This window comes from Muntiacus reevesi, chromosome 7 (assembly GCF_963930625.1).
Source record: "Muntiacus reevesi chromosome 7, mMunRee1.1, whole genome shotgun sequence".
NCBI classification, from domain to species: domain Eukaryota; kingdom Metazoa; phylum Chordata; class Mammalia; order Artiodactyla; family Cervidae; genus Muntiacus; species Muntiacus reevesi.
The window spans coordinates 32,745,027-32,889,205 of record NC_089255.1 but is presented as its reverse complement, the minus strand read 5'-3'; the positions used below and the strand labels follow the sequence as shown (position 1 = coordinate 32,889,205).

The 144,179-nt window shown below is 37.3% G+C and overlaps 1 protein-coding gene and 1 non-coding gene across 2 annotated transcripts; one reads left to right on the top strand and one right to left on the bottom strand.

Annotated features, from left to right (window-relative positions):
• Nucleotides 1–26,564: 26,564 nt before the first annotated feature.
• SPRED1 (sprouty related EVH1 domain containing 1) lies at nt 26,565–140,728 on the bottom strand. The gene is made up of 7 exons (XM_065940461.1): nt 139,795–140,728; nt 80,238–80,412; nt 57,688–57,856; nt 55,296–55,345; nt 38,508–38,660; nt 32,934–33,035; nt 26,565–30,424 (listed from the first exon to the last, which is right to left on the bottom strand). Exons 1-7 carry the CDS (start codon nt 139,824–139,826, stop codon nt 29,774–29,776), a joined length of 1,332 nt encoding a protein of 443 aa, XP_065796533.1. The 5' UTR covers nt 139,827–140,728; the 3' UTR covers nt 26,565–29,773.
• Nucleotides 120,733–120,865, top strand: LOC136172775 (small nucleolar RNA SNORA70). Its single transcript, XR_010664114.1, has one exon. It is a non-coding gene; the product is annotated as a small nucleolar RNA SNORA70 (small nucleolar RNA).
• Nucleotides 140,729–144,179: the final 3,451 nt, after the last annotated feature.

Sequence of the window (144,179 nt, the reverse complement as noted above, 5' to 3'; positions counted from 1 at the left end):
GTCTCTTCAGCATTGGTACTGGAGAAGCTGGACAGCTGCAGGTAAATCAATGGAGTTAGAATACACCTTCACATCATACACAAAAATAAGCTCAAAACTGCTTAAAGACTTAACTATAAGAAGACACCATAAAACTTCTAAAAGAAAGAGATCATAGGTTAAACATTCTCTGACATAAAACATACCAATGTTTTCTTAGGTCAGTCTTCCAAGGCAATAGAAATAAAAACAAAAATAAAAGGGACCTAATCAAACATACAAGTTTTTGCACAGCAAAGGAAACCATAAACAAAATGAAAAGACAACCTATTGAATGGGAGAAAATATTTGCAAACAAAGTGACCAAAAGCGCTCAACTTCCAAAATATACAAACAGCTCATACAACTCAATAACAACAACAACAAAAATAAACAACCCAACTGAAACATGGGCAGGAGACCTTAACAGACATTTCTCCAAAGAAGACATACAGGTGGCCAACAGGCACATGAAAAGATGCTCAACACTGCTAATTATTAGAGAAATGCACATCAAAACTACAATGAGGTACCACCTCATGCTAGTCAGAATGACCATCATTAAAAAGTCCACAAATAACAAACGCTGGAGAGTGTGTGGAAAAAAAGGAACCCTCCTACACTGTTGGTGGGAATGTAAATTGGTGCAGCTGCTATGGAGAACAATATGGAGGTTCCTCAGAAAACTAAAAACAGAGCTGCCACATGATCCTAGCAATTCCACTTCTGGGCATATATCCAGACAAAACTATAATCCAAAAAGATATACACACCTCTGTGTTCACATGAGCACCATTTACAATAGCCAAGATATGGAAATAACCTAAGTGTTCATTGACATATGAACAGATAAATAGGATGTGGTACATAATACAATGGAATACTATTCAGCCATTAAAAAGTACAAAATAATGTCATCTGCAGTAACATGGATGTAACTAGAGATTTTCATACTAAGTGAAGTAAATCAGAAAGAGAAAGACAAATACAATATGATATCACTTATATGTGGAATCTAAAATATGACACAAGTGAACTTATCTACAAAGCAGAAACAGACTCAACAACACAGAAAACAGACCTGTGGTTGCCAGGGGGAGTGGGGGTGGGAGAGAGAAGAATTGGGACCTGGGGATTAGCAGATGCAAACTATTAAATACAGGCTGGATTAACAACAATGTCCTACTGTATAGCACAGGGAACTACATTCAATACCCTGGAATAAGCCACAGTGGAAAAGAGTATATATGTGTGTATAACCGAGTCACTTTGCTGTACACAGAAAGAAACACAAAACTGTAAACCAAGAATATTTCTACAAAAAGGCAAATTTAAAAAACTGGTGACCAGAAAAAGAGAGAAAAATTCAAAAGCTGACTTAAAACTCCTACCTTCTTCCTTCAACACAACCCTGTAAAACAGTACTGGAGAAAAAGGAGTAGGAAAAAACCCCAGAATTAATGAGTTTGGCATATGTTGTATTTTTATGTGTGGTATCGTTTAAAATAGAGTTAGTTATGGCAAAGAATGCTAATCAATTCCTTGAGTCCCTCTGACTTGGACTTTTGACCTTCAACCAATTCAATAGCATTTTGAATGAGGCAAGACTTGTGGAAATGGAGAGTGACATCAAGTAGATTGAGATCATCATGACATTCCAGATCAAAGAAAATATAAAAGAAAAGCCACTGTTCACAGTATCAGTAACAGAGAGTGGAGTGGGGGGGGGGGTGTGTGTGTGTGCAAATTTAACAATGATTTTTTTTTAAAGATAGAGGTGGAAGGTGAAGGAAAGCTAGGGGAGAAAATGTGTGAGACTAGGTGCCAGGGCGTCTAGAGGCTGACCTGTTGAGGAGGAAGGGAGGGACTCAAAGAAAATGCGGGAGAAAGCTTTGATCACAGATGAAATTCTGAGGGACAGGCATACGAATTGTTACACTCACCTGTGACAACATGTGTGAAATGTCCAGGTACAAACCACACGGACTTGAAAGTGAATTAAGAGAGAACTTTTAGCGGAAACATGAGAATCTGGATCTTTGCCAGGGAAGCGGTTCAGAGGATGAGTAAAGAGAGGTTCCTGGAGCCATGCTCATCATACAAGCAGAACAACACCTAAGGTCTCCCACAGTGAGTTCCATCTCAAACACCAGAGAGATAAACCACAACTTCCACTTGATGCTGAGCTACTGTCTGACTGAACAGGAAGCTTGTCCTAATGTCTATAGATTTCAAACTGTTTGTGGAAGGTGGAAGTCTTGCCAGCACACAATGAGTCAGCCTCCATTAACCAGAAGAGTGAGTTAGGGCAACCACTTCGGACAATATGTAATTTTGGAAGTGAGTATTTCTTTTACAACATTTGAGCCTGGGAACATGGTGTGCTTTATATGAAGCAGAAAATAAATAAAAAGATTTCAAGGAATTCCTCTCCCACATGACCAATTAAAAAACCCAAACTGACAAACCCAAGTACTAAGTAGATTCAATGAGCATGCATTTATGCCAATTTTAAAAATACAATACACATGAAACCATTTTAGAATTTTTCCTCCTAAAAAGGAAAGTCACTGAAATAGAGACAACTGGCCACAGTTATTTGATTTTTCTCAAATGTGGGCTTTCAAATGGCATCAAAAAGGCACCAGAAAGGATTGGTCTCTTTTTTGGTAGGAGGATTAGAGATAGTCAGTTCAGTGCAATGTCAGGAAGCAAAACCAGTCCTATTCAAAATAACTTATGATAGCTTAAAGTAAGTGAGTGAACTATTTAAAAGTACCTTGGTGGTGCTAGTGGTAAAAAACCTGCCTGCCAATGCAGGAGACATAAGAGGCATGAGTTTGATCCCTGGGTCAGGAAGACCCTCTGGAGGAGGGCACAGCAAATCACTCCAGTATTCTTGCTTGAAGAATCCTACAGACAGAGACGCCTCAGGGGGTCTACAGTCTATAGGGTCACAAAGAGTCAGACATGACTGAAGCAACTTATTTAGCACACATGGGAGACTAAATATCACACTGCTTTTTGTTTGCTATTACAATATTCATGTGTGACTGATATTACTTGTGCTCTATTTTTTTCTCCTTCCATAAGGAAATCCATGATTTTCAACTAAGCCCATGACTGGTTGGAATAAAGACATTCCCACTGTCCGTTGCAGTTAGGTGTGGTCATGTGGCTAATTCTGCCTAATGCAAAGAGGAAGTGGTGTGCACAGCTTTTGAGTGCATCCTTAAACAAAGGGGTCATGCTCCTCTTTCCTCTTCTTCCTCCTTTCTGTTGGTCATAATTCAGATATAGTGATTACAGTTTTAGCCATGAGTTAGGGCCATAGGACCACTGAGAATGGGAGGCATGCATAGTGGAGAAACAAAACAGAAGGCGCCCATGTCTCTGACACTGCAGTGCTCAAACTGTCTTGGTTGACAACCTGTACATTTCACAATACATGCAAATCCAACCATCATGCTGTATACCTTAAACTTATACAGGGATCTATGTCAATTATTTTTCAATAAGATGAGAAAAACAAAGGTAACCATAGACAGTATGAAAAGAAAATGAGCATGCCTGTGTTCCAATAAAATTTTATTTACTTGCTACATTCTTTATGACTTTAGATATGTATGTATGTATTTACAGGTGGCAGATGGGCCTGATTTGTGGCCCATGGGCAGATGGGCCAGCTTACAAGCTATAGTTTGCCAATCTCTGGTCTAGAAGAACTGAATTCTCCAGACTCTAAATCCTGTCCTCTGTTCTCTGGGCTAAGTTACAGATAAAAAAATAAAAAAACCAAACATGAACTCTGTAAGTCTCCACACTGAAAGGGTTGTGCTCAAATACAAGGATTCGAAAGGAAGAAACACACAATCCATGAACCACAGTGTCTGTTCTACCCATTCCTCGCATCTCTATCTGAATCTAAAAATGACAGGGCATGGTGTCTTCAGATCACTCTGTTCTGTGACATAGGTACCATTAAAATAGCTCATCCTAACTGTAAATACACATCACCTCTAAATCAAGTTGAAAAGAGTGTGGGGGATGGAGGAAAGATGTTTCTTAGAAACTATTTTCTTTTTTTTTAAATTAATTTATTTTAATTGGAGCATAATTACTTTACAATATTGTGATGGTTTTTGCCATACCTCAACATGAATCAGCCAGAGGTATACATGTGTCCCTCCCCATCCTCAACCCCCCTCCCATCTCCCTTCCCACCCTATCCCTCAAAACTTTTTTTTTTTACATTTTAACATCATATATTTCAAAAGACAGGAATATGCAGATGATTGTAACATTTGTTACTTTTTAAAATAGGGCCTCTTTTTTTTTCATTTATTTTTATTAGTTGGAGGCTAATTACTTTACAATATTGTAGTGGCTCTTGTCATATAGGAGATATTATCACACACGACCCTGGACAGAATTGCTTTTAAGTCAGTCTTCTGTGAAAAAAAAGTATAGTAACTCAGTGTGTCTGACTGTTTACCATCCTATGGACTGTAGCCTGCTAGGCTCCTCCACCCACGGTGTTTTCCAGGCAAGAATACTGGAGTGGGTTGTCATTTCCTTTTCCAGGGACTCTTCCAGAGTCAGGTATCAAACTTGGGGCTCCACATTGCGGGCAGACTCTTTACCATCTAAGCCAACAGGGAATCCCATGGATTAAAAAAAAAAAAATCCCAGAATTGTTTTTAAGTCAGTCTTTTGGTTTTATACAGTTCAGAAGAAATTTGGTGTTTCTAATTAATCTTGGTTAGTAGATGAATTGACCAAAATAAGAAAAAGTCAGTAAAAAGTAATATCTAATATCTCATGAGCCTTAAGTTCTTGGCAGGCATTCTGATACAACATGTAATGTCATATTGAATCCTGGCAAATCCCAGTCTCCCAGAATGTATGGAACAGTTATCTGGGGGCTCTGTAGGTAAGTGGGGGCTTTCCTGATGGCTCAGACAGTAAAGAATCTGCCTGCAATGTGGAAGACCTGGGTTCGATCCCTGTATAGGGAAGATCCCCTGGAGGAGGGCATGGTGACCCATCATCCTTGCCTGGAGAATCCCCATGGACAGAGGAGCCTGGCAGGCTACCGTCCATAGGGTCTTACAGAGTCAGACACGACTGCGAGATTAAGCACTGCACAGCACAAGGTAAGTGGTAGCAGGTGGGTGGAGGAAGAAAATTAGATTAAAAGAACCAGCAAACTGGCAATGTTTACTATTGTTTTCCTCTCTGGGTTCCCCAGGGCCTGGATTCAAGGCAGTCTGGAATGTGGAAGTGGACACTGGTATGAACAGAGTCCCAGGAGGAGACCTCTAGATCTGGCTCTGTGGCTGAAAGTGAACTCCTAAAGCCCAGAGGGGAGGCAGAGGTCACCCTCCCTCTGCTTCCCTTTCCTCCATTTTCCTGCATCCACAAGCCTGTGGCAGCATGACAGAGGCTGCAATTCAAAGGGAGCCAGACTTTGAGAGAAGGGAGCCTTCTGTTTAGTGGGTGGAGCTGTGAGCCCAAGAGAGTAGGCTGCACCCAGATGCCTGTTTCTTTTCCTCTCTCCAGTCTTCCACCACTTGACCCAGTGGACAGCAGAACTGGGCAACTAAAGCCACAGCATTATGGCCAACGGACCAAAGAAGGGAGCTCAGGAGCCCAGAAATTACAGGAAAATTGCAGAGAGGAATGAGCTCAGAAAGTGAGTTCATGAAGGTTTTGTGAATTACCGGGTTCACCTTATGCTCACATGGGTCTAATTTCTCATGGGCATACCAAAGGCTTGGAGAATGGAACTAATACTAGAGCTTTGCAGGCAGATCACTAGTTGGTGTGCAGACCACAGAGAGGATAGGCCTGACTAAATGAAGAGCAAGTTTTCAACAGGGTAGCCCCGTTCTGTATCCTGATTGTGGTGGTAGTCAGGAAGATTCCCCCTGAGGAGGGCATGGCAATCCATGCCAGCATTCTTGCCTGGAGAATTCCATGGACAGAGGAGCCTGGCAGGGTACAGTTCATAGGGTTGCAAAGTGTCAGACATGACTGAAGCAACTTAGCATGCACACACATAACGGAAATCTATGCAGGTGCTAAAATCTGTAACATTGTACACAAAAACCACATTTTGTATGATAATTTTAAAAACAGAGTTGACAACAACAACAAATCACAGTGAGATAGTGTATCTCATGTTTCTTGTATATATCATAATTGGCTCGAGCTAACTGAGACAGAAAATGGTTTAATTTTAAGACTGTTGATTGGCTCCCAGAATTGACAAGAAGGGTAAAGAACTAGGACTGGGAAGGTGTATATAGCAGCTTCTGGTAGCACTGGGTGTTCACTTCTGCTACAGACACTCATGTTTACTTGCCTCTTTGGCGCCACAGAGATTTCCATGATGGACAAGGGGACAACTGTAAACAGGAACAGTGCTCAGATGTCAGGTGGCAAAAATAATTAAATAAAAATTAATAGATGCTTGCTGGAGGGAAAGCTATGACAAACCTAGACAGTATATTAAAAAGCAGAGACATCACTTTGCCAACAAAGGTTAGTATAGTCAAAGCTATGGTTTCTCCAGTAGTCATGTACAAATGTGAGAGTGGGACCATAAATAAGGCTGAGGGCCAAAGAATTGATGCTTTCGAATTGTGGCGCTGAAGACTCTCGAGAGTCCCTTGGACTGCAAGGAGATCCAACCAGTCAATCCTAAAGGACATCAACCCTGAATGTTCACTGGAAGAACTGATGCTAAAGCTGAAGCTCCAATACTTTGGTCACCTGATGCAAAGAGCTGATTCACTGGAACACACTCTGATGCTGGGAAAGATTGAGGGGAGAAGGAGGTGACAGAGGATAAGATGGTTGGATAATATCATCAACCCAATGGACTTAAGTCTGAGCAAACTCCAGGAGATAATGGAAGGACAGGAGCCTGGTGTGCCACAGTCCATGGGATCTCAAAGAGTTGGACACGACTTCATGACTGAACAACAATAACAACAACTATTACTGGCTCCTGCTACAGATAAATGAGGTGTGTAGAGTTTCTATAACTTCCTTGAGTTTACACGGTTTTACCAGGACTCAAAATTTGTGCTCCTAACCACCACACAGCAATGGCTGACAATGTCTTTGTCAGAGCTTTGTGGAAACCATGTTGCTTGCCTAAAACAAAGAAGAGAAGTAATTTGAAGCAGAAACTCCAACTTCCTCCTGGCTCTGCAATTCAGAGGAATGCTAACCCAGCTGTTTGTTTTCCTTTTTAACAGTTTGTTTTGTTTTTGAAATATAAACACTGAATTTTTTAGTATGTGCACTGCCTCTGATATATTCTCTAGAGCAGTAGCATCCAAACTTTTTGTTCACAAACCCATCAGTGAATACTTTTGACCATTGCTCCTAATATAAGTAAGTTTACTTATAAGCTATAAAACTGCAATATTTATATATCATGAGCATTCTAAATGACATATCTAAAAAGGATACAATAACAATATTTCAAAATAACATTTTTAAAACAATACAAAATCACTTTTATTTCATTAAGAAATAAATTTGAACATTACTGAATATGCTTCAAATATCTGATCCTAAATTCAGCTTTTTTACTTGATTTTTACAGAATCTATAACTAGAAAAAAATTCACAAAGATATGTAATCCAAATGAAAGAAGTGCATTATTGGCTATGTTTACTAAACTACAGTTCATATTATTTAAATTTTATCTACCAATTTACAAAGGGTTTTGGGGGAGAAGAGAGAAATCTGGTTAGCAAATTTCCATTTCTGCTGCTGTTGGGCAAACAATTGGAAAATGTCGTATTTTTGTATTTTTAACAAATGACTTCAAGATGCACTGAAATTTTTTTTTTTAGCTAGAACATTTAAATAGGTTAGAAAGCCATGAGTTCTAGTTTTTAACAGCTGTGCAAATGAGAGATTTTACAAGAGTCAACCTGATATTATGTGCGACAACAAAGTTTTGAGATGATGGAAATGTTTTTCAGACATTCCTTTTCAAAATTCTCCATAGCACAAATTTCTTAAAAGTTTTTCCTTGATTACTGTTAAATATCACCTTTTATTTTATTGAAATAGAATAAGAATGTTAATTTTTTAATCTGCTAATGAGCAAATAATAACTAACTAATATGTCTTCAAAGGAAACATCAGCAAACTTGGTTCACAACATCTTTCATAAAACAGATCTCATACTTCATATTTCCATTCAATGGAATTCTGCTTCCAGTTTTGGTAGACTAGGTTGTTTCAGAACTACTTCTCCATTTATAAAAACTAGAAAAATTAAACAAAAAAAATTAAAATGTGATTGCTACATTGTTGGTGTGAATGTAAGCTTGTATAACCACTGTGGAAAACAGTATGGAGGTTCCTAAGGAAACTAAAAACAGAATTACCATATGATCCAGCAATCCCACTCCAGCAATCCCACTATCCTGGGCAAAGAGACAAAACCCAGACAAAACTGTAATCTGAAAAGATACATGCACCCCTATGATCATGGCAGCACTGTTCACAATAGCAAAGATGGAAAAAAACTAAATGTCCGTCCACAGATGAATGGATAAAGAATATGTGGTAAACATATATACGATGGAATGCTCAGCCATAAAAAGAAGGAAAAAATGCCATTTGCAGCAACATGGATGCAACTAGAGATTATCATACGAAGTGAAATAAGTCGGAGTGAGGAACACAAATACCATATGATATCACTCATATGTGGAATCTAAAATATGACACAAATGAACCTGTCTCTGAAACAGAGGCAGACTCACAGACTTGTGGTTGCCAAGGGGGAAGGGGATGGGGGAGGGAGGTAGGGGGAGTCTGGGGTTAGTAGATGTAAGCTGGAATGGATAAATAACAAGATCCTATTGTATAGCACAGAAAGCTATATGCAGCTGTGGCCACAGGACTGGAAAAGGTCAGTTTTCATTCCAATCCCAAAGAAAGGCAATGCCAAAGAATGCTCAAACTACCGCACAATTGCATTCATCTCAGATGCTAGTAAAGTAATGCTCAAAGTTCTCCAAGCCAGGCTTCAGCAATATGTGAACCGTGAACTTCCAGATGTTCAAGCTGGTTTTAGAAAAGTCAGAGGAACCAGAGATCAAATTGTCAACATCCGCTGGATCATCGAAAAAGCAAGAGAGTTCCAGAAAAACATCTATTTCTGCTTTATTGACTATGCCAAAGCCTTTGACTGTGTGGATCACAATAAACTGTGGAAAATTCTCAAAGAGATGGGAATACGAGACCACCTGACCCACCTCAAGAGAAACCTATATGCAGGTCAAGAAGCAACAGTTAGAACTGGACATGGAACAACAGACTGGTTCCAAACAGGAAAAGGAGTACATCAAGGCTGTATATTGTCACCCTGCTTATTTAACTTATATGCGGAGTATATCATGAGAAACGCTGGGCTGGAAGAAGTACAAACTGGAATCAAGATTACCAGGAGAAATATCAATAACCTCAGATATACAGATGACACCACCCTTATGGCATAAAGTGAAGAGGAACTAAAAAGCCTTTTGATGAAAGTGGAAGGGGAGAGTGAAAAAGTTGACTTAAAGCTCAACATTCAGAAAACTAAGATCACGGCATCTGGTCCCATCACTTCATGGGAAATAGATGGGGAAACAGTGGAAGCAGTGTCAGACTTTGTTTTTTTGGGCTCTAAAATTACTGCAGATCGTGATTGCAGCCATGAAATTAAAAGACGCTTACTCCTTGGAAGGAAAGTTATGACAAACCTAGATAGCATATTCAAAAGCGGAGACATTACTTTACCAACAAAGGTCTGTCTGGTCAAGGTTATGGTTTTTCCAGTGGTCATGTATGGATGTGAGAGTTGGACTGTGAAGAAAGCTGAGCACCGAAGAATTGATGCTTTTGAACTGTGGTGTTGGAGAAGACTCTTGAGAGTCCCTTGGACTGCAAGGAGATCCAACCAGTCCATCCTAAAGGAGATCAGTCCTGAGTGTTCATTGGAAGGACTGATGCTGAAGCTAAAACTCCAATACTTTGGTCACCTCATGCGAAGACTTGATTCATTGGAAAAGACCCTGATACTGGGAGGGATTGGGGGCAGGAGGAGAAGGGGACGACAGAGGATGAGATGGCTGGATGGCATCACCGACTTGATGGACATGAGTTTGAGTAAACTCCAGTAATTGGTGATGGACAGGGAGGCCTGGCGTGCTGCAATTCATGGAATTGCAGAGTCAGGCACGACTGAGCGACTGAACTGAACTGAATATAATAAGAAAGAAAATTAAAAAAGAATGTATATATGTATAACTGAATCACTTTGCTGCATAGCATAAATTAACACATTGTAAGCCGATTATACTTCAATAAAAGATAAATTTTAAAAATCTAAAAAAACGGAAGAAAATTCTGCCATATGTGGCAACATCGATGGCACTGGGATAGTGCTAAGCGAAACTAGCCAGTCATCTATGGAAAAATATTGCATTATTATACTTACATGAAGTGTATCCCAGTCAAATAGTAAAGATTGTTATACTGGACAAAAAATGAATAAAATTAAACTATATCATCTTTAGGAGCTAAACTTTAGAGACAAGTTAAAAAGATTGAAACTTAAAAGATAAAAAAATATGCAAGTAGCACTCACAAGTGAGCTGGAATGACTATAGTAAAATCAAATAAAAATACTTAGAGAAAAAATGATGCTAGAAATAATGACAGAAATTTTATAAAAACAAAGGTCAATTTTTCATGAAAAAAATTTTCACATTACATAATGAAATAAATAATAAACTAATGTGGGAAAGAGAAAACTTCACCTTCTGGTGGAATGTCAACAATTTAGAAAGGGATGCTAAAACCAGAGGGGGAAAGTTTGATGACTTTGATGAGTGAATAAATAAATGAGTATACCACCACTACCAGCAGGACAATACTGGGGAAGCCAAACAGCTTCAGCTTCCACTAACCAAGAATAGGATAATGGGAACATTAATAAAGAAAATGATGTGCAAAGGATTAAAGCATGTCAAATATGTTAAATCTGAGAGTCTCTGGATTAAAAAATACTCAAACAAAACAAAACAAAACAAAACCCTTATGCTTCAAAGAAAAAAAAAATTCTGCTTCAGAAGGATTCTAGGAAACCACCTTATTATTTTGAAAATTGGTAAGTGAAGGGAAAAAATCAAACATTATTTGCCTGTCTTTTATGACCTGGGCTTCAGGGTAAGCAAACAGTTGTTGAAAGAACTTCCCTTTTATTGAGAATCTCACTTCATAAATGAAGAAAGAACAAAGGAGTGAGAAAAGCATTATTTTGCAACCTCTGATGAATTAATGGTACCAGAGAGAACACTAACAGCTGATAATATCACAAAAAGGAAGAAAATCAACAACATATTATGCATCTCCTAATAGAAGCATAACCCAGCACCCATGAAGTCATCTCACCAAAAATAGCAAAACAAAACCCTGCATCAGACCATGACTTTTGAGTCAATTTCCAATTTACAGAAAGTACCAAGTATATACTGGGAGATGTTATATACACAGAGATGTGAGCAGTAAAATCCAGGTTGTGGGAAACTACAAAACAAACCACCCCATTTCTTGAACAGTAAATTGCAAGGCAGAAAAAGGAAATGAAATCAAGACTTGAGACATACCAACTAATCACAATGTATGGACTTTATTTGGGTCCTGATTCAAATAAGCAAACTTAAAAATTATGAGACATACAAGAAAATATAAATGTCAGTTTGGATATTAGTTGATATTAAGGAATTACTATTATCTGTTTTTAACTGTGATAATGGTATTGCTTATATTTTTATAGGAGTCCTTATCTTTTATAGATACATGCTGAAATGTTTACAGATGTTTACAATCCTTTTAGAATTTTCTTTAGAAAACTTGATGTGGGAGAGAAAGCTAAAGTATATATATGTAAGATTAGTTCTGAGCTGAAAATGGTTGAAGATGGGTGTTTTGCATTTTGAATGTTTATTCTTCTTATTCCATCTTCTTTGAATAGGTTTGACATTTTTAATGACAACACATCTTTTTATCTCAAAATTAGGGTGCTGTCTCAAATACAAGGTCTCCACATACAGTGTTCATGGAGCACCAACCAGTCTGAGGACAAATGGGGACAAAAGCCCAGCCCTGTTCTCTCTTACCAAGCCATTTGCTTTGGAGGGCAGGGGTATCAGCAGGAAGAAGAGAGAAATGGGTTTTTTTTCAACGTTTCACTCAGAAGCCATTTTGTTATTCATGATGAGAAATCATCCTTCAAAAATTTGCATAAAGATGACGAACAGAGGGCTCTTGACAGGGATCACATTCAAGAACTAGAATCACTGAGGATAACCTCTTCTCTAATTCGGAGACCTGGAATGGAGCTGTAAGTGCACTCCACACACCACAAGCAAAAGCAGGGGAAACCAGATGAGAGAGAACAGCACCAACCCCATTTTCCCAAGGAGCAGGGAGGGGCTGCAGCAGGAGGAACAGGGGACCTAATTTGCACAGACTTGTGGCCACTAGGAGGTGCAGAAGACTCACTGCAGTCTCAGTGATAAGGCATTCCTAGTTCCAGCAAGTGCGATAATCCACCTTCCGATTATCCTTAAACCTGTGTCCCTAAGGTGGGAGTAACCTCAGGAAACAGAGGCCTACAAAATACAAGTACACACACCACCCTACCCCAAAGCATTCATAAATTCTTCCAGCCCCAGGATGCTGGCTAATATCCCAGGGGTGGCTCTTCACTGATTCCGGCCAGCTGCATGAACTAAACATGAGGAGTCCCTTTCAAAACAGTGATTGGCTTTGCTTCAGGTCACTATGATTTCAGTGGCTAAAAACTGTGTTTAAATGGCAGGTGATCAGCTGCTCGGAAGGCACCCTCATCACGTTGCAGCACACACACAGCATCCTTCTCGCGCCCCGGCTTCCACTCAGGCAGGGCCCTTGGCCTCCCACACATTCCCACGCCACGCATGCACAGGGAGAAGAAATGCCCGTTCTCAGATGAGCCGCATGGGGAGCCTGACTCCTGGGTTTCCTCCCTGGTGATTTCCCGACTTGGCTTTTGCAGGAAGCAGAGCTGGTGTTCTCCCAGAGGAGGTCAAATGTCATAAGAGAGGAAAAAGGCTGCTGGCAACAAAAGGGCCCCCGAATGAGAAAGCAGGGGAAAGGTTGGGCCTAAGATCCTGCACAGATCATTTTACAGGAATGGAGAGGGGAAAATGAAGGTTTTTCTAAAGCTGATTCATGTACTCCACACCCTTCTTGTCCCCATGCCTCTGCATTCCTTCCTGGATGCTGTCTCCCACCCCCGTATATCCCTTCATTGCTAGTTCTGCAAATCAGTGATAGGTTAGCATGGTGCTCATCCCTGTGGTGTCACCTAGCAACATGACGTTCAGAAATAGCCACAATCAGCTCTTCCCCCAAACGGCTAACATTTCTTTTAAAGACATCAGGAAAAATGCTTAGCTACTTCAGAGCTAGTGTGAAATAGTCCCTTGTCTCAGCCCTCCTATTCCCAGTCTTTCTCTTCCCATTCTCAGTTTGACCTCCCAGCATGTTTACTGTTTATAATTTGTCCTTTTTTTTTTCAAATGCACATTTCCTTCTACAGGGTCACATAACAGCTGGTCATATAAAAGTCTCCCAGTAGTTTTGTGGACTTTATTCAGCTCAAAAACAACTCAAAAGCCAAAAACATTCCTAGTTAATCCTCATCCCTTGCACTTGAGAATAATTTGAGTTAAAAGCCGTAGAACACTAAGGTTGAAAAAGAATGACTTTTAGGTAAGTTAAGATCACACAAATCAGATATGTTTTACACTTCTATTAAAAGTTTAGATATACAAAAACAAAAAGGGCCCTTTTATTTTTTTATTTATTTTTTTTCACGCTCAGCTCTCCAAGGTTAAAAAGGGCCCTTTTAAATAGACTGAAATCTAACAAACATTATTAACTAAAAAATCCAGCATACCTATTTTGGTCATCTATTGCATTTCAAATACTGCTCTGGGCGATGAGACAAAGATGAATAAGATTATGTCATTGAAGCGTTCAAAAGGTAGTGAGAAATGGTAGGAAATTCCCATTCCAAAGGGACTAAACAGCATCGACAAGCCCCAGACTTCTAACTGTTACAACTACAATTGTAGTTGTTAAAGATGAGAGTCACAGATGAAGAACCTTCATACAAAAATCATGTGGCCTCAGCAAGATGCTGGCATTTTACAGTAGAACTGAGTCTTAGGGTCTCGGCTGTAAGTGGATGCATGCTGGTGCCACGTACTGTACTGTGATGGGAGAACTGTGAGGTTTAGGGGGGAGGGGAGTCTTGTTTAGGCTGTGTTAAGTTTGAGAAGTGTAGTAGATATCCATTTCCATTAGTCAGGCAAAAATCAGACACACATTCAAACTGGAGCCTTGAGGAGAGCTGAGTAGAGGGACTGTTAGAAGAGTGGGGGCAAGGAGACCAACCAGGGGTGGGGAAGCTCCCTGGATAAGTCACAGCGCGGGACAGTGCCTGCAACCAGCTCCAGGCCTAACGGGACAAGGGGAAGAAGAGCGGGCTTATCAGAAGCCAGAAAGGATAGCGGCAGCTGGTGAGCAGGCAAAGCAGAAGACAAGGGAATACCTGCTCGAACTCCTCCCCTCAGACTTTCCTATCTGATGCCAGCGCCTCCTGTTGGGAAACACAGCGTGGTGAGGCTTCACACCTCACACACTGGTCGGCCTTGCAGGACACAGGACAGATGGGCACGTAGCCAGCACCACACCCAAATGGAGACAGATGTTGAGAATGTTTGTGTGTGTGTGGTGGTTGTTTTTTTTTTTTTTTTTTTTTTTTGGTTATGCAAGTCTGGGCGTTAGCAGTGAGGTCAAAGTCAGAGATATAAATTTGGGAGCACTTCAGTTAACAGACTGCAATTAGAGCCACATTTCCGGATGAGATCACTCAGAGAAGATAAAGGGGCTGAGGCTCAAGCCCAGGGACACACGTTAGCAGGTCAGCAGAGGAGAAGCCAGCAAAGGACACTGAAAAGGAGAACCAAGAGTCTAGGGAAAACCAGAAAGGAGTATTCCTAAAGCTAAAGAAAGAAGGAAAGGTTGGTCTACTGTCCTGAATGAAACTGAGAGGTCGAGAAGGTGTGTCTTTCACATAGAGGCATAAAGATAAAAAATACCAGACACAAATATAATCATTCTATTGAAGCAGCAGGACTTTAAAGGTACAGCAAAAACCAACTCTGATCTCTTTCTCTTAATTGCCTTAATAATTCTTCTGAGTAGGCTGATTTTGCTTAACCCCTATGGATACAATTTAAGCCATGCCCATGATTTTTCTGGTCACTTCCAGATTATGTGATTTAGGCATTGGCTTCCTGAATTTCCTTTGTTGTTTTTCAGAACTGGAAGGGCCCATATTGCTCAGGGACCAACGGGTGGATACCCTCTGTCCACATAGGCCCTTCATAGACAAACACACAGAAGGACTTCTGGACACCAGGGGCTCCAGGTATGTCTTATTTCATCTACAGCACTTTTCATTTCCCCTTCACTGTTCACTCTGCACTCAAGTTACCTGCAATGCCAAGTATAAAGTGACCTCAGTGCCCCTTATGGTGGTTGTTAACAAGGAAAACTGATCTAATAACATGGAGTATTCTGGTCCTCGTATACTTGGGACTCGGGGGAGGACTAGGAGAAGAAGGCAATGCTTAATATTATTCATTTATTTAAAAAAATATTTATTGAGCTTTCACTTTGCTAGGTGCTGGAAATTCAAATGATGAACAAAAATAATCACAGTTCCTGATCTCATGGAAGTACAGTTTATGATTTATCAAATAATCACACAAATAAATGTAAAGTGCACACAGGAAGCCACGAGTGAGTGCAATCAGTCAGGGAGGCCGGGGAAAGCTTTCCTGAGGAAATGAGCTTCTTGAAAGATGAACAGGAGTTCATCAGAGGAGGAGACTTAGTGGGAGACATATTAGGTGTAGGACTGCCTGAGCAAAGGCCCTGTGGCAGGAGGGAGCTTGCACTGAAGAAAGCCTGACTAGCTATAGAGCCTAGAGGACAAAGGGGCTGGAGAGTGCACATGGCGTAGTGAGAATCTGTGCTTTTGTCCCAGGGCCAGGGGGGAGCCACAGAAGGGGTGTGAGCGGGGGAGCACTCCATCTGCTTTGAAGAGTAGGGAAGAGACTGAGGGAGATGGACCAGGGCAAAGACGGGTGTGGGTGGAACAGACGAATGGTGAAGTCCAGGCAAGAGGCAATGGCAGCTTGGACCAAGGAGGTCTGGCTGAGCAGCAGCCCTGGGAGTGGAAATGCAGCAGAGGTGGGGCCAGAGGAGTACTGGGTTTCTAGCTCGCAGACTGATCAGATGGTGATGACAACCACTGATTCGCGAAGCAAATAAAGGGCAGAAGACCATGAATAATGTGAGGATCATTCTATTCTTTATACCTTCTTTCAACAGAACCTGCTTTCAGCTATTTCTCTTTGTGGGCTATCATTAGTATGAATTAATCACTAATTCTGTTAAGGAAATAGCAAGCTACTGAATGCAGCGTTTCACTCTTCAATGTGGGCAGCACGTCACGCAAAATGCACAGACATTTCCAAAGCACGTTCACATCCAGCATTTTATTTTATCCTCACCAAAATCTCATCAGTTCCCCTACCCACCCTTATTTAAAGATCGGCACTTTCACAATCTTGATCCAATTGTGGTGTGTGTTTCTGGGCAGATCATCAAAACCCCGCAGCTGGTAAATCCATTATGAAATCTTAGACTCTCAGAGGTTTAAGGGGACATTAGCTCTTAGTTGCTTCCAAACCACTCATTTTGCTGAGGCCTAGAGAGCTAGCTAGAGGCAGAGCCAGAGTTATAGTCAAGTAACACAAGCACATAACAGGTCATGCTCCCAATCACCGAGAGTTACTCTGTTCCTTTCTTACTGGTTGTTACACGTGGAAAATCAAAGTCTCACCTAAATGCGTCCTGATCATGCTTGCGGGACAATCCACTTCTGTTGACCAGCAGTTCTCATCATCAAGCGAAAGTTGCCATGCTCCACGCTCTGTGCTGTGGGCACGGAAGGGCAGGGAGGCCCCACCCTTTACCTCCGCCCCTCCCTGGGGGGCTGAGTAACACTAGGCTCTCTCAACTGTCTTCTCTCAGAAAGCGGCCCCAGCTCTGACAGAGGCCCCCGAAGCGGGTGGTGGTGCACTTACAATAGCCAGGACATGGAAGCAACCTAAACGTCCATCAACAGAGGAATAGATATGTGGTACATAAACACAATGGAATACTACTCAGCCATAAACAGGGACAAAACTGTGCCATATGCAGAGATGTGGATGGATCTGATCTAGAGACTGTCATACAGAGTTAAGTAAATCAGAAAGAGAAAAATGAATATCATAGATTAACACATGTATGTGGAATCTAGAAAAATGGTATAGGTGAACTTATTTGTAAAGCAGAAAGAGAGACACAGACATAGAGAACAAAGCAAATGTATGGCTGCCAAGGCGGTAAACAGGTGGGATGGACTGGGAGATTGGGATTGACATATAAACACTACTATGTAGAAAACAGATAACTAATGAGAACGGACTGCATAGCACAGGGAACTCTACTGAGTGTTCTGTGGTGACCTAAATGCAAAGGAAATACAAAAAAGAGGGGATCTATGTATACATAGAGCTGATTCACTTTGCTGTATAGCAGAAATTAACACAATACTGTAAAGCAACTAAACTCCAATTAAAAAAAAATTCAGAAAAGCAAAAGTAGCCAAGCGTCATGATACAGTGCAGAAGAAGCAAGGCAAAAGCAGCCCAATCACAGGACAAGCTCTGTGAGGACAGATTTCTAACCATGGTGAGGCAGGAATGTGGGGGCTGTAGTGGGGAGCCTCAGGGGCCCTCCCCTTTCTGTGATTCATTTACTGATTCCACACAACCAAACATTCATTTATTTAGCAAATACAAATCAAAATGAAGAGTACTCTATAGCGCTAAAGGGTAAACAACATTTAAATTAACGTCAGATCTGCACAGTGGAAATTATACTTCGTCATTGAAGATTCCATATGTACTTGAAAGGATTGCTCTGGACTACAAACATGAAGTTTTCTATTGACTTCCTTCCTTAGACTGAGATTAGTGAAGCTAGAAGACCTGCCTAAGGAAACTATAGTTTCAAAGCCCTTTGCCTGTGGTGCTGACAGCCAGTGATCAGAAGGCTGGCAACTTTAAGAAAACAACTTAAAGACTGTTTTTGTTTTGCAGATTATGTGCTGGGGCCCAGTCTGGAGAACTACAGTTTCCAGCCTAATAATGTACGGCTGTGGCTTCCCCAAGTGGCTCAGTTGATAAAGAAACTGCCTTCAGTGCATTAGACACAGGAGATGCGAGGTTTGATCCCCTGGAGGAGGACATGGCAACCCACTCCAGTATTCTTGCCTGGAGAATCCCACGGACAGAGGAGCCTGACGGGCTATAGCCCTTAGGGTCTCAAAGAGTCGCAGACTGAAGAGACTGAGGAAACACACATACCATATAAGGCTATCTCCCTGAAGCACAGGAGAGATCTTTGCATAACTCTGTTTTGCTATTTCAGAGGTTACTTTAGAATTTGTAGTATAAATATTTACCAGTCTGTCTTCAAGTGATAACATTTCACATATAATCTAAGAGCCTTATAAATTCATTTCTCTCCTCCTGGCTTTTGGGTTATTGTCATACTTTTTATTTCTAAATCTCTTATATACCACATGCTGTATTATTTTTATTATTGGTTAAACCATCAATATTCTCATAAAAGAAGTAAATATGAGTAAAGAATTTATTTGAGCATGTACTACTGGAGCTCATCATTCTTTTGTTTATATTCAGATTTCCATCTGGTATCATTTCCATCCTGGCTGAAAGACTTTTACATTTATTAAGAGTATAGGTCTGGTAGTAATGAATTCGTTCAGCTTTCATATATCTGAACAAGTCTTTATTTCAGCTTTGTTTTTGAAATAAATTTTTGTTGGAAATAAAAAGCTAATCATGCTTATTTGTCCTTTGTTTATTTGACCCAATTTTACCAAAAGTTTATCAATTAAGCCAACTTTTGGCTTAGTTGATCTTCTATATTGCATGTTTTCTAGTTTATTAAATTTCAACCTTACATTCTGTAAAAAATTTAATAAACCTCAGTTACAGAGAGCCAGGAGACCAGAATGGGGGGCTCTCAAGCTTTACAGTGCTGGCAGAGACCAACAGGAATGACCCCTCTTCTTTCCTGGCAAAGACAGCCCGATGAAAAGCCATGGACTCTAGCCCTCCCAACATCTTTTTCCTCTTTGTAAAATTGTTCTCCTTCCCTTGCCAGGCAGGACATGCATGTGGCCCACCAGTTTCAGACCCTGAAATGCGATTCTCAGGTGATTCCAAATAAGCTCATTTTTCCTGGAGAAATACCTGTCAGTCTATTTATCTCAGATCAACTCTTATTTTCTTCCTTTATAAATGTTCTCCATCCTTACTATGCTATTATTTTTCTAACTTTACATATTGGCTTTTTAGTAGTTCATAAGACTTTCTTCTTTTCTAATATTAGAATTTAAAGCTATAAATTTCTCTCCAAGTCCTACTTTAGCTGCATCTCTCATGCTTTGATTTTTATTATTTTTATTTTTGTCCTGGTCTAAAGAATCTCAAATTTTTATTTTAGGCCACTTTGAACCACATGCTATTTAGAAGCATGATTCTAATGTTCTACATATATGCATTTTTTTTTTTTCTAAGTATCTTTTTGTTTCCTAACTTCATTGAAATCAGAGATCTGTCTGTCTTTGACCAAAATGGTTTTCTGGCCCAATGTATAGTCAACTTTTAGAAATTTTCTAAATATGTTTGAAAAACAATTTATGTCCTGCAACTCTGGGGTATAACATGTGTTCATTAGATGAAGCTCATTTACTATGAGCCCCACAATGTCAAGGCAAAATAATTTCTACACTCTAAACCTGATTCTTCCTAAAAACTATATTCATATATTTAAGTCCCCAGTCAACTTCCCCACTTGGAGGTCTACCAGTCACTGCAAATGTGATACAGCTTCCCCAGGCCTCCAAGACTTGCCCTTTTCCCAGGCTTGTCTACATTAACACCTCTCCAGATTTAAGCTCCCAAATTACTCTTTTTTACTGATTCCCTTCTCCCACCCACTGTTTAACCCACTAGGAAGTCCTTTTGGTCTCCTGCAAAACATATGTAAAGTTTGTCCACTTCTTTTCATCCTCACTACCACCACCCTGACCCAAACAATAGCTCACAGAGACGGATAGTCTCCAGTTGGCTTTCCTCCTTTCTGTTTTGCCTTCCTCCTCCCCAGTCAGTTCCCTGTGTAGTTCTCAGTGTAATCTTTTAGAATTGTAAATTATAAAATATCACCTTCCACTTAAAACCCTTCAATTATTTCCTCTCGTATTTAGAATAAAGTAAAATCTCCTTACCTTGGTTTCGCAAACTGTATGTGATCTGGCTTCTGATGTTCTCCCCACGCTCACTGTGCTCCTGTTCTGTTCCTCTAGCTCTTCCTGTAACCCCATAAAGCTTGTTCCCAGCTCAGGGCCTGCATTAGACAGGATGGGGCTAGATTATGCCACGGTAAGACACAATCCCCAAGTCACACAAAGTATCCAGAAGGGCTAGGTAATTTTTGTCCATGAACTAGCTTGTCCATGAAAGGACTCAGTCATTCAGGCTGCCTCAGTCTCGAGGTTCTGTCATCTCAATATGCGGCTTTACCCATGTTTGCTATGGCAGAGGAAGAGGGTACTAGAGGGTCTTCTATCAGTCTGAAAATTATTTATATCACTTCCTCTCACATTCCATTTTCCAGAACTCGTCCATAACCCCACCCACCTGCAAGATGGTGGAGAAGAGTGTCCTCCTGTGTGCCAAGAATAACTAAGTCAGATAGGAATACCAAAAGTCTCTACCAGAAGACTGTTCCCTCTTCCTGGAATGTACTTTTCTCTAATTTTCACATGACTGGTTGCCTACTGACACTTGGATTTCATCTCAAAAGCTGTCTTGAGATGTCATTGACCACCCAGGTATGTAACTTGCAACTCTCTGATTTCGTTGTTTATTGAACACTCTCTCCCTGAACTAGAATAAAAGCTCCCTGAAAGCAGGTAACCTGTCTGTCTTGCTCATCCTGGAGTCTCCTTAATATTGGTTAATAAAATAACCACTCAGCAATGTAAATCTGATCATGGCATCCCCCTTGCCATTCATGGATTTTTATAATCATTAGAATAAAGTTTAAACTTTCTGACGTGACATATGAGCTTTCATAAGATAAAGTCTGATTATATTTCATTCATCCCCAGGGATTGCCACTGGGGATATGGAAGTAAACTTAAAAATCTTCAGCTTTATATCCAGCATGACTCTTTCCTGTACTCAGTGTTAGACAAAGTCACATAAACAACCTAAGACAGCTAACAAAGTCCTGCTTCTTTTGACAGATACTCTTTTATTAGGATTTATTTAGTGAGGATGGGAACAGATTAATGGTCTACTAACACAAATTGTACAAATAGTGATTCACTTTCTAATTGCTTTCACTGGCCAAAATTGAATCAACGCTCTAAAATGATTCAGGAAAATGATTACAACTTAGATCATGTTAAAATATGTTGCTGAAAGAAAACGAGATAAATAAAGCCCCCAAAGTACCTTAACATAAAGGTTTATTTCTTACTGAAGTCTGAAGAAGTTCAGGTGGTCTTTCTTCACTGTGTTACACCAGTTTTCCATGGACTTCAAAAAGTCCTCAGCAGAGCAAGAGACAAAGGAGGCACACTGGTTCTTAAATGCCTTCCCCAAATAGGAAACACACCACGACCCCTCAAATCATCTGGCTAGAATTAGTCTTGTGGCCTCAACCTACCTCCAGGGGAAGCTTGAAGATGTAGAGAAGCACATATTTCAGGTCATCAGTTATTCCTTTTATCCTTTCTAACCACACCAAGAATACAATCAATCCATTTCCAAGTGAGGCAACCTTAAGTACCATACCAGTGATGCATCCAGCTTAATGTCCTGGATCTCCAAATGGCCTGTGTATTTCTCTTCTTTGAGACATGCTTCTTCTCCACAGATCTAAGAGTCAGTTGATCTGCCCCTCTCTTCAACACATCCAATATATAATTCTGAAGCAAAAATGGGCTAATTACAATAAAAACTCTCATTTGGAGAGAGAATAGTAGATATAAAGCAACAAAAACTTTTATTAATCATTAAAAAAAAAAAAAGGCCACATAGCAGCCAGATCATGAAATGTCCCTGCTCAAAAACTTTCAGTGGATTTTTATCACTCTCAGAATAAAATCTGAACTCCTTCCCATGTTTTCCAAGGTACAAGATCAGGTGCCTGGTACTCTGACTTTACCTCTTTTCATGAGTTTCCTCATTCTGCCACCTCTAGTCCAACTAGCCTGGTGTTCTTTCAGTAAGCCAAACTCCTTTCTCTTCAGACCCTTTGCATTTGCTCTTCCTTCAACCTAGATAATTCTTTTCCTATTTAAAACTTACATAGCCTCTGACTACATGAAATGACACCTCCCCAACATCACTGAAACAACTGGCCTGGTCTGGAGATGAAACATTCAAAAGAAAAAGAATCTGTACCATGAAGGCTATTTTTGATGTTGCTTTAGGGTAAAAATGAGTTGTAAAAAGTAAAGAAAACTTTTAGAATATGGGCTCACCTGATCATGAAGTTACTGTTTTACTTATATATTATCAGCAATAAGATTCCAAAGGTTTCCAGTAACAGACTTTCTTTCACCAAGGCTCTCAGAAAACCACCATCACAAGAAACAAGCATATATTAATGAAAAAAGGGAATGGGTGTTAAGGAAAGGGGAATATACAATTTGAAGTTTATCATATTTGCACTTGATCAAATTGCTCGGAGTTCCCCAGTTGGTTTCAGGTGCTTAAGTATTCTTTCAAGTCACAATCATTCGATTCCTCAATCCTACACAAATTACTGTCTAAATTTGGGATATCTCAATCAGAAGATCTCAACTTATCACCATTTTGTTGCAGTCTACTTTTACCTTCTAATCATATTTACATTACTATCAATCTTTTGTTAAAAACAAAGATGTTCAGGTGATTCAATGACTAAGCCTCAGCATCAGTAGTGTGAAGTGACTTCTACTACGACAGTGGCAGTAAAGGATAGAGACACATGAGCAGATCTGAAGGACCCTCAGGACATGGAGCTGCAGAAAACCGAGACGATGGTCAAACAGAAAGGAAAATGAGAGACTAAAGACAATGACCAGGTTGCTGGCTTAGATTCCTGGATGTACAGTGATATCACCATCCAGTAAGGCAGAAGAGAGAAAAACGGTTTAAGGAATGGGGTAAGTTTTGGGCTTACCGAATTTAAGGTGCTTGCAAGAGACACACAGTTGGAAGTTCAACGTTTAAGTTTAGTGCAGGCTGGGTTACTAAAGAAGTTGACCTTGTACTAACATGGTAACCTCTTTGGACCTGTTCCTACATTTGTAAAATAAGAGTACTGTACTAATTTCTAGGGGTCTTCCAGCCCTAAAATGGCATTGAACTCAGTTTTTTTCAGTAATCTTAAGTAATTTGATTTGGACCCCTATTTCTTTCTAAGAACTTTGGGGTTTCAGGCTATCTGTATATTTTACTTTGATAACTTAACAAGAACTTTAGTTAAGAACTTAACCAGCTGGGAGCTTTTACATTTATACAACCTTGTTTTCTCTTAAATTTTGAGAGTGCAACACCATGGATTCCTCTGATGAAAGACACACATTTAAGCTTGTTGGTCATTCTGGGTAAGAATTTCAAAAAGAATTATAATACACTATTGAAATTTCTTCTCCATGAAATCTTCCCTTCATAGATTTGGAGAAGAGACATTCCCTTCATAGATTTGGAGATTTAGAGACATTATTCTCCTGTTATAGGAAATGGAATTCTTCCTATCTTACTTTCATCCCAAAGTGTATGCAGCTGCTTGGATATTGTATTATTTCCAGGTAAGAAATAAGTTTGAGGGAAGGCAGGACATAACCTCTTCACCACATGTAAGAAGTAGCCCTGATACTAAACACAATTCTGGTTTAAAGACAGGTTTTGTCTTTTAAGGCAAATAATCATATTGTTCAGCTCAAGTAAAATTTCTTTTTAACAGAACAATGATTATTCTATCAAGTACATCTGTGACTCTTTAACAAAACAAAAAATTGCACTGTGACTAAAAGCACGGAATTTGGAATAAGACAGTTCAAACCTGGTACCTCTAATTTGATCTTGCGTACATTTTTTAACCTCTTGAAGCTTAAATCTCTTTAGTAAAATGAGGATAATACTTACATTACAGGGTTATTTGAGAACTAAAAGTGATCAATTAAAAACATCATGTAGCAAAGATTAAGACTGCTAGACAAAAGAAAACACCACTTCAACTATGATTTTGTTAGACTTTATTATGAATATAGTTTGTCATTATTTTAAGGATGCCTCTAAAACTGCAAATCTTAAGAGTAGTTAAATTTTGAGTTGACTCCTGCTTTTATATTATTGGTGCTGATTTTTCTTTAAGAACCACTGTGCGCCTGACACTATATTGACAGTCAAGCAGAAACCCTAGTTTCAATTCCTCTTGTGTAAAAACCATTCTACTTACTTGTGGGTATTAATTTGATGTGAAGAATATAAAGTAAATCTGAAAACCTGTAAATAAACACATGTATTTCGTAATTCATGATAGAGGTATAAAGCTAATTCTTGATTTTTCAAATAAATATAAATGTAATAAAGCAATTCAAAAGTTATTCTGGTGTTTAAATACATTATGATTTTTTGAACACTGTCCTAATAATTTTTCATTTATTCTTGCTTATAGTACTAAGTGGAATGCTGATATTATGATATATGTGTGTGTGTCTGTGTGTGTGAAAGAGTAACAGTTGTGGGCTAAAAATTTCCCACACATCATTTCATGAAGTTAATCCAGACTTAGTTGTAACATGTTCCAAAATCAAATAATGTATCAGGTAACAAACTACAAAATAAATCTGGATACAATCATGACTGAATAAATAAGTCATTAAAATGAACTACACATGAACTTTCAGTTAAAACACACCTTAAAATTGTGATCAAAAACTCCCATTTCTATTAGTGCTTTCTCCTTTAAGAATTATTATCTCATAGTTTGTTAATGTCTAGAAGAGTAAGAAAAAGTCCTTTTATATTTCATGATAGGTTTAATCAGGTAATTAAAACAAATTCTTATGATATCATCTGATATGTCCAATTACATGGGTATGATGTAACAAAAACAGTTACAAACTTATATATGCATATTTACATTATATATCCAAAACTGTCAAGCTAGTCAACTATATCTAAGGAGATACATTATGGCATGAGTTAAAACAACTTTTCATTGCTTATTAGAAAGAATGCAGTCAAGCTTTTAATGGAAATAATATACAAGTGAGGCACTTTTGAGGTCAAAAATAGAAAGCAAATGACACTACATACTGGCAATGTTCACAAAAATCTATGTGTATTTTAATACAAAGGCTTTCAACTAGATTATTCTTGAAAAATCTCAAATCTAGCAACTTATGCAATTTAAGGAGCTTTCAGGAACAATGGCTAACATCAGTGTATCAAAGCATATGAAAGTTTTATAACCACCTGGCTGCTAGGCAAACAGTACCTTAATACCTTAGAGCCCTTTAAAAAAAAATTTTTTTTTGGCTTATATATATTACCTCAGGTTGTGATTTCTTTTTAGATGTTTTGACTCACTGAAAAACACCTTACGGTGCTATTGCGGCATATAGACCAATCTTTTTTTTTTTTTAGTGCAACAATGATGCAAGTTTCTAGTGCTTCCCCATATACTTAGATATGTGATCCTGGAAATCAAGAATGAGAATATTTAGTTAAGAATTTATGCTTTCCAGGTAACAAGCTTTCAAATTTTTATGTAGTAAAATGTTATGTTTATTTAATGTCTCTTTGGACTAAACTAAAACACCCAATCTTAAAACACATATTCCAAAGTGTATCACAAAACCTAAAGTAAATTTCCATAAAATAAACATCCTTAAGCTTCTCTGAATCTGGCGGGAAGTACATGTTTCCTGCATTTTGGAGACATATAAATAATAAGAATCATCTCTGTGGTGTTCACTTAAGAGGGGCTGGGGAGAGAAAAAGCAAAAGCAAGACTTACCCAAGATATCAGATGGCACTATACACATGAATTGAAAGTGCATTTGTATTACTTCAAAAGTTCATTTTAGGCACTGCTGAGTAACCAATGAAAATAGGTAGTTTTAAGTTTTCCCCTTTAAATTCTAACCCTTGCCCAATTATTATCCCAGAGACACACACACTCTCTGAAGTTGTCATGATGAAATACAGTGACGTTTATTTTTTCTAAAAAGTTCTCCCTGTCTGGTAATGGGAGGAAAAGAATACCATTTTAGCAATGGCTTTTACAAGTTAAAAGAATTGGTTCTATAAATGCTTCGGCACATCCATTAAGTTTGATTGCCAGTTCCAAATATTGGTAAATATTTAAAACAGGATACGTAAGAAAAAAAGTGCTTAAAATCTTTCAGGACCAATAAGACACATTAGGGAAAAGACTGGTTTTACAGTTCTTTTGAGATATTTCTTATTCCTGCTTTCTCCATTTGGAGGTGGCTGCCCCTTAAATAGCCCTTTACTGGCAGTAATGATGAACCAGAGCCCAACTGTCGCCTCACGTATGGTCCATAAATCATCCAGCAGGTGGTGCTGAAGTTACATACCTCGCACTTCTTCAGAAATCAAGTGATTCCCCTGTCAAGTCAGAGGAAAATCATCTAAGAATTATTAATTCTGAATAAGCCATCAGATCAAAGCCTTCTCGTTTTCACTTTTAGTATTTACTATTACTTAAACAGTTTTGCTTAGCCATTTGCTTCTACTATCAGACTAAAACTGAAAAGAACGACTTTAGAGGACAAGCCAATTGGCAGTGTCAAATCTGTATGCAGACTGAGAAAATGCTCCTAAACATATCTATACACATGTTTAAGGATGAGAAACTTAACCTATTCGTTTGTTTTCACATAATAATTTTAATTTACTCATGAGAAAATTTCCACATAAGGGATTCAGGTAACATTATGAGTTAGCCTTCTAGACTGCTTTGGAACCTTGGTGTGTTAAAACTATAAAGATTCAAGGTAAAATGAAAACCATTTCATCACCATAGTTTTTAATGAAGAAACTTGTTTAAAAATTGTAAAGGAAAAATTGGGTATGGGACGGAAAGATCTTAGCAGCAAAGTGGTTAAACACACTGAAAATATTAATGCACAAACATTAAAATATTAAAGCATATATGTTGCATATAAAATACAGTACAGAACCAGGAGTTGCACTATACTGATTAGTGCTCAACAGAAGAAATGATTAAATTTGTTCTTCCCAGAAGTATATACACAGTTCATTTCCACAGCATTTTCCTATGTAGCCAGCAAGTTATTTTCTTCAGTTATTCACACCTGCTCAAACCTGAATTATAACCTCAGCACTTACAAATATGAAAATTCAGTCACAAGGAAAACCAGTATTTCCATTTTATCAAGAAAAAGTAATTTTGAAAGTTAACAGTCTATTCTAGGAAACCAAGTTTAGCTGAAAACTTCAGGGATGAAGATCATCTGGTGTAGCAGCATCCAAATATATAAACAGTAAAAATAAGACTTAAAACTGCTGCTACGGTGTCATGTTTTGGACTTAGTCAACCAATTGATTTTTAGTACAAAACTAGAAATAACCTCTTCTTCATAACATCTATAGTTATCAATATATTTTTCTTCTTTTCAATGTGAAATAATACTTCAAGATGATCTATATACACAATGTTGTCAGTTCAAGCTGTCATATAAATATAAATGCTTTCTTAAAAAAAAGTATTTTACAGACAGATAGTGTTATGTACATTGTTCAGTTTGATCTGGGGCAAAAGAAAAAAGCTAACACAAGCTTTTCAGTGTGATATGTAAAAAGAATGATTATGTAAATGACATTTTAAAACCTGCATAGAAAATGAGCTTCAAACAGTAGTGTGATTTTAATTTTGATCATTTCTGAAACTTCAAGCCATTAAAAAAAAGGCACACTTCTCAACTTTATCCCTTTAAGGGAATGTTCTTTAGGAACCCCTTACTTGGTTAGAGTTTCAATGTAACACTTAAAAAAAAAAAGACAATTTGACCCCAAAGTACTTCAAACAGCTTGGTGGAACATTTATGCAACTACTTTGCAAATAAAACATCCAGTAGGACAATGCTCTGCAAGAGAATATAAATTTAAACATACAAGATATTTCATTCAGGATGTTGGATTAAATAGTTTGCTGGGGTAGTTTAAAACACTCTTTAGCATAATTTTGCTTCTGGTCAGTTTATAAAATAAAAACGAGAAAAGTTATCATTGTTATGTGATAATAAGCACTGAGGATTAAGCTAAAATATTATTAACACAGCTGAACATATTCTGGATTAGCAGAATGATAAGTGGAAATCTCAGGAGGAAACTGTTTGACTAACTATCCAGTTGCACTTTTCACCTTGTAAAACATTTGTAAATGCAATATACTTTTTTGAAAGGAGGAAATTCTGAAAGAAAACAACTTGCTGGTTGAATACCACAAACAAAACAAAACAACCCAAAACCTCACTTTTTCTATAATGTTTACTCAGTCTCTTTTTATATAAAAATAAGTGTTATGTTCCCATCATAACATTAGACAATTACATCTGTGCTTAAAAAAAAAAAGTTGGTCACTCAAGGCTATTAGAATATTTTATAAGGATTTTAGATTACCAGAATGTACAGATATAACTCAATATAAACTGTAGCCAAAGGGAAATGACAATGAAAATATAAAATCATTCACATGGAATAAAAATGTTATTAACTAGATGAGTAAAATATTCAAAATATATGGAATGTGACAGTAGATATATGTACATCTACTTCAGAACTAGGAAGGGGAAGAAAAGCTTTATATGTAATAATTCGTACCTTTTATTTAGTTAAATATAAACATTTGTTATTTATACATAAAACTGCTTTCAAAAAACAACTAATAAATGATTTAGTTGCACTTGTTTTACTTCTTACAATTCCCAAGTGTTAACTTTTCTTAGATTGAAATCCAACTGTCCCCTAGTGCACTTTTAGTTTATATCTTAATGAATTCAAACCTTTAAAGGTCCCATCACCTAATGCATAAATATACAAAAATGCCAAAAAAATTTAATCCCTTTTAGTTGGATCATATTTTAACTTCACTTTATATTGCCAATAACCAGAAATGGTGTCCTTTTGAAAATATTCTTGACAACCTGTAACAAAACATGCCATGCACTCCAGGGAAAAGGGCATGGCGAGCATTTGTGAAATGCCAAGAACTGATGAGTTCTGCTTCCTCCACGTGTGGCCCCAAGGATACCAGGCAAGACTGCATAATGCTTGCCAAAAGCTTCCACAAATCCAAGTTAGCTAATTCCTGGACACAAAGATTTTAAGCTCATTTCGGCACTGGATGCTTTCATCCAGCAGCTTTATGTTTCCCACCACAGCACCCACACGCCTCACCACAACGATGGCACATTCTCAAAGGGACGTAGCAGCACATACATGGTACAATGAAAGACAAAGCTACTAGGGCTAACCATCGTAAGCAGAACTTGTCATCGCTAGTGTCACATGAACAGGGGTCAGAGAAATCTCCCTCTGAGTCTGACATACAATGATACAACATGCTCTCTGCACAGAGCATGCAACTAACTTGATATATGCATCTCTTAATAGGGTCTGGAGCATCCTGACATTTTCCCCTGCCATTTTCTTCATGATTAAACCTTTCCTGGCAGTATACGCAGCGAGAACGTTCACCATCTTCTTTTCTTCGTTTTGACTTCTTAAATTTTAATGAGGAAGGCTGTGTCTTAAATACCACAGAGTCTTTGAGTGAACTTAACTTAGTTTCATCCCCACAAGAGTACAGATAGTCTGATTTTTTACTGTCTGGTTTAGAAAACTGAACACTGGAGTCAGTATCATCTCTCTCCAGGTCATTTTTCCACATGTCGGGATGTCTATAGTCTGCATAGCGACGTATTAAGATATCGCGAGGGTTTATTCTGACAATCTCATCCTCATCTTGAAAGCTGACATGTCGAATTGATTTCAAAGGGACCTAAAAATGAAAGAGATGAAAATTGCAATAACAACAGTGAAGATTAATTTTATTGCCTACTTGCCTGGGGCACAGTGCCCAGATATTTGGTCAATTAGTTTGCAAGTTTAAGTGAAGATGTTTCTTGGATGTTTCCTGGATTAACATTTCAATGGGTGGACTATATAAGCATAGCAGATTATCCTCCATGACATAGGTGGCCTTCATCCAACCAGTTCAAGGCTTTAATAATACAAAGACTGACCAAGAAAGAGCAGGAAAGAATTCTGCCAGGAGACTGCCTTTGGATACAGACTACAGCTCTTGCTCGGGCTTCAAGCATGACAGCCTACTCTGAAGATTTTGAATATGTACCTATGCCATCATATGAGTAGGGCCTCCCAGATAGAGAGGGCTTCCCAGGTGGCTCAGTGGGAAAGAACGCACCTGCCAAGCAGGAGAAGTGGGTTTGAGCCATGGGCTGGGAAGATCCCCTGGAGAAGGAAACGGCAACCCACTCCAGTATTCTCGCCCGGGAAATCCCCTGGACAGAAGGGCCTGGTGGGCTACGGTCCATGGGATTGCAAAGGAGTTGGACATGACTTAGAGACTAAACAACATCACATAAGCCATTCCTTAAACCAAATGTCTTTCTCTTTATATATATACATATTGTTGGTTCTGTTTCTCTGGAGTACCCTGACTCATACAGATTTCAGTAGCAAGGAGTGGGATGCTATGCTAACAGAAGTGTGGTAATGCCTTTGGAACTGGATAATGGGTAGAGGCTGAATGAGTTTTGAGGTGTGTGTTATAAAAAGCCTAGGTAATCGTGAAGAAAAGCTTGGTAGCAACACAAACGTTAAAGGCGTTTCTGGTGAGGATCCTGGATGGAAACGATGAATACACTGTTGGACGCTGCTGGAGAGATGACCCTTGTTATAAACTGGCAAAGAATGCAGGTGAATTGTATTCTAGTGTTTCATGGAAGGCAGAATTTGTGAGTGATGGACTTGGACATTTAGCAGAAATTTCTAAGAAAAGACCTAAGGATACAGCCTGGTTCCTCTTTGCTGTTTATAGTAAAATATGAGAGGAAAGTGATAAACTGAAGTGTAATTTTAAAAACAAAATAGAACCAGAACTTGAAGCCCTGGAAAATTCTCAGGAATGACACTATCACCAAGGGAGTAGGGCCACTTCCCTCAAGGGCCCAGGGGAATTTTGCCTCAGGATGAATCAAACTGAGTCTCACTCACACTTGACTTAGATGGTATTTAGATGAGATCTTGGTGGTGCTACTGATAAAGAACCCACCTGCCAATGCAGAAGACATAAGATGTGGGTTCAATCTCTGGGTTGGAAGAATCGCTGGAATAGGGCATGGCAACCCACTCCAGTATTCTTGCCTGGAGAATTCCATGGACAGAGGAGACTGGTAGGCTACAGTCCATAGGGTCGGACAAGACTGAAGCAACTTAGTATGCACACACTGGACCTAGAGATGGTACTAGAATGGGTTAAGTCTTTCAGAGTATTATGATGAGGTGAATATATTTTGCATGTGAGAAGAGGGACCAGAGGGTAGAACACTATGAGCTGAATTGTGTTTCTTCCAGTTTCACATGTTGAGGCCCCAACCCCCAGTATCTCAGAATGTGACTGCATTTGGAAATAGAGCCTTTAAAAAAGTGATTAAACTAAGGCCCTTGGGGCAGGCCTTAACCCAGTTTGATTGGTGTCCTTATAAGAAAAGGAAATTTGGACACACAGAGAGCGAGACACCAGAAATGTGTGTTGAAGAGAAAAAAAGGAACACAATCAGAAGGTGACCACTGACAAGCCAAGGAGAAAGGCCATAAACCCAAATGTATCCACACCTTGATCTTGGACTTCCAGTTTCTAGAACTGTGAGCAAATATATTTTTGTTGTTCAAGGCACTCTGTCTGTGGTATTTTATTATGACAGCCCTAGAAAACTAACACAAAGTATACGTATTCATGGTTTGGCTAAACAAGTCTCTGAAAATGACGGAAAAGCACACCATACTCTTCCACCTTTCTGGTAGGCTGTTTCAGGCTAGGGGGGAAAAGTACATCTTCCGGGCATAAATCAAAATGACCGTTCCCTTCACCCATACAAGTGACTAGTGTGACAAGACACAGTGACTAGTTTGCAAGTAAGCCCATGATTTAGACCGGACTTCCAAACTTTCATTGTCCAGATATTTGGAATTGTGGCTAAAAAAATTCCATGTGTGGACTAAAGGTGGAGTGATGGATGCAGAAAGTTACAACAATTCCTATTGGTGATAAACACACTGTGACAATCTCCCAGACTCAAGCCAGAAATCTGGAGGAAATTTAAGTAATGAGGTTTAGAAGTATATATAAAAAATAAGTAAGTTTATAACACTAAAAAATAACTCTAATACAATTCAAGTACATGGAGAATTAGAAAGACTGGAAATTTCACTTATATGTTAATTAGTTACATGCCAAATCAGAGGATAAAACTAAGATTTCTTACCTTATTTTGGGACTTTAGGCCTCCACATTCCTTGGGCATTTGCCGCTGTCCATATTCTATACTTCTGTCCTGAATGTCTAGGCCTGGATGACTGAACATTATCTAAAATACAAATAATTCCTAGTTAAGTGACAAAAGAACACATTTCTTATTTTGTTTTTAATGAAACTATATATGTGTATTTCAAAACTCCATATTCTATTCGTAGTAAGGTTTTTCAAAATGGTTTTAATAAAAAGCATTATTTGAGTCATCCTGTTTATTATTGAAACTCAGATCTTTCTCAATACATTTAAAATGAAATTTAAAAAGTAGCACACACTTCACTTCTGGTTTCAGTTTCAGCATGTAAGGAGCTTGAAGTTGCCATTCTGCTGCAATTACAAGTAAAAAAAAAAAGCAGAATAACAACAAAAAATATCAACAACTCTTCTTAGATCCATGAGAGAGGAAGACAGGACAAACCCCACCCCTAAGACTGCAGAGACTCAGTAGAGATCACCATGGAAACCAGTGTCAGGGTAGGGGAAAAAAAAAATCTCAACTGTTAATTGACAAATTGTTGGAGGCTCAGGATAGACAACTGGGAGTTAAACACTCCTAGGGACGTCCCCAAACTTCTGTCAGTCTGCCTCTCACAGCTCAACCAAGTTCCCACAGTAAATACCAGAAAAATCCCTGCATGCTCCCAGCACGGAGGGGGGAAGAACCATTATGAGGTATGCTGGAGCACTCTCTGCAACAAGGCTTGTCCTCAGGAAACACTAATGAACCACAGCTTGACCTACTATGGTATCATCAGAGTCAGGAGAGGCCATATACCCAACCCTAGTCATTACAAACCATCTGATCCACCTAAAGGGGGAAAAATATATATATATAATTGAAATGCACAATCCAGAGGGAAAGCCTTAGACTTAAAGACTGAGACCTAATCACAAACATAGAATGCTTTCTTTTCTCACACACTTTACCACTGTATCACTAAAGGCTTATTTACAGCAGTTCCTTTACGCAGCACATTATGTCTAGCAATCAAAAAAAATATTAAAAAACACACCAAAAGGCAAAAATATATTCTGAAATGTCACAACAAGCATCAGAACCAGATATGACAGGGATACTGGAAACAGCAGACTAGGAATTTAAAACAACTATGATCAATATGCTAAGCACTCTAATATAGAAAGCAAGATAGAATGCAAAAACAAATGAGCAATGCAAACAGAGAGACAGAAATCCTAATAAAGAATACGACCACCCACCTGCCCCAAAACTAGAGATCAAAAGCACTAAGAGAATGAAGAATACCTTTGATGAGCCTAGTAGACTGGACATGGCTGGGTAAAAAACCTTTGAGTATGTGAATATAGCAATTTCCAAAATTGAAAGGAAAGAGAACAAAAAGTGGGGAAAAAAAGAACAGAATATTTAAGAATGGTGCAAGAACTATAAAATGTGTAATTTTGTAAATATACACAAGACAGAATGATCAGAAGAAGAAAAAAATGAAAATAACAAAGAAATATATGAAATAATAATGACTAAGAATTTACCCAAACTAATGTCAGATGTCAAGTCACAGATCCAAGCAGCTCAGAAAATATCAAGCAGGAAAATGAAAAAGAAAAGAAAAGCATCTAAGCATAAAATTTTCAAACTATAAAAAAAAAATCAAAGATAAAAAAATTCTGAAAGATGCCAGAGGAAAAATAATTTACTTTTAAAAAATAATAACAATGGACTTCTTTGCAGAAACCATGTAAACAAGAAGAGTTAAGTGAAATAGTTAAAGTGGTAAAGAGAAAAAGTCCTCCAACCTAGAATTATGTATCCTATAAAAGTATCCTTCAAAAGTGAAGGAGACTGGTGGCAATGTATTAGTGCAACTACTGTGGAAAAGAGTATGAAGGTTTCTCAAATAACTAAAAATAGAGCCACCATATGATCCAACAATTCCACTTCTGAGTAAATATCTGAAAGAAACAAAACCACTAACTCAAAAAGATAGACACACCCCAATATTCATGTGAAAGTTAAAGTCGCTCAGTTGTGTCCAACTCTTTGCAACCTCATGGACTACACAGTCCATGGAATTCTGAGGCCAGAATACTGGAGTGGGTAGCCTTTCCCTTCTCCAGGGGATCTTCCCGGCCCAGGGATTGAACCCAGGTCTCCCTCATTAGAGGCAGATTCTTTACAAGCTGAGCCACAAGGGAATGGTCATAGCAGCATTATTTACAATTGCCAAGATATGATGTGTGTACACACACACACACACACACACACACACACAGAGGAATACTACTCAGTCATGAAAAAAGAATGAAAATTTGACATGTGCACCAATATAGATAAACTTGGAGGGTTATTTCACTAAGTAAAATACATCAGGCAGAGAAAAACAAATACTATATGACATCACTTATATGTGGAATCTAAAAAATTTAAGACAATATTGCATATAACAGAAAATAAAGAGACTCACAGATACAGAAAACAAGTGAGTGGCTATCAGTGGGGACAGGGAAGGGGTGGGCAGCATGTGGGAAGGGGATTAAGAGGTATAAGCTATTATGTAAAAACATCTTAAGTGAAAAAAAGATCAGTTTTTAAAAAGTGGGAGAGAAAGACTTTCTTAGGCAACAAAAATTTGAGGAAATTTCTTGCTGGCAGACCTGCCTTATAAGAAATGTTAACAGAGGTTCCTTAGAGAGAAGGAAAATAATATAGGTCAGAAACTTGGATCTATATGACAATGGAAGAGCATTTTAGGAGAAACAAGAGAAAATAATATAAACTTTTAATTTTCTTATTCTTAACTGAGCTAAGAGAGAGGTTTGCTCAAAAATCAGCATATATTTACATACCTATACATATACAGGTATATGCAAATGAAGTGAAATGGATGACAGCAATGATAGAAGAGATAAAAGGAGGATATAATAAGGATTACTGCTAATACAGAGTTCACCTACTATCTGTAAAGCAGTTTAGTGTTGTTAAAGGAAAAGTAAATGAATGAAGTATAATATTCCATGCTGCTGCTGCTGCTAAGTTGCTTCAGTCGTGTCCGACTCTGTGCGACCCCATAGACGGCAGCCCAGCAGGCTCCCCCGTCCCTGGGATTCTCCAGGAATGAACACTGGACTGGGCTGCCATTTCCTTCTCCAGTGCATGAAAGTGAAAAGTGAAAGTAAAGTCGCTCAATCGTGTCCGACTCTTAGTGACCCCATGGACTGCAGCCTACCAGGCTGCTCCGTCCATGGGAATTTCCAGGCAAGAGTACTAGAGTGGGTTGCCATTGCCTTCTCTGAATATACCATGCTACCAATAGCGAAAAGAAAATACAAGTACAGACAGAGGGAGCTTCAAAGCAAGGAAAATTACCAGTGATAAAGAAGGGCATTATAAAATACAGGGGTTAAATTCCCCAAGAAGACATAACAATCTTTAATGTGTACCTGCTTAACAACACGACATCAAGTTACATGAGGCAACAACTGGTAAAACTGCAAGGAAATGGATATACCACTTACCATAGCTGGAAACTTCAATATCCCTCTCTCAGAAATGGACAGACTCAGCAAGCAGAGAATCAGTAAGGGAAGAGGTGAACTAAACAACACTTTCAAACAAGTGGATACAATGACATCTAAAGAAAACTTTATCTAACAAGAGCAGAATACATATTTTCTCAAGCTTACATGGAACATTAACCTAGACAGACCAGTCTGGGACATAAACAGACCTTAAAAAACTTAAAAGAGTAGAAATCATACAATGTGTGTTCTCAGACCACAGAGGAATTAAACTAGAATTCAATAAGAGGATACCTGGAAAATCCCCAAATGAGTAGCAGTTAAACAACACAGTTCTAAACACAAGGGTCAAAGAAGAAATCTCAAGATATATCAAAAGTATTTGGAACTAAAAAAAATGAAACACAACTTATCAAATGTTGTGGGAGACAATGACAGTAGTGCACAGAGGGAAATTTATAGCATTGAATATATTTTTAGCAAAGAAGATCTAAAATTAATAATCAAAGTTTCTACCTTAATTGTTCAAACTACCACACAATTACATTCATCTCACACACTAGCAAAGTAATGCTCAAAATTCTCTTCAGGCTTCAATGGTACATGAACTATGAACTTCCAGATGTTCAAGCTGGTTTTAGAAAAGGCAGAGGAACCAGAGGTCAAATTGCCAACATCTGCTGGATCATCAAAAAAGCAAGAGAGTTCCAGAAAAACATCTACTTCTGCTCTGTTGACTATGTTAAAGCCTTTGACTCTGTGGAACACAACAAACTGTGGAAAATTCTTCAAGAGATGGGAATACCAGACCACCTGACCTGCCTTCTGAGAAATCTATATGCAGGTCAAGAAGCAACAGTTAGAACTGGACATGGAATACCAAACTAGTTCCAATATGGGAAAGGAGTACATCAAGGCTGTATATTGTCACCCTATTTATTTAACTTATATGCAGAGTACATCATGAGAAATGCTGGGCTGGATGAAGCACAAACTGGAATCAAGATTGCTAGGAGAAATATCAATAATCTCAGATATGCAGATGACACCATCCTTATCGCAGAAAGCTAAGTAAAGAGTTTCTTGATGAAAGTGAGAGAGTGAAGACGTTGACTTAAAACTCAACATTGAGAAAACTAAGATCATGGCATTCAGTCCCATCACTTCATGGCAAATAGATGGGGAAACAGTGACAGACTATTTTTCTGGGCTCCAAAATCACTGCAGACGGTGACTGCAGCCATGAAATTAAAAGATGCTTGCTACTTGGAAGAAAAGCTATGACCAACCTAGACAGCATAATAAAAAGCAGAGACATTACTTTGCCAACAAAGGTCCATCTAGTCAAAGCTATAGTTTTTCCAATAGTCATGTACGGATTGACAATTGGACTATAAAGAAAGCTGAGCACCAGAGAATTAATGCTTTTGAACTGTGGTGGTGGTGAAGACTCTCCAGAGCCCTTTGGACTATAAGGAAATCCAACCAGTCCATCCTAAAGGAAATCAGTCCTGAATATTCATAGGAAGGACTGATGCTGAAGCTGAAACTTCAATACTTTGGCTACCTGATGCAAAGAACTGACTCATTGGAAAAGACCCTGATGTTGGGAAAGATTGAAGGCGGGAGGAGAAGGGGACAACAGAGGATGAAATAGTTGGATGGCATCACCAACTCGATGGATATTAGTTTGAATAAGCTCCAGGAGTTGGTGATGGAGAGGGAAGCCTGGCATGCTGCAGTCCACGGGGTCACAAAGAGTCAGACACGACTGAAAGACTGGACTGAACTGAACTGCACCTTGGGAAACGAGAAAAAGAAGATTCAATCAAAGTAAGGTAAAGAAAAGAAACAATAAGAATTAGTGTAGAAATCAATGAAATTAAAAGCAGGAAATTAACGGAGAATATTGATGAAACCAAAAACTAGTTCTTTTAACAAGATCCACAAAAGTGATAAGCTTCTAATCAGGTTTCTAGTCAGACTTATTGGAAAAGACCCTGATGCTGGAAAAGATTATTTATTTTCTCACCTGATTTGCTTGGCTTCGCAGGTAGACACTTCTGGCATTCAGACCTTCAAAGGGAGAAGGTCTTGAGCTTCTGTAAGGCTCACTGGTAACCACGGTATCTTGATGGAAAAGATGATCTTTCACTAGAGAACTGGAAGTATCTTCTTCAGCTGCCTAATGGGAACAATCCCCAACTCATTAGTTGCCAGAATATGAAAACAACAACAAAATAAAATACCTTCATTAGCAAGAATTCAGCATGTTGGTCAATACGTAGCACCATCACTGTGTATGGCAGTTCCCCAAAATCAAATGTACATTATGAAGTCATGTAAAAATAAAAGAATAGGAATTAAAAAAAAAAAAAAAAAAAAACTCAACTTTATGAGCAAAATGGACCATCTTATAGAAAACAATATAGGATAAATCAGAAGGCTAACCATGCCATGTGACAGATATATCTGATTACAGTAAAGCTGTTAACTAAAAGTAATATGTACACAGAAAGTGAAGAAATTATAAGGAAGAAAATGCAAATCAGTAAAATTGTTACTTTGAAAATTTTCTGTAAAAACTGTTTTTTACACAGTACCAAGGACTGTATTGTATGATACAACGGATCAAAGAAGGAAGATAGTAGTCTATGATCTTGTTCAATAAGGGAATGAATTAATTAGCCTGAATTTGTGGATTACTTAGAAGGATTAAAATCATATACAAGACTTAGGGAAGGAGATATGTCAATCAATGACAGTCATGAATGAAATGCTTTGAAATTTCATAAACAATATTTCTGTGAAATAAATACTGAATAGGTGAAACTTAGCACATTAGAAAACACAAAGTCCTGAAAAGGTTTTGTTTCTTTTAAGAAATGAGATAACTATTGCCATTATTTTTCCCATTAGTATACAGTTATCTGGGAAGAAACAGTGACAACCAAGTAAAATGACAGTAATACTTTTACTGCCTCATAAAATATTTATAGTAATCATAACAGGGCTAATATTTTTAAAAGGAGAAACCTTTACAATCTATTTTATAAAAATAAAAAACATTAAAATTTGGCTTATTTTAAAGTTAAACAATAAAACTCATTAAATGGCAAGATATTATAAATTTATAAATGCACATAATGGCCCTTGCTCTGAAACCAAGTAGTTTTGTGACATTTCATTTCTCTGGAACTCAGTTTTTTCAATTATTAAATAATTATAATACCTATTCAGTTTTATTACATGGACTATTGTAAGGATTTAGTGAAATAATATATATGAAAATACTCTGAAAAATTAAAGCTGCTATTTTATCAGGAAGTAGTCAATTAAACTTTAAAAATGTATCTGAGAATCTACTGTCTACTGAAAACTAACTGTGTCAAACCCAGTTAATTGCTATTTTTATATAATTTTCCTAATAGCTGTCCCCTGTGTTATGACAATGCTCAGTTACTGCAAAGGAGTTGGCTAGATAACGGTATCCAGCAAACATTATTTCAAAATGCATGATAAAAGTTGAGAAGAATAAAAAAAAATTCAGGAAATGTATTTGTTCCATAGAGTTTTCAAAATAAATGACCCAAGTAACTGTCAAAAATCATAAACAACTTGAATAGAAGAAAACAACAAGAACAACAAAAAGGTTTAGAGAAAGGGCCTAGGTTGAAACCCTGTCTTATCCACCTAGGGTATAAAATTTTGCAGCTGACTTTTCTAAATCACAATTCCTTTTTATTATAAACTGGGTACAATATTTGTACTAAAAATCTCAGGGTCAGCTGAGAGACTCAAAGAGATTAAAAACTATAAATAATCACAAACTGTGGTGTTAGTCGTAGGATCAGGAATGGTCATAAAGTAATTAATGCTTTTTATGGTGACAACTATTTGGATCAGGTCGTCTTTACTGCATTCTAATCTAACAAGTCATTTAACAATTGTAAATTAAAACTTACTTAAAAATGTGTATCTGAACAAATATAAAATGGTTTCATGACCCAGTGTTTTACTGTATGACTTAGGTTAATTATACTTATATTCTGTACATTAAACAGTAAATACATTTCTTTTAGATTAAAAGCATTTTTAAAGGGAAATATAAAAAGCATTATTTCATTATTAAACAAAAATGTGGGTGATAGTTGGGTAATAAATGATTTAGTTCAACTATTAAATGCTTACCAAAATATCTGTAATTAACCTATTAGAATTATTTCATACTACACAGTAAATTTACAGCTATACACCTCAATGTGTCTCAGTGAATAAAATAACTAAAACATCTTTCAGGAGTCTGATAAAACAAATAAATCGTCACTGTTTGAAAATGTACAGTCTACAATCTACAATAAGGGATATACTATCTGTGAACTGTGAGAAACTAACATTTGTAGAAAGTCTTTAACAGAAAAAGGGCATTTTTCTATTACTTAACTGTATCTCTTTCAGGAAGTTTAAATTTAGATATATTAGTTAAGCTGACAAAGTTAAAAAAAAGTGGTGATAGGAGAATGGTCATTCTCATTCACACAGGAGTAAAATCTGGGCCAACCATTTCTGAATAGCAATTTTAATAAAATATATCAAAAGCTTTAAAAACATGTATGCATTTTGACCATTTACTTGATCTAGTAAAGAAAAACATGTATTAAATGGAAAGAGCTTTAGGCATAAAATATTTTTCTCAGGAAATTTTTTAATAGTAAAAATGAAGAAACAACTTTAATGTCCCAAATTAAGGGGTTGGTTATGTAAATTATGGTATGTCCACTTAACATAATGAGTGGTCATTTGAAGTCAGACTTATGAATAGTATCTACTTTGTGGAAAATTACTTAACGCTAAAAAGTCCGTATATAAAATTTTATTTACACTATTTTAAGTGTGAAAAGATAAAAGATTTAAAGGATATAAAATGAATGCTAATTCTGAGTATGATTATGACGCTTTTCCAATTTTCAAGAGCTGTTCACTTTTTATAAGGTGGGTTTCTTTTAAAATCTAGGTATATACTTCTCCCTTTATTTTAATGTAAAATCATAGTATTTTAAAATATAATACAATTATATTCTATCAAAATATTCAAGTAATTCAATTAACTAATGAACCAGTCTAAGTAGATCCCCTCCCCCTCCACCCCCGACACTCTGTATCTGAAATAATAAACTGAAGAGATTGTTCAAGCCTTGTTTCACACCCTTCGGATTCAGGCAGAACATCTCTTTTGGTCAATAAAATAAGTAATCTTCAAAAACGAGCTAAAATTCTGATTGTTTTTCAAATCCATTTTCTCTTCTCCATACCCACTTAGCTACTCTCTTAATGCAAGCTCTCATTATCTTTTTTGCCTCTCTTATTTTAGCAGGTTTCTAAATGATTGCCTCGTGAAAGTTTAGGCATGCAAATTTGTTGGTTTTCCTACTCAGAATCCTTATAAGGTATCCAATTACCAAAGCTCTATTGGGGAGCCCTATACACACTGGAAAATAGAGGGCAGGGAATCATTACTGTCTGAGGAAAGCTTTCATAAGATAAACAATTTATGCAATCCATAGAAATGGGCTCTCTCACCCTAGAAGCACTGAGATACAAGATAAAGTCCAGCTTATTTCATAGGAAAAAGAAACTTAATAAATACATGAAAAGATGGTGGACTTCAATTAAAGATTTAAAACTATGATGCCAATCTTTTATACAGACTAGAAAGGATGGAAAATATACATAATACTCCTCTATACTGGGAAGGGTATAGAGAAATAATATTTTGTACTGTTGGTGAGAGTGCAATTCTTCTTTGAGAAACTTTTATACAGATACATACATAAACAAATAATCATCTTAGCACTCTTTTTTAACAAAAAAAGATAAGAAAAAAGAAAATATCCTATGGCTGTATGACCATGGGACTGATTAAAAATTTATGATCTATATATGATAAATTCTAAAAGCCATTAAAAAGATCTGTATGCAGTACTCACAAGAATTGCTAAATGAAAAACAGCTAGGTATACAATTGCTAATATGACATGATCCTATTTGTCAAGTTGAAAGGATGGATAAATAGATATTTTAAAATTTTATCAGTATAAGGAAGAATACACACCAAACCAATGACATTTCTTTTAGGAAATATTTTATATAAAGGGCTACACACATAATAACATAAAGACAAGACATACAGACAAAATAACATAAAAACATTAATACGACAATAGCATCCCCTATCTATACCACTTGGATAGGAAAATATTATCTTGAAGTAGTTGTTTATTGTCCAATTTCTTACACTTCTGTGCAGTTTTAACACACTAATACTATTTCTAAACAATATTTAGTTACAGATGTTTCCGGATTTTGACTGATACCATGCTACTTGGGACATTATGGAACCTGCTTTTCTTGCTCAACTTTTTTGCATGAAATTTATTCATGTTGACATATGTAGCAACAGCTCACTCATTTTCACTTGTAGTGTTGACAGCTAACATATATTAAGCATTTTCCATGTATCAGACATTGTCCCAAGTACTTTACATGATTTAATTCATTTAATCCTCACAACAACCTTTCAAAATAGTTGGCATTATTTTGTCTCTACTCCACAAGAAGAAATTAAAGCTTAAAGAGATTATGTAACTTGCCTAAGATAAAACACTTAATTTTTTGCTATTTCAAACAACAGTGCTAAGAACATTCTTCTACAGGCCTCATGATACACATTTAAAAGAATTTTTCTGGTACCTATACCACAGGTAGAGATGCTAGAATTGTAAGACTCATGTATGCTCTGATTTATAAAATAAAAATTATTTTCCAAGGTGATTTTAACAATTTACATATCCACAAACAATGTTCTACATTCTAAGACTAAGCATTATCACAACTTTCTTATTTATGGATATGCTATTTAATTTCTATAATAATGAACTAGGCCTCACTAAAACTTAGTGTTTTCTTTACATGAACAAGAAATTTTGAGAATGAACAAAAGCACTAACAAATGCAAGTATAGATTTGTCATTTTACCATGGTTCCTACTCCATGGTTTTATAAATCACTTTCTGTTTAAGATTACTTACTACCCTGTTTCTTTCCAGGACCATCTGACATTTCACAATTCTGATTCTTTGTACATGTCATTTCCTCTGCCCACAAAGACTATCTTCTATTTTCTACTAGAAAAACTCCTTTTCAGAGTTTAGGATTAACATATATAGACTACTATATATAAAAGAGATAAACAACAAGGACGTACTACATAGCACAGGGAACTCTAGTCAATATTCTATAATCACCTATATGGGAAATGACTCTAAAAAAGAATAGATATATGTCTGTTAACCCATGATTTAATTCATTTAATCCTCTCAACAACCCTTCAAGGTACTTGGCATTATTTTGTCTCTACTCCACAAGAAGAAACTAAGGCTTAAAGAGATTACGTAACTTGCCTAAGATAAAACAATTTTTTGCCAAACTCATAAGAAAAAGATGGTCATTTTATAAAAAGATTTGTACTATTTGTTATTAAAATTAATAAAAGCCAAAACATTTTTAAAAATTTGGATAAGAGTAAAAAGGTAAAAAGTATTCTGGCTAACAAACTTTTGAATTTTTTAATTGGATTATAACTCTTTAGAAGTAGCAATTAACTACAGGAATAGGGATATAACCTCAAGTTAGGTGGTGGAAAATCTTCCACAAGAGCAGAAAATATATGAAAGCCACAAAAAATGTACATACATTTGCACAATCTTCATCTTTTAAAAAGTTGTCTATAGCAGTAACATACATCCAATGCTTTTAGTACATTGGCTCCTCTGTATTATCTAAAAAGTAAACTATGCCAATACTTAATGTTCAATGGAGACCTCTTCACTCTCAAGAGGCTTGTATAGTAATTACTCTATGGTTGCTCAAGATCATTTAGCTTTTTCTTTAAGATTAATATAGCAATTTTTGTGTGCAGAGGCAAAAGGATGCAGTATAAATTAATAATTTCAGCTGTAGCTCTCAATTAGAAGTTAAGTCTAGAAGACAGTTGTAGAGAAAATAAATAGAGATTCTGCTTATTTCTTCCTTTTGTCCCATCTCCCTAAATTAATTCTGAGGCAGAGAAAATAGCATTGGTCTGCAAACTTTTTAAAATGTATTGTTCCCAATAAATAATCTAGTGTGAAAAAAGGTGGTTAAATGATTATTACAGTCTATCAACTGTTCCAAACTTTAATTATTATATATCACAAATCACAGGTCTGAGTGTGTGACTGGGTCATATCTAACAAGAGAAGTTTTAAATAATTATACTACTAGTTTATTTTAGCATGATGGAAAAAAAAAAGAAATGTTCTTTGATAAAGAAATATTTTATTTTGGGCTTCAAACTTCCCCAGCATCAGAATCTTTTCCAATGACTCAGTTCTTCACATCAGGTGGCTTCAGCTTCAGCATCTGTCCTTCCAATGAATATTCAGGACTGATTTCTTTAGGATTGACTGGTTTGATCTCCTTGCAGGACAAGGGACTCTCAAGTCTTTTCCAACACCACAGTTCAAAAGCATCAATTCTTTGGTGCTCAGTTTTCTTTATGGTCCAACTCTCACACCCATACTTGAACTGGGAAAAAAACATAGCTTTGACAAGGCGGGCCTTTTGTCAGTAATGTAATGTCTCTGCTTTTTAATACGCTGTCTAGGTTTCCTATAACTTTTCTTCCGAGGAGCAAGCATCTTTTAACTTCATGGCTGCAGTCACCATCCAGGGTGATTTTGGAGGCCAAGAAAATAAAGTCTGTCACTGTTTCCATTTTCTCCCCATCTATTTGCCAGACAGTGATGGGACTGGATGCCATGATCTTAGTTTTCTCAATGCTGAGTTTTAAGCCAGCGTTTTCATTCTCCTCTTGCACTTTCATTAAGAGGCTCTTTAGTTCCTCTTCACATTCTGCCATAAGGGTGGTCTCATCTGCACAACTAATGGTATTGATATTTCTGCCGGCAACACTGATTCCAGCTTGTGCTTCATCCAGCCCGGCATTTCGCATGATGTACTCTGTGGCTCAGCTGGTAAAAAATCTGTCTGCAATGCAGGAGACCTAGGTTCAATCCCTGGGTAGGGATGATACCCTAGAGGCTACGCACTCCAGTATTCTGGCCTGGAGAATTCCATGGACTGTATAGTTGGTATTACTGAATGTGACCCTAGGATAAAATTCTAGAAATATATTCACCAATTAAAGGATTGTCTAAAAATTTTTGTAGTTTGTAGGAACTATGCAACTACAGCCTGCTAAGAAACAGATTTACAGACAATGAACAATCCCTGAACACCTAATACCACTTTTAAGCCAAACCTATGGCTGATTCATATTGATGTTTGACAAGAAACAACAAAGTTCTGTAAAGCAATTATCCTTCAATTAAAAAACAGACAAATTTTTAAAAAAATAAAGAGTTTAGTATCTCAGTTGATTAATCTAGGTTGGAGAACTTGTTTTTCTTGTTTTTGCTGGACATTGTATCTTGGTACTTTTCTCATATTCCTTCCATATTATTTCATCACTGATAACTGTGTTCAGATTGGCTAAACAAAATACTACATATGCTATAAATGTTTTAAGACAAAGCTCATAGGCTTGTAAAATTAAAAATTCAAGGTTAGTTTATCCCTTAAACTAATGAAAAATAATTAAAAGAAATCTAGGGAACAGGAGACATTTGTGGTCAAATCTAAAATGCATTGCTACTGGGTGCTACATCAAAGTATAAACAGTAATTTTACTGGGCTTGTAGAATTATTATAATTTATTATTCCCCCTTTCTCTGCTCTCTAAGTTTGCATGAGCTCCGTGCTCAAATGCTAAGTTGTGTCCTAGTCTTTGTGACCCCGAGGACTATAACCAGCCAGGCTTCTCTGTGCATGAGATTTCACCAGTCAAGAACACTGGAGTGGGTTGTCATGCCCTTCTCCAGGTAATCTTCTGGATCCAATGATCGAACCCTTGTCTCTTATGACTCCTTCATTGGCAGTTGGCCAACTAGCGCCACCTGGGAAGCCCGCAAAGATTCGGACACAACTGAGTGACTTTCAATTCACTTAACTCTGCATATAAGTTAAATAAGTAGGATGACAATATACAGTCTTGACATACTCCTTTCCCAATTTGGAACCAGTCTGTTGTTTCATGTCCAGTTTTAACTGTTGCTTCTTATTCTGCATACAGATTTCTCAGAGGGTAGGTAAGGTGGTCTGGTGTTCCCATCTCTTTTAAGAATTTTTCCACAGTTTGGCGTCCACACAGTCAAAGGCTTTAGTGTAGTCAATGAAGCAGATGTTTTTCTAGAATTCTCTTGCTTTTTCTAGGTGCAATGGATGGTGGCACTTTGATCTCTGGTTCCTCTGCCTTTTCTAAATCCAGCTTGAACATCTGGAAGTTCACGGTTCACATACTGTTGAAGCCTAGCTGGGAGAATTTTGAGCATCACTTTGCTAGCATGTAAGATGAGTGCAATTGTACAGTAGTAGTTTGAACATTCTTTGGCATTGTCTTTCTTTGGGATTGGAATGAAAACTGACCTTTTCTAGGCCTGTGGTCACTGCTGAGTTTTCAAAATTTGCTGGCATATTGAGTGCAGCACTTTCACAGCATCATCTTTCAGAGTTTGAAATAGCTCACCTGGAATTCCATCACCTCCACTAGCTTTGTTCACAGTGATGTTTCCTAAGGTCCACCTGACTTCGCATTCCAGGAAGTCTGGCTCTAGGTGAGTGATCACACCATTGTGATTATCTGGGTCATGAAGATCTTTTTTGTATAGTTCTTCTGTATATTCTTGCTACCTCTTCTTAATATCTTCTGCTTCTGTCAGATCCATACCATTTCTGTCCTTTATTGTGTCCACCTTTATGTGAAATGTTCCCTTGGGTTCTCTAATTTTCTTGAAGAGATCTCTAGTTTTTCCCATTCTATTGTTTTCCTCTATTTTCTTGCACTGATCGCTAAGGAAGGCTTTCTTATCTCTCCTTGCTATTCTTTGGAACTCTGCATTCAAATGGGAATATCTTTCCTTTTCTCCTTTGCCTTTAGCTTCTCTTCTTTTTTCAGCTATCTGTAAGGCCTCCTCAGACAACTATTTTGCCTTTTTGCATTTTGTTTTCTTGGGGATGGTCTTGATCACTGCCTCCTATACAATGTCACAAACCTCCATCCATAGTTCTTCAGGCAGTCTATCAGATCTAATCCTTTGAATCTATTTGTCACTTCCACTGTATAACTGTAACGGATTTGATTTATGTCATACCTGAACGGTCTAGTGGTTTTCCCTACTTGGTTTTTGAATACAACAGAAAAACTTAGGCAGAATTACCCAAAATCTTTAAAACAGCAATTAGCTCTGGGGTAGGGATAAATGATTCCTGACTTCTTCTTTATAGTTTTCTAACTATGCAAATATTCTACATGAAGTTTAAGAGTCAAGAAAAAAAATCAATGACAAACATTATGCAAAAAGATTATATACATTTTTTTTCCCTTGTTAGTAATTAAAACTCAGTCTAAAATACACAAAGGTTACAGGAACTGAACTAAAGACAGTACTTCAAGTAAGATGGTGAGGGGGTCACAGTAATATAAAATCCATTTTGCTAGTTCTAATAATTAACTTAATTTTCAGATATACAAGGGGCTTCCCTTGTAGCTCAGTTGGTAAAGAATCTGCCTGCAGTGCAGGAAACCCGGGTTCAATCCCTGGGTTGGGAAGATCCTCTGGAGAAGGAAATCGCAACCCACTCCAGTATCCTTGCCTGGAAAATCTCATGGACAAGAGGAGCCTGCTGGGCTGCAGTCCATGGGGTCACAAAGAGTTGGGCACGACTGAGCGACTAACACTTTCAGATATAGAGCCATGTTAAAAGTGCTACCACCTTTGAAAATGGATGCATGAACAATTCATATGCTCCTTAATGAGGCAAGTTTTATGGGCTGTTACCAACCTAGCATGTCTGAACTGTAAGAGCTGTTACAATTAATAACTCTGGTTGGAAAAACAATTTAAAATAATCTTAAGGCAAATGTAAGCTAGCATTAAAACAAAAAAAAAGTCCCACCTTAACTGGCTTATTAAAATAGTGAAAGAAACCAAATGAAAAGAAAGAACACTCATACCTTACTACTGCTTGGGGGGTTTTTGTTTTTTTAAAAACACCTTAGTTTTGAAGATTTTTCTTCAATAAACTTTTCCTAAGTGCCAGGCACGTATATGGTCAACACTGTACTAAACATAGGGATAAAAGATGAGTAAGATATGATTTTAAATCCAAATAATGATGCTATGACACCCTTCAAAGACATATATGAAAGAGAAAGGTAAATACCTTTGCAGTGATTTACGATACTGATGAAGATTAACTGCTGAAAGCTCAAAGTTGTCTACTGTAAATAATCAAATGTTTAGTGTAGTTATTAGAACAAAACAGCTACTCAAATCTTTATAGAGCAAATTAATAAATATTCAAAATGGAGAGGATTCCCACTCTGATATTTCAAGTCTTAACAACATTTATGATGTAACTATAACAGTTATTTTTGGGGGGTTAAAAAGATAGTGGGTTATTCTTTTAGTGCCATTTTAGTTACCTTTGCAAATAATTACTAATAAAGTAAACCTAACATAACCACTACCATAAACTACAGTTAACCTGTACTCAAAATAAATTCAAAATGTTTATGTATGTCAAGTCCATTGGTGAATTATGAAACTTTATTCCTAATAAGGTGGCTAACTTAATTAGAATACTTTATAACTTCCAATACATTGCAAAATAAGAATGAGGTACTTGAAAACTGGCATGACGGTAAACTTAAGACTTTTGTCAGTTTAATTCCGGAAGTTGATTCTTTTAAAAAATTTCACATTTTGCTAGCCTCTCAGTATCCTTTTGGTATAAATTAAAGTTAATATATCACATATACATCATCAGGCTCAGAATTTTTTTAAACTAATATGAACTGATGTTTTTCCTATCTGAACATACTTTTAGTTATAAAGGCATTATCAAACCAAGATGTAATACAATCTTCTTTTGAAAGATGGAATTTAGCCTAAGGTAGATGTATACCTAAAGAAGTTAAGTATGGGAGTAAAATAAAATGAACATGACTATAAATGTTAGCTTTCATTCTAATAATCTTCCTTTTCTGCTTATGTGTTGGTTAGCTATGGCTGCATAATAAATTACCACAAAGAACATTTACTATCTGATAGCTTCTTTAAGTGAGAAATTTGGGAGCAACTTAGCTGTTCACTAACAGGAATAAGTACATTTCCTCTCTCTCATTCTGACGACCTGTGAACTAAAGAGAGAAATTATCCGCCCCACAAACAACTAAAATACAATGGTAGGACAGGCAGAGGATAACTGCTATAAAACCTTCTGGTTCAAAGTAAGAGAAAATGGAGTCGCTGATCCAAAGTAATTCTCTAATCAAGTTCTAATCATGTTAGAAGTTCCTTGAATATGGGAATAATTCTCCAAAGCCCTTGGCTTGACCCTTTGAGATTTTGGTTCTATGTCTGAGTTATCTTTCCATTTAATTTAAGGCAGTCAAATTTTACATGTACAACATTTTTAAACCTGTTTTCTGCCAGTAGAATTTTGGGGATCTAAGGGGCCACTCCTTAGTTTGGTGATATTTTTGCTAACTAACTCTTTTGAAAACTTTGTAGGTCTCTTGTTAATCTTACCGAGCTTCACTCTGTTAAGACAAAAAGCGTAGTCATAAATCTGACTTAAACTCTTCTCTACTTCAAATTTCTGCTAAGAACACCCTTAATCTGCTGTAACCCCTCTTACTTTGATTAAAAGGTTCTCTGAGGCTCACCCTACATCTTTCTGATTATATAGAAAAGATGTTAACAAAGGATTTTATAGTCAAAACACTGGCTTCATCTTTAGACAAAGTTATCTGAGTGCTCTAGACTTATCTCTGCCTGGAAGCCAAGTCTTAATTTTAGCATAGTTCAACATATTGAGAGGACGAGAATTTTCAAAATCAGCAAGTCCTGCTTCTTTTTTTGTCTGTTTGCTTAAGAGTCCTTCCTAAGTCTGTTTCTGCCAACTTCTCTTTTATCAATAAGCAGAACATTTTCTATTTCACGTATTGGTATAGGTGACAGTATTGCTCCACTTTCTGCTACTATACAACAGTGATTTCCTTTCTTAGTTTCCAATATGGTTTTCTTCATTTTCACTTCAGTCCTCCTCAGCAGTCTCTTCAGAGGCTTAACATTAAGCTTCTATCTACTGTCCTCAAGTTCAAATTATATGCCACATTTTAAAGTGCTTGTTATGGCAACATCCCATTATGGATAGCAAAATCTGTATCAGGAACAGATTATCCCAAAACCTAAAGTCTTAAAATGACATTTATTATTTTAGTTTCTCTAGGTCATGAATTCAGGAACAGTTTAACTAGGTGGTTCTGACTCACATTCCCTACAGAAGTTATGGTTAAGCTTAGCTATGACTGCAGTCATCTGAAGTCTCATTTGGGGGTGAATGACCTGCATCCAAGATAGCTCATGAACATGTTTATTGTCACAAAGCTTCAGGTCGCCTACCTCTGGAAGTCATCCTCTTGTCATTCCTACCATATGCTTTTTGTTAAGTAACAACCCACCAAGTACAGCGCCCTCTCAAAGGGAGAAGAATCAGATTCCACCAAAACGAATATGATTTAAGAATCTATTTTAAAAACATCAAAGTAAAAATCAAGAATTAAAATTTGACATAAAAATTGCTCTTTGTAAAATTACATTTAAGTGGAAGCCTATTTTACAGTCTCTAGTGACAATGCACACTTCCTACTTTACTATGTAAATAAAAACCAAGCAAGTGCTTAAGGGTCTAATGAAGACAAAATATAAATAACTGTTTCAGGGGTGCCTGTGTAACCTGCTGCACTGGGGGCAATCGAGAGACTTTACTATGAAGCAGAGATTCCAAGAAGCCAGCAACAGAATATCTACTCTTCTTGCTTTGGTTATACATAATTCTCTTCACTAGGCTCCTCCTTTCTATTTCTGGGCTTCCCTGGTGGCTCAGAGGGTAAAGTGTCTGCCTACAATGTAGGAGACCTGAGTTCCATCCCTGGGTTGAGAAGATCCCCTGGATCCCTTTCTATTTCTAAATTTTCACTTTTTTTTTTTTTTCCTCTGTGATACATTTATTATTCCTCATTCATATCTTGCCCATTTTACTACTCCATACCAAAGAATTGACATATGTGGCACTAGAAGGAAATAAGATTATGAAAATAAGACAATAGTTTTTACAAAACCATTGACTGTGATATGTACAAAGTCTGCAAACAAATCCTGCAGAAGTTATTCCTCTATACAATGTCATACGTAGAAATGAAGCAAAACCAAAGCAGAATGTTAAAAAAACTCCTTTAATAGATGAATTTTAATTAAATTCACTCTCTTCCTAGGGAGCAATTCAGAAAACGCTTCCCCATTTCCAGCCCCATATTTTCTTTGATTGCTGTGGCTGTTGTTCAGTTGCTAAGTCGTGTCCGATTCTTTGCAACTCCATGAACTGCAGCATACCAGGCTTCTCTATCCATCACTGTCTCCAAGTCTGTGTAAACTCATGTCCATTGAATCAGTGATGCCATCCAACCACATCATCCTCTGTCATCCCCTTCTCCTCCCTCTTGCCCTCAATTTTTCCCAGCATCAGGATCTTCTCAATGAGTCAGTTCTTCGCATCAGGTGGCCAAAGTATTGGAGCTTCAGCTTCAGTCCTTCCAATGCATATTCAGACTGATTTCCTTCAAGACTGACTGATCGATCTCTGTGCAGTCCAAGGAACTCTCAATAATCTTCTCTAGCACCACAGTTCGAAAGCATCAATTCTTCAGCACTCAGCCTTCTTTATGGTTCAACATCCATACATGACTACTGGAAAAACCGCAGCTTTGACTACACAGACCTTTGTCAGCAAAGTGATGTCTCTGCTTTTTAATATGCTAAGTTGGTCATAGCTTTTCTTCCAAGGAGCAACTGTCTTTTAAGTTCATGGCTGCAGTCACTGTCCACATTGATTTTGGATCATAAGCAAATGAAACCCGACACTGTTTTTCACATTTTCCCCATCTATTTGCCAAGAAGTGACAGGACTGGATGCCATGATCTTAGTTTTTTGAATGTTGAGTTTTAAGCCAGCTTTTACATTGTCCTCTTTCACCTCCATCAAGAGGCTCTTTAGTTCCTTTCACTTTCTGCCATTAATTGGTATCATCTGCATATCTGAGGCTGCAGATATTTCTACTGGCAATTGAGATTCCAGGTTGTGATTCATCCAGCCTGGCATTTGGCATGATGTACTCCTTTCCCCATTTTGAACCAGTCTGTTGTTTCATGTCTGGTTCTAACTTTCACCCAGTCCAGCATTGTTTTCGTTGATACCGGAACAAAACAGAACTTTGGAAAACAATTAACTAAAAAATATATTTATTTTGTATTTTATTACTTATTTACACCTAATTAACTGAAATTCACTGTTTATAAAAATAACTAGCTATCAATAAAATAAATAGATTCATATATTAAAACACAAATAAGAACTCTTAAATGTATAATAAATATAATGTGTTAGGATACATCCACTGAAAGCAAATTACAGACACAAAAAGACTGAAAATCGTAAACATGAAACACTAAGGGTATATAAAAATATTCTCTATTTAAGTGAAGTTTCGGAAAAAATCTATAGTACAATGATATCATAGTAACACATGTGTACCCATTGACTTGTACAGAAAAACACTCAAAGGCTATATTTAAAAATATGTATGATGGTTATCATGAATGGCAGCATACTTATGTTTTATTTTTTGAACTTTGCTATACTTCTCCCATTTTCAAAATGAAAACCATTCTTATTTTCTGATAGTAAATGTACATAAAACAGTCTGTCACATCTTTAGATGATTTCTATTTTTATAATTATATGAAAAATTATTTATATAAGGTATACATATAAATTTTTTCTCTATTATTCTAAAAGTACTAGTACTTTAGGATATTAAAAGTACTAGAAAGAAAACCATACAGCTCAGAATCCCAAAAGTAACCAACAAAACTATTTATCGTTTTAGTTGAGTAACGATGGATCACAACACCATATAATTATGTTTTTTACTACTCAATACATTGCAAGTAAATTACAAATAATAAAATTTTTTACAGATTTTATGACATACCTTAATTAATTCAACTATTTCCATTCTATTTAGATAGATTATTTGTTATTATCAGTATTTCACACACGCTCAAAAATCTGTTTATAAAATTTTTGTGTGTATCTCTATACCTTTAAATTCATTCACTTGATCAACAGGCATGAATGTTTCTATTTTTATGGCTTTTAAATATGTATTACCAAACTGCTTTCTAAAAACAATTTACCAGTCTACATTTTCTCTAGCAGAGGGTCAGTCTGTCAACCTCATGAAAAGACACAGTCAGGGGTAAAATTAACTTTTAAAATCTTTGATAATTTGGTAACTAAAGAACGTTAATTTATACTGCCTACTGAGATAAAGGGTGTCCAAGTTTATCAACATTTCACACTTATTTTTCTATAAATTTTTAATACAAGTACCTTACGTATGGAACGGGATATCTGTGATGGCTAATGATATTTGTAAGCTTGACTAAGCCATGGTGTCAAGTGGTTTGGGCAAACATTAGCCTAAATATTGAGAAGGTAATTTTCATATGTGACAAACATCTAAATCTAGTAGACTCAGTAAAGGAGATTATACTCCAAAAAGTGGGTGGGACCTATTATGAAAAGACTTGTAGACTGAGGTTCCACAAAGAGGAAGGAAATCTGCCTTGAGACTGCCTTCAGACTCAAGATCAAAACATCAACTCTTGCCAGAATTTCCAAGATGCCTGCTTATCTGACTACTTGCCTACCCTGTAGATTTTGGACTTGCCAGTTCCCACAATCCAATGAGCCAATTCCTTATAAAACTGAACAAAATCACAGCAAGAGACACAGATGTAAAGAACAGACTTTTGGACTCTGTGGGAGAAAGTGAGGGTGGGATGATTTGAGAGAATAGCATTGAAACACGTATATTACCATATGTGAAACAGATCGCCAGTCCAGGTTCGATGCATAAGACAGGGCGCTCAGGGCTGGTGCACTGGGACAACCCTGAGGGATGGGATGAGGAGGGAGGTAGGAGTGGGGTTCAGGATGGGGGACACATGTACACCCATCGCTGATTCATGTGAATGTATGGCAACCACTACAATACTGTAAAGTAATTGGCCTCCAATTAAAATCAATAAATTAATTTACAAAAAAAAAGAAAAAAATTTTAGAATCACATCATACATTTCTATACAAAATTTTTGTGATTTTTGAATGGGTTTGCATACAAATCAATTTTGGGGGAAACTGCAATTTAAACAAAATTGAATCTTCTAATTGTGAAAATTTCAGTCTTTATAATTAGGCTTTCCTAACAAGCTTTTTCTTTCACGTCTTTTATTAGATTTATTGCTAGGATCTTTATACTTTTTGATACTATTATAAAAAAACTGAACAAAATCAACCTCTCTCTCTAAATATAAAATGTATGTATATATACATACACACACACAGAAGTTTCCTGACAAATATGGCATCTAAAAATTTCTTAAGAATTTATATGAATTGTTTATTTATTAAGGCTAGTGATTTCCACCACATCCTTCAGGTTTTGAAATTCCTTTTAAGTCAAACTACTTACTTGTAAATTGTCTTCTGTACCTTCAGCTTCATTTTTAAATGATGGGCATCCTAAGAAAACAAGTAAAAGTTGATTAAGCATAGAATTTTTGTCTTAGATTTTAGAGTTGCTGACTAATTGATAATATCACTAAGAGACTATAGAAGATTGATCAGAGATCACTCTGGACTGCCCGGCAACTAGCCAGATGGTGGCCACTCATATTTGTCCCTCTGTTAGAAGAACAGAGAATAAAGTGACTGCTTTCCTCGGCTACAGGTAAATCTCCAGTACCTTATTAAGGAGGTGTGTTCTGTGAAAGTGCACTGTCTCTACTAAGCCCTCCCCCCTTGATTTCTCTGAAACATCAAACTGCTAGGAAGAGTACATGCATCACATTCCTCTGCTATTTAGGAGATACCCACATGATTTACTCAATTTTTCTAAATACCCTGACCTATGAAACAGTATTCAGTACCTCAAACTAGGATTTTAGCTGCTTTAGTAAGAACGAAAACAAATAAGCCTGAATCTGCTATTGATAATCAATAGCCATTTGTTGTTACTGACTTTTGAGCACCAATGATGCTATAAAACTTTTCATGGCATTCAAGAGTGCCTTTAGTGTCAACAAATTAATAAGAAGAATTTATTTTAGCAAAGTATCCTGAGTTTATATGCTACCCTTGAAGAGAAAGTTGACCGATGGAAAGGGCTGCATAGTTCATTCTTACTATCATAAAAGGCTAAGTAAGAAATATTTAGTGTGATTTTTAAAATCTGTAATAGTGGCTGGTAATAATGCTACCAAGTATATTTTTTTTAAAAAGTTCAAAAACAATGAGACAGGCTGAGTGCTGTAATCTACTCATAGAGTAGAGTAATCTACTCTATTTGGCAAGGTGTTTATGAGCGTATCCTTATTAATTACTTTTTTGAAAAGATAAACCATTCTATCCGACCCTCGGGAAAGAAGTATGCTCTTATGGGAGTATGAGTGTGGGGATAAAATTAATTCAAAACACAGAATTCCAGCAGCCATGGATAACAATTTTCTTTTTAAAGTACTGCTTCTTCCACACTAGCTAAATATCAGAACTGGGAAACTTTAAAAAAAAAGAAAAAAAAAAAACTGATGCCAGGGTACAATCTCAAACAAATGATGTCAGAATCTCTGCTGGATGAGGCATTTGGCATCATATATTTTTTTAAGTTTCTTGCAATAGTTTAAGAACCACAACCACTACAGGAGAATCTAAAGGTTCATATTCACCTCCCCCACCTCCTGCCTAAATTCATGATATATAATTTGATAATTCCTCATAAAATTTGAAATGCACAGAAACTTTAAAGAAAAAAAGAATGCCTCAGCTCTATTCCCCAAGTAGTTTGATTCAAGTGGTCTTGAGTGAGGACCAGTTATTCTATTTTTCAAAAGCCTTCCAGGTTGATTCACATGTTCAGTCAACAATAAGAACACTGATATAGGGAGAATTTATGGGTTCTGGTACTAAGGATAAGATGACTGCCATCGTTTCATGGAATTTTTTTCTGAATCAGAAATCAAAAATTGTTTACCAAATTCTAGTCTTTTAAAGTAGCTAAAATATTATTTAACTACAGCTTCACTCACTAACAACACATATCTGTGTTAAGTTTTTTGATGTTCTTGCTTCTGGCTTGTCTCATAATTAGTTCATGTTTTCTAATTTTTTTTACTAAAGTCCCATCTTCAAAATATACAAGTCATAATGCTGTCAACACATTTTCATTCAGATGCTTTGTATAAGAAGGTTATTTCTACTAACAGAGATATTTTCTTTCTTAATTAAAAAAACAAATTAAATCTTAGTTATGACTTCTTTGGGGGAAAGAAATTATTTTCAACATGATTTCCTTTTGTTTAATTAAGCAAAAGCCAGTCTTACATGTAAATATTCTTCCTCCCTTTTAAACTTGCAAGCTTTAGAGTTTATAATCTAACAGACTCGTAAGATACACAAAGGGATACACTGCTGTCTCCTCCAATCCTTATTAATGAAATCAGGTGAAGACTTAAGAAAGGTTTTATCATAGAGTAACTAGAATCAACATGTATTTAATTATTATATATTTTCTGCTTATAATTACCAAAACAAGGATATGAGTAACACACACATGCGGGATTTTGAAAGTTTTGACTGCTCCTCTCTTTTTGAGCCCTTATTTTAAAACTTTAGAATTATCTGATGTGTGCTGTTGATGTATATACTGTGATATGACAAATATAAAACAGATTAAGGAGCCCATTATTTTATCTTCACCTACAATCAGCTTTTATAAAACCTGATCTCATACCATAAAAGCTGACTTGCTTGAAGTCACTTCTACTATAAGTAACTAATAAATTAAGGAAACAGTCAAAACAACCTACCTTGAGAAATATCCTCTATAGCTCTCCGAATGCCTCTATCAAAAGCCCTAGCATCAGCAGGACTTTGAAAGGTAAGGCCAAATTTCTTGTCATCAATCTTCCAGTGGTGAAATGTTGGAGTGACCTTATTGTAAATAAGGTCTTTTTTAAGCATACATTCCAAAACCACCTGCCAAAAGTTAAACGCCAAAAATTACTATACATATATCAAATGAATCTAACATAGCTCTTAAATACAAAGTTAGCTGAGAAAAGGGCTGTTATATTTTAATAAAAGCATCCCTCCATTAATGTGAGGTCTTGTTACTTAACCTACTCACAAAGTCACTTGATACAGAAATTAATATGGGATTAAAGAAGATTGTGGAAAGATGGCAGAATTCTTAAGAAGCCCCAGGTATCTGTCTCCCTACCTAGACAAAACCGGCTGGCAATATCTATTGGATGTAACTATGTTGGAACTTTAGAGTCTGTTGAAAGCTTTTAATTTTCAGGAAAAGACATGGACAGTAAACTGCAGTTCATTTTGGTCAATTTCAGCTATTAGCATAGTAGCAGCACCAACCCTCACACCCACTTCCAGCCATAGGGCAGACAGCTGTGCACATGTTCCTGGCACAGCTTGCATACAAATTACAAAAGCCAAGGTGAGTAGAAAGGACATTATCCTTCAAGAAATAGAGAATTTAACACAGTAATCAACTAGACCAAACAGACATACGAAACATAGACACACGAAACACTCTATTCAGTAACAGAATACACGTTTTTCTGAAATGCACATGCGACATTTTTCAGGATACACCATATGTTAGGCCACAAATTAATCTCACTGTATTAAAGAATATGGATATCATACAAAGTATTTCTGACCAAATTAAGATACAGTTAAAAATCAATAACAAAAGGAAAATTGGAAAACTCAAAATATTCTGGGAATTAAACAACCAACTTATCAAAGAAGAACCTATAAGGGAAGTTATAAGACACTTAAAGAGGATGAAAATAATGATACAACATACCAAAACTTATAGGAAACAAAGAAAGCAGTACTAAGGGGAAAATGTATAGGTGTAAACAATTGCATTTAAAAAAAAAGAAAAATCTTAAATCAACAGTATAACTTTAAAATTTAAGGAACAAACTAAACCCAAACCTAGCAAAAAGAATAAAGGAAATAATGAAGATGAGAGGAGAGACAAAGTAAAGACCAGAAAAATAATAGAGAAAAATCAATGAAACCAAAAGTTGGCTCATCAAAATGATTTTAATAATGGACAAATCCTGAGCTAGAAGGACTAAGAAGAAAAAGAGAAATCAGAATCAAAATGGAGACATTATTACATCAATTCTACATAAATAAAAAGAACTATGAGAGAGCACTGTGAACAACTTACACCAACAAGTCAGATAACCTAGACTTAATGGACAAATTACTAGAAAAATAAGACAGATCGAGTAAGAAGCAAAAAGAAAATCTTAATAAACACATAACCAGTAAGTAGACTGAATCAGTAATCAAACATCTCGTGACAAAGAAAAACCCTGGGCCTAATGTGAATTATATCAAACATTTAAAGAACTAATACCAGCACCTCAACCTTTATCAAAAGATTGGAGTAAAATCTTCCTAATGCATTCTATGAGGACAGCATTACCCTGATAACAAAGACACTACAAGACAACTATGTACCAATATCCTTTATGAATATAAAGGATGCAAAAATCAAAAAATCCTCAACATTTGCAAACCAAACTCAGCAGTATATAAGAAGGATGATACACACTATGACCAAACTGGATTTATTCTTGAATGCAAGGACAGTTAAACACATAAAAATTGATCAAAGTAATATCCTACGTGAACAGAATGAAGGGAAAAAGTCCAAATGCTCTTAACTGAAAAACCAGAAATAGCATTTAACAAAATTTAAGAGAGCAAACTGCCAACATAAATTGAATCATAGAAAAACCAAGAAAATTCCAGAAAAATGTCTACATCTGCTTTATTGATTACGCCAAAGTCTTTGACTGTGTAGATAACAACAAACTATGGAAAATTCTTCAAGAGATGGGAATACCAGACCACCTGACCTGACCTCCTGAGAAATCTGTAGGCAGATCAAGAAGCAACAGTTAGAAATGGGCATGGAACAACAGACTGGTTCCAAATTGGGAAATGAGTACGTCAAGGCTATATATATATTGTCATCGTGCTTATTTAACTTATATGCAAAGTACATAATGTGAAATGTTGGGCTGGATGAAGCACAAGCTGGAATTAAGAGTGCTGGAAGAAATATCAATAACCTCAGATACACAAATGACACCACCCTTATGGCAGAAATCGAAGAACAACTAAAGGGCCTCACGATGAAAGTCAAAGGGGAGAGTGAAAAGTTGGCTTAAAATGCAACATTCAAAAAACTAAGATCATGGCATCCGGTCCCATCACCTCATGGCAAATAGATGGGGAAATAACGGAAACAGTGACAGACTTTATTTTGGGGGGGCTCCAAAATCACTGCAGATGGTAACTGCAGCCGTGAAATTAAAAGATGCCTGCTCCTTGGAAGGAAAGCTATGACCAACCTAGACAGCATTACAGTATACTAACACATATATACGGAATTTAGAAAGATAGTAACGATGGCCCTATATGCAGGGCAGAAGAAGAGACGCAGAAGTACAGAACAGACTTTTGAACTCTGTGGGAGAAGATGAGGGTGGGATGTTTCGAAAGAACAGCATGTATATTATCTGTGGTGAAACAGACCACCAGCCCAGGTGGGATGCATGAGTCAAGTGCTCGGGCCTAGTGGGCTGGGAAGACCCAGAGAAGTCGGGTAGAGAGAGAGGTGGGATGGGGGACCGGGATGGGGAATACGTGTAACTCTATGGCTGATTCATATCAATGTATGACAAAACCCACTGAAAAAAAAAAAAAAATTAAAAAAAAAAAAAAAGCAGAGACATTACTTTGCCGACAAAGGTCCAAGTAGTCAAAGCTATAGTTTTTCCAGTAGTCAAATATGGATGTGAGAGCCTGACTATAAAGAAAGCTGAACACCGAAAAACTGGTGCTTTTGAACTGTGGTGTTGGAGAACACTCTTGAGAGTCCCTTGGACTGCAAGGAGATCAAACCAGTCAATCCTAAAGGAAATAAGTCCTGAATGTTCATTGTAAGGACTGATGCTGAAGCTGAAACTCCAATACTCTGGGCCACCTGATATGAAGAACGGACTCATTGGAAAAGATCTTGATGCTAGGCAGGAGGAGAAGGAGATGGCAGAGGATGAGATAGTTGGATGGTATTACCAACTTGATGGACCTGAGTTTGAGCAAGCTCTGGGAGTTGGTGATGGACAGGGAAGTCTGGCGTGCTGCAGTTCATGGGGTCACAAAGAGTTGGACACAACTGAGTAACTGAACTGAACTGAACATCTTTTCAAGACAAAAATAACTAACAAAAAGGAAACTACATCAAAATATCTGACAACAGTGACAAGACTGTTCAATGGAAGAAAGGAAAAGTCTTTTCAAGAAATGGGCCTAGGAAACTGGATATTAACATGCAGAAGAATGGAGTTTCATTCTTATCTAATACCACATGCAAAAATTAACTCATAATGGATTAAGGACCTAAAGAAAACCTAAAACAACAGAACTCTTAAAAGAAAACATAGGACAAAAACTCCACGACATTGGATTTGGCAACATTTTCTTGGACATGACATCAAAAGCACAGGTAATAAAAGAAAAAACACTGGTATAGTACTAATCACTTCTTCACAACTCCATATGCAATGATGTGATGTTATATTGATTCTATTATATCTCATATTGATGTTAAGCTAAAAACCACTGCCTCTCTCTACCAATTTCCCCACCAAGAGCTTATTGTTAAACTTTTACCAGCATATCACTGAAAAAATCATCTCTGATAGTAAGTTTTGTTAATTCTGCAAGAAATGACAAATAAAACAAAATAATGTCCTGCTTGCTTATAGGCAAAGTGTGTTAGCATTTGCGTTTTACAAACTGTCACAAAAACTATTTTGCAATAATAATAATAATAAAATTCATAATTAAATTAAGTTCTGGAATTCAAGAAGTTAAAATTGGTATTAGGGATTACTGCAATGTATTTACTTAATTTATTACTTCATAAGTTAATTTATATTAATTCATAAAATAACATATTAATTCATAAACAGTGGAAAAGAGATATGTATTTTGGAAACCTGCTCAGTTGCAATTGTCAATAAAGAGAAGGACATAAAAACCTGAGTGTGGTGCTATAGTCTTTATTACATGAAAATTAATTATATGAATTAATTTTTAATACATGAAAATGCTGTTAACTCTTTTCCAAAACTTCCCAAAGTTCTTTTCCAACTACTATCTGCTAGAAAATTTTCAACATGATCTATACTCACCTATACCACTTGTTTACAAACAGCATCTATTTTTTACAGGGTCCCAAAACACACAGAAAAAGAAATAGTTAAGGACAATGAACTAGCTCTTTGACTCATACAAGTACTTATGCAAAAATGTGTTCCACCTGAAAGTCATATAAATATTGAGGTCACACACCATACCAACTGGGTACAAAAACAAAATGCCAACTAATTCTGAAGCAGATGTCAGTTTATGTCATTAATTTTTACCTACCAAGTGACATTAGGATATAAAATATACTGTTCACAGTATATATTTAGCATACCATAAAAATAACTGTTATTTAGGACAAGCAAACTCTGGGAGATAGTGAAGGTTGAAAAGCCTGGCATGCTGCACTCCATGGGGTGGCAGAGTTGGACAGGATTCAGCAAATGAAAAACAGGGAAAGGCTACTACAGTGTAGCTGCTACTATGAATTTAGGAATATAGAAAAGAAAAATGCAGGTAATCTATTGACACAACAATTGACTCATGATTTTTGGAAGTAATTTAAAAAATATGCTCCCTAGAACATTCTGCATCACTCAGCATTTACATAATTATCAAAGCCTCCATATCCGAAGTACAAAAATTTCTTGTCATGCAAGATATTAAAAAATTGTTTTGCTTCTGACTTTAGCATTTAAAAAATAAATGCACTTATAACATTAAGGACAATATAAATAATAGTTTTATTAAATAATAGGGATAAAAACCATCTATCTCAAATTTTTAAAAAAGATCAATGAGATTAAAAAGGTATAAAAGAGAAAGTAGTTAAGAATGTCCCAAAAGGCTTTTACCCACCATCAATACTAAATCTCCATTCTTGAAAAATAAAAATAATTTTAAGGGCTGAAAGGATTCTTAAAAATTAGTGAATTCTTCCCATCTTCTACTTCCACTTCTCAACTTCATCAGAACAATGCGTTCTGCCTTTACTTCATTGCAGTTTTCACTATATTAATTCTGTATTGTAAGATCACCATATTATTATTAACAGTAATAGCCATATAGGAAGCAGAGTTCAATGTTTACCACATTTGTGTTTTGAACTGCAGAACTGTAGAAAATGGCAACTACATTTTTGTCAAGGGATGACAATCAACCAATCCAAAGGTGCCAGGTGAATTATTTATGCTGCAGGAAAAGTAAGCTGACCAGATAAATTATTTCTGGTCAATAGAGACTTATACCTATTAATTGTTACTGTTGTTTAGTAGCTAAGTCGTGTCCAACTCTTCTACAACCTCATGGGCTGTAGCCCACCAGGCTCCTCTGTCCAATGAGATTTCCCAGGCAAGACTATGGGAGTGGGTTACCATTTCCTTCTCCAAACGGTTCTTCCCAACACAGGGACTGAACTTGTGTCTCCTGCACTGGCAGGAGGATTCTTTATTGCTGAGCCACCAGGGAAGCTCCATATCTATTAATTACTTATCCAGTAAAGTAACAGGTGTTCTACTGGCCTGAAGTGGTTACAGCTCTCCCAGAATACATGACCTATACTTACTCTTAGAACTTTCTATTTTTTTCTACGTGAAGAGTTAACACAAGATGAAATGAATAATTTTAAGAACAGTACCCAAAAAGCAACTACCAGAAGCCATTAAAAGTACAACCATAAAATACTCTATAAACAAGTTGTTAAAATTGTTAATACAGCTTTGCTACTTCTTAGTTGAATATGCTTCTTTCTGGGTTAAGGCATTCTAGAAGTATGTGACTTTCATCAGACCTCCAGAGTAGCCATGAAGGACATTCATAAATTCCATCCAGTTCAGCTGCTCAGTCATGTTCGACTGTTTACAACCCCATGAACTGACGCACGCCGGGTTTCCCTATCCATCACCAACTCCCAGAGCTTGATTTATAAATTAGAAAGTATTAATAAGACAAATCTGAAAGAAGATCACTGGCCCTGCCCTTGTTTCTACCATAAAGACAGATTATATATTAAATAACAAGCAGAAAAGATACTGAGCATAAACAACTGCAAAGTGAATATTAAATGTAAGAGTAACTTACAAGAATAACTATAAAAGAATATGCAAAGTAACTCGTTATCAATAACCCCTAATGGATCCACTAAGAATGTGGCTAGTTAACAAAGAAAAAATTAAAGAGTTTTAAAATCAGCACTATAACTTTTGATCTCTTGACCATCTACAAGTTTATTGGGATTCAGAAAAAAATCATTATTTACTATAAACTATAAAAAAGCATAATGAAAAAAATTTAACTAGAAAGAGCAACAAATTCAAAAGCACTTAAATGTTTTTATGCTGATCACCTCCAAAAAAAAAAAAAAAAAAAAGAGAGAGAGAGAAAATTTCAGACTCTTACATATGAATAGACCTGATCAGGTTTGAGTAGAACTTAATCACTGCAAATAGACTGACTGGATCAGCTTTAGGAAAGGGACTTTAAGGAAGGAAGAAAAACAGGGGTATATGGTATAACAGCTTTGCATTTTTAATATAGATCTGAATAGATCTCAGTTGCCTAAGATATACAAGTCTTTTCTAGCTAAATACTTTTGGAACATGACTGTTTTAATAAGATCTTAAGGTCTTTTGAGCTACTGATAACAAAAAGAACAAATACTCTATTTCTTCTAGAAAGGTTAAATAGGTTATTATTAAAAAGGCTAAATAGGTATTATTAAAAAAAAAAAAAAACCAGATGCAAAGGTGAACTCTGAATTTAAGGAAAGCAAACCTACTGTAAGCATAAATATATCAAAATCTATTATAGATGAAGAGAGAGAAGGAAGAGAAGTGGTTTTCTTACAGTAGCAGGCTAAGAGTTAAAAGAGAAAGGAAAAGAAGAAAGATGGTTAATGACAATGCATATTCTTCACGTGAGCAAAACATTTCCAAGGTAAAATGATTAAAATATGAATTACAGAAGAAACAGAACAATCCACACATACTTCCGAAGAAGAAAAATGCTATTAAAGCATAAGAGGGATGTCAGTATATAAATTAATTTTAAGCTCATGGGCTCTGAAGCTTACAGTAATTAGGTCTCCTCCAGTTTCCACCCTTCATTACCCATCTGACTTAAGAATTAAATGAGGTAATATACACGAAGTATTCAAATAGCATCTGACACACAGATCTTCAATACACATTAGCAGCAAGGGTGACGATAGTCATTAGTCACAAGGTGATGCCACCAGCCCATAATAGAAAAGTTGCCGTAAAGGTTGAGAGGTCAGTATTTACTTTTTTGAGTACAGGATGGGGAGGAGTTTGAATGATAAATAAAGGTGCTCAGGACCTTAAAGAGCTTGTTAACAGACTGATTCTACAGACAGTGAAAACATTACAATCTCCAACATTCTTCCTTTCTCTGAAAGAAATTCTAGGATATATTATAGAGAAAAAAAGGGGGGCTGGGTGGGTTTGACAGTCACTAAATAACTAAAACTTCTGAAGATATATTTCAAGTTATTTTGGGAAATACAGAGCAAATTACTGGACTATTTGCCAGAAGCATTTAAAATAGACCAAGCCAAAAATAGATATAAGTACATTTCTGTCTCACTAATAACAAGTAATAATTTGGGAAAGCAGAGTAAAAATAAATATGTACTTTCAAACTACTATGTAACTTTATTACATATGCTACCTTACAAGTAAATAATTACATGTTTACAGAAAGCATTATCTAAGATGTAGTATAGTTGGTAACTAGACAAAGAAATTATTTTGGTAACTTTAAGAAGTATCTTTGAATCAAAGAAAAACATTTCATTTCTGAAATAAAAACTGTATTTTCAAGTTAAATTACTTGATAAACAAAGTCAATAACTGGTAACTCAAATAGCTGCCTCCTATTATGACCTTTAGTTTTTTGGATGATATAAAAAACTTTGTACCTGGATGATATAAAACCCTTTATAAAGGACACCAAGGCATTCTATGAAATATGAAACTATATTGTTATCAAACAACACATTTTTACTAATCATCTACTAAAAGAAATTTGTGTTTAAAGTTGGGTTCTGAGATGAATGAGACTTTAGAAAAAATCTAAAAAGTAACAGAAGGCAAAATGGTAGTGTTTCTTCACAAATAGTTAACAGTTCAGCTACCACAAAAAGAAGGGCAGGAGCCAGTATTTTTTAATTATGTCAATTTCATGAAAAGTCTGTTAGACTTTGCCCTGCTTCATTTTCTAACTCAAGGCTAAATTTGCCTGTTACTCCAGGTATCTCTTGACTTCCTACTTTTGCATTCTAGTCCCATATGATTTAAAGGACATCTTTTTTGGGTGTTAGTTCCAGAAGGTCTTGTAGGTCTTCACAGAATCATTCAACTTCAGTTTCTTCAGCATAATTGGTTGGGGCAGAAACTTGGATTAATGTGATACTGAATGGTTTGCCTTGGAAACAAACAGATCGTTCTGTCATTTTTGAGATTACACCCAAGTACATCCTGAAATGCAAAGTCCAGTGGGCTTTAGGAAGCATCACTACAAACAAAGCTAGTGGAGGTGATGGAATTCCAGGTGAGCTATTTCAAATCCTAAATGATGATGCTGTGAAAGTGCTGCACTTAATATGCCAGCAAGTTTAGAAAACAGCAGTGGCCACAGGAGTGGAAAAGGTAAGCTTTCATTTCAATTCCAAAAAAAGGGAATGCCAAAGAATGTTCAAATAACCACATAATTGCACTCCTCTCACACAATAGCAAAGTTATGCTGAAAATTCTCCAAGCGAGGCTTCAACAGTACATGAACCGTGAACTTACAACTGTTCAAACTGGATTTAGAAAAGGCAGAAGAACCAGAGATCAAATAGCCAACATCTGTTGGATCATCAAAAAGTAACAGAGTTCCAGAAAAACATCACAGAGTTCTGCTTTATTGACTACACCAAAGCCTTTGATTGTGTGGATCACAACAACCCGTGGAAAAATTCTTAAAGAGATGGAAATTCCAGACCACCTTACTTGCCTCCTGAGAAATCTGAATTCAGGTCAAGAAGCAACAGTTAGAACTGGACATGGAACAATGGACTGGTTCCAAATTGGGAAAGGAGTGTATCAAGTCAGTATATTGTCACCCTGCTTATTCAACTTACATGCAGAGTACATCATGCCAAATGCCTGGCTGGATGAAGCACAAGCTCGAATCCAGACTGCTGGGAGAAATATCAATAACCTCAGATACTTAGATGACACCACCCTGATGGCAGAAAGTGAAGAGGAACTAAAGAGCCTCTTGAGGAAAGTGAAAGGGGAGAGTGAAAAAGCTGGCTTAAAACTCAACATTCAAAAAACTAAGATCATGGAATCCAGTCCTATCACTTTATGGCAAACAGACGCTGAAACAATGGAAACAGTGACAGACTTTATTTTGGGGGGCTTCAAAATCACCCCAGATGGTGACTGCAGCCATGAAATTTTAAAAGACATTTGCTCCTTGGAAGAAAAGTTATGACCAACGTAGACAGCATATTAAAAAGCAGAGACATCACCTTGCCAACAAAGGTCTATCTAGTCAAAGCTATAGTTTTTCCAGTAGTCATGTACAGATGTGAGAGTCTGACTATAAAGAAAGTTGAGCGCCGAAGAATTGATACTTTTAAACTGTGGTGGTGGAGAAGACTCGAGAGTCCTTTGGACTGCAAGGAGATCCAACCAGTCCATCCTAAAGGAAATAAGTCCTAAATATTCATTGGAAGGACTGAAGCTGAAGTTGAAACTTCAATACTCTGGCCACCTGATGCAAAAAACTGACTCATTAGAAAAGAACCAGATGTTGCAAAAGATTGAAAGCAGGATGAGAAGGGGAAGACAGAGGATGAGATGGTTGGATGGCATCACCGACTGGATGGACATGAGTTTGAACAAGCTCCAGGAGTCAGTGAAGGGACAGGGAAGCCCAGCGTTCTGCAGTCCATGGGGTCGCAAAGAGTTGGACACGACTCAGCGACTGAACTGAACTGATATCATGAAAAAAACTTGAGGAACTGCTCCAGATTAAAAGAGAATAAAGACACATGACAGCTAAATGCTACTTGTACTGAGAGAACAAAAATGCTTTAAGAACATTATCAGAAGAGTTGGCAAAACTGAAGTACGGACTGTAGATTAAAGCCCTATATTTATGTTAAATTTCCTAAATATGACAATTATACTGTGACTATGTTATTAAAATGGAAGGCAGAGTAAAGATTTAGAAAGTAATAAAGAATTCAGTGTAAGGTTTTAAGATCTCAAATTTGAAAACCTAAGTGAAACAGCCATTTCCTAGAAAAATTATAACTTATCAAAACTGACTGGAAAAAAAATAGAAAACCATTAGAAACCTGTAACTATTAATGAAACTGGATCAGTAGAAAATAATACTGAAATGGGGTGTTATGAGGGAAGAGGAGATGAGATACAAAACAGAGAAGTGAACTTGTCACAATTAGGTTACTCTGACTCCTAGTGGCAAATTTTTGGGCACAGTCAACATGACCCAGCTTCTTTATTTGATGTTTTCCCCAAGTCCCCACAGGATGTCAGAACTCTGAATTGAAAGAATAAAACTAAATAAGCTTAAATAATTCTCTTCATCCTCAACTGGGTCTGCATAATTTGGAAAGAGGTCCATACAATTCTGATGAAATCAATCTCGGTGACTTAAGAATTTAACAGCCATGAACCTTTGTTAACTGACTTACACAGCAATATGCACGTAACACAAAAACCATTTCGAAACACAAGAATATCCAAATACAAAATGACAGCTGTAGATTTTTAACCTTTAAATTGAAGCGCACACACACACACACACACACACAAAGGATATGTAATATTTGATTAATTTAATAAGTGAGATTAAATTTTATAAAGTGAAACTTTTATATTACAGTAAATTGAAGTCTTTCCAAAAGCTATGGATATTGGAATGAGAAAGGGTATCAAATCAATAACTGAAGTTTCTACCTCAAGAAACTTGAAAAGGAAGAGCAAAATAAATACAAAGCAAGCTGAAGGAAGAAAATACCAAAGAAAAGAAATCAACAGAAATAGAAACTGAAAATAGACGGGAGAAAAAAAAAAAGAAACAAAAAGCTGATCTTAAAAAAAAAAGAAAAGAAAAAGCAAAACTAATAAATCTCTAGTAAGACTGACAAGCTAAAAATAAAGATACAAATCACCAATTTTAGGAATGAAATATGGGTTGTTGCTAAGATCCTGTAGCCTTTCAAAGAGCACTTGAGAAGATGGTTATTTTGAGACATTAGTCTGCCATCTTCTCTGTCAGCTAGCTTTCCGACTAGCTGTATTCCTTGCCTCAAAAAACAAAAAAAAAGAGTACTTGAGATGCTAAAAACACCTTTACACTCAAATTAGACAGCTTGGAAGTGGACCAATTATTTGACAGTCACATTATTATCAAAACTCAACCAAGATAAAACAGATGAACCTAAATAGTCCTATAGGCATTAAAGAAATTGAATTTGTAATTTAAAAGCTTGCAAAGAGACTTTTCTGGGGAATTCCCTGGCTATTCAGTTATTAGGATTTCATACATTCACTGCCAAGGGCCTAGGTTTAATTCCTGGTTGAGGATCTAAGATTCCAAGGCTTGCAGAGAGTGGCCAAAAGAGGGAGAGAGGAGAGAGATCTCTATACACTGAGACAGTTTCAGTGGAGAATTCTACCAAATATTTTCAGAGGAACTAATATCAATTTTACACAAACTCTTTCAGAAAGCAAAACAGGAGGAAATACTACACTATTCATTTTATGAGGCCACCAGTACCTTGATACCAACACCACACAAAGATAGTAATTTAATACCAAAAGAAAGAAAATTACAGACCAGTCCTCTCAAGAACTTAAATACAAAACTCCTCCAAAAAATAGCAGCAAAACAAACCCAGCAACATATAAAAAGATTATATACCATGATCTAGTGAGACTTATTCCAGAAATACAAGGCTGAGTCAACACTGGGAAAAAAAATAGTGTAATGTATGGTATCAACAAGCTGAAGATGTGAACATAATCAATTGATACAGAAAATTCATCTAATTTAAAAACCCATTCATAATAAAAATTATCAGCAACTCAATAAAAATCATCCATAACAAACTTTATAGCTAATATCATATTCAAGAGTCAAAGAGTTAATTGTTTCTGCTAAGATCTGAAAGAGGCAAAAATGTCCACTATGATCATTCTTATTCAACACAGAATTTAAAGTTCTAGCCACTGTAACAAGGAAAGAAAAAGAAATAAATGGCATACAGATGGAAAAGGAAGAAATAAAGCTGTTCATACTTGTAGATGACAACAATGGCCTATGTTAGAAAATTCCAAGGAATCTACCAAAAAACCTCATAGTTCAACAAGACTGATGAAGTGAATTTCTGTTCACACAAAATGAGCATGCACTAACCAAAATTATAAACACAACAGTATATAAAATTGCTCCATGGAAAACCAAACACTTAGATATACACTTAACAGAATGTATCTTTAGGATCTATACACTGAAAATTACTAATGCTAATGAAAATGCTAATGAAATTGAAAGACCTAAACTGGAGACAAATCACACTCATAGATTGGAAGATTCAACACAATAAAGATGTCAGTTCTCTCAAAACTGACCAACAGGTTTAATACAATTCCTATCAAAATCCAGTAAACAATTTTGTAGACAATGACAATTTCATCCTAAAATTTATATGGAAAGGCACAGACACCAGGACAGTTAAAATAATACTGAAAAGGAGAAATAAAATGGGAGAGATCACTTTGCCCACAATTAGGGCTTACAATACAGCTACAGTAAAACAGTGTGTGATTCCTATGGACAGACAGAGCAATGGAAGAAAATGGAGAACCTACATAAAAACGTTCAGCTGGTTTTTAATAAGAGCTGTTGTTCAGTTGCTCATTCGTGTCTGACTCTTTGCAACCCCAAGGACTGCAGCATGCCAGGCTTCCTTCACCATCTCCTACCATTTACTCAAACTCATGCTCATTGAGTCGGTGATGCCATTCAACCATCTCATCCTCTGTCATCCCCTTCCCCTCCTGCCTTCAATCTTTCCCAGCATCAGGGTCCTTTCTAATGAGTCAGTTTTTTGCATCAGAAGGCCAAAGTATTGGAGCTTCAGCTTTAGCATCAGTCCTTTCTACGAATGTTCAGGGTCAATATCTACTAGGATGGACTGGTTTGATGTCCTTGTAGTCCAAGGAACTCTCAAGAGTCTTCTCCAACACCACAGTTCAAAAGCAGCTATATAGAGAAGCTCTATACAGTCAGCAAAAAGAAGACCGGGAGCTGACTGTGGCTCAGATCATGAACTCCTTATTGCCAAATTCAGACTTATCAATTTAAACTTTGCTCTACAAAATATTCCATGAAGGTTAAAAAGACAATCTATAGACTGGGAGAAAATATTTGCAAATCATAAATCCTGATAAAGGACTAGTATCTGGAAAATAAAAATAGAAACTTTTGAAACACAGCAGCAAAAAACCAAACAATCCAATAAGAAAACAGGAAAAGGACACACAGAGATATTTCACCAAAGAAGATACAAAGAGTACACAGAAAGATATTCAACCCTAGCCATTATGGAAATGCAAATTAAAACTACAATGAGCTACCACTACGCACCTATCAACACAACTGAAAAACACTGACTACATAAAACATGATTGCTGAACACAGCTGAGTGCACATTCATATGTACACATTAGCCATTACAATAGTTTAATGGCAATGAGAATGTAATGGAAAGAATGTGAAATATATTACAATCAGGTATAAAAGGAAAAGATGAAGCCAAGATAATCATGAACCTCACTAACTATATCAACCAATATAAATCAATAACTAAAGAGTGAAATGATGTTAATTCAAAACAAATAAAGAGGAAGTAAATGACAAAATGGTGTCACTGATTCAACTGACGTGAGTTTGAGCAAATTCCAGGAGACAACGAAGGACAGGGATGCCTGGTGTGCTGCAGTCCATGGGATTGCAAAGAACTGAACATGACTGAGCGACTGAACAACAACAATATGCAGGTTATTTTAAATATTTTTTATTTTATTTAAAATTTATTATTTTAAAAATTATTATTATTAAAATTTATTTTAATATTTTTGTTATTAAATAAAAATATTTAATATTTTAATACTGATTTCTAACATAATTCCACAGTGATAAGAGAACAGACTCTGTATGATCTCTTGACCATGAAATTTTTGCACCTTGTTTTACATCCCTGGATATGTTCCAATGTCTTCTGCTTTACAGTCTTATGAGAACTTGAATAGAATTTGCATCCTGTTATATGAATATTTTATAAATCTTAATTACGTTGAATTGGTTCATAGTGTTTTTTAGATCTACTATATCCTTCTACTTTTCTGTCTATTCACTCTACCAACTTTTGAGAGTTTCATATTGAAACTTCAACTGAAAATGTTATTTTATTTACTTAAAAAAAGAATTGTAGTATATAGTAGAATCGTATGCATTAATAACTGTTCTGTATTTTCCAAGTCTCTGGTAAATGTGTTATCATACTTTCATAATTAAAAAAATAAAATATGAAGAAAATGAAAAAAGTTAAGAGGAAGTGTAGTGTCATCTGTAAAGAGAGTGCTGAAGTGCTAAGCTGATGTTTTCTAAAAAGAGGAAATAAAAGCAACCAGGAAGGTAATATGAGAATATTCTAAAACTTAAATTTTCAGGAAACCATACAGAGTGTGTACTATTTTTTTTTGCTCCCAAAGAAAGAGAAGAGAAATACAGCAGGCACATTTCTTCCTCTTCAAAGAATATCGATAATACACAAGAATGAACCATTATCAAACTGCAGTGAGATCACAAAATTCATCACTGTACAAAAATTTAGCCGTACAATTTATTATCTTTTTCAATGGACTGACCTTAAAACGAACAGGTTATTCTAAACTAAATGAATGTTATTATCAGCATTTCTTTCCATTACAACCCTTCACAGCAAAACTGATTTGCCCAAGGAGCTTCCTCCAACTCAACTTTCCCATTTGTCCATCTGTGATTCACCTGTGACAATAAAACGGAAATTGTTCCCGGCATTATTATTTCCTCAAGACTAGCAAGATGGAAGGAGAAGGAAATGACAAGCCACTCCAGTTTTCTTGCCTAGAGAACCCTGTGGACGGAGGAGCCTGGTGGGCTGCTGTCCATAGGGTCGCACAGAGTTGGACACGACTGAAGCGACTTAGTGTGGACGCATGCCCTGGAGAAGGAAATGGCAACCCAGTCCAGTCTTCTTGCCTGGGGAATCCCAGGGACAGGGGAGCCCAGTGGGCTGCCGTCTGTGGGGTCGCACAGAGTCGGACACGACTGAGGCGACTTAGCAGCAGCAAAATGGATGTCCACATTTGCCATTCCAGATAAAACCTGCAATATGCTGTCATAGTTATTTAGTTAATGAAAAAAGGGGGTAACATTTTCCCTACGTTCAATGTATGCTTTTAGTGAACTATGAGTAATTCAGTAAAACAATATCACAGAAATGTTGCTTTTGGGAAATAAGCAGATAGACTCAAGGAAGTAAGGGTCAGATTACACAAGTTTATTGTGATGAAGTTAAGGAGATGAAATTGTCTCTAGGAAACTGAGGGGAACTACTAAAGGAATTATCTGACACAAGCTTTAGAAAGTTCAGTATTGTAAGCAATATAAAAGTTAGAAAGAGGTAAAACTGTGCTTTGAACTGAGGTTTCTGTCTTCATTCATTTACATATCCCCAGTGCCTAGAAAAGTGATATCTAGCAAATAGATGCTCAATAGACATTTATTACATGAAAGACTCATCTTTAAATACTGAACTTTCCCTTTTATAATGTGGATTCAGTGATATTCCTTTAGTGTAAGGTAAGATTAAAATTCAGCAATATATTATCCACTGAAATATGTATAAATGGGTGGTTTAAATGACTCACAAGGAAAATTCAGATTGGATTAAAAGAAGAAATAAAAGATACTAAAGTCAGAAGAAATCTAGTGAAATGGGACACACAGATAATATAGTAAGCATGAAAAGGTACAGAAAGAGATGGGAAAAAAACAGAAATGACATGAAACCACAAAATTCCTCATATGGAAAAATTCTGGTAACAAGCAGACCCAGAAGAGTAACCTGCTGAAATAAATACCAGAAAAAAAGTAAAATAGCCAAGAAATGATGCTGAGGGTCCGGTGTGGAAAAGCTGGCATTGAGAGGGAATTTCTAAGACCAACAGATGAAAACAAAAGCTAAAGGATGGTGTTCTGAATGGTACAGAGAGTATCAATAAAAAATTTAAGTGTGTGGGTTACATAGAACTTTCTGTGAGAAGAATAAGAACAAAATGCTGACATTACCTCTACTCCCAGTCCACTCATTTCCCTAACTCTCCAGTATTACGGTGAATAAGAGAACCAGTCTCTTTTGAGAGAGGGCTGCTGAGTCCTAAGGGGAAGTTAATTAATGGAATTGGTTTTTAGAGGGGAAAGAGTGCTGCGAAGGAGTGAAGTTTCACAATGGAAAAATTGACAGTTGGCACAGTGGAAAAAGCTAAGTAGAAAACTGTTATTCTGTACTTTTATAAAGTTCAATCCAAGGTACAAAGGTGCTTCCCTGTTCTTTTGGGGCTTTCCATGGTGGTAAGGAGAATGAGTCTCATTTTTAATAAAGCTACAGCTATGTTATAATCACTCTACCCTCTTTCTAAAAAACAAATACTCTAATTTTGCTGTAGGCTCTAATAACTGTAAAGAAACTTCATTTTTAAAAAGCTAGAAAGTTTTGGACTTCCCTGGTAGTCCAGTGGTTAAGAACCTGCCTGCCAATGCAGGAGACATTGGTTTGATCCCTGGTTGGGGAAGATTCCATGTGCCGCGGGGCAACTAAGTTCATGCACCACAACTATTGAGCCTGAGTTCTACAGGCCGTGAGCCGCAAACCCTTCCTGCATGTGATAATTAAAGAGTAGCCCCTGCTACTTGCAACTGGAGAAAGCCCATGCACAGCAACAAAGACGCAGTGCAACAACAACAAAAATATTTTTAAATGTACCATTTTAAACAATATAACTATTACCTCATATGCATGTGTTGTGAGTTAAATCACTTCAGTTGTGCCCACTCTTTGCGACCCTATGGACTGCAGACTGCCCATGGGACCCTCTGTCCATGGGATTCTCCAGTCAAGAATACTGGAGTGAGTTGTCATTCCCTTCACCAGGGGAGCTTCCCTACCCAGGCATCTCTTACATCTCATGCATTAGCAGGCAGGTTCTTTACCACTAGTGCCACATCTCATAGGCATTTTAATTTTTATAAACCACTTTTTATCCACAAGCTAATTATTAATCAAAAAAATAATCTCCTTGGCAACTTTCTAAACTTGATGTTTCCTATTTTTTTCTTCAAGTATTAACTTATTATAAATTCTAAGTTCATAATGATAGCTATCTTCTAAGTTTACTTTAACATTGCACAGTGAATTCTTCTATTTTCTACAGAACATCTTAAGTAAGTAATCCAGGGGTTGTAGAGTCTGACTGTATCTTTCTACATAGCTTACTTCACTTTTGTCATCTCTTGGCACAGTCTGCTTTAAAAAGCACAATAACATTAAGTAGTGAATTTACAGTATTTTATTGTCCTACTACAGAAGCTTAAGAATGGCTAATTTAGATCCCAAAGTTATTTAAAACTTCGTTTAGCAGGAACTATTTTAGCAAAATTTTGATATTACTGAAAGTTTATTCAGGTACTTACAAAGACTTTAAAATGTGCTATAATTTAATGTTTTAGATTTTCTAATCACATACAATTCAACTAAAAATGGTCAAATAATTTAACCTATATATAGTAAGTTGATAAAATGTCTGCCTATAAAATAAAAATGTCACACTAATAGAGAATAGCAACTATATAAAAATGAATACAAAACAGTTTCTATCATGGGGAATCTAAAGCTCTATAGTAAAGATTATCTATACAAATTAACAGTTAAGTTTTAGTTGGCATTTAAGGGAGAAATCAAGGCTATAAAGATTTAGAAGGAAACAGAGGATACAACTGATACATATCAAGAAAAGGGTTCTGAGAATCTATGCTTGTCAGAGACCACTCTATATATCTCCAAGTGTCTGAGAGAAAGACAGTACTTTGATTATCTTGGGCTACACCACCAAAGCCTAGTGTTTTTTTAAATTTCTCTGAATTATCAACAAAGTATGAAAGCCAATTACATAAAGCAGTGCTTTCCAACTTTTTCCTCAGGCGTACTCAGAAAAATAACAATTATAAGGCAATCGGGAAAGAGGAGGAGCCTCACGGTTAAGAGGTAACCAGCCTGGGCAGCTCCTGCCACTTATATCTACCTATTCATGGCATACAGCTTGGGAAGCTCTAAAGTAGATCAGCAGAAGGTCAACTTGGAAATAAACTCACAAAAACAAGCAAGTTATAGGCAAGCATCATAGGAAATAATTTCAGTTCACTCTGAATAAATGAATGAATTAATACCAAGCCAACTATACAAAATGTCACCTTTCTGAAAAAATCCTCATCAGCCTTCTCTTGATTTGTGGTCCTTTTCTTATTAATAACAAACAAACAAACAAACAAACAAAAAAGAGTGAAACATAACCCTCTGGGAAGCGTAACAGGACATTTTTAGAACAAGTAGTGTAAACCTAAGACTGGAAAAACCTTCTACCAAATGCCTCTTTCACTCTTCAGAAAAGTCATCTTTCACCTTCACCACTGTTACCAGTGTTTTGACTATTATAAGCCCTCTTTAAAATATCTAGTGTTTATTAGCTATGCCAGTGGCTATAGGCACCTCATTAATAATTATCTATTCTTTCTTAAAGGGCATAAGCTTTTTCCTGAGGTATGAGGGGCAGGTATCTCACTTTATTGCTAGAATTCATCCAAGGTAGAGGATTCTAAGATGTCACCAACAGACAAAATGAACAGAGAACAGAGTTTTTTTTACCAATATCTTTTAAATGATTATTACATAGGAACAGTATTAAAATGCAGTTTATCATCAAGAAGGGTTTTAAAGAAAACTATCATTAACTTGGGAAGAACTTTGCAAACTTATGGATTCAACCGTCACAGTGAACATCTTTTTTATAGTACTAGAACCCAGGAAAATGGATTAAAATAAAACCAATCAGTAAAAATATCTACAGAAATGGACATTAATGACCCCAAAATGCAGTGAAAACCAATTCATACTTCAATTCTATAATTGCTTCAGAAGTATCTTAGAAGTGTATTATGCAGCAGAGGAGGCCAATTAATCTGCTTATTTCAATGTCACTGTCCCATTTGTCTTGAGACGTCACAAAACTGCTATTTTCAATTTAGAGCCATGTATTATTGCTCTGCCTTTGATCATACGATTTGAACATACAATTCAAATGCTTTATTATAGCTATTCCCTACAGAAATAAGGCAATCCTACACAGAGATATATTTATTGTTCCTATTTCACAAATAGTAAGCTTTCTCAAGGAGAAACGGCTAACTGAAACAACAGTTCTAATTCCTAGGTCAGTGTTTCCTTCAAAAGGACATATTTTCTTGTTAGTTAATTATTTTACACCTTAGGATTACGTTAAAGGCACTTTTTTATGTCTCATCACAGGAAGTAAGTTTGGATTATGTCTGAATCCCAGGCTTATTCTCACTAAGCTTTATGTCAAAATCACACTCTGAGCAACCACCTGAAACATCAATCTGAGCTTCTTCTCCGACTAGCCTTCACTCCTAATGATGCAAATTTGGTTCCTTATTTAATTATCTTCAAGTAAACTGTCCACATTCATTAATATGGCCAATACAGTAGTCCCTTGGTATCCATAGGGGACTGGTTCCAGTATCTGCCTTGTCTGTTTGGCCCCTGATGATACCAAAATCTGCAGATGCTGAAGTTCTTTCATATAATGGCACTGAATTTGCATATATAAATATGCATCCTCTCTCCCATATATTTTAAATGATTCTCCAAATTACTGATAATACCAAATACAAAGTAAATGCTATGTAAATAGTTGGCAGCACAAGGCAAATTCAGGTTTCACTTTTTGGAATCTTATGTAATTTTTTTCCGAAATATTTTCCACAGATGTGGAATCCACAGATTTGTTTTTTTGAATCCACAGATGTGAAACCTATGGATATGTAGGGCTGACTGGGTTCTGTTTCAGTTTGATTTTTTCTTTCTCTATTTCATATCTATTTCATGTTCTTATGCTTTCTCAGCAAGATGTTTTTCTCCAATTCTTTTTCCACCTTTGATATCTTTCTTCTCTTTTTCCATTTTTACTATTAAGAAATGCCTTTGTGTGCTGTGTGCTAAGTCACTCTAGTCATGCCTGCCTCTTCGCTCCTCTATGAACTGCAGCCCATCAGACTCCTCTGTCCATGGGGTTCTCCAGACAAGAACACTGGAGTGGGTTGCCATGCCTTCGTCCAGAGGATCTTTCTGACCCAGGGATCGAACCCACATCTCTTATGTCTCCTGCACTGGCAGGTGGACTATTTAACCACTTAGACTGTGACTGTTTCACTCAGTTTCTAAAATCTACAACTTCTCCAATAACACTTCCCAGTCATCAACAGCTTGGACAAAAAGCATTACATGTAAGTACAGGTCACCCTGGGCTCTTTCTTAGAATCTGTCTACAGGCTATATTTTAAATAAGCATCAGTATATGCTGGCCACTGTGTTATGCAAGGTCAGAACCACATTTACATATTTACACTTTCAGAGATGACATGTTAACTTTATTATATATACTTCTGACTTCAACTGGGGTTTCTTATAAGCCTAAAACTACATTCTGATTAACTGAGATATACCGTCAGAAGGGAATCCTAAATTCGTAAAAAATTAAGAGTTAAAAGTCTTTCAAGATGATTTAGGGAAGTCATTAAATCAGATTTAACTGACACAGAAACTGGAGCACAGACAAGTTAGCTAACCTTTTAAATTACTGAAATAATTCAGGAATAAAAAATATGCAGAAACCAAGAATCAAAATTAAGTTTACTCAAAATATTTATATATGAAAATTATTCAAAACTTAAAACACATTTTCAATAGAAATAGTATTATAGATGCTGAATGAGTTCACAAAATAGTTAAAGGGAATTTTAGCTATTTTCAAGAGCCTTGGAAATTTTGAGCACTTTATTCTCATTTTCTAAGTTCTGCTTGATGCAGAAACAATATTAACATATCTCAGCTTCTCAGATATGATTATTTTTCGGCTCATAAATGAAATAAAGGAGAAGCAGTTTTCTACATTAATTAAAAGAGTAGATGCATAACATTACCAAAGGTTGGATTCAAAATTTAAAACATATGAATGTAAGGAAACACTTATCTGTGCGGATGTTAGTAGAGCTATAACCTAGGATGGCCACCTACTAGTCACACGATGAGCCTAGGTTGATAGGGGATGAAAGGAGCAAGAATCTGAGAACACAAGAGTCTAGAGTAGGGGCCAGATATCTACAGCTACTCAACTCTATCACTGCAGTGTGAAAGCAGCCACAGACAAAACATACACAAATGAGCTTGGCTATGTTCCAATAAATTTTTTATGGACACTGAAATTTGAATTTCACGTTCATAAAATCATTACTGATTTTTTTCAGTCATTTAAACATGCAAAATCCATTCTTAACTCATGGGCTGTACAAAAATACATGACAGGCCTGGATTTGGCCTGTGGACGGTAGTGCCAATCTCCAATTTAAGTAACAGTGGGGAAAAGGCGAGGAAGGTGCACCTGGTTTAAAAACTAGGGGGACTATTCATGAATGTTCTTGCATTAAATCTAATCAGAAAAGAAGCTCCCCTTTAACATGCGTACATTAATACCAGTCCCAGGCGCAAAGAAAACAGGCATTGTGCTGTCTTTAACCTTAAAAGAGTTACAGAAAAAATCATCAATCCCGGATAAAAACAATTTCCATAAATAACAGTATACTAATCATAATTTTACATAGAGAGTTCATTCTGTACAACTTAAAATTATAGCAAAAGATGTATTATTCTTACCATTTTGTCCCTGAGTCGCTCTCCACGGATAAAAAAGTCAGCACAGTCATTCTCTTCCTGGTGAGGGACTTTGAAGACAGTGACGCAGCTTAGTCCACTCCCTCCAAGTGGTAACCATCCACCACTTGAGTCATCCCGGGTCATCACCACAGCTCGCACTCGTGCATAACTATTACTAAAATAGATGCAAAGATTAGAAATTAGCTTTTCCATAAACAACAAACCAGCCAATATGTCAGTCTTCTTTGAGAAACCAAAGACCACATCGCTTAATGTGTGGTACCTAAGTGTTTACTACTTCCATGACAGTCCAGAGAAAGTAACCTAATTGAAAAAGGTCAAAACCCAGAGTAACTAACTTAGAGGTTAACTTTTATTTTGAAGACCAATCTCACAATAAAAGATTACAGATCTCTCATTCTACCACTTGAGTAGTTCAAGCACATTTGACTGCCATGGAACAAATAATGAAGGATCCTACCAAACTACAGAGGCTACCATCAGTTGTCTGCGTATGTCCATCTCCTAGCATATAACCAGACAATACTGTTGTATTCTAGCACATTTAACTGTGATACCTCTATGCTTCTAACATTTCTGAAATATATTATAAATAAAATGCTGAAACAAACATGCTTACCTCAGACACATTTTCAATTTTTTTATAACAATTAGAAATTAAACCACACAAACATATATAAAGAAATATTTTGTTTTAGTAACCTATCAGGCCAATTGGTCTTTTCATGCTCTCTTTTTGGCGAACTATTCTTGAGGTACACCACATTCCAGTTCCAGAATTATTTCCCAATATTCCACAACTACTTTTTACAGAAAATCTAAGAAATGTTTCATATAGTAATGTTCTAGATAACTGACATCTAAGCATTTGTTCTAAAACTTCTAATATAATAAACATTATATTCTTTCTAAAAGTCAAATATCTTGCCAATTTCTTAGAAAATTACACTGAGTTTCTTAGAAAATTACACTGAAAATTAAACAGGTCTTGGTTATTACAACTATCAATTGAGGCTCAACATAATTATTTTGTGCTACTTAATATCTCTGAATGCTCTTTGCCAGTTGTCATTTCCGTTGTCAGAGTGCCTGTCTGAGACCCACTCCTTGCTTTTTTTTCTACTTTATATATTGACATTTATTTGACTGAGTAATATATATTGACATTTATATATATATATATCTACATATAATCACATATATTGATATTAAATATAAAATTCCACAAATTCTGACAAACATACACATCTACACAATCAACATCAAGATACAGAACATTTTCATGACTCCAGAAAATTCCCTGAGGCCTCCTGCCCATCAAACAGGTAACCAACGTAACCACTGCTATACATGGTTTCCAATATATACATTAGTTTTGCCTGCTCTGGGCCTTCTTATATATGGAATCAAACAGAATCACCACTTGCACCCTCCATTTCTATCTGACTTCTTTCACTTATTGTGTTGTCATATTAGGGCTTCATTCTCTGTTAGCACTAAGTAGTCAGTTCTCTCACTGAATAAATAAATACACATCACAATTCATGTATTCTTTCTTATGCTGATAGGCATTTGAAATGTTCCGAGGTGTTGGCTATTATGAATAAGGCTTTTATAAACATTCTTATATATTTTTTTGTAGACATGCTTTCATTTCTCTTGAATAATTACCTAGGAATGGAATTGATGAGTCATAGGGGAGTATATTTAACTATATAAGAAACTGTTTTCCAAGGTGACTGGACCGTTACATTCCTATCAACAATGTATGATAGTTTCAGTTACTCCACATCTGTGCCAACATTTGGTGTTTTCAACTTTTTAAACTGTACTCACTATAGTAAGTATAAAGTGGTAACCCACTATGATTTTAATATCTATTTTCCATGATGAAAGCATGACGTTGTGCATTTTTTTCATATGCTGGCTGGCCATTTCTATGCCTTCTTTTTAAGTTATTTATTTTGTATTGTGTTGCCTTTTATTACTGATTTTTAGAAGTTCTTCATATTTCATAACACAAGTAGTTTTCTGTCAGAGAGTTGTATTCTTTTAAAGTTGCACAGTGTTGGGGGTAGAGTAAGAATTCTAAAGTCAAACTATTATAAAGTTAGATCCTAGCTCAGCATCTTACCTACATGTCCTTGAGAGTTACAACACCCACCTTCAATAAACTAAAACAAAGCTTAACACCTAATAAACACTATGCATTATTGTGCGTAGTTGCTCAGTCGTGTTCGACTCTGTGTATTGTTTTAAGTTAATTACTAGTACTACAACAAAGATTTTAAAATTGAAGTATTTGTCATACTGGTAATTCAAAGCCAGGTAGGATCTGAGGGAAAAAAAATTGCAAATTCAAACATAACTCTCTAATAATTACTAGGGTCAAAATAATTCTTTGCAAAGAAGTTCTAAAATTCTTTAAATTTACAGATGACCATTCTAAACTTTTTATGATTCAGTTATTTACAGGCTCTGATTCCTATCTGGGCTCAATTGTTAACAATCTTCAGTTTAGAGAACTGGCCAGAGGAGGACCGGACTGAATTAGGTATCTAATTGTAATCCTCATGGGCTGAGCTGGGACAAGTACCACCCCAAGAAGTTTGGTGGGATAAAAGTAATAGTAAATGAAGGCTATTTGGTTAACCAAGAATTAAACCTAAGGATATCCCAGAAACATAGCACATAAACTTCGACGTATTTGGTTCAAATTAAATATTTGTTAACTGAACTCATGCATTTAAAGCTCAGCGCATTTGAGGTTCAGTGAAGTTACAAAGTCACAAGGTGGAATTTGGATCAAAACTAAAATTCAAGTTCCCAATAATCATTTAAGTGTTTATTTCACTAGAGGATCCTGACTCTTTCTTCTCAAATGATTATGTAGTAAACTGGAAACTTGAGAATTTTATACTAGATTCTGCAAGACTGGAGAAACCTAAGGAGCAAAATAACCCAATTTAGAAGAGCAGAGTATATTTTATCTTTAGAGGGCCAGAAGCACTTATCCTCTTCAGAGCACAGACTCTTATTTTGTCATCTGTGATTATTACTAATTCTCATTTCCAATCTCTATAATGCTCCTTGCATATTTATATTTTAAAAATATTAAACTGTAGGATTATTAGAAAATACATAAACATACCACCAGTTATTTTAGGATGGTAAAATTAAGTATTTCCCTTTCATTTCTCATTTTCTCCAAAAATTATCATATAATTCAGTTCACTCAGTCATGTCCGACTCTTTGCAACCCCATGAACAGCAGCACGCCAGGCCTCCCAGTCCGTCACCAACTTCCGGAGTCCACCCAAACCCATGTCCACTGAGTCAGAGATGACATCCAACCATCTCATCCTCTGTCTTCCCCTTCTCCACCTGCCCTCATTCTTTCCCAGCATCAGGGTCTTTTCAAATGAGTCAGCTCTTTGCATCACGTGGCCAAAGCCAAAGCATTGGAGTTTCAGCTTCAACACCAGTCCTTCCAATGAACACCCAGGATAGATCTCGTTTAGGATGGACTGGTTGGATCTCCTTGCAGTCCAAGGGACTCTCAGGAGTCTTCTCCAACACCACAGCTCAAAACTATCAATTCTTCAGCGCTCAGTTTTCTTTATAGTCCAACTCTCAAATCCATACATGACCACTGGAAAAACCATAGCCTTGACTAGACGGACCTTTGTTGGCAAAGTAATGTCTCTGCTTTTTTTTTTTTCATTTATTTTTATTAGTTGGAGGATAATTACTTTGCAATATTGTAGTGGTTTTTGTCATACACTGACATGAATCAGCCACGGATTTACATGTATTCCCCATCCCGATTCCCCCTCCCACCTCCCTCTCCACCCGATTCCTCTGGGTCTTCCCAGTGCACCAGGCCCAAGCACTTGTCTCATGCATCTGCTTTTTAACATGCTGTCTAGGTTGGTCATAACTTTCCTTCCAAGGAGTAAGCGTCTTTTAATTTCATGGCTGCAATCACCATCTGAAGTGATTTTGGAGCACCAAAAAATTAAGTCAGCCACTGTTTCCCCATCTATTTGCCATGAAGTGATGGGACTGGATGCCATGATCTTAGTTTTCTGAATGTTGAGCTTTACGCCGACTTTTCCACTCTCCTCGTTCACTTTCATCAAGAGGCTCTTTAGTTCTTCTTCATTTTCTTTTGAAAAGGTGGTGTCATCTGCATATCTGAGGTTACTGATATTTCTCCCAGCAATCTTGATTCCAGCTTGTGCTTCTTCCAGCCCTGCGTTTCTCATGATGTACTCTGCATATAAGTTAAATAAGCAGGGTGACAATATACAGCCTGGACGTACTCCTTTTCCTATTTGGAACCAGTCTGTTGTTCCATGTCCAGTTCTAACTGTGGCTTCCTGACCTGCATACAGGTTTCTCAAGAGGCAGGTCAGGTGGTCTGGTATTCCCATCTCTTTCAGAATTTTCCACAGTTTATTGTGATCCACACAGTCAAAGGCTTTGGTATAGTCAATAAAGCAGAAATAGATGTTTTTCTGGAACTCTCTTGCTTTTTCGATGATCCAATGGATGTTGGCAATTTGACCTCTGTTTCTTCTGCCTTTTCTAAAAGCAGCTTGAACATCTGGAAGTTCACGGTTCATGTATTGCTGAAGCCTGGCTTGGTGAATTTTGAGCATTTCTTTACTAATGTGTGAGATAAGTGCAAATGTGCGCTAGTCTGAGCATTCTCTGGCATTGCCTTTCTTTGGGATTGGAACAGAAACTGACCTTTTCCAGTCCTGTGGCCGTTGCTGAGTTTTCCAAATTTGCTGGCATATTGAGTGCAGCACTTTCACAGCATCATCTTTTAGGGTTTGAAATAGTTCACCTCCACTAGCTTTGTTCATAGTGATGCTTCCTAAGGCCCACTTGACTTCACATTCCAGGATGTCTGGTTCTAGGTGAGTGATCACACCATTGTGGCTATCTGGGTCATGAAGATCTTTTTTGTAGTTCTTCTATGTATTCTTGCCACCTCTTCTTAATAGCTTCTGCATCTGTCAGATCCATACCATTTCTGTCCTTTATTGAGCCCATCTTTGCATGAAATGTTCCCTTGGTATCTCTAATTTTCTTGAGGAGATGTCCAGTCTTTCCCATTCTATGGTTTTTCTCTATTTCTTTGCATTGATCACTGAGGAAGGCTTTCTTATCTCTCCTTGCTATTCTCTGGAACTCTGCATTCAAATGGGTATAACTTTCTTTTTCTGCTTTGCTTTTCGCTTCTTTTCTTTTCACAGCTATTTGTAAGGCCTCCTCAGATAGCCATTTTGCTTTTTTGCATTTCTTTTTCTTGGGGATGGTCTTGATCCCTGTCTCTTGTACAATGTCACGAACCTCCATCCATAGTTCATCAGGCACTCTATCAGATTTATATCTTATATAGATCTTATCAGATCTAAATCTTATAATTAATATTGATAAAAGTAATTTAAATAAATTAAAAACTCACATTTTAGCTTTATCTTGGCTTTACTCAAAATACTGTAAAAACTTTAGAATGTTACTTATATGTGTAAGAATATGTTTTAAACAAAAGAATCCCTGATATAATTCCCCTCACTATTTCCAATTTGCTTTTGTTTTATCAAAGTGCCACCTATAAGAGATGTGTTGCCCTTTCTAGTAAAGTTGGATAAAATAAAGATTTCATTACTGGAAGAATAAGGTTGCCTGTTTCACAGTTCACCTTAATACAACAAAAAGGTTTTAAAGCTGGCTAATAACTTATATAAACTTTTTTTTGAATCTTATGTTTTCAACCATACCAAATAAATAACTGTTTCCCTGATTAAGCCAAGTAGATCATTCAAACTTTAAAGTACTCCAGAAGCTTATGTAAATAAATTTGTATTTCCTATATAAACAACCTTCATCAGCTTATAATTTAACAACTCAGCTTTCAAGTTTAAGGCCTAAGACTAGAATACTTAACACAAAAATTTTCAATCTGTTTAGTAAATGTTGGGGCGGGGGGTAGTTGACAGACCTTCCCAAGTGCCACAGTTAAATCTTTTCACCTGTGCTTTTAATCGCATAATCTCCTTGCTTTCAAATGTCATCTTTTCCAACATAAAATCACTAACTCTTTTGTTTCAAATATGCAAACAATGTCCCAAAGACATTAGTGGCAGCTCTTACAAACTTTATCATACTCTGCCTTGTTGCATATAAAAATCTGTTTGTAGTCCACTCCTTAGATAAATGTGACTTAAGAGCAAGGAACGAAATCATAGTTTCCTATTTAACGATAAATGTTTTTCTTTTTTCTGGTCACGTAAATAGATGCCCACTCTAGTAAATGTGGAAAATAAAGAAAAATAGTATTTGCCATCATGCAATTAAAATTCTAGCATTTGTTGGATTTTTACTCTCTCTGGTATCATATTTGCAATCTGTTAGTCTCTGAGACAACAGCTGCTACTTGACAATATACTCTTATTGTCAAAATCTCAGAATTTCATTCTGGAGCTTCTTTAAAATAGTGAAAGGCATTTGTTCCCACTGATTTATCTAAAAAGTTGAAGAGGATGTGGAGAAAAGGAACTCTTGTATACTGCTGGTAGGGATGTAAACTGGTACAGCCACTATAGACACTAGTACGGAGGTTCCTCAAAAAACTAAAAATAGAACTACCATATAATCCATTCCTGGATATTTACCTGGAAAAAAATGAAGACACTAATTTGAAAAAATACATGTACCCCAATGATCACAGCAGCAGTATTTACAATAGCCAAGACACAGAAGCACCCCAAGTGTGCCCATCAACTATATGACTAGATTAAGAAGAGACAGTGTGTGTATACAATATGTATAACATATATTATATACAAACACTTCCCAGGTGGCACGGTGGTAAAGAATCAGCCTGCCAATGCAGGAGACACAAGAGGGACAGATTTGATCCCAAGGTCAGAAAAAGTTCCTGGAGTAGGAAATGCAACTCACTCCAGTATTCTTGCCTAGAAAATTCCATGGACAGAGAAGCCTGATGGCAGTCCATGGGGTCCATGGGAATAGGATACGACTGAGCAACTGAGTGTTCATGTACGCACGTGCACACACACACACACACACACAACACACATTATAAATAAAAAAGAATATAACTCAGTCATAAAATAGTAAATAATGCCATCTGCAGCAAAACAGAAACAGACTCACAGACACAGAAAACAAACTTGTGGTTATCAAAGGGGAGAGGTAAGGACAAATTAGGGTATAGGATTAACAGATACAAACTACTATATGTAAAACAGATAACAAGGATATACTGAATAGTGCAGGGACTTATACACATTATCATGCAATAATTTATATGAAATAGAATCTACAAAAACACTGAATCACTACACTGTATATCTGAAACTAACATAGTATTATAACTCAACTACATGTCAATTAAAACTTCCCTAGTGGTCCAGTAATTAAGATGCCACACTTGCATCAAAAGGTTGGGGAACTGGTTGGGGAACTAAGATCCCACATGCCACGTGACTTAGCAAAAAATACAAATATAAACAAACAAAAAAATCCCAAAACAAAAACAAAGCAAACAAAATATGTCAATTTTTAAAAAGCTTTCTGTTTCAAAACCAAATAAATAAAAAGTCAAATATGACAACAACTATTTAATATTATTTTCCAAAATGGCTAAAAACTAAAGCTCTATTTGTCCCTTTGGTACTGGACTACATAATAACCACTTTTCAAGTCAAATTTTCATTCTAGTGAAATGAAGATGCTTTTATAATAAATTGCTTGGTTTGCCGTATTTTCTGCAAAATCTAAACTGTATCTCAACCATTAATTTCTCATCTTATTTGAATAACTACATCAAATATATCCTTCACTCACAGGAGGGGAATTGGACAATTAATGCAGAAGTCTAGGTGAGACCTAATGTTGAATTAACTAAGATGATAACAGACACAAGAGGAATGGACTGATGTCGGTGGGGGGGGGTCTATTTTGGAAGAAAAGCCAAGGAGATCTGTTGATGTGGTTATAACTACAAAGCAAGTATTCTAAACTATCTCTAATTAGATAATTATCTATAATTCTTAACAGTCACCAGCTTCATTATCGAGAATTTATTATTTCAATAGAGCGAAAGATGATCAAACACAAAGATAAACTTTGCTTCAGTTGTATTGATCCATGTAGTTTCTTTTGAAATAGCAGTACCATATTATATACGATCCAGAATAATTCTTAAGTTACACTTTATTAAATTTTGTGAAAAAATACATATTATGACTGAATTTTCAAATGCAAATTGGCAATTTTTAAAATCAAATTAAGAGTACAGTTATAGAAAATTTTTTAAGTCTAAAATAGCTTCCCTCGTGGCTCCCACCTGGGAACCCACCTGCCAAGAACCCACCTGCCAATGCAAGAGACATAGGTTCTATCCATGGTTCAGGAAGATCTCCTGGAGAAGGAAATGGCAACCCACTCCAGTATTCTTGCATGGAAAATCCCAAGGACAGAGGACCCTGGTGGGCAACTGTCCATGGGGTGGAAAAGAGTCAGACACGACTTGGTGACTAAACAACAACAGTCTAATACACAAGATGACCTTTTCAGTTTCTTTTCTTCCTCGGAGGATCCTCTAGCTTTCTGATTACCAAGCCGATTATATGATATATTCACTCAACTACCCCCTCTCGCTCTCTTCACTCCTTCTATATTATCCCAATTGTCAACTGAGTTGTCCTTTTCTATTGATTTGCATAAATGCTTCATATTATACATAGTAATCATTTGCCAGTTATGTGAATTACATATATCTTCTTCCAAACTATGGCTTCTTTTATTTTTTAATGTCCTTTGAAGAATGAAACTTTTATCTTACTATGGTCAAACATTTCTTTCCTTTATGATTTGTGCTGTCAACTTTTTCCAAGATCTCATACATACCTATTTTAAAGCTTTTTACATCCAATTAAGAGATAAAACTTTGTTTTCTTTTTAAAGTCATTTTAACAAACAGAATATTCTATTTTCTGTGAAAGTAAGAAAGTCCCTAAAATCACCCATGTCTGGCAGAGCAAGTATTTCTGTTATTTACTAAATTAGAGCACACATTCTTTCCCACTATCCAGAAGTTAAATCCAAATTGGTTTTTGTTTCTCAGCTACATATGACCTTGTTTCCACTAGGAACAGCTACCAGGTCTTCATAGCTGCTGTACAGGGTTGGTGAATTGCAATCTATTTTCATTAGTTTCTTTTTGTATATAGGGGCCATCCTGGTTTACTGTGGATTTGTTTCAGATAATTTCTCCATCCCAAATTTCCATAAGCTTAACCCAACTTCCTACCTTTTCATGCTTTAAAACTTCTAAGTGCACATTTTTTAAAAAACTTCATGATATATTTAACATTACTTTAAACAGTTTTCAATTATACCTTCACCAAAAAAAAAAAATGACCACTTATTACAACATTGTTGGCAATACACACCATTTACACCCTCACCTAAGCAGCTTCCTACCAAAGGAGGAAGGAGGGTGTTCAATAAAGATTTACACAGTTTCAAAATGCAGGGAAAAAATATAACAAAGAGAGACTATGGGCAGAGAAAATACCTAGAAAGTTATTATAATGAACTTTATATAATAAAGTATCTTAATAAATATAAATATTTATATGGACATTATCAGTTTATATCACAGTCACAACGCACACCCACCTGTAAGGGAAGCTAAGAAAGGTAGCATTCCAATCCACTATGGATCCATCTAAAGTATTCCAGTCCACTATGTACACACAGCGTAAACTATTCCAGTCCATAATGGACCCATCTGAAGTATTCCAGTCCACTACGGACCTATCATCTAAAAGATGATGCTGGGAAAGTGCTGCACTAAGTATGCCAGCAAATTTGGAAAACTCAGCAGTGGTCACAGGAGTGGAAAAGGTCACTTTTCATTCTAATCCCAAAGAAAGGGAATGCCAAAGAATGTTCAACCTACCGCACAATTGCACTCATATCACACGCTAGCAAAGTAAGTAATGCTCAAAATTCTCTAAGCTAGGCTTCAACAGTATGTGAACTGTGAGATTACAGATGTTCAAGTTGGAAAAGGCAGAGGAACCAGAGATCAAATTGCCAACATCCACTGGATTGTCGAAAAAGCAAGAGAATATCAGAAAAACATCTACTTCTGCTTCACTAGCTATGCCAAAGCCTTTGACTGTGTAGATCACAACAAACCGGAAAACATCAGTGGGAACACTGATGGGAGATGGGAACATCAGGCCACCTTACCTGCCTCCTGAGAAATCTGTATGCAGATCAAGAAGCAATAATTAGAACAGGACATGAAACAACAGACTGGTTCCAAATTGGGAAAGGAGTATGTATGTCAAGGCTGTATGTTGCCACCCTGCTTTTATATGCAGAGTACATCATGAGAAATGCCTGGATGGCTGAAGCACAAGATGGAATTCAAACTGCTGGGAGAAATATCAATACCCTCAGACACTCATATGATACCACTGTTATGGGAGAAAGTGAAGAGGAACTAAAGAGCCTTTTGATAAAGGTGAAAAAGGAGAGTGGAAAACCTGGCTTAAAACTCAACATTCAAAACCCCATGAAGATCATGGCATCCATCCGATCCCAATACTTCATGGCAAATACATGGGGAAACAATGGAAAGTGACAGACTTTACTTTTTGGGGGCTTCAAAAATCACTGCAGATAGTGACTGCAGCCATGAAAGTAAAAGATGCTTGCTCCTTGGAAGAAAAGTTATGGCCAACCTAGACAGCATATTAAAAGGTAGAGACATTCCGTTGCCAACAAAGGTCTTTCTACTTAAAGCCATGGTTTTTCCAGTAGTCATGTATGGATGTGAGAGTTTGACTATAAAGAAAGCTGAGTGTCGAAGAACTGATGCTTTTGAAATGAGGTGTTGGAGAAGACTCTTGAGAGTCCCTTGGACTGCAAGGAGATCCAACCAGTTCATCCTAAAGGAAATCAGTCCTGAATGTTCATTAGAAGGACTGATGTTGAAGCTGAAACTCCAATACTTTGGCCACCTGATGTGAAGAACTGAGTCACTTTTTGAAAAAGACCCTGATGCTGGGAAAGACTGAAGGCAGGAGAAGGGGACGAGAGAGGATGAGATGGTTGGTTGGATGGCATCACCGATGGACATGAGTTTGAGTAAGCTCCGGGAGCTGGTGAAAGACAGGAAAGCCTGGTGGAAGACAGGAAAGCTGCAGTCCATGGGGTCACAAAGAGTCGGACACGACTTAGTGACTGAACTGAACTGAATGGATCCATCTAAAAACTGGGGACAATATTACTAAATATATAAAGGCATACTTAGCAATCTATGACAGAAAATAAAAGAAACAAAAACAAAGACTGAAAATCTTAAGAAATGTTTTAAGCTTCAGAACAGTCAGCTATAACATTATAAATGACCAATAGGCAATTAGAAATGTATATAAATTTAGTAACAAGGTCTGAGAAAAAGCCAGAGCTCTATGTCTTTTTGTTCTGTATAGTAATGGTTCTTAAATTAGGAGACCAGAGTAATTAATGATGCTACTGAAATTGTGATTAAAGCTATATAATAACTTCCATGAAGAAAATACACAAATGGCTAAACACTCACATTTGAACACAATTTTGGTGATTCACAGTTCCTTCCAGGAGATTCACAAACCTGAGATTAAGAATACCTAATCTCTAGGACAAAGTTGCTCTGCAACAGGTTTTTAAGATCCTGTAATTTACAGATTTATCAAGATGATATTTCATTTCAAATGTGTTATCTGAATGCTGGTTATGTAGGGTTATATCTCATTCTCTCAAGTAAAACACAAAATTATACTTCCAAGGGAACAAAATATGTTAAGCAATATTCAGAAAATGAAAATGAAACAAATGTAAAAGTGATTGAAGTAAAAAAGAGAGGCAGAAGAGAAAGTCAGAATCACAGATTTGAAAATGCTACACTGCTTGGCTTTGAAGATGGAAGAGGGGTCATGAGACAAGAATACAGGCCTGGAAAAGCTGGAAATGGCAAGGAAATGAATTCTGCCCTAGATTTTTCTGAAGCTTAATTCTTCCCTAGATTTTCCAAAATGAATGCAGCCCTGTCAATAACTTGATTTTAGTCCAGTGAGATCCAGTTGGATTTCTGACCTTCAGACTACAATATAATAAATTTGTGTTACTTTAAGTCACTAAGTTTGTGGTGATTTGTTACAGAACCAATAAGAAACAATAAAAAGGTGAGGGAAAAATCTTCTTGAGGATAAAGCATCCATACACAGGAGGCAAACATAATTCTTTTCCATCTCTAACTATAACTGTACCAAAACAAAATGGCCAAGAAACTCCACAAAGAACAACAACAAAATAGAGAAGATACTTAGGATTCCTTAAGATTTGTTCAGCACAGTAAGAGTTTAGAGGGATATTTGCAGTGACAAGTATCAATATCCTATGTTCCCCACTGTATATTTTAAGTAAACATTATCATTCAAATATTAAATATTATTACATACTGGGTACAAGAGAAAAAAGAAGCATTTAACAGAAGCATTTTATCATACAGCACTTCACAGGGTAGTCAGTAACTTCCTTTCTTAGCTAAATATAAAACAGATGATATTCAGAAGTTAACCACATTAGTATTCACTTATCCAGTGAGCATTTATTTATATGTTTCACACATAAACACAATTTAAAGTTATGCTTCTTTCCTTATAGAAACTCCTAAGTTAGCGGACAAAGATATGTTAGCAAAGATGGGAGTACATGGTAAGAAATGATTACTTTTCATATCCAATGTGGATTTTGAACAGCAGTATCAGAAGGTAGAAAAAGGTAAAATACACACCATGGATGGCATGGAGAGCATGACCTGAGTAATGTCATATTTAAGGACCAATTCTAAGTTCAAAACAGGATGGCAGGCATAAGCAAAAGAAAGGTAAGAAATAAAATAAATGCAATCCCAAAGAAAGGCAATGCCAAAGAATGCTCAAACTACTGCACAACTAACTGCACTCATCTCACACGCTAGTAAAGTAATGCTCAAAATTTTCCAAGTCAGGCTTCAGCAATACGTGAACTGTGAACTTCCAGATGTTCAAGCTGCTTTTAGAAAAGGCAGAGGAACCAGAGATCAAAATGCCAACATCCACTGGATCACTGAAAAAACAAGAGTTCCAGAAAAACATCTATTTCTGCTTTATTGACTATACCAAAGCCTTTGACTGTGTGGATCACAATAAACTGTGGAAAATTCTGAAAGAGATGGGAATACCAGACCACCTGACCTGCCTCTTGAGAAACCTGTATGCAGGTCAGGAAGCCACAGTTAGAACTGGACATGGAACAACAGACTGGTTCCAAATAGGAAAAGGAGTATGTCCAGGCTGTATATTGTCACCCTGCTTATTTAACTTATATGCAGAGTACATCATGAGAAACGCAGGGCTGGAAGAAGCACAAGCTGGAATCAAGATTGCTGGGAGAAATATCAGTAACCTCAGATATGCAGATGACACCACCTTTTCAACAGAAAATGAAGAAGAACTAAAGAGCCTCTTGATGAAAGTGAACGAGGAGAGTGGAAAAGTCGGCGTAAAGCTCAACATTCAGAAAACTAAGATCATGGCATCCGGTCCCATCACTTCATGGCAAATAGATGGGGAAACAATGGAAAGAGTGGCTGACTTTATCTTTCTGGGCTCCAAAATCACTGCAGATGGTGACTGAAGCCATGAAATTAAAAGACGCTTACTCCTTGGAAGAAAAGTTATGACCAACCTAGACAGCATATTAAAAAGCAGAGACATTACTTTGCCAAGAAAGGTCCGTCTAGTCAAGGCTATGGTTTTTCCAGTAGTCACGTATGGATATGAGAGTTTGACTATAAAGAAAGCTGAGTGCTGAAGAATCGATGCTTTTGAAATGTGGTGTTGGAGAAGACTCTTGAGAGTCCTTGGACTGCAAGGAGATCCAACTAGTCCATCCTAAAGGAGATCAGTCCTGAATGTTCATCAGAAGGACTGATGTTGAAGCTCAAACTTCAATTGGCTACCTGATGCGAAGAGTTGACTCACTGGAAAAGACCCTGATGCTAGGAAAGAATGAGGGCAGGAGGAGAAGGGGATGACAGAGAATGAGATGGTTGGATAGCATCACCAACTTGATGGACATGGGTTTGGGTGGACTCTGAGAGTTTGGTGATGGACAGGCAGGCCTGGCGTGCTGAAGTTCATGAGGTCACAAAGAGTCGGACACGACTGAGCAACTGAACTGAACTGAACTAACTTACCGGACTTTACTATATCAAGCCTTGCACATCATGCACAAAGTTAGTAGACAATGAAGAGACCACAGGGTGAAAATAGCAATGGAACAGAATACTCTGATTTGTGTTTTTAGCAGAACTTTTACTGCATCAACTTTAATGAGATGGGTTATTTCTTCATTTTACAGATATGGAAATTAAGGAATCACATTAGAAAGTCAAAGGTCTTAAAACACTCCTTTTGTATCGGCAACTTTAAAAACTCTAAAGTTACAATTTCCCACAGAGTAATTATCAATCTAAAGTGACCACATAGCAGTTAATAACATGTGTTTTAATAGCAAGTCAGATTTCCTAAATTCCAAAGACAGTTGTGCCATTTAAAAGTCATAATCTTGAACAAATCACTTAACTTTCTGTACCTCCATTTTCCTGGTCTGTAAACTGCATCTACGGCAGGGTTTGAGAACTAAATGAGGAAATGTGTGCAAAGTGCTTAGTTAGCGCTGTGTCTGGCTCACAGTTGAAGTGAAGTGAAGTGAAGTCACTCAGTTGTGTCCGACTCTTTGCGACGCCGTGGACTGTAGCCTACCAGGCTCCTCCGTCCATGGGATTTTCCAGGCAATATTACTGGAGTAGGTTGCCATTTCCTTCTCCAGGGGATCTTCCCAGCCCAGGGATCGAACCCAGGTCTCCCACATTGTAGGCAGATGCTTTACTGTCTGAGCCACTAGTGAAGTCCATAGTTAGGTGCTCAATATGTTACTTTTATAATGACTTGGTATATTAAACTAACTTTATGATGTTCCAATATCTGTGTTCTGAAATGGTCTAGATTTGTTTCGTTCTGTAGTGTTATATAACAAACCCAGGAGACAGCCCCCATCAGAACTTTTTTCTTTTAGTAAAAACACCTAAGTATCAGATATCTAAATCTTCCACATACTGCTTACATAATGGAAGCATTTACATCTAACCAAGTCATAGGAATCTGGGAAGCCTTCCACAAGAATGAAAAATAAAACTAAAATCTGAAGGATATACATAGAGGTATTCACAGAATATTCTTTTAAAATCAACCATTCTAGGTTCTGCTAAACAGTTATCATCAACCTGCCAAAGTAGTTTAAAACTCCAACACTTAGCATGTCCCTGCCTTCTGGCAAGACTACTATCCATTCCTCTGACTCCTTGATTACCAGCACTGATGCTATAATTTCATCTTTGGAAGTTGTCTACGTCAGAAGAGTTGAACTATAAATAAAAGTATTCACTGTCAGAAATCAGAATGTAGAAGGTAGGGAACAACATTAATACCAGAGTTCATAATGAGATAAAAGCATTAGAATAAAATATGGTCAATTTTAAACTAATCTTGTAGTAGAAAAGACTTAAGATTCAGAGGCCATTAAAAAGATAAATTCAACTATACAAACATTCCTGCACAGTAAAAATACCATAAAATTTATTTTTGAAAAAAGGGTAACAAATTGTGGGGGGAAATGTACAACAATATGTTATTAGTCTTATATTGTTCCTGTAACAAATTACCGAAAACTTAGTGACTTAAAACAACACAAATTGAAATGTTGTGAAGTAATTAGCCTCCAACTAAAAAAAAAAAAAAAGAAAAAAACCAAAAAACAACAACAACACAAATGTATGCACTCCTATGAGCTGAAGTCCAAAGGGCTTCACAAGGCTAAAATCAAGGTGCTGGCATTGTTGCACTCCTTTTAGGAAGCCATAGAAGAGAACAGATTTCCTCGTCATTTCCAAATCCTACAAGTCATCCACATTGCCTGATTTGTGGCCTTCTTCAATCTTTAATGCCAGGAACATTTTTCTCTTTGAATCTTCTTCTAAAATCACATCTTTCTCTGACTGCAGTCCTACAGACAGGAAAGATTCTCCACTTTTAAGGATTTGTGTGATTAGACTGAACCCGTCCAGATAATCCAGGATAATCACCCCATATCAAAGTTCATAACCTTAATCACATCTGCGAAGTCCTAACACATTTACACGTTCTAAGGATTAGGATGAGGACATCTTTGAAGTATGGGGGCTAGGGGTGTGAGGGGAGGATCAACACATTATTCTGTCTAACACAAACAACAGACAATTAAGCACAGTATTTATTTCCTTAAAAATAACTTCAAAATCAGTAAGAGAACAACCAACAATCCAGAATAAAATAGACAAAGTTCATGAATAAAATTTATGGAAAAAAAATACAGGTGCCATGAAATACCTATATTAAAACCCCCTAACTTTGTTCGAAATAAGAGGGCAAATCAAAGGCCATTTTTCACTTATCAGATTGGCAGATACCAAGAAATAAGTTAACACAAAAGTTAGTGAGTAGTACAGAAGTATGATCTGTTTGTAAAATTATTTGGAAATACCTATCAAAACTTAAGATGTATATATTTTATGACTTAGCAAACACTACTTCTACCCACTTTTTTATATGTATGAAATTATACCTTTATAAGCAAAGTTTAAAAAAAATACTGTTTTTAGCAGAAAAAAATATGAAAGCAATCTAAATAAGATGCAATAGGAAATTAAATTATGGAACACCTATTCAATGCAATATTATGTAGCCATGACAAAAATAAGCAAGCTCTTTATATTACTAAAGTGAGCTCATCTCTCTAAGTTCTATTAAATTTTTAAAAGGCACATATGTATATTTAGTATACCACCATTTGTGGGAGAAAACAAATTCACACATACACTTGTATATGAAAAGAATCTTCCTTGGTGGCTCAGGCGATAAAGTGTCTGCCTGCAATGTGGGAGACTCAAGTTTGATCCCTGGGTTGAGAGGATCACCTGGAGAAGGAAATGGCAACCCATTCCATCTCCTGCCTGAAAAATCCCATGGATGGAGGAGCCTGGTAGGCTATAGTCCATGGGGTCACAGAGTCAGACAGGACTAAGAGACTTCACTTTCACTTTACATAATAAAACTAGTAACTATCTCTCTAGTGAGGGGAAATAAGATAAGTACAAGGGTAATTTTGTTACCATTAAAGCCTTTTATATTTTTAAAATTTTGTACCATGTATGCATATAACCCATTCAAAAACACATTTACCAAATTCTTACACATGTACGCACGCGTGCGTGCGCACACACACACACACACACAGGGCTATGATCTCAAAACAGTATTTGTCTCTCTAACAGGAGTTAGAACTTGCCATTAAGAGTAAAATGACAACTTTTTCACGGAACACAGATTAATCTAAATTGCCTTGTTCCCCTCCCTGTCAAAACCTGCTGTACGCTATACTCCCATCCACGTGACAGAAGAAATGCCTCTGTTCTGTTCCCACTTATTTACAATTTACAGTTCTCTTCAGTCACAGACACCTGTTCAAACATAAGGACTGGAATCCCAGCTCTCTTCACATATTTCTGCAGAATATCCCACAAATCATCTCATATGCATGTATTTCTTCTAAAGATGCTGGGCTCATTTTACTAAACTTAAAGAAGTTGCTCTGCAGAAAGGTAGATAGCAAATAAGGTCTTGCCTGAAGAAAACTGCATATTCTCATATTGGACATGTCCTAAGAGAGGAGAAACAAACTCAGAAGGTGGAGAGACAGGAGAAAAGACTTCAGACTACTCTCACACCTTAGAACAAGGTTGTGGGAAGGAAAGCTATGCTTAAGAGGGGGGTCCCTTGGTGGTAAGAGAAAAGTTATTTCTACCCTCTGAAAGCAGACATAGGTTTAGCAGAGCAGTATGCCCTGCTGAACATGGTAAGAGGGATGCCCAGGTGAACATGGACAATCACTAAACTATAATACATTATATAGCTCTATTTATTACTCTCCAGAAAGTCTTTCCTGATGTCTACCATTTGGACTAAATATCTTTTGTAAATGTTTCCACCAGATAATGTGTGAATAGGGACTCAATTGATACTTGAGAGTCAGTTGTGGTTGATAATTCTTACTTAAAGCAGAAAAGAAATGCTGTTCCATTTTTCTGATTTAGATTAGGTACAGTATATGCTTATGTGTATACTATGTAGTTGTATGTTAGGTCTATATAGGTCAGTTAGGAAATTCAACTGACAACTAACAGAAGCAGAAGATATTAAGAAGAGGAGGCAAAAATACACAGAAGAACTATACAAAAAAGATCTTCATGACTCAGATATCCACGATGGTGTGATCACTCACCTACAGCCAAACATCATAGAATGCAAAGTCAAGTAGGCCTTAGGAAGCATCACTACGAACAAAGCTAGTGGAGGTGATGGAATTTCAGGTGAGCCATTTCAAAACCTAAAATATGATGCTGTGAAAGTGCTACATTCAATAAGCCAGCAAAGTTGGAAAACTCAGCAGTGGCCACAGGACTGGAAAAGGTCACTTTTGAATTCCAATCCCAAAGAAAGGGAATGCCAAAGAATGTTCAAACTACTGCACAATTGCACTCATCTCACATGCTGGCAAAGTAATGCTCAAAATTCTCCAAGCTAGGCTTCAACAGTACATGAACTGTGAACTTCCAGATGTTCAATTTGGATTTAGGAAAGACAGAGGAACCAGAGATCAAATTGCCAACATTCACTGGATCATCGAAAAAGCAAGAGAGTTCCAGAAAAACATCTACTTCTGCTTCACTGACTATGCCAAAGCCTTTGACTGTGTGGATCACAACAAAACGAAAAATTCTTCAAGAGATGGGAACATCAGACCACCTTATCTGCATCCTGAGAAATCTGTATGCAGGTCAAGAAGCAGGTCAAGAACAGTTAGAACCAGACATGCAACAAAAGACTGGTTCCAAATTGGGAAAAGAGTATGTCAAGGCTGTACACTGCCACCCTGCCTATTTAACTTACATGCAGAGTACATCATGTAAAATGTCTGGCTGGATGAAGCACAAGCTGGAATCCAGGCTGCCGGGAGAAGTATCAATAACTTCAGATACACAGAAGCAGAAGGCGAAGAACTAAAGAGCCTCATGATGAAAGTGAAAGAGTTGGCGTAAAGGTCAACATTCAGAAAACTAAGATCATGGCATCTGGTCTCATCACTTCATGGCAAATAGATGGGGAAACAATGAAAACAGTGACAGACCTCATTTTGGGAGACTCCAAAATCACCCTGGATGGTGACTGCAGTCATGAAATGAAAAGACACTTGTTCCTTGGAAGAAAAGTTATGACCAACCCTAGACAGCATACTAAAAAGCAGAGGCATTACTTTCCTGACAATGGTCCATCTAATTTTCAAAGATATGGTTTTTCCAGTAGTCATGTATGGATGTGAGAGTTGGACTATAAAGAAAGCTGAACGCCAAAGAATTGATGCTTTTGAATTGTGGTGTTGGAGAAGACTCTTGAGAGTCCCTTGAACTGCAAGGAGGCCAAACCAGTTAATCCTAAAGGAAATCAGTTCTGAATATTCATTGGAAGGACTGATGCTGAAGCTGAAGCTCCAATACTATGGCTACCTGATTCGAAGAGCTGACTCACTGGAAAAGACCCTGATGCTGGGAAAGATTGGAGGCAAGAGGAAAAGGGGAGGAGAGAGGATGAGATGGTTGGATGGCATCACTGACTCAATGGACATGAGTTTGAACAATCTCTGGGAGCTGGTGATGGACAGGGGAGCCTGGCGTGCTGCAGTTCATGGGGTCGCAAAGAGTCAGACACGACTGAGCAACTGAACTTACTAACTGATGTGGTTATATGAGAAGTTCCTTTTTACCAAGTAGGAAGAAGGCAAAGTAATTTATTACTGTAGTTTCTTAGGGTTTCCAGTAAATTCCTACTGTCTGATCTCAACTGTGCTACCAAAGATACTAACAAAAACCTTGTTTGTTTATGCCTGAGATGAAGTAACAATCTTTTGACTGCATGGGGCAATAGCAAGAACAGTCAGTGAGAAATCACTGCTCTCTCTGGTCAGATAATAGGCTCAGGGAAATTCAACTGACACTTCTGAAGAGGGAATTCTTTCACTGTCAACAAAAGATAGCTTTCCCTAAGGAAGCCACAAGATTCCCTTACATTTAGTATTCACAACTCCTGAATATGGTGCCAGAGATATGGTTCTGTTCATCTTACCTTACTTTTATTAGCGGGGAAGAGCACTCACTTTTCAAATGCACCTAGAGGCAAGTATTTAGGTAGCACCTTTGCACATACTAAGAATGCACACAGCACTTTGGCATTTAACAGCAAGGAACAGAGGAGTAACAAGAGTCAGCCGCCAACCCCGTAAATCTAGAATGTCAATTCTTCAGGGGTCAAGCAACAAGCTGAGGACACCAAAGATATGGAATCAGTGGCATGGACCCAAATTAACCACTAGAATAATCTGAAGAAAATAAGTATCTCCACATTCAGTATTAAAAATCACCAACATCTCAGAGTGTGGGATATGGCTAACACGTGAAAGTAAGTCCAATGACTACCTGTATAAAATAGACATTTAGCAAATGTGTGTATAATTGAGTCCAAAAATAAAAAAAACAAAGTCCGATGAAGAAGCATGAAGAATTCTCAGCTCTTCTTATCAAGAGTGCATTTGGAGAGAGGCAGACAGCACAAGGTAGCTTAAACACTTAGTCAAATGCTAACTGAGTAAAAATGTAGGAGCCTTCAGTGAAGGAGGTAGACAGATACACGACGTTAATAACACCACCCTACAGAGGGGAGTATACAGAGTTCCTCTGAAAATGTCACACTAACCTGGGAATAGCTGATCCTAATTGTGCAATTGTGGGACCTTTGAACATTTTCTTCCTTCCAAATTCAACATGAATAGATTCAATTTTTACTGAAAATTTGGCATCCTACAGCAGTGTTGTCCAATCAAAATACAACTGAAGCCATATATGTAGTCTTCAACTTTATGGTAGTTGAGAATAAAAAGTAAAGAGGAGGATGGCAGTGAAATGGCAGAAAAGGTAGCTCAAAGAGCATATCCCACAACACAAATACTAAAACAAACAAAAAAAATTGTCAGGCAACTTTGTCAGAACTCTAGAAAATAATCAAAGGTTAACAGTAATGAAGCAAATGGTAAATCAAAAGGCAATTTTAAAATGGTAGGAAGGCTTTGTTGCACTTTTACTTGCCCAGTGGCCTAACCCCAATTCCCACCTCTGCCCCAGCAATGCTCTTAAAGATGTCAGTCTGCATTCTCAGCATGGAATCCTGCACCCTGGCTCCAAAGAGCACAGCAGACCTGAGTCTGAAAGAATCCTACCTGGAGACATGTGAAGAAAGGACATAAGGCACTTTGTATTCCTCAAACACATGGTAAGGCAACAAACGACCAGCCTCTGCTGGGGGCAATATCACAGAAGAGGCCAACAATAGATATACCAAAAGCCTAGGAGAGAAAGCTTGGAGAGACAGTCTTTTTTTTTTTTTTTTTTTAAGGAAATTAAGAAAACCATGTGCATACCCAGGGAAGAACACATGTTCAGAAAAGATGTGTGAAAAACCAAAGTTATCATCTAGGCTCAGCACAGCAGGAAGCAATGGGTAAGGCAGAGTTGTAAATCGCTTGGCTAAGCATTAAAGGAGTGCCAAGATACAGAGATAATCTGCAGACAACAGCAGAGTTCCTTCACTCCCTGTCTCTCTTTTTAAACTCCTGGTGTTTAAGAAAATCTTCATCAAAACACAAAAGGAACAAAGACTTCAGGAATCATATAGCAAAGAATAAAGACTTAACAAAAACAGTTTAGAAAAACAACAAAACAAAATACCCACAGCCTATAGCCAACAATAAAACATACACTGAAATGGGAAGAATACAAGTTCCAGAGTTGTCACATTATAATATTCAAGCTGTTCAATTTTTAACAAAAATGTATGAAGTGTATGAAAAGGAATAATGAGAGTATGGCCATTCAAAAATGAAATTAACAAAAACTGTCCATAAGGACGCACAGATATTGGACTTACTACATAAACACTTTAAGTCAACTGTCTTCACTATACTCAAAGAGGCAAAGGAAACCAGGAAAACAACATAGTAGCAAGTAGAAAATATTATTAAAGAAACAGAAATTATGAAAAATAGCTAAAAAGAAATTTGGGAGCTGATAAGTACAGTAACTGAAATGAAAACTTCATTAGAAAGTTTCATAGCAGATCCGTGCAAGCTAAAGAATCAGTGAGCTTAAAGACAGGCCAACTGAAATGACCCAGTCTGAGATGCAGAAAGAAAAATTAAAAGAGCCTAAGAAGTCTATGGGATGCTGTATGTGTATGTAACGGGGAGGCTAAGAAGTCTATGGGATGCTACATGTGTATGTAACGGGGAGTCTAAGAAGTCTATGGGATGCTACATGTGTATGTAACGGGGAGCCTAAGAAGTCTATGGGATGCTGTATGTGTATGTAACGGGGAGCCTAAGAAGTCTATGGGATGCTGTATGTGTATGTAACGGGGAGCCTAAGAAGTCTATGGGATGCTGTATGTGTATGTAACGGGGAGCCTAAGAAGTCTATGGGATGCTGTATGTGTATGTAACGGGGAGCCTAAGAAGTCTATGGGATGCTGTATGTGTATGTAACGGGGAGCCTAAGAAGTCTATGGGATGCTACATGTGTATGTAACGGGGAGTCTAAGAAGTCTATGGGATGCTACATGTGTATGTAACGGGGAGGCTAAGAAGTCTATGGGATGTTGTATGTGTATGTAACGGGGAGCCTAAGAAGTCTATGGGATGCTACATGTGTATGTAACGGGGAGCCTAAGAAGTCTATGGGATGCTGTATGTGTATGTAACAGGGAGTCTAAGAAGTCTATGGGATGCTACACGTGTATGTAACGGGGAGTCTAAGAAGTCTACGGGATGCTACATGTGTATGTAACGGGGAGCCTAAGAAGTCTATGGGATGCTGTATGTGTATGTAACGGGGAGCCTAAGAAGTCTATGGGATGCTGTATGTGTATGTAACGGGGAGCCTAAGAAGTCTATGGGATGCTGTATGTGTACGTAACGGGGAGGCGAGAAGTCTATGGGATGCTGTATGTGTATGTAACGGGAGGCGAGAAGTCTATGGGATGCTGTATGTGTATGTAACGGGGAGGCTAAGAAGTCTATGGGATGTTGTATGTGTATGTAACGGGGAGCCTAAGAAGTCTATGGGATGCTACATGTGTATGTAACGGGGAGCCTAAGAAGTCTATGGGATGCTGTATGTGTATGTAATGCGGAGGCCAGGAGAAAAGAAGGGAAGGGAAGTTACGGCTGACTTGCACTGCTGAACAGCAGAAACCAACACAACACTGGTAAGTAAGTATCTTCCAACTAAAAATCTTAAAAAGAATATCTGAAGTCTCCAAAAAACTTTCCAAATTTGATAAGGACACAAATCTACACAGCCAAGAAAATAAACTCAAAAATGGATACAAGGAGAGAAACTGGAGTTGCTGAAAGTCAAAGAATCTTTGGGAGAAGGTGAGGGTGGGATGTTTCGAAAGAACAGCATGTATATTATCTGTGGTGAAACAGATCACCAGCCCAGGTGGGAAGCATGAGTCAAGTGTTCGGGCCTGGTGGCCTGGGAAGACCCAGAGGAATCGGGTGGAGAGGGAGGTGGGATGGGGGACCAGGATGGGGAATCCGTGTAACTCTATGGCTGATTCATATCAATGTATGACAAAACCCACTGAAAAATAAAAAATTAAAAAAAAAAAAAAAGCTGTGACAGACAAGCTACTAATCATATATAAGGGAATCTCAGTAAGATTAACAGCTGACTTCTCACTGCAAACAATGGAGGCCAGAGGCAGTGGGATGACACATCTAAAGTACTGAAAGAAAAAACAATGTCAACCAACCTATATACAGCAAAACTATCCTTCAAAAATGAAGGGTAAATTAGGGCGTTCTCAGATAACTAAAGAGTTGAGGGAGTTTGCAACTATCCTTAATGAAAAGATACCAGGTAGTAACTCAAAGCCATATGAAAAAATAAAGAACTCTGGTAAGGGTTATTATATAGGTATACATTAAAACTATCATTTTTTGGACTGTAACTTCTCCTTTTGCTTCCAATAATTATTAATCTATATAATATAAGGGGCCCATTAATGTACAAAGATGTAAATTGTGACAATAACATAAAAGGTAGTGGAGATGAATAGGAGCAGAGCTGTTACAGGCTATTAAAACTAAGTTAGTATCAATTTAAACTATATTAACATGTATACTGCCTGTATACTGTTTATAAGACACTGAATTTACATCCAAAACTACAAATAGGTTAAAAATGGAAATATGAAAACAGATATTCCATGAAACAGTAACCAAGGGAGCTGAGGTGGCTATATTAACATTATTATGAGACAAAGAAGTCATCATATAGTGATAAAAAAGTAAATTCATTAAGAAGATCTAACACTTATAAACATACGTGCATCAAACAACTGCATCCCAAACTATATGAAGAAAACACCGACAAAATTGAAGGGAGAAACAGACCTACAATAATAGTTGGAGACCTTAATGTCTACCATACTTTTAATAATGAACATAACATCATCTAATAAAAAAGAATAAAATATTGATATGCTGCAAAATGGTATCTCACAAATATTGTAAATGAAAAAAGATCACATATTGTATGATTTCGTTTATATGAAACATCCAGAAGAGGCAAATCTACACACAGAAAACAGACCGATGGTCGCCAGGGGATTATGAGGGGGGGATAAAGGAGAATAACTGCTAAATGGATATGGGTTTGGTAGCTGTTTTGTTTTGTTTCTAGCCTTGCAGCTTGCAAGATCTTAGTTTCCCATCCCAACCAGGGACTGAACCTGGGCCCTCAGCAGTGAAAGTGAAGTCTTAACCCCTGGACTGTCAGGGAATTCCCACGAATTTGTGTTTTTTTAAAGGTGATGAAAGGGTTGGAACTACACAGAGATGGTGGTTGCAAACAACATGAACGTATTAAATGCCACTAAATTGTACACTTTAAATGGTTAAATTTATGTTGTATGTGAATCTGAGCTCCATTTAAAAAAAGTAAAAGCAGGTAGAAGCAACGTTAATGTGTCAGTCGCTCAGTTGTGTCTGACTCTCTGACCCCATGAACTGTATCCCATCAGGCTCCTCTGTCCAGGGGTGGATTGCCATTTCCTTCTCCTTAATGTTAATAGTATACTTTAATTCATTATATCCCAACATATCATTAAAATAGGTAATACAAAATAATCAATGAGGTATTTTACATTTTTTTTCATACCAAGTCTTTGAAATTTGGTGCACATTTTACAAACACATATAGCACGTGTCAATTCTGACTAGTGCTCAACAGTCATATGCAGCCAACAGCTACCTTACTGGCCAAAGAATCTTATTAAAAAGATTACAAAAATAAGCTGTCAGGTGAGCATCTATTGAAAGAAGACACTCTTAAAATTAGGAATACTCACTTCCTATCTTACAACACTTGTGGGTAATCTCTAGTACTTTCTTTTTTACAAATATAAGTAGCCATGAAACAAATAAATTTATGTATAATCCTACCTTCAACCATATTTTCTTTTTTTTTCCATTTACTTTTATTAGTTGGAGGCTAATTACTTTACAATATCGTAGTGGTTTTTGCCATACATTGACATGAATCAGCCATGGATTTACATGTATTCTCCATCCCGATTCCCCTCCCACCTCCCTCTCCATCCCATCCCTCTGGGTCTTCCCAGTGCACCAGCCCCGAGCACTTGTCTCATGCATCCAACCTGGGCTGGTGATCTGTTTCACCCTTGACAGTATTACTTGTTTCAATGCTATTCTCTCAGAACATCCCACCCTCACCTTCTCCCACAGAGTCCAAAAGTATGTTCTGTACCTCTGTGTCTCTTTTTCTATTTTGTATATAGGGTTATCTCCCTGAAATTGTCTTTATAGCTTGGTAAAAGATCATCACTTAGCTCTCCTGTTGTCTTTTAGAGACTATAAAAGCTCCTTCTGATGAACTCAATATATTCTTTACATATCTTTCCCCAGGTGCTTATTAATTTTATGACTCCTCTAAGATTATCTTCTATTCCTCCCATTTATCACATCTTAAACTTCCCTGAACCACCAACAGGCCTTGTATACAGCAAGCACTTAACAGTCAACATTTTCCTGTTTCATCATTATTCTCTCCCCTACTATGACTAATAAACAGTATTTCACATGCAGGTAGTGATGATACCAAAAGGACAACTGCAATGTCCTCAGTTCAGTTACAACGGAATGAAATCCCATGGGTATACAATCATGAATGCATGGAAACACTCTTAGCTTATAAGCCCCACATTCCAAACAAGAACCAAAATATGTCATTACACTCCATGGACATAGCTTCCTGAAGTCCTGGCAAGGTAAACAAATATGCCACACTTAAGACAAATCAAAGTTCTGGCTTCCCACCAGGTATATACATTTAGTTCATTCACAATCCTCCCAAAGCAAATGCCATTTACCAGTCAGCAATGTTGCCTTGTGAGCTTCCCAGCTGGCACCAGTGGTAAAGAATCCACTTGCCAATGGAGCAGACACAGGGACACGGGTTCAGTCCCTGCACAGGGAAGATCCCCTGGAGGAAACAATGGCAACCTACTCCAGTGTTCTGGCCTGGTGAATTCCACGGACAGAGAAGAGTGGGAAACAACTGAGCACACATGCGCATACAACATGCAATGTCACCGACTAACACACTGACATTCTCGCTTCCCAGAATTCCTGAGGACCAGGGCCTACCCCAAAGTCATTCTTCATAAAGGAGAAAAGATTTGGTTAGGTCTTTATTATGCAAAACAAGAGAAATTGCTAAGCAGATGGGGACACACTTACAGAAGGAGGGCTTGCTCAATGTAATTCACTTTACTGGTATCACTGATTAGAAAATGGGTATTACCTAATTATATGTAACTTAAATTATAATAATATTCTAACTGTTTAAGACTAAAGTTTCTTACACATGTATTTTAACAGTATAAGCTCTGAATGTGAGAACACTGCCGTTTTCAACAAGCAAACTATCTTCCAACAACATCTCAACTGAAATGTTTCTGATGGGGCAAAAAAACTCTAGCAAAACCTTATTCAGAAGGTGGACTGTGACGGAACATTTAGAAATAACCATCTGATATGTATCTGGAGTTGTGGGGACAGAGAACAGGTGAAAGTTTATAAGTGCCAGATAACTTGTGTTGGCAGAGTAGAATTTAAAAGTGGGAAGACAGGACATACGCTCCTCCGAATCAAGCCTTCTGAGGAGAAAGTCTGGCACCTGCCGATTGGCAAAAGAAACAGGGATCCCCTTGGGGATGAAAACAAAGACATTCTCAATAATATTTCTCTGGTTAGACTAAAATAACTAAGATTCAATTTCCAAACTACTTTTTCTTACCTTGTAGTGAAGTTTTTTAGCTCCTCAATTTTTCCATATCCAATTACATATAGTGATAGAGCAAGGATTTGAAGGTCTGAAAGGAAATCCTATGCTTTTTATCACTGTTACAACCAAGTAAATGCACAGTTGATATAGTTCACTGATAAAAAATGAGATTCACATTTATATCTATTCATTTACTTTTTAATCTCATTTTTCACAGTTCCAAAAAGCTGTTGGATTCCTGTAGATTAAGTAATTTCTCTTGCATGTGTACATATGCACACATGTGCACACACACACACACAACTAGCTGCATGTGGACATAATATGCAAATGTTAATTTGGGAATTTAACAGGATCCCTGCTATTGTGCTGTCTGAAGTATGCTGATAATGCTTCAAACCAGAAGGGTTTTAATTTTAAATAAAACTGACTTCATTGTAAAGCTGGCTCTGGTTAAGCTTCCTTATGTATCTCCACCAACCCAAATTGGTGTGTGTATGTACATGTTCAGATGTACAACACTTTGGGACCTCATGGGCTGTATATAGCCCAACAGGCTCCTTGCTCCATGGAATCTTCCAGACAAGAATACTGGAGTGGGTTGCCATTTCCTCCTCCAGGGGATCTGCCCAACCCAGGGATCAAACCTGTGATTTTTGCCTCTCCTGCATTGCAGGCAGATTCTTTACCACTAGCATCACCTGAGAAGCCAATTAAATGGATATCTAAGAGTAATTATATGGAAAAATAGACCAGGGAACTTTGGAAGATTCAGAAAGCAGAGAGAGAAAGAAAGGCAGTTAGGAAGATGTTATTTGAGTACAAATGCTATTTCAATAATGAAACCTGGGAACACAACAGTTTCTTTACAGATAGAAGTTCAAGGTAGAATTCTCAATTTATTCTTTTAAACAGAACAAATTTCATGAAAATAAGGAAAGGATACAAAAATACAGGAGCCAAAAATAACCTCCAAGATTGTAAGCTTGTAAAGATTCAGTCCAGTGGTAGTAGAGTGCAAAGGATGCAGAAAAGAATCTGCCATCAATCTAGAATAAGAGTTGTCATCAACTGTAGTGAGAACACTGAAAGGAAATAACTAAAAAGCCATGGAGAACATAAGTAATTCAACAGTTCCAAGCATATAATAGATGTCTGATTAAAAATCAGAAATAAGGAAGAATGACTGGATGTCTTTTACAAGCAAATATATTAAACAAAAAGTATCCAAAAAATGAGTAAGACACAGTCCCTGTTCTCAAAGAAATCACAATACAACTAACTTGAATAAGTAATAAGAGCAATAACTTTTTAATTACCACTAATTCTGGTAATGGAAGCTTCAAAAATGAATTAAAAGCCTGTAAAAAAGAAAAGCAGACTATACTGAGACTAAACTCTGGGAGAAATACTCCTTTTAAGGAAGAAGAAAGGAGTCAGTGATATGGGTCAGAGTACCAAGATAGGTAGGAAAATTTGAAGAATACAATGTAATGAAAACCAAGACAATGGTTTTGTCTTAAAATGCCAAAGAGAAGCCTAGTTTACTGGAAACATGATCTGAATGCAAAAGTACTAACGCACTGACACACTCATTTCTCTAGGAATAGAGAATTAAAGCAATGATTCAGATTCTGTTAATATCTTTTTGTTAAATCATTTTAAGACTGTTAGAAAGGAATTACTAACTATAAATGTTTGAATTTTCTCTCTTTTCATTTCACTTAAGACCCAAGATTCAGCCTATAAAGACACCTCTAATAGTATCTTAGGTCTTAAGGTAAAGGTCAAAAACAAATGAATGAAGATTACTACTTTAAGTGCTTTTAATACTTGTAGTGGTGGGAACTATGGCCATCTAAAGGGAATATATAACACTCCATTCTAGCAGCTGCCTTGCAGGAATGCAATTCAGTATTATGAGAATGTTTTGATCTTTTCAGAGAAGCTGGAAATCCTGCCTATATCAAGTCCCTTGATTTCTTAAATAATGGTTCATTTCTATGTGGACTGGTTTCACCTGCAGTTTTCATCTTCTGTCTTAAATAGTGAATCTTTAGTTGAACTGAAATTAAAAGTTTTCATACACTTTAATGACTGTACTTCTTTTTAACTGAAAAACTAGGCAAATAAACACAGCATCTGGGATCTCCAACACACTGCAAGAAAAAAGAAACACCAAGTAACCAATTAGTACTTTATCTTTAATTCCCTAAACTAAACATCACTTTAATAAATTTTCATTTCAAAGCGCTGAATACACTTTGGTCTTAAACATGAAACACAAGAAGTGCAAAATCCAACAAATTCTTTAATAATGACCACATGAGTGACCATGAATTAACGGCCAAACCTGCTCCAGACAAAAATTTCACTGGTTCAGTGCTGGAGAAAACTCTTGAGCATCCCTTGGACAGCAAGAAAATCAAACCAGTCAATCCTAAAGGCAATCAATACCGAATATATACTGTAAGGACTGATGCTAAAACGAAGCTCCAATACTTTGGCCACCTGATGCAAAGAGTCGACTCACTGGAAAGGATCCTGATGCTAGGAAAGACGAGGGGAGGAGGAAAAGGGGGTGACAGAGGATGAGATGGTTGGATAACATCACCGAGTCAATGGATATGAGTCTGAGCTAACTCTGGAAGATAGTGAAGGACAGGGAAGCCTGGCATGTTTCATTCAGTCCACGAGGTTGAAGAGGTCGGACAGGACATAGCAATTGTTGTTACATGGTATTTTGCTATAATTTACTTAACTAATTTTAGAAATCTTGAGATATTAAATACCAATTTTAGCAGTTTTTTCAGTTGCTTTTTTCTGATAATCGTACTTTATATCTTTTGAAAAAAAAATCATTGTATAATAAAAATTTGCATCCAAAAAGAATCAAACAAAAAATCCATTATGCTAATGAAGAAGCTAGTCATAGAAGTACCATGTATTATATGATTCCATTTATATGAAATATTCAAACAGGCAAATCCACAAAGTATGAATGGTGGTTGTCTAGAGCTGGGGAGAGGGTTGAGGGGAAAGGGTGAGATGGCAGATAGGGATGGGATTTCCTTTGGTGTGCTGGGAATGTTCTACAATTAATTGCAATGATGACTGTACAGCTCTGCAAATATACCAAAACCCACTAAATTTAACACTTTAAATCAGTGAATTGTATGCTATATGGCTGATATATCCATAAAGTTGCTATTAAAAAAAAATCTACTGGTTCAGAGGTTCCAAAACTCATGTTCATTCTCTAAGTATTATATGGAGAACTTTAAAAAAAAAAAAACAGACTCCCAAAGTCTACTGGTCTACTGCCTTGATTCCAAAATGATGAGGCTTGGGAATGCTGTATTTTAAACTTTTCTGAAGGAGTTCTGATTTGTAGGTGTATTGGGGAATAATTACTTACTCAGAATATTAATAAACTATAAAACTAATCTTCAATTTGAATACATTGACTAAAATCTGTCACATAAATTCTATTCAGAATACTTTATTGCCTATCATTTCAGGCAATATAGCCAGGTTACTCTTGTATTTGGCTTTAGATAATCTTAAAAATTAAGTTCCAAAAGAAAGCACTAACTCAAGAATTCAATATACGTAACTAAACAACTGATTTAAAATAGCTTGGCAATCTAAAATCTTTTAACAGCTCATTACAATGACTTACAAAAGACACAAAACAGCACGTCTCTGACTACCTCTCCTAGCTCACTTACTATCTCCAACCACAACAGCATTCTTTCCACTCTTTAAACGGTTTCCCTCTACCCCAGATCCCCTGCACTTACTTGGAGACTCCCCTGAGATATTCTATTGGCTTCCTCCTTAAGTGTTAGATAACATGAATCCTCCTCAAATTAGACTCACCCAATCTAAACTAGTTCCAACATCCAGCTTCCCTCCACTCTATTTCTTTTCTTGGTATTATTTTCCTCATAATGCTTATGACTATCTGAAATTATCTTATTTACTTATTTCTTTAGGTATTTATTTTTTCTGTCTCCTATTAATAGAACTTACATTCCATGTGAGCAGGGATGTTGTTTTCCTCATTTACTACTATACTGAGTAGCATGTAATTAGAGATACAATTAGTGATCAATACGTAATTGTTGAGTCAAGGAACAGAAAAACATACAATCCCATCTTATTTTTAAATTTGCCACACTGATAAGCCTCTGTGAAGACAATATTTGTTTTATACAACTTTTAGTACTAAGCAAGATTAAAAAGGGAAAATTTCGTTCTCTAGCTTCCTCTACCTTTCTCCTCTGAGCCCCTTCCTCCAGAATCAGTCATTTCCCTGCACCCTTGTGGTCAAGTAATTTTAACTTAGGACAGGTAAGCCTAAGAGCCTCCAAAACCAACTCTAACAACATTGAGAGTTGCAAGCAAGTACATTCTTACAATCCAAGCAAAACCCAAAAGATATAAATAAAAACTTGTTTCAACTACGTGTCATTCAGGGAAGACTACTGAGGATCTCAGAGTGATTTGTCTTCCCAGGAAATAAGTGCAGTCTGGATCTTATAAGAGCTTAAGGATGAATGGAGGTAAATTAGAAAGAAGAGGAAACATGAAGGAAGGGATAGTGCTTTTACTTATTGAAGACTACTTTCTGTAAAAGACACCACTTTCTTCAAGGAGTTCACCACCTAAAATGCATTATTAAAGAGCACGATAAACAATACAGATAGCAACATAATAATGTGTACTGTAAATAAAAACACATAGAAACGTGAGCAGTTTTAAATATAAATGCAATAAAGTAGGGAAACACTATTTTACGTAGCTTGTAGCCCCAGATTCAAACACTGAAAAAGGAACTAACCTGGGAATGAAGACACACTGTTTCAGAAAGACTTTAATACCTTAAATGATGCTAAAAAAAATTCAACATTAACTCTTGAAAATATTCTTAAAAGAATATATATTGCTAAAGAAATACAGAAATCAGTTCAGTTCAGTTCAGTTACTCAGTCTTGTCTGACTGTTTGTGACCCCATGGACTGCAGCACTCCAGGCCTCCCTGTTCATCGCCAACTCCTGGAGCTTGCCCAAACTCATTTCCATTGAGTCAGTGATGCCATCCATCCATCTCATCCTCTGTCGTCCTCTTCTCCTCCTGTCTTCAATCTTTCCCAGCCATCAGGGTCTTTCCCAGCATCCAGTGAGTCAGCTCTCCCCATCAGGTGGCCAAAGTATTGGGAGTTTCAGCCTCAGCATCAGTCCTTCCAATGAACACCCAGCACTGATCTCCTTTAGGATGGACTGGTTGGATCCCTTTGAGGTCCAAGGGACTCTCAAGAGTCTTCTCCAACACCACAGTTCAAAAGCATCAATTCTTCAGCACTCAGCTTTCTTTATAGTTCAACTCTCACGTCCATACATGACTACTAGAAAAACCAAAGCTTTGACTAGATGGACCTCTGTCAACAAAGTAATACAGAAAAATACTTACCTAACATGTAAAGTCTATTAAAAGCTCCGTAATTACTACACACCTCTAAGTGAAAATATCTGAGGCACTTCTATTACAGCCAGCTATAGGACAACATTTCTGAGGAAGTTAAAAAATTAATATTACAGTAATATGATTAAAGAGGAGTGAGGGAAAAAAAGAGAAATGAAGTACAGATTTTAAAATTATCCTTATTTAAAATTATATGATGCTTTTAAAACAAAATTTTTATCAGAAAAATAAGGACATTCTGTTTCCAATCCAGCCCATAGTAAGCTTGGAAGCCACCAATCTATGCTAACAAGTAAAAAGCTCTACAAACTGAAAAATCAACACTTCTTGGGATCAGTAATAATAGTGAGGTCACAGGGCAAACTACTGCCCCCAAACTTGAAGAGGCAGAGATTATGGAGAAGGACAGTTTATCAGATCAGAAACCTGAGAGCAGAGAGCTCTTTGGGAAACAGTGCTGGGTAGGGAACCTGGGGTACTGATGAGCTGCTGGAGGCTGAGTGAACAATTCTGAGATTAATAATTCAGTCATCAAAATGCCCCTCCACCCACTTTTGTTAGTTTTCCCTCTTGGCACTCTAACAAGTCCTCACAGTGAATATCAGGGAAAATTCCCTCATATTTCCAGAAGAGGGAAAGAAAGCATTTTGAAATACACTGGAGCACACTGTTCTTCTTAACAAAGCTTGACTTCAGGAGAAATTATTTAACCAGAGTTTAACCTCCTAAATGGGTTTTCCTGGTGGCTCAGAAGTAAAGAATCCACCTGCCAATGCAGGAGACCCAGGTTCAATCCCTGGGTCAGGAGGATACCCTGGAGGAGGAAATGGCAACCCAGTCCAGTATTCTTGCCTGGGAAATCCCATGGACAGAGGAGCCTGGTGGGTTACAGTCCATCGGGTCACAAAAGAGTCAGACACAACTTGTTGACTAAACAACAATAACCACCTAAAGTTGTATCAGAACCTAAATGACCTAAGGGAAGGTAAACAAAAACCCAACCTCAGCCCAATTCAGCCATCTTGTCCTCCTTAAGAGGGGTGAGGGACAAAGAGCATTTAAGAGGTTCACAATCCAGAGACATAGGATCACAAAAAGCTAAGTTCTGAAGACCAAATGTTCAGCAATGTAATTATAATTAACAATACTTAATTATATACTTGAAGTTTGCTAACTGTACATCTTAAATGTTCTTAACAGAAAAAAGAAAAAAGGTACCTCTACGCTGTGACAGATATGTTAATTACACTGACTGCTGTGATTATTTTATAATGTATACAGATATCAAAACACTAAGATGTACATCTTAAGTATAAAGAATTTTTGTCAGTTATAATTCAATAAAGCTGGAGCAAAAAAAGACTGAAACTTAATAACAGAACTGGGGGGGGCTTCCTCTGTGGCTCAACTGGCAAAGAACCTGCCTGCCAATGCAGGAGACGCAGAAGACGCGGGTTCGATCCCTGGGTGGGGAAGGTCCCCTGGAGAAGGAAATGTCAACCTGCTCCAGTGTTCTTGCCTGGAAAATCCTATGGACAGAGGAGCCTGGCAGGCTACAGTCCATGTGGTCACAAAGAGTCAGACACAACTGAGCGCATGGGTGCACATGTGCTCACACACACACACACACACAGTGACAGAGCTATAAAACACTTTCCTACCCATCCCCTACACACACACACACACAGTGACAGAGCTATAAAACACTTTCCTACCCATCCCCTACACACACACACACACACACACACACACACACACACACACAGTAACAGAGCTATAAAACACTTTCCTACCCATCCCCTACACACACACACACACACACACACACAGAGTAACAGAGCTATAAAACACTTTCCTACCCACCCCCCTACACAAACACACACACACACACACACTTTACTACATTACTAAAGGCCTATTTATAGCAGTTCTTTTCAGTCAATATATCATGTCTGGCTATCAAGAAAAAATTATAAGGCATATCACAATAAAAGGTAACAAACACAATCTAAAGAAGCAAAAGATCAGAACCAGACTCAGACATGGTAGAGATGTTGGAATTACCAAACCAAGAATTTAAAACAACTGTGATTACTATGCTACAACACCAAGAATAAACCCTAAATGTTAACTATGGACTCTGGGTGATAATGATGATTGACGCGTAGGTTCATAAATTGTAACAAATGTTCCATTCTAGTGGGGGATGTTGACAACTGGGCAGTTAGATACCTGTTTGGGCAGGGAGTGTGTGGCAAATCTGTACCTCCCCCTCAGTTTTGCTGTGAACCTCAAACTTCTCTAAAAATAAGGTCTATTAAAAAAAAAAAAAACACCAGAAAGCATATGTAGCAGTTGGATATAAAAAAATACATCAAAATTAACTGGCTTTCTTCTTTACCAGTGAGTTAAGATTATAAAAAAAAGCTAATCCACAACAATAAGACATAAAAGTACTAAAATGAAATGTGCAGGATCAATATAAAGAAATCTTTAAAATTCATGTTCATGGAAGAGCATAAATGACCTGAACAGATAAAAGCACATTTTATGTTTTCTAAAAGCAAAACTCAGTATTACAAAGATGACAATTCTGTCTAAATTCTGTTTATCTACTGGTAATTCAGTTTAAAATATCCATGGACTTTTTTGAGGAAGAAAGTAACTTAAAAAAAAAGTGTCTTTAGTATATTTAGAAGCCAATAACGTTTAAGTGATCTTTAAAAATCTTAAGGGACTTCCCTAGCAGTTCAGTGGTTAAGACTCCACACTTCTAAGGCAAGGGGTGCAGGTTTGATCCCTGGTTGGAGAACTAAGATCTCATACATGATGTGTGGTGTGGTCAAAAAAATAAAAACAAAAACATAAGTCAGGTCATATGACTCTTGCTGAAAACTCTGCAAGAGCTATATATTTCACTCATGGTAAGAGGCCAAATCCTGAAGACCCAGTTTTAGAGAAATAGTAAGATAAAATGTGCATAATATACCTTAAAAAAATTCCAGAAAAATTCACAACATGCTGGATGTCATCATGGCTATTCTTTAGTAGCAGAGTTAGAGGTTACCTTTATTCTCTTCTTTTATAATCATAAAAACAATCAAAGTACCAAAATGAAACAAAGCAATTCAAGGTCTAACAACATTAACAGCAAAATTTATGTAGATTTTAATATATATCCAATCTATTTGGAGTAAAGTTATTATTTTTAATTCCAACAATAGCCCTGCAAAATGGTGTTAATCCTATATAACAGATATGGAAACTAAAGTTTCAAGAGGTTCAGTTCAGTCGATCAGTCCTGTCCGACTCTTTGCAACCCCATGAATCGTTGCACGCCAGGCCTCCCTGTGTATCACCAACTCCCAGAGTTTACCCAAACTCATGTCCATCAAGTCAGTGATGCCATCTACCCATCTCATACTCTGTCGTCCCCTTCTCCTCCTGCCCCCAATCCCTCCCAGCATCAGGGTCTTTTCCATGAGTCAACTCTTTGCATGAGGTGGCCAAAGTATTGGAGCTTCAGCTTCAGCATCAGTCCTTCCAATGAACACCCAGGACTGATCTCCTTTAGGATGGACTGGTTGGATCTCCTTGCAGTCCCAGGGACTCTCAAGAGTCTTCTCCAACACCACAGTTCAAAAGCATCAATTCTTTTGTGCTCAGCTTTCTTCACAGTCCAACTCTCACATCCATACATGACCACTGGAAAAACCATAGCTTTGACTAGATGGACCTTTGTTGGCAAAGTAATGTCTCTGCTTTTTAATATGCTATTCAAGAGGTTAAGTAAGCATAAATGATTTATTTATAAGTGACTAAGCAAGAATTTAAAATTCATGCTGTTGTAGTTCTTCTCTGCAATTTAAAAAACTGTGACTAGAAAGTAAAGAAAAAAGTCGCTCTTTATCCCCAGTTTCATTTATGTAAAAGAAAGAATAGTATTTGGAATATTCTTCATTAATTATATTTTTCATTTTTCTACAGTTTTATCAGTCTAAATGTAGGCGTATAGCAGCTATTTAAAAAAACGATTAAAAAAAAATGATTCCATGATCTTGACTCCCCCTTCTACAGAGAAACAAGTTTCAAATCTGTAATCGTAATTTCACGAAGTAAACATATCCACCTTGACAACACAACATGTTTATACAAAGCCTAATACCACTCCATGCCCCGCCCCCCTAAGATGTTCAGCAAAATGTTCATACCTCATGGAAACACACTAAAACTTAGGGGAGACATTTTTAAATTATGAGCAATACTGGATTTAAATCAGCATCGTGGTTCTCATACAGTGTTTTAAAAACCAAAAGAGCATGCTATTAAGCATGGTCCTCAGTGAAATTAAAAACAGGTAATGTTAAAATGAAAAGAAGCCATCACCAAACAAATTTTAATCATCAGACAAATTATAATCTACAAGATTTTATTTGAAAAGATTACAGCTAAGGTGTAAAGAATACATTTCTCATTGATATTAGGAAACAGGCATCAGTTCAGTTCAGTTCAGTTGCTCAGTCGTGTCCGACTCTTTGCGATCCCATGAACTGCAACACACCAGGCTTCTCTGTCCATCACCAACTCCCAGAGCTTGCTCAAACTCATGTCCATCAAGTCGGTGACGCCATCCAATCATCTCATCCTGTCGTCCCCTTCTTCTCCCACCTCTAATCTTTCCCAACATCAGAGTCTTTTCCAATGAGTCAGTTCTTCACATCAGGTGGCCAAAGTATTGGAGTTTCAGCTTTAGCATCAGTCTTTCCAATGAATATTCAGGACTGATTTCCTTTAGGATTGACTGGTTTGAGCTGCTTCCAGTCCAAGGGACTCTTAGAGTCTTCTTCAGGACCATAGTTTGAAAGCATCAATTCTTAGGTGCTTGGCCTTCCTTATCACTCAACTCTCACATCCAATAGAACATGACTACTAGAAAAACCATAGCCTTGACTGTATGGACCTTTGTTGGCAAAGTGATGTCTCTGCGTTTTAATACACCAAGTTAGCAATTAATTTTGGATAAGAATATAGATGATCATTATCTTCTTTGCATCTGCTTTTTACTTTTCTAAAAATTAATAAAGAACTCACCCTAAAGCTAAAAATAAACTATTTCATGCCAACATTCTGCTGCCCAGCAAGAGGAACTAAACCATGCTCTCAGAGATGCTTTTTTACTTATCTGCTGTTCCTATTAATGAAGGGATTCTGAGTAAAAGTATTACTATGCTATCAAACCCCTCTAAAGAGGCAAATCATATATTATCTTCCAACTTAATTGGCTATCTTTTAGGAATTACTGTTTGATACCAGTCAGTATCAAGGACTCCTAAAAATAAAGAAGAGAATGATATCCCACATAAATTATTTCCCTTAACAGAGATTAGGGGAAAAAATCTGTAGTGGAAAGAACATTGAATTAACAGCCATAAAGTCAAAGTTTCTACTGAGAGTGATACAATGCAACTTCAACAGTTTGGTCAAGTTACTTTATCATTATGGCCTTAGTACCCTCTTTCAAAAAAATCAGAGATAAAGATGTTATTTAATCAAATCCCTTTCTCTTTCCCACTTTCTTTGATTCTATGAATTATCCAATAATCACAAAATTATCCCAAGTAGTCCATCATAATATCTGTCAATTACCAGTGTTTATTCTACTGTTGAACTTCTGATGTTTCTTTGCAAAGTATTAGTTACTTCTTCTATTACCGCTACTATTATTAACAGGCAGCTAACACTTCAGTACTTGCTATTTGCACAGTTCAATGCTTTCCATGTGTTATATGTAATCCTCAAGATAACCCTCCAAAACAGATATAATTATTACCCTCATTTTATAGACATGATTTAAAAAAACTCCAAGATCACAAAACTGATAAGTGACAGAACTGGGCTTCTAACCTTGGCAGAATGAACTCAAAATCCCATATGTAGGTATACAGAATAAACTTTTTCATCACACCCTCAATATGAGAACCAAGGGACATTCTGAAAGTGCAAATACATATATAACATAAACAGTGCTTTACACAATAGGCAGCATAAAACTTGGATTTAAAACCATTTTATGATATTTATTAAATTTTATGATCTTAGGCATATTCTCTTTGTTCACATGGAATATGGGAAAAATAGTATCAACTCAAGAAGTTAATGCAAGAATTAGAAGCAACAGCAAAGTGTTTATTTAAGTGTGCTCAGCCAACAGATATTGTTTAATGGTTGCATAATATTACTAAAATTATTAAGTGGCAGTATATTAAAAAGAGGCACATATAAATATATATTAACCTAAATACTATATATTTATTTAGCATGATTTATATATAATATATAAATCTCTAAGCCATTTAGATTCTTGGACAATGAATCAGTTCACAACAGCCCCAACCCCTCATCTACCTCAACCCCTCAGCTATCTATTGAGGGGAAAAAAATACCATTGTAAACAAACAAAAAATTCTCAGCATGATGTCCTCTCAAAACATATAAGCACATACTCAAATACTACCAACGTCCACCATACTGCCTTAACCACAGTAAGCATATAATAAAATATTTTTTGAACTGTAAAGACTATTTTCTGTTTTGAAAAGCTTTTTTTGAAATATTATACTATTTAATAATTTTCTTGAATATTAAGAACTAGAGTGTACCTATTTGTGCCAGAAAAGGCAAATAGTAGAATTAATGGAAAGGACAAGTGTTTAAGGAAGGAACTACAGTGATACAGGAGAGCAAGTGGAAAGATCTAGACTCTGGACTGAAAAAGCCTGCGTTTATGTCCCAACTCAATCACTTTTATCTGACCATTATGAACAAGACTTTTAACCTTCAGCTTAGCTTTCCTCATCTGTAAAATGGGGTCTGTACCACCAGCTTCACCCCAATGCCAATAAGCACATCTGTGTGTAGGCATGTGTTCAGTCGTGTCCAACTCTTTGCAACTCCATGGGCTGCAGCCCACCAGGCTCCTCGTTCCATGGACTTTTCCAAGCAAGAATACTGGAGTGGGTTGCTATTTCCTACTCCAGGGGATCTTTCCTGGCCCAGGGATCAAACCTGCGTCTCTTGCATCTGCGGCACTGGCAGGCGGATTCTTCACCACTGTACCATGTGGCAAGCCCATAAGCACACCTATTACTCAGGTAACAGTTTCTCAATATAATTCTCCAATAAAAATACAATGACTCTAAAGCTGCGGCAGGGAAAATACCAAATGAACACAGAACATATTGGGAAGACAAAATGGAAGTGCTCGTTTGAAGTCAGCTAAGCTGACTGTGCTCTTTTCCCCGAGGGGGCCTGGTGTACCACGGCTGCAAACAGCAGCCTCCTGGCATGCATGCAGCATGCTGCCTGGCTGGGCTGCTCTAAGGGACCCTGGAGACAGCCCCTTCCAGTGGACACTCAGGACTGGCACAGTGTCCCCAGTCCAGGCCCCAGACGGGTATGACAATGCCTTTGGAAAGCCTAAGGGCACACGGCAAGGATCCACACTGGTTAAGTCAAGATGTCCATGTGTGCCAAGCTACAGAATAAGAAGCAACTGACTGACGCCCTGACTGAAAATCTGGCAGCCGTCATGTGAACCAAATGATCAAAGCTCTATCATTAGTACGGGATGTGTCACCATCATGACCTCCTGAAGCAAGAACACACCTTCGCTCTACAGTGTCGTCGCCCAAAGTGTTTAACTTCAATAATCAAGACTGGGCGCCAGATAAATGCAAACTGAAGAACATTCTACAAAATACTTGATCAGTATTCTTCAAAAAGTTTCAAAATTATGAAAGAAAGACTGAAGAACTATTCCAGATTACAGGAAACAAAGAAACGTGAATACCTGATACCTGAATACCTGTTGTATCAGGAATACCTGATACAACACACAATGCTGGATTGGATTCTGAACTAGAAAAAAGGACATTAGTAGAACAACTGATAAAACTTGAAATAAGGTCTGTAGATAATATTATTATCAATGTTAATTTCCTGTTTGGCTATTTAAGATACCAACATTTTAGAAAGCCAGTCGAAGAATATATGAATATTCTTGGTACATTTTTTTCTTATCTTTTTGTAGGTCTAAAATTATTTCCAAGTAAGACTGTATACACACATGAAATTTCTGAGGAAACACAGCAATATGAGAACTACCTTATGCTTGCTTTACCAGTATCTGCCACAAACTTTTGAAAGCTCTTTAGTATACAATAGAGAAAAATTCTCAAGCTTATGTAGGCTGATGGGAGACAATGACAAAATAGCATGTGTATGTAAACCCTTGAGTGCTTCTACCTTGACCTCTCTGCCCATAAAATCTATAGTTTTTAATACAATAATTAAGAAACAGAAAAATTACAGTAGGTTCATTAAGTTCATGGCAAGTTACTTGAGAACGACATGTTGGAACAACAACAACGTACTTCACGTAAAATGCCCCCTTTGTCTCCCTATCAAATTTAGGCTGTTTGCACCATTTATCTACCTTTGAATAACACAGCTCATGTTCTTACACTAAAACTTGACCCAGGTGGACTAAAATATTACAAATTACTCATTTCAAAGCTCTTGCTAATCAAAGAAATGATTTTTTAAAAAGAAAAGATAAAAGCCTTTTTAAGTAAACATTAATACATATAATTTTATTTATATATACTAGATTTATATATATCAGATATATATATTAGATTTATATATAAAAGATTTTACATCTTTTAAGTAAACATCAGTAAATATAACTATTTATAATACATAGTCTAAAGTCATAAAAAGACTAAGTTCACAATCATCTACTCTCAGCTCTAAGTTGATAAGACACTAAATCTTTTACCTTCATTATAAAAATTTATTTTTATTTACTTGGCTACTCCAGGTCTTAGTTGCAGCATGTAGGATTTCTACCTTCACCGTGGCATGCGGGATCTTTTTAAATTGCAGCGTGCTACATCTTTAGTTCCAGCACATGAACTTAGTTGCATCATCTGGGATCTAGTTCCCTCAGGAATCGAACTCAGGGCTCTTGTGTGGGGAGCTTGGAGTCTTAGCCACTGGACCACCAGGGAAGTCCTTAAATCTTTTACCCTTCTTACACAGTGAAGAATCTGCCTGCAATGCCAGAGACCTGAGTTCGATCCCTGGGTTGAGAAGACCCCCTGGAGAAGGGTATGGCTACCCACTCCAGTATTCTTGCCTGGAGAAATTCACAACTTCCCTGCAGGCTCAGATGGTAAAGTATTTGCCTGCAATACAGGATATCTGGGTTCAGTCCCTGGGTGAGGAACATCTCCTGGAGAAGGGACTGTCAACCCACTCCAGTGTTCTTGCCTGGAGAATCCCATGGACAGAGGAGCCTGGCAGGCTACGGTCCACTGGGTCACAAAGAGTCAGACACGACTAAGCGACTAACAGTGCCACATTTACACACAATCTATCCTACTGTAAAAACTTCAAAGTGAACTGAAAGACAAGACTGTAGCTACTTTAATCACCAGATTACTGAACTACACACAAAGTTACATACATAACATGTAAACATGTCTTTCCAAAATGAAGTAATTTTTACTTTCAGTGTTTTTTCTCACTCTCCTGGGACTTGTCTTTTCCAATAGCAGGGAATCAAGTCCTTCATTACCAAAGAACCAATCATCTATTTCCAGTATCAGACTGAGAATTCGGTGAAGGCAAAGACTCAGATTTTACTCATCTGTATCCCCAAAGCTTATCGGCTTAACACCTGAAAACAAAAACTTTTAGTTCCTTTCTCCAGCATATAATAAATGCTCAATTAATATTTGTTTTAATCTATTTCACTCAGAATCAATATTAATGATTGTGCCAAAGCTAAGAGCAAAGTAAAAACCAGAAGAAGGACTAAATTTGACTAGTAAGAAATGCTGCAACATCCTGATCTCCATCTGTTTGGCTGTTTCTATCAGACTACCACTTCAACACACATGTATGACTGATTCTTATAGAGCTCACTGCACTGAAACATTAACTACTATTAAATGTGCAGCACACACATAATGAATTTGAATTAACAGACTTTTCTTTATTGAAACAGCTCTAAGTACTATTTTTACAGTACCTAAACACTTCAAGATCTGAGGTTGAGATAATATCCTACTTTGGCAAGATATACAGATAATTAAGTATATATAACTGGGTCTAGAACTTTGTCATTCAATATTAACCAAATAAATTGTCATCTATCACTAGAATCAGAATTTAAAAATAATATTTTATCTTAACTAAGTACCTAAAGGGTAAAACAAAAAATAAAACATTTACCAAGCAACTGGCAGCAGATTACAAAGATGACTGGCTTAAAAAAACAAAACAAAACAAAAAAACCTCAAGAACAATACCTACAAACACTAAAGGAAAAAATTTCATTCAGCTCAACAGATGTATACACAAAAGCCTACGTTGAAATCAGTATACATTCACGTCCATGCCAGAATTTCATTAGCTACTTAATAGCTTACTGATGTACAGATAGTCGCTCAGTCATGTGTGACTCTGCAACTCATGGACTATAGCCCCCCAGGCTCCTCTGTCCATGGAATTCTCCAGGCAAGAATACTGGAGTAGATAGCCATTCCCTTCTCCAAAAGATCTTCCCAACCCAGGTCTCCTACACTGCATGCAGATTCTTTATTGTCTGAGCCACCAGGGAAGCTGACAATATTCTACTAAAAATAAAGAATTAACTTTAAATCAAATTTTACAATGAAATAAAGCATACTAAGCTGTTTCACATCTTAATATTTAAGAAAAAGAAAATGTGAGTAACTATTCTTAAATTAATTATGAACTATATAGGAGATTATGCCAAGTTACAAAATCCTAGAGCCAAAAATGCTAGGTATCATCTGAACCATCTTACTCATTCTATAAATAAGAAAACTTCGGTTTTTTAAGAAATTGCTTTTTAAAGGAAGTCTACACAATGGACAATGCTAACACAAAATAATATAAGGAAACAATAACCAAAACTCACTATCGAAAGCAAATAAAGGCCAAGAAACCAACGGGGACAGAGGAAAAGGAAAAGAGAAGGTGAACCCATAAATAGCCATATGGAAAGCTAAGATATCACAACAGTTCGGAGGCTGGCCGCTGAAGCCTGACCTAACGAAGTTTGAATCCTATCCTTTACTAATAGGTTAGTCCTCTCATGCCTCAGTTTCCTCATCTATAAAACAGATGTAACAGTACCCAATAGGATGGACGTGGGAATTTAAAAATTTATTTATCATTTAAGAATTTAGAACAGTGTCTGCCACACAGTAAGCAAAAAACATGTTAGCAAATATCATCTGTTACAAAAATTCAGTTTTTATACCCATTCTCTCACACTGCCAGTAGGAGTACAAATTGGAACTACATGGGGACAGTTTTGTATTATTACCTTGTAAACTTGAAAATTTACAACATAGCTTAAATCCAACTATTTTAACCCTAAATACATTAAAGAGAACCTTTAGCATATATGCATTAGAATACTGCAAAAATGTTCACAGTGGTAACACTCGTGATAGCAAATACCTAAAAATAACTCAAATATTCTTAAACAACAAACTGTCTATATTGTGGTAATGTAACACAATGGAGTATTATATGGCAGGGCAAATGAATTAAAAACCATAACAAAAAGAATGGAGACATCTTAATACATTACTGAGCATAAAAAAATCAGTTCAGGAGTTGATATATACATAAGTATATTTCTGTTGTTACTGTTTAGTCCTATGGATTGTAGCTGTCAGGCTCCTCTGTCCATGGGATTTTCCAGGCAAGAAAACTGGAGTGCATTGCCATTTCCGTCCAGGAGATCTTCTCAATCCGGGGACCGAACCTGTCTCCTGCATTGGCAGGCAGATTCTTTACCACTGAGCCACCAGGGAAGCCCATATTCCCTTTATAGATTTCAAAAATAATGAGACACTGTTAGGTGTACATATATATGATAAAGGTCTTTTTTTAACAGGATGTAAAGGAAATCAACCCTGAATGTTCATTGGAAGGACTGTTGCCAAAGCTCAAACTCCAATACTTTGGCCAATACTTGATGTGAAGAGCTGACTCACTGGAAAAGACCCTGATTCTGGGAAGGATTAAAGGTAAAAGGAGAAGCAGGTGGCAGAAGATGAGACAGACAGCACTGCCAACTCACTGGACATGAATGTGGGCAAACTCCTGGATACAGTGGATACGGAGAAGCCTGGCATGCTACAGTCTGTGGGATGGCAAAGTCGACCCCATGGACAACTTAGTGACTGAACAACAGCAACAAAATGATAAATACACAACACGGGATAACGTAACCTCTAGGTAGAGGTCAAAGAAATATAACAGCAGTGTGTTAGGTAGATTTTAGTTATCATCAATGTCCTGATTCTTGGATTATACTGAGTGAATACTTGTCAAGTAAATCAAAAAGTAAAAATAATAGACTACAGAGGTCCATACATAGACCAATGATGACAGTATGAACCAAGATAATCATTAGTCTAATTCTGTGCACCAAAGGTTTTTAAAAAAAGAATTGAGAGTTAATCATAATCTGCTTTGGAATGAAAGGTCAAATGAGATAATTCATGTTTGACATACAGCAAAATACTTAATACACTTCAGCTATTAATACTATCCAAAATGGAACAATGTATCAGGATAAAATTCATATGATGCATAGAATAAATCTTAGAATAAAATCCTATGATTTATAGAGTAAAACACATTTCAAGATTTAAAATCTCTTCTCCCCCTAAACTAGCCTCTTCCCATTTCCTAAAGTGGAAACCACATCTAAAAAAGACAGAAGCAGGCATGCTACAGTCCACAGGGGTCACAAAGAGTTGGCCACAACTTAGCGGCTGAACAACAACGAATAATCTAACTTACTATACTCTTCATATGTACCGATACCATTTAGTTCCCCAACAGGCCCAGACACTTCGATTCTAATTCCTAGGCTTTCCTCTTCCTCCTAAAGTCTTCTAAAACCTTCCCTTTTTCTGCCTTCTCTGCTTACCTCTATTTTTTTTCTCAATCGTCTAAAAAACACTTCTTTCCCCCAATGGTAAATCAAAACTCATACATACATAAATCCATTTTTATATAATTTTCATGCAAAAAGTAATTTGTGCATAAGAAAAGAGTACTGACTTCATAAGCACAGATGCTCAGACACTAAAAGACTTGCTCTAAATGGCAAAACTGAGACTAGAATCTGAGTTTCTTTTCTTTTCTATATAGATTTCCAGATTTCATAATGTGCCAATTGGCATAATTCTGTTCTTTCTGATACAGGTAACTCACTATCTATATAAATCATATGATCTATGTGACATTTTTAGAGATACAAATCTTAAACTTAAAATCCTTTCTATATATTTTTTGCCTTTATAAAACTTTTAAAGTGAAAGAAGTGAAAGTGAAGTCACTCAGTCGTGTTCGACTCTTTGCGACCCCGTGGACTGTAGCCCACCAGGCTCCTCTGTCCACGGGATTCTCCAGGCAAGAGTACTGGAGTGGGTTGCCATTTCCTTCCCCAGGGGATCTTCCCAACCCAGGGATCAAACCCGGGTCTCCCGCATTGGAGGCAGACGCTGTAACCTCTGAGCCATTTAACGTGAGTGCAAAGAAGAAAGCTTCTTCTGTGGGGAATTTCCTGCTACATCCCAAGTTTCCTACAGCGTGACTGCATTCTCTTTGTACTTCAAAAAGTGTCTATTAATCTTTGCTGGACTTTTACATTCTTACTTTTTGTTTGAATATGGCAGCTGCTGTAATTACAGTGCACAATCATGACTTGCCCTTGAGGAACACCCTAATGTACCCTAAATGCTGCCTCTAAGCAGAGTACACTTCCTCCCAGAAATGTGCCACACAAGTTAGAGGCATATAATGCCATAGGATATAAATACACAAAGAATTCAGTTAAAAGTTTTCCTTTTTTCCTAATATAAATGATTAAAAACATTTCATTTCATATTGAAAACACAATTCAATTATTGACTACAATGCAATATTCTTAGTATCTTTGAAATTGTTTATCAGATTTCAATATAATTATATACTTTTTACAAGCTGCTTTGGGATACATTCCCAAATTTAGGAATGATAAATTAGGGGCACTTCAGTTAAAGAAATCTGAGACGCAATGATGTAACGCTTATTATCTATAACCTAGCTTTAGTGATTCAAACCTCAATTCCCCTACAATGCCTCACAACTCAACCCTGAAATGTACTGCCCTGAGAATCCTATACCTTTTCATATTACCTATTTTCATGAAATAATAAGTTGAACACAAATGTAAATCTTTAGTACCAATAAGAAAACACATCCTTAAAGGACAATATTCCATAAATTGCACTGTAGTTCAGAACCTGGAACTTTTAACTACAAGTGTCTTAAGCAGCATTATTTTTACACAGAATAGATAGAATATTCTATAATTCTAACCTATAAAATACAGAAATCAGCTTGTGTCATAAGTCCAAGTTGTTTTACAGAAGGTTTGGTGTGTGTGTATGAATGCATGTATGTATGTATGCACACTTTGTTAAAAAGTATAAAGTATTTGTTACTGTTACAGTCAAGAGTTTAAAAGCTATTGTTTTAGGGCATGGGCCTTGGAGTCTTCACCAGCTATTCAACTTTCCTAAGTCCCAGTTTTCTCACCTTTGTAACTGCAGGTAATAATAGTAATAACATTTCAAGTAGCTGTTATCAAGGCTAAATCTATCAAATGATTTTAAGACAATACTGGTAGTCATTCAAACATTAGCTGTCACTTAATTACATATTGGGAGCTATGTAAAAAACCCACAAGGTACTAAAGAATAAAAATGAAATCTAAGAAATATGAGAACGCATTTATAAATAATCCACAACAGCCAAAAAATACAATTGTTTGGAAGCAACACTTCATAATTAGAATTTTTTTAAAGGCCATTTATTTTTCACAACTCTGGAGGCTGAGAGGTTCAAGATCGAGAGGCCAGCATGGTTGGATAAAGGCCTTCTTCCTGGTTCACAGCTAGGGACTTTTCACATGGTGCAAGGGACTCTGTGGAACGGCCCCAATCCATTATACCATTGTCTTTGGGGGTTAGGAATTCAACATACAAGTTTGGTGGGGACATTCAGACTTCAGAAGTCAGTTAAAAGGATTCAACTCAGTTTTCTTCCTACTAAGGACCTAGTTGAAATAGTGTAAAATGCAAAAATGACTAGACATTAGCCAGTAATTATTTAAGCCAAACTATTTTTGTATGATGTATGCTGGGACCGAGTACACAGTATAGATTCAGACTCAACAGGACCTATATAACTTAAAACTCAACATTCAAAAAACTAAGATCATGGCGAAGAGATGGGGGGCGGGAATCAAAAAACAGGGACAGGCTTTATTTTCTTGGGCTCCAAAATCATTGCAGATGGTGACTACAATCATGAAATTAAAAAACAACTGCTCCTTGAAATAAAAGCTATGACCAACCTAGGCAGCATATTAAAAAGCAGAGACATACTTTGCCAACAAAGGTCCATCGAGTCAAAGCCATGGTTTTTCCAGAGGTCATGTATGGATATGATTGGACCATAAAGAAAGCTGAGCGCTGAAGAATTGATGCTTTTGAACTGTGGTGTTGGAGAAAACGCTTCAGAATCCTTTGGACTGCAAGGAGATCAAATCAATCAATCCTGAAGGAAATCAGTCCTGAATATTCTTTGGAAGGACTGATGCTGAAGCTGAAACTCCAATACTTTGGCCCCTGATGCAAAGAACTGACTCATTAGAAAAGAACCTGATATTGGGAAAGATTGAAGGCAGGAGGAGAAGGGGATGACAGAGGATGAGATGGTTGGATGTCATCATCGACTCGACAGACAAGAATTTGAGCAAGCTCCAGGAGCTGGTGATGGGCAGGGAAGCCTGGTGTGCTGCAGTCCATGGGGTCATGAAGAGTTGGACATGACTGAGCTGAACTGATAAAACTTAGAAGCTAAGTTTGGTCTCTCCAGAAGTATCAAGATGAGGAAAAACTGCAAAGGAAAACTCAGATGATTAAAGAGAGGCCAGCTTGTCCACTCATTCATCTACTTCTCTCCCCTTCTTTTTTGAAAAAATTATAATACAGAGTTGAAAAAATATCTTAATTTGATAGACTACTTACTAAAGTTACTTGTTGCATTTTTTTAACTCTTACTGAGTTGATTAAGTTTTTTGGATCAAATAAAATAACTCTCAAGAGAAAAAGCATACACATTTTTCATCATATTTTTAAGCTCCTAATTTATGTTCATTTAGGACTTTGATTCACAGATAACTTCAAACTCATTCCTAAACCAAGTTTTAGTAATTACATATCTAAGGCTATTATTTTTGAAATAACAAATGACACAGTATCAGAATAATAATGTTAAACATCAGGTTAAATCAAAATATAAACAAATTTTTGCTTTAGTCGTTGATGATTATAAAATGAACTAAACATAAGCTTACGGACCGTTAGCTGTCCAAATCAAAGTCAGCAGTAAGCCACAGCAATAAACTTCTACCTAGATCTAGCTCATGTCACCTGAGTTCGTAGTTGATTACCCAGGCAAAAAATTAAAAATCTAAATCTTTAATAACCTGAAAAAAGTACTCCTCCTCCCATCTCCCATAAAAGTAGTTTCTTTCCCCCTCCCATATAATTTGAAAGTTCCTTCATTCAACTCTGCAAACGATGACTTTTTCCCACTGAAATTAGCTAATTTTGATGAAAGTGAAAGCTGTTCAGTCATATCCAACTCTTCATGACCACACGGGACTATAGTCCATGGAATTCTCCAGTTCAGAATACTGGAGAGGGTAGTCTTCCTCTTCTCCCGGGGATCTTCCCAACCTAGGGATCAAACCCAGGTCTCCCACATTTCAGGCATGTTCTTTACCAGCTGAGCCACAAGGGCCCAAGGATACTGGAGTGGGTAGCCTATCCCTTCTCCAGTGGATCTTCCCGACCCAGGAATCAAACCCAGGTCTCCTACACTGCAGGCAGATTCTTTACCAACTAAGCTATCAGGGAAGTCAATTGTGATGGAGAGATATCAAATCTACTTATATGTATTTCCAAAATGTGCTCAGATACTAAAATTGCTTTAAAAAATATACACAATAGAGATTTATATTATTTTTTGCATGTTGGAATGTTAAGTTTTTCTGAAAAGCAGTTTTTTAACATTTAAACTCAAATACAATTTTTCCATCAGGTCCATAATCCTTTTCAAAAAGTAACCCTACCTTCAGGCTAAATGAAAACGTGTACTGATTTCATGAACATAGTACCTTTCTTCTCAAGAACTGAAAGTTCTTTTTAATATTCTCTTATCTCTATACAAAAAATGTTATGGAGGGAGGAGGGAAGGTTACGTTTTATCTTTTAACATCCCTCTGAAGTAGGGACATGTTATCCTGGTTTTACAGATGGAAAATCAAGCACAAAGGCAGGTTACATGATTTGCCAAAGTCTTAATGGGACAGTCAGTAGTAACCACAGGATTGTGTTAATTATCAATACCAAGTCAATTATAGAAATTTAGTGAATTTTGTTTCAAAAAAATCTTTCTAACCACATTAGGATTAAAGTATCCCCAAAATACAAAATGTTCTGTCAAAGACAATATAATTTATTTGGATAAAGCCCTACAGTATCAGTCAACATTTTGGTCAGTCTCTCAGAAAAATCTTTAAGTTCATGATAAGTTCCAACTCTGGGTAATTTACTCACATGTCTAAGCTTCCTTTCTATTTCCTAATTCCCAACACCATTATTACATGAGATCCTATCATTTCTAATACTCCCAACTCCTCCAGGATAAGCCCTTCCCTTTTCTTATCCTCTATGACACCCTCCTTTTCAATTTCCAATTCCAAAACCCTTACTCCTGTTTCTTAAAATTGCAGTGGCAGATGTCAATATTCATACTCCCATTTTAAGCAGCTCATCCCACACACTAATTAAATACAATGGCCCTGGTTCAGGATTCCTCTCCACCTCAACTTCTGATACCAACCCAGGAAACTAAACAGCCATACTGGTGAACTTTTAAAATATCCCGACAAATCCTGGTTCCTCTATTCCAACAACCTGTTTCTACTTTAATCTTCCATCATGTTACCACTCTGGAGTCTGTGTTCTTTGATCAAAATCTATCTTTTGATTTCCCCACTTGTGCTCTACCAGTTCTTTAACTTTATCAAAACTTATAGTCTCTCAAGACATTCATTACTTCTACTTGTCTACCTATCACTTTGAGCTTATTTTTTTTCCTTCAAAATCTAGTCTGGCCATGAAATATATGAGGTACTGCTGCTGCTAAGTCGCTTCAGTCGTGTCCGACTCTGTGCGACCCCATAGACGGCAGCCCACCAAGCTCCCCTGTCCCTGGGATTCTCCAGGCAAGAACACTGGAGTGGGTTGCCATTTCCTTCTGCAATGCGTGAAAGTGAAGTCGCTCAGCTGTGTCCAACTCATAGCGACCCCATGGACTTTGGCCCACCAGGTTCTTCCATCCACGGGATTTTCCAGGCAAGAGTACTGGAGTGGGGTGCCACTGCCTTCTCCGATATGAGGTACAGTGTGGTATAAATATAGTGCAATTTGAATTTCAGTTCTACCACTCACTCCCTTGCGTGGCTACAAGTAAGTTACTAAGCCTCTTTTAAGTCTTGGTTATCTCAGTTGTAAACCATGGATACTACTGAGTTCACACGGTCATTAGAAGGATTAAATCTAGCACACTGTCTGACCCAAGCAATAAAACAGTTTGCAGGACTCCTCTTTCCCGGGCCGTGCTCTCCCAGTTAACCACCCTTCCTTAGTTTTTGTTTTCCTCTTCTCCATTATCAACATCACCTCATTCAATAAATAATCTCAACTCCAAACTTCCCCCTAAATTTATGTAATCTTACTTTTTGCTGTCTCCACTTCATCACTTCCCATTTTGTCTAATTTCTCTCCTACCTCTCAAGACTTTTCTTTTATTGTCCCTTCTCCCTCTCCCTTAAAAACACTCCTGATTCTCACTATTCATTTTCTATTACTATTTAACATTATCCTTGGGCAATTTTTCACTGGCTTCAACTACAGGTATACTTTGCAGATATTGTAGTTCAGTTTCAGATTACTGAAATATCTTCTATGCTTGTTTTTCAGTCACCCCCCACCCACCACCAAGCCTCTCTTCTTGGAACGCCCCTCCTCCTCCCATTGCCCTCATCTCTGGCTGACTCCCAAATACCATCTCTTTTCTGAAGGCCTCCTTCACACACAACTTCCACTCTGCACCAAATTTCACCAAAGGTAAAATTACTTTCTTCTTAAGCCTTGAAGACATCATAACCAGAACACTCAGCACATTTCAGAGGGATCTAGTTTCCTTGCTGGATAGTAAAAGCAGTTATCAGGTTTTATTTATCTTTGTATCCATATATATAACTCAGCAACTAAAATTCTGAAATGCTTTTACATATTATTAAAGGGACAAACCCAGAACTGATCCCGAATTCCAATCTCAAAATATCAGTGTAATTCACAACAGAACAGTGAAAGTAGTTTGGTGATTTTATGCCAAAGTTAATCATTAACATTCTGACGTGGTAAAAGTTATAACTTTGAAAAAGTAGCATCAAAAAAGTCAAAGTTCACCAAATCCCATCTAAAGTTTGGTAATCCAACTACTGGACACTAAAACATTAACAAATACTGTGTTATTTGTGAAAGTAATCTCTAACCAAGTGAAGAGACAAACAAAATATGTCTAATCATAAGTATAGTATCATTATATACTACCAACAGACAATTAAATTCTGCATTCCAAGTCATAATGGCCTTTATCGAAACTATAATACCTGTTTCACAGATAACATTTAGAAATAAAATAATAAAACTGATATTAAAACTTAATTTCTAGTTACTCTTAAATTTAGAAATGCTTATTCTTCACACTCTAAATATAGAAAGAAAATGCCTTCCAAAGTGATTTTAAAATTTCATATGCTAGGTAATTTCTACTGTTCAATCCTACATTTACAAGCAACATGGATGATCTATTAAATGTGGATTTCCAAAGTACAAAGAAAGTCACTCAGGATTCTTGAACTAAAAGCAATCCTAAAAAGTTGATCAAATACAATACTCATTTTAATCAGAAAAAGTAAAGTTCTAGGAAGCAAAAAATAATATAAATCCATATTTATGAACATTTATATCATAAATCTACAAAGTATGGACATTCACTTCCATACTATAAGCAGAGACCAAATAACAATCTGGCATTTAAGATTGTATCATTTCTTTTCCTTATTCTTCAAATGTGACAAACTATATTGATTTTCTCATGTTGACATTCTTGTAATCTCACAATAAATCCAGTTTGACTGTGAGGCTTTGTTGTTTTTAGTTCACTGAATTGTGTTTAATTTGCTACTTTTTGAAAATTCTCTGCCAGTATCTCTCAGTATTTCCTCTCCCCCATTATTTCTTCTTTTGGAACTGTTAGCTGTATCTTGGACTGGTTCATCTTATCATTCACATTTCTTAACCTTCCTATTTTGTATCTCTATCTTTGGGTTCAGTCTTTAGGACCTCAGTCATAGCAGGAAGATTTTAACCTTTTGTGCCATGGACCTCTTTGGCAGTTCTAGTGAAGTCAATGGCCCCCTTTCTCAGAATATTAAAGACTTTAAACAAAATACGTAAGATGACAAAATAAATCAATTATATTGAAATAATTATAAAAATATTTTAAATTTTGGTGCTTGCTTCGGCAGCACATATAATAAAATATTTTTAATTTTGGTAGAGTAGTAATGTTCCTGTATTAACATATTAAAATACAAGCTCTACCAATGGCTTAACAACTATAATAATTTCAAACTAGTGATGGCAGTAAGTGCTATTTCAAGATATCTGAAACAACTAAACAGGAAATGTACTGTATGGGGAAAAAATATGAGTCTATTGGTGTTATGCATTGAACTGAATCTCTCCAAAAAGATGTTAGGTCCTAACTGCAGTACCACAGAAAGTGACCTTATTTGGAAAGAAGGTCACCACAGACGTAATTAATTAAGAGACAGTCATAGTGGAGTTGAGTGGGCTCCTAATCCATTATGACTAGTGTCCTTATGAGAAGATGGCCATAAGACACATGCAGTACTTTGTTAGACCAGCCCTGCGAAGCTAACATAGTTGCTGTCACAAGTACCTCTAACCCTGCTATGGTTGCTGGTATTTTCTTCAATTATGAATGCAGACACATTTCAGCTACAGATTAGTAAAAGCACTCTGAGTTCTAAGCCCTTATGTCTAAATCAATTACCACCTCAGTCTGAGATCCAGTACTCATTAACTATGTTTTAGCAAAAATAATGAACTATGTTTAAACAAAAATATACCAACAATTTTTCTTTCCTTCCCATTACAAACCATTCTGTGTGCCACAAAAACAACACCTTATGGGTCTGTTAAGACTTTGGTTCTAGACTCTAAAATGAGATAACGCTATCACACAAAACTTGAAATAAACAGCAAATTAAACTTAAAAGAACAAAACAATTCATTATCTGAGTTAATTTCTTACACTGAATAAATGTGAAATTATCCTCTAGTGTTAGATTAACATTTGTGTGAATAACCAAATGAAAAGACTGACTTTTGACACGTCTAGGCCAGGAAGTAAAGCATGAGAGCTGGTACCTTAATATATTCCTCTTAAGGCCTACCCCAAAAGCCTTTTGTTCACTTATTCATCTAAGACCATATTTATTGGGGGGAAAAAAAGTTTTCTATCTGTAATGAATATTATAAATATTATCAAAGACACATGGCTATTAATTTAAGCTCAAAATGAGGAAGCCTTTAGAGATTAGGAATGCACCAACTGTTTCCAAATCTATCTCGGTTCTTGAAAATTCATGCTTCTACTTCATCATCCTATGAGATCTACTGAAGTTTTTCATTTGCTTAAACATATCAAAATCAACAATCTAATCAAACTGACCAATTAACAAATATACATGTTACTATGTATTAAGTCTAATGACTTACAGTGTGTCTATCACTGTATTACTTTAGGAAAATTTAGAACAAGAAGAGCTCATGATGATGATTAGTTCAAATTCCTTGATTTACAAGTTAGCAAACTGAGTACCCCAAAGGCTGTCACTTGCCCAGAATCAGAGAATAAATTTGGTACAGTTAGGACAGAAACTCAACTCCCAAATCCAAGTCCAACATTCTTTACATTATAGTCGCATCTGACTCTTTGTGACCCCAAAGAGAGCAGCCCACCAGGCTCCTTCATTCATGGGATTCTCCAGGCAAGAATACTGAAGTGGGTTGCCATGCCTTTCTCCAGAGGATCTTTCCAACCCAGGGATGGAACCTGGGTCTCCCACATTGCAGGCAGATTCTTTACCATCTGAGCCACTAGGGAAGCCCGGCATAAAAGTTGGTGAGAGTTACATAAATTATTAGTAAATGCCTTTTATATGATCATCTTAATTCTCCTTATGTTTAAAAACAGTGCAGTTGCCCCACAACCAACTAACAAGTTTTCTGTTTTCTAAAAAAATCCATTTTATTTTATTATCCAGACATTTAAAAAATAGGAATACAATCTCATTTCCACCTTCAAAGTGGGCAAAATTTTTTTTTCAAAGAGAAAAAGGCATAAGCACTCTCACACCTGAGTCTTCTTTTCTAGAGAGCAATTTAGCAGAAAGAGTAAGACAACTTAAAATTTGTGTATTTTATTCAATCTCTATACTATTTCAATGAGAAAAAGATTTGGATGAAGACACAACTTAGGATCAAAGGCATCACTGTTCAGAAATAACAGAAAAATAGTAGATCAATTAAAATATGTTATACACTGAACATAATGCAGGTGTTAAGAATTACGTTTTAGGAAATATTTAATGATAACAGAAAATATTCACATATATTAAGGTATGACAGGACCCTACTATGCAACTCTGCTAAAAGTACATGTGTATATATAAATTACATAATACATGTGTAAAGCATTTATCACAGATTTTTACTCTTGGCACATAGTAAAAATCAGATAAATGAATATGATTCATTATCAACATCACAGAAAGGGAGAGTTTGACTACATATCAAATGTTTAAATACTGTTATGTGAATGGTAGAAATGCAAATACATTTCTTAATCACTTTAAAGACCAGTTTGTGCATCATCTGAAATAAACTATCACTCTTGCATGGAGGGTTTTGTTTTTTTGTTGTTTTTAATAACACTTTTAACGCACTTACAGTTCCTACTGAAGGCTGGAGAAGAAAAGCAGACTTTCACCAACCCTCCCCAAGTCTGGCATCCTATAAGATGAAGTGTTACAGATTTACAGAATTACTTACTTAGTTTAAATATATTACTTACTTAAATATATACCCACAATCTACCTCTGAGAACTATTTCTCTCTCTACACATAACTAATTTCAAATAAGCACATACTAGAGGGGTTCAAAATGAGGCCTCTAAAAGCCTTACTTGATTTTACCACAATGGCTATCTAGAAAAGGTTAATGGTTTTCTACGACACTGGTAATTTGCACTCTTTTTAAAAGTCAAAATCACGTGAAAAACATACAAGTGTTAAGAACAGTCTCTAATTACCTATTGATTATGGATTTTAAAAAAAGAGAGAAAAGAAAAAGGAAAAAATACACATAAGGCTCCAATAAAAGCCATATATAAGGGCAGTTTTAAACTATGCTAAGGCTTTAAGGACATCTACCATAACATTTGTTTCTTCCTAATACATGTAATTATAAATAAGGAATTTCCATTTGAAAACATTATATATTAAAGAGCAGATACCTAGATTATCAGGATAATGTCTACATTCCAAAAAAGTTCACCCTTTCTGGTTTACCTATTGCACAAACAATGCAGGCTCTAATAAAACTGATTATCAGATGAACACATCAATTTTCTAAAACAAAAAAATAAAAGTAAAACCCACAAGAGTTTGTCCCCACGAAGAGTTAACATCTCATGGCAAAACTTGTATGTTAAAACATATTATTCTCGACCTTCAAAATTAACATAACAAAGCCCCTAGCAGGAAAAAATTTAACAACAAACCAGGATAAATTAGTGAAAACAGAATTCTTAAGTCTGAGTGAGATAATTTCCAAATTGTCCCATACTGAGTACATTAATTATTTTAAAGGCAATTTTATCATTAATATTGTCATTAGTTGCTTCAAATATCAAAATGTTTGAGATTAAACCACCGGGAATATTTATTCATTTTTAGTGTAAAAAGTTATCATTCACTGAATAATCACAACAAAAAACTTGTACTCTCAATTTGTCCATGGTAAGTATTACAAGAGTCCACTTAAAAACTGTATTTTACACGTGTGTCAATTCACATTTCCATATTAGCGCTTCTATTAGCAGCATCCATAAAAGGAATTATTCAATATTTTACTTTAAATATGGTAATTAGTCTTCTCCCATCCCCAAAATAGAACCTGACATTTTGATCCAGGCTACTTTCTTAAAAGAAGGTTATCAGCAAAAAGTACCGTCATTCTGCTCACGGGTTTTAGCAGTTTTTCTCCTAACTAAGCGTTACTGAGATACGTCTTGATCTCTCTCAAAGTAGGTCTAATCTGCGGAAGGCTGAGACAGTGTACAGCACTGTGAATGGCCAGCCAGGTATTTTATGAATGGAGGCGATCACGTGATCCCAGCACCTCCCCGAACTGATATTTCCCACATAACTGTGTCAACATTCTGAGAGCAGGGGTAGTTGTTTGTGTGGGCGTATATTTTTGAATTTAACCTATAACTTCGATTGCTCCTTACTTTCTGACCTCAAAACTTTACATGAAGACTGGCAGTTGAGCTTCGAATTTCTTCCTGGGAAATCCTTTCAAGATGTCCAAGGTGATGGATGTTTAATTATTTTTTTATGAATGAAAAGTGTGCTATGCAAATGAGGGCGATTCACAAAAAGAGAGAGAACATGGCGGCCACTTCTGCTTCTAGACTGCACTGACACTGCAGCAATCCACCTTCTCCCACACCCCGCTCGTCAGAGGAGCGTGCTGTGGGGCGGGGGGTGAGGGTGGAGGGCGGACGCTGCCCGGCATTTCTCAAGCTATTTTATGTTAAACAAGCCTAGGCTTTGGACTTTAAAGCTCTCAGAAAGGTCTGACTCGAGGAATGCTCTTTACTTAAAGGAATGCGTCCTAGGACTAGTCCTAACTCACTTAACTCTTTCCAACCCTCCGAAGATAAACAAAACTTGGAATTTAATAACAAGAAAACAGACACTAATATTCGCATGGAATTAAGTTCAGTCTCAACAGAAAACTGTTGCAGCCTCATTATTCCTCCAGGCAGCTGTTATGTTACAGCAAAATATTTAAGAGGCAAAGTATTTTGCTTGGAAAACATAAAGACAGCCCAAATAAACAAAAACTTAAGCCGAGATGCTCTACAAGTTAATGAATGAAGTCATCAACACGTTCAGCAATGTAAACACTGTTAAATCGACGTGAACGGTGTGTTTCAATGTAGCTGAAAGATAAAATTTAGCTTTCAAAATTTTCCTATGCTCCTCATAAAGGTAAGTCCAGCGTTCGCAAAGCAAAATAGAATAGTTCAACATCGCCCACACTCCAGGTATCCCCAAAGCTACAGAAATTATAAAAATGCTTCCGTAGCTGCATTTTTTTACAAAAATTTTACAGGTCATAAGTTTAAAAAGGGTGAGGGGCGGGGGGAGGCTTAATCGGTATTTAAGAAACACTGACTCATCGAATTAAGATTCAAGTGCAGTTTGATGCAGGAGGTGCTCCCACACATTAGTTTCCGAGTGAAACAGCTATAAAGGAGGCAAAATGGATATTTAAGGTGTGTTGATTAGTGTGCTAAAGTGAAAAAGGACAGGCCAGAGGTCTTCCAGGCACTGGGTGGGATAATTGCTACCCCTCCTCCATCCATCCATATTATTTCATCTCATGGACAAACAATTGCCATCCCAGCCCAAATTCAATACCTTCTCCCAGAAGAAAGCAACTAAATGCTGGGGGTGGGGGTCCGGGGGTCCTGCCATTAAATAAAATGGCTAAAGAAATCAAATGTTTTCTCCAGAACAAGATGCACGCAAACTCTCCACGGTTGCAAACACCCAACTCCCCGAGGAGGTCTGGGGAGGTGTCGAGGAAAAATGGGGGGGGGGGGAATTAGTAATCAAGATCAGTGAGGTGCTTACTCGTTGTCAGAAGTCGCCGTCTCCTCGCTCATCTTTCCCTCACCGCGATCCGATCTGGAGATGGAGGAGCAACAGCAGGCAGAGGAGCAGCAGCAGCACTGAGGGGCAGGAGGCAGCGGCGGCCGGGGGGGCGCGGGGGCAGCGGCTCAGGGGCCTCACCATGGTGGATGCCTCACCCGGAACGGTGCCCCCCCAGCCGGGAACCCCGGCCACCCCCGCAGGGGGGTGGCGGCGACAACCTCCACCGTGGCGACCCCAGCCTCTTCCCCCGCCTCAGCGTCCAGCCAAAGGATCCGAGGAGGCCGGGGAGGGTGGGAGCCAAGCAAAAAAGGAAGGGGGGCTGCGAAGGTTGACTGGAGACCGGCTCCTCGGGCCACTGGTGGAGCGCGGCGGGGTCCGGCCAGCAAGGAGCAGGCAGGCGGGCTGAGAACCCAGGAGCAGAGGCGGCGCTTCCCTCAGGGATGCGGCGAGGAGGAAGCAAGGATCCGCTTGGTGGGGGCCGGCGGGGGGGTGCCGAGCCCAGGCTCCGGGCGGCGGCGACGCGGTCCTGCCGGAGCCCACCCCACCATCTCCCGCTTCACCGCCGGCTGCCCGCTCAGCCCCGGGCGGCGACCGGGCCGGTCCTTCCGGACGAGCAGAGGCGGGCGAGGGGCCTCACGGCGGCGGATTCCTCCAGACACGCTCCGGCCAGGACGACTCCAGAAGGGGGAGGAGGGGGCGGCGGGGCGCGTGTGAGGCAGGGGCGGGCGAACGTATCGTCCTCACCCGGGTCGGAGAAGAGCAGCACGCTCGAGGGGCAGGGTCCCGAGAAGAGGCGGGAGAGCGAGGAGACCGGCCGCGGGTCCCTCACCAGACGGTGCCCACCAACAGCTCCGCGGGCCAGCTCCTCACGCTCGCCAGAGGGGAGCCGCGAGGGGGGCGGCGGAAGCGCTCACGCCGCCCGCTCCTTCCGCCGCCGCCGCTGCCCGAACCGGGGGCGCCCGCGGGAGAAGGAGGCGAAGTAGTCCCTGGCGATTTCTGCAGGCCGCCGGCTTCCCGGAGGGCCAGAGCGGGTACGGGGCGGGGTTGCCGCGCGGAGTGCCCGGACCGAGAGGGTGTGTAGGCAGGAGGACGGAAAGCTGCGACCTCCGGGCGAATCACTGCAACTCGAAGTCGTGTGCAGCATAGCAAGTTTCAGGAAAGTAGTTCCCTCCTCCCTTCATTTCCCAAATCGTTGTCGAGCCTCCGAGCGGGGAGAGGAGGAGGGAGGCGGAGGGATACGCAGGCACCGTGCTCGTGTGTGTGCGTGCGCGCGCTCCAAACTCTTGGCACGCCGCGAAAGGGGGCGGGGGTGGGAGCTGCACGGGCAGCCGCTCCGGAGGTTGCATTGTTGCGGCGCGCTGCTCCCCGTCACTTGCTTTCGAATATCCTGGTGGTTTGAACAGAAAAGCTAGAGTGACAGTGTGCTCCAGGAGGAAACTGGAGGCCGCTCTGTTCTGCTATGAGTTTGTGTGTGTGTGTGTTTTCCTTGCAAAGAATGGAACTGGCAGGAGTTCATCTTTAGTTGGTGGGGGTTGGAGAGAGGGACTGTACAAAGAGAGCTCCGCCTGCTGTCCCTCTGGTTGCACTGCTGCAGTCTCCGAGCTGCATGCCCGGAGTGTGTGTGCATGAGAGAGAGAAAGAGAGAGACAGCGAGAAGAGAAAGAGTTTTAGTATCTTGGATTCTTACTGCTCAAGGGGTATGCTGCGCGGGGCATTCATCGCTGAAAGCTAGACTGGTTGTTAATGGAGAACGACTCCCATTGAAGCCCTGGGTAGGCGTGTTACAAGAATCTGGCGCAGCCAGAAGCACAGGAAATAACTCCCGCTGCGAGTGAGGTTGCATAACTATAGCGCAGAAGATGCCTCTGTGGCACGCACGAACGGCTCGGAACGGAGGCGGAACGATTATTCAATAGGCAGCTGTCACGTTTGCACTGTTAGAGGACAGTGTGTGCATTCAGTTCAAAAGGTTTTTGCACAGAAACCTGCTGGGGTTGCGGGCTGGAGTCAGGTCTGCGGGACCGGAGGACTCAGAGTTCTGTCTCTGCAAATTCTATTATCCCTTCTCTACCTAGAAAGCCAGCCTATACATGATCAGGCCTGGGGGACTGAGTCCCAAGTTTCTGACGCATCTCCCTAGGTATTAGCTCAGCTCTGAATGCAGTGCTTGTCTGTCATTCTTAGGTTCATGCAACCTGAGAACGAAGGTCGTTGCTCCTGCCACCTTGAAGGGTAGGACAGTTCCTGAGGAAGAAGAAAGTGGGAGAACTCCTCAACAAACCAGCACTGCTCGTGCTAGCTCCAGAAAGTGTCACGGTCGCTGTTCTCAGGAGCCCCACACTAGCCTACTAACAATGTTTTGGACGTTGTTATTTTAGTGACAAAGTCGTGTCCGACTCTGCGACCCCGTGGGCTGTAATCCACCAGACTCTTCTGTCCATGGGATTTCCCAGGCAAGAATACTGGAGTGGGTTGCCATTTCCTTCTCCAGAGGAACTTCGTGACTCAGGGATGGAATCCCAATCTCCTGTCGTGGCAGGCGGGCTCTTTACTGCTGAGCCACCAGCGAAGCCTGTTTGGACATAGTAGGTGTTTAATAAACGTTTGGGGAATAAAGGAGTTTAGTCAGTCTGCCCAGAAAACTACCCTATTGATTTCTAAGGTTTCTTTATGTAACTCTTGCTTCCAGCCTCAAAGCAGAATTGTCCTTTCTCAGAGCGAGGAAGGGGCTGTGTTGATTACAGGGGGAGATAAGGAGATCCTGCATAGTCAGAGGTTACCTCCCTTACCTCTGAACCTGCGTTTTTGGTCTTGTTTCTGCAAGGAACTTGTAACTGCGGGTATTGGTACTACCTCGCTCTCCTTCCAGCGCTACTGCTCACCACTTTGGCAGCTCCGATTTGAATCAAGTCCCATCAGTTTTAATTTGTGTTGTAGACAGTTTGTGTTCCAGGCAAGTTCCTTAAACTCTGTGCCTGTGTCAATCCGGCTAATAGTACCTAACTCTTAGAGTAGCGCAATGGGACCCCACTCCAGTACTCTTGCCTGGAAAATCCCGTGGATGGAGGAGCCTGGTGGGCTGCAGTCCATGGGGTCTCGAAGAGTCGGACACGACTGAGCGACTTCACTTTCACTTTTCACTTTTATGCATTGGAGAAGGAAATGGCAGCCCACTCCAGTGTTCTTGCCTGGAGAATCCCAGGGATGGGGTCGCACAGAGTTGGACACGACTGAAGTGACTTAGCAGTAGCAGTAGCTTGGAATAGCTGTACCGATTAATGAGGTGATAATATATAGAAACACTTAGAACAGACCTAGAACTCAGTAAGTCTCACTCTTACCATGATTTTGTAAAACAAAAATAATAATAAACTCCATGACAAGGTGGTGGCAGTTGCTCTGAAAGTTCAGTGTAAAGTGTTCAGTAGCCAGTTGATTCCTTTAACAGAAAACCATCGGTTTTCTTCCATGTACCACGCTTGCTAGACACATGACCTGGTCCCTAATAAACCATCAATAAAGCATAGCTCTTGGGGTTATTATGGGTGAGTAGAAGAAAAGTCACTTGCAAAGGCCTCCTTTTCTTTTGAAGAAGATTTGTATCTGTTTGAGGTTCAAGTGCATCAGGCAATGTATCAATTACAGGTTTTGAGAAAAGATACGTAACCCATGTTGGCTGTCATGTGCAAGGCGCTGTGCTGGCCACTTATACACATGTTCCTTACCTAAGGGGCAAGATATGATCAACAGCTTGAATTAATGCTTTCCAAATGGTTCTCAATCACGTAACCGAGACACAGTCACCAATCTGGTCACTGCTTTTAGAGTTTCCCAGGTCTTTCTCAGGACACTTCAGTGGAGACTGATGGTTATAAAGAATTGGTGTTGTGGTGGTGCTTTTTACATCCTTATCTTTCAGAAATATGTACAGATGAAATGACGTGATATCTGAGATTGGCTTCAGGATAAGCCAGTGGGGTCAGGAGTGGAGAGCCATATTCAGGTGCTTAAATGAAACACGATTGGTTACTCTGTATTATTTTATATATTTGAAAGTTTCCATAGTAAAACATTAACTACACTGCAAGCACTGCTTTAATGCAGATTCCTAGGCCCCACTTCAGCGATTGTGATCAGCAGTGGGACAGAGAAATCTGCTTTTTCAGAAGCATGCCAGGTGCCTGGTCCTTCTTAGCTCTTCACTGTCTTCTCCCGCTTTCCTTGCAAGTCCTTGTATCACCCCATCTCTGAACACATCACTTGCTGAGAGTTCATTCCAAAAGAACACAAAAAAGGGCGGTCCAAGGTATATCACAGGCTGAAGCATATGTTGATCAAGCTAGGAGGGCTGGTGCAGCAGGGAA

Bases quoted from the DNA above. Each gene is read 5' to 3' on its own strand.
- SPRED1 (XM_065940461.1), bottom strand. From the start codon at position 139,826: ATGAGCGAGGAGACGGCGACTTCTGACAACGA. The intron at 80,413-139,794 runs GTAAGCACCTCA...CATCTATTTTAG, and splicing joins ACGGCGACTTCTGACAACGA to TAATAGTTATGCACGAGTGC. The intron at 38,661-55,295 runs GTAAGTAGTTTG...TGTTCCCATTAG, and splicing joins GTACAGAAGACAATTTACAA to GCAGCTGAAGAAGATACTTC.